This window comes from Myiozetetes cayanensis, unplaced genomic scaffold, assembly GCF_022539395.1.
Source record: "Myiozetetes cayanensis isolate MyiCay16 unplaced genomic scaffold, myiCay2020 scf22, whole genome shotgun sequence".
In the NCBI taxonomy this organism is placed as follows: Eukaryota; Metazoa; Chordata; class Aves; order Passeriformes; family Tyrannidae; genus Myiozetetes; species Myiozetetes cayanensis.
The window spans coordinates 4,476,847-4,598,742 of NW_026087434.1; the positions used below are offsets into that span (position 1 = coordinate 4,476,847).

General features: G+C 45.0%; 3 protein-coding genes across 4 annotated transcripts; 2 read left to right on the forward strand and 1 right to left on the reverse strand.

The window, feature by feature from the left end:
- Nucleotides 1–40,069: 40,069 nt before the first annotated feature.
- Nucleotides 40,070–40,354, forward strand: SMIM36 (small integral membrane protein 36). The gene has a single exon (XM_050319623.1). It carries the CDS (start codon nucleotides 40,070–40,072, stop codon nucleotides 40,352–40,354), a length of 285 nt encoding a protein of 94 aa, XP_050175580.1.
- A 32-nt stretch (nucleotides 40,355–40,386) lies between these two features.
- MMD (monocyte to macrophage differentiation associated) lies at nucleotides 40,387–80,650 on the forward strand. 2 transcript variants are annotated; one of them, XM_050319244.1, is made up of 7 exons: nucleotides 40,387–40,442; nucleotides 69,913–69,994; nucleotides 75,738–75,898; nucleotides 76,711–76,785; nucleotides 77,201–77,302; nucleotides 77,686–77,755; nucleotides 78,465–80,650. In XM_050319244.1, the coding sequence occupies exons 1-7, from the start codon at nucleotides 40,402–40,404 to the stop codon at nucleotides 78,663–78,665; spliced, it is 732 nt and encodes a 243-aa protein (XP_050175201.1). In that variant the 5' UTR covers nucleotides 40,387–40,401; the 3' UTR covers nucleotides 78,666–80,650. The 2 variants fall into 2 exon arrangements, with proteins under 2 accessions (XP_050175201.1, XP_050175202.1); XM_050319245.1 differs by lacking the exon at nucleotides 40,387–40,442 and adding an exon at nucleotides 63,625–63,790.
- A 9,258-nt stretch (nucleotides 80,651–89,908) lies between these two features.
- Nucleotides 89,909–121,530, reverse strand: HLF (HLF transcription factor, PAR bZIP family member). The gene is made up of 4 exons (XM_050319326.1): nucleotides 121,207–121,530; nucleotides 119,745–120,080; nucleotides 93,197–93,417; nucleotides 89,909–90,367 (listed from the first exon to the last, which is right to left on the reverse strand). Exons 1-4 carry the CDS (start codon nucleotides 121,310–121,312, stop codon nucleotides 90,152–90,154), a joined length of 879 nt encoding a protein of 292 aa, XP_050175283.1. The 5' UTR covers nucleotides 121,313–121,530; the 3' UTR covers nucleotides 89,909–90,151.
- Nucleotides 121,531–121,896: the final 366 nt, after the last annotated feature.

The following is a 121,896-nucleotide window of genomic DNA, read 5'->3' on the forward strand; positions in this document are numbered from 1 at the left end:
TGTAACAATTTTATTGCTTATTCATTTTTACAGGAAATCGTAATCATTGGATTGCCACATTTAATTTTCAGCTGCATTGTTTTTAAAAAATCGGAAAGGGAAAGATAGCACGAAAGATATTCATCTTGCTGAAATGAAATATGTGGGAATGAAACATGGGAAAGCTGTGTACCTAAATCCATGCATAGATAAACTCCTGAGGCTGAGATTTTCATCCTTATTTGGGAAGGCAACAAAATGAGAAGAACCCTGGAGTTTTTCATGGAATGAAATTCCAGACTGCGAAGAGCTCCGCTCCCTGAATTTTTTTATTTCTCCATTCTATGTTGTTTTGAGAGAAAATAGCCTGACTTGGGAAATTCTTTCCCTCTGCGTCTGTCCCGCTGCTGATACCTTGCTAAACCCTAATTCTGCCGACGCACTCAGTTCAGCAAGACTGTTGGCAGTTCCAGTTTCCTGTAGCAGAGGCAAACCTTTTGTACTTTCTCCCTTTGGGCAATTTTCTTTTTTCCCAGTAATAGAAGTGTGCGAGGTCTTTCCAGCTGGGAAATGCACGTTGCAGGCGGCGGGGCCAAGTGTACAAAGAGAAAGGAGGCTCGGTACGAGTTACGACACCGACATCTGGCAGATAGATTTGGTGTCTCTGTCACCTCCTTTGCTGGACAATGCTCTTGTCCCCAGAGTGAAGTCTTTGTTAAATGCTGGAACTCTGAAAATGTGACTGGCATCAGCTCTGCAGAGCACTTCGAGAGTTCTCATCTGCACAGATCTGGCTTTGAAAGAAGTAAAATCTCCCCTGGTCTTTCCCCTGCATCATACCCTGAATGGACATCAGGTTTTGGGGAGTCTGTTGCAGAAAGCTGCAGTCTGGACACAGGGCTGAGGAGCAGTTTGGAGAGAAAGAGGCAGAGAAATGTTTGGGACAGAAGCAGCAGTCACAGCTTGCTCTCCAAATTACTGTTGCCATGAACAGCCAGTGTTGACCTGGTGTTAGAGGGCTGCTGTTCAGACTCCAGCACTCTGAGCCCCTGGTGGTAACACTCCATCTGCAGGGGACAACTGCTATTTCCATCTCATTCAGCCACTCTTTATAGCTGCTTTGGGATGGGCAGTGCAGACTGAAAGTTAAAATCCACCTTGAAACAAAGTTTTCCCTTTGGGTTAGTGCAGCAGTTCAACTGAACATAAAAGTTGCTATTGAAGCAATTTTTGTCATGGAAGAGATTAAACACCGTGAAGTCAGAACTAAAAGCCTGCAGTTCAGCATGAAATTCCATTCCTGGACATGTGAGTTATATCATGGTCAGAACTCAGGGCCATCTGACAACTGCCTTGGGAAGTTTTATATTAAAGTCCCGTCAAGCATTACAAGTGTCCTAAAGTGATGATGGAATGACTGATTAGAGAGGGGCAGCTGGTAATGAATGGCCTTGAGCTGCAGAGAGACGCTCCAGGCTCCCGACGGAGGAGGGGTGTGCGCTAAAACATCAGCTCAGTTTAGAGCATTTTGAAGCCTGTTTGTAGATGAACATGGACATCCACAAAGTGGCCTCCTCCTCTGTGAGCAGAGAGCAAACCTAGATGCCAGAAAGGGGGGAAAAATTAAAAGCAGTGTTGTTTTTTTTTAATGGAGACCTTGGTAGTGGGCCCGAGTAGAGAACTGGGTTCCCATCTTTAAGTTTGTGGAGGATGGAAGGAGAAGTCTCCATGTTTTAACATCATCTCTTGAATACTGGCATGTTTCCATCATCTTATTCAATCTATGAAGCATAAATAGGCAACTTTCTCATGCATGGGCTGTGTTTATATGACACAGCCTTATCATATGATGTTGGAACATTTTGACAGTGTTTGCCAAACACAAGCTTGTAGCTCAAATTTCTGGATATATTTAAAATTTTCCAAGATGGGCTCATTAGTTACACTTTCCATTAGACACTTGTTTCTAACTGATGGAAATAACTGCGATCTGGTTTTCTCAAAGGTTTTTTTTTTTTTCAGACATTATTTGTTCAGTTGTTTGTTTGCTTTTAACATCTGCTCAATTAAGCAACGTTTTATCGTTGTGCATATAAACAATCATCCTGTTATAACTCTTTTCACTTAAGTAGATGATCTGTAAATAGTAATTCTGCAAATTTAGAATTGTGCCCTGAGCAATACACCTATAAAAGCTATACAATATAAAGAAACCAGAGCACTTCATTTATTCTGAATCCCCAAAATGTGATGATAACCCAACTTTCAGATTCCTATAAACCCAAGATTGTACCCACAATTGTCTACCTGTTGGCAACAACTCTTTCATTCTAAAAGGAGCTTCATTTTCATGACAATTTTATGGAACTGAGGAAAGGAATTTATACTATCTCTAAATGAAAATAGAAAATCAATTCTCTCAATCAAATTTGAGGAACTTTTTAGTTACAGATGTCACCTGGACTGAGGTCCAGAAACTGTCACTGGATCTTTCCATGCTTTCTGTGGCTTTTATCCAAAGTACATAAGGAGAGAAGGTTCATTTGCCACAAGCATGAAACAGCACTAGAATAATTTAAACCTATTCAGTGTCAGGGAATTCAAGTTTTAGGGGTTTTTCTCATAGTGAAAGTCATTTGGTTTGGGGCCATCAATTAAGCAATCCAAAAACCCAGCAGAGCCACAGTCTGATTACAATCTAATCACATTGCAGTGAAACTGCACAGTAATCACAGTTGTCATTGCCACACAAAAGGTTGCTCTTAGCTGTCAATCTTTCTATCACCAACAGGAAAATCAACTTCCACGCTGTTTACAAGCCTCGCTTGGGGACCCTTGGGCCTAAATCCTAAACAAACTTCCTCTGCAGTAATTGCTAACAGAGTAGCACAGCATGGAGATTTGGTCACTGGAGGTCCATTATTCGTTAAATTGCCATGTCACAGAGCCAGTTCCCTTCTCTTCAACACTCCTTTTGTTTGTTCCCATGCCAGAGGTTCTCGGTAGTCTCACAATGAGCTGTGAAAGCCGCCTTTCCAAAAACTGGTGTTCCAATGCCTCCAAAGAACAGCAGTTCAACTCAGCATCAAATCCCCTTATTCCCTGGCCTACGTATTTTATTTGGAAACCGCTGACTACATTTGTTCAGATGAAAGTCACAGCGAGGGCTGCACTTTGGGACGACTTTCTGCTGTTGTTGTGAACCAAGCAACGAATACAGAGAGGCTTAAGGTTAAACTGGGGTTCCAGTGCTCTGCTGAACCAAGTCTGAGCTAATGCCTGTGACTCCTGAGCCAAAAACCTGGGTGACTTCTTGTACTTCTGCCCTTCAGTGACAGCTGAAAGGTGCAGTGAGGTGTCTGTCAAATCACACACCGTGGTTGGTGCTCTGAAGGTTTCACGCTGACGTATTTTTGCCGTAGGCCAGGGAAGGAATTTGCATACAATGAAAATATTTTTTTTTCTAAGTTAAACTGAAACACAGCCTTATTTCAAGGAAAGTTTGGAGGGTAGCCATATACATTTTGAAATCCCCTGGACCAGGACTGAGCCATTGAAACAGATTTTGCAAGATGTGGGGGCTTTTTACAATAAAGGCACAGAGTGGATCTCTTGTTCGTTTTGGATCCTAAGAGTAATATTTCATTACTCTCTTTCCAAAACAAAAGTAGAACTAATTGATTGCTTTGAGTCCCTTATTCAGGAACATTCCAGTAACATCACACCTTATGCTTTGGCTTCTGTAATGGCTTTTCCCTGAGCTCTTGACAGCAGGGTTCTGACTTCTGCTGAGTTAACAGCGTGTTCTCCAGAGTATTGATCCTGGAGGCAATAAGGAAACTGTAAAACAGAACCTGGATACAAGACACAACATATTTGAGACTGCTGCGTATTTTGCAAGGTCAGTTTTGGATTTCATGTTTAAGAGCACAGAAGCAGCACTCAGAACATGCACTGTGCCCATTGTAAAGATCCTTCCACAATTCTCCATGAAACAAATTCTCTTGGGCTTTAATATACATGTCTGTGAATACATATAGAAACCCCCCAACCTCTAATATTCTTCCTTTGAGAAATTACATAATCTTTAGAAGTAATTTCTAATAAGAAGCATTGCTTTCATTGCATTTTAGAACTAGCAATTGATTAACTAAATTATCTACAGCTGCCACTTTCTTTATTGGTTTTAACGAACCACAATGCATTTTAAATGTAATTCCAAGCTAACCTGAGCTCCCAGCAAGCTGATCTCTTACTGATCTCAGTGGGATATGCAGGTTTGTAAGAATGTGGTATCTTTTATTTCTTGTTGTCTGAAAGAGCTACTTCTATAATTGTTTAGTATCCTGAAAAAAATATGGGTTTCATTACAAAGTAAGAAGGAAAGTCACTAAAACAAAGGTGGGTTCTGTGGGTGGCCTGGTGTCTGTATCAAGTCTGCATGTTAATAGAGCTGGAACAGAGCCACTGAATATCTTGTTGCCTGGCCTAAGCAATTATTGGGTTTGGTGGTATTTATTGAGCCTCTTGCAGCACTTGGAGCTTGATTTCTAGTTCAATTATCTGCTGAAGCACAGAAAAGCTGATCAGAATATGTGCTTTCCCTACAGTGTGGTGTTTTCTTTCTTAAAGACAAGCATACAGGGTAGTTAGCTTTGATGCTAAGTAACTTTTCCTATGGGATCCCTTATTTGAATAATAAGACTTAGTTTTGCTGTTTGAACACCTGAAATCCCAAATTCTTCTGGCTTTCCCAGGGAATTGGTACCTGGAATGCACTGTGTCCTGGGCTGATGAAGCCACAATGTGATCCTTCTAAAATCTCCAAATTATTCTGTATCTTTAAAGTGTTCTGGCAGGATTACATCCTCCACAGCAATACCTATACGTGGGAAAGAGAAATGTAACCAATTCCCCTGCTGACCTTTATCTTATTGTGTCTATTTAAAACAGGAAAAGCATGCCCATTGGCTCAGTTAATACCTTAAATAACTAAAAGACACCCTGCTATTCCCAATTCCTGACTACTTCCTTGTTTGCTTCCCTCCTGGCTAGCAGCAGCTCGCATATATATTTATAAATATATGCAAATTTTCGACTCCAGACAGGTCTTACCCAAGAAAATGAACCATTTTTTGTAGCTCTTTCCAGTCACTGGCTGAGACTCATCACCTGAGCTCTGTTAGATACTTTTATGTGCCTCTGAATTATTATCTTTTAATAAGACACTTACTGTCTTGCTGCCTTTAATTTTAAGCTGAAGAGAAAAAATGGTTTGGGTATGATTTGGTTTTTTTTAATGTATATAGATATAATCATATTTGGATCTTTCCACCATTGTGTATAGAATTTTGAGAACTTGGTTAATAAATCTGAGTTTACATTGATCTCAGTGTAAGGAAACTGGAAAGCAAATGCAGCTAATGGAGATCTTGAGGGAGAATGTTGATGTTTTAGGTCTGCCCAACTCAAAGTTAAGGCCTTAAGTGCTTACACCAACATATCTCCCACTTTCAAAGGTCCCTGAAAATAAAAGACCTTTAAGGATTTAAAAATGCAAAGAAGGATTTGTTTTGTGGGGTTTTTTAAGCCACTTAAGGACCTGGTGCTGTTTTGAGCATCTGGATCCTCAAGCACTTCTGTGAAATCTGCAATTTGCAGATAGTCTAAGGGATCTGGGAGAGGTGGAAAATGAGCTGAGCTTGGAACAGCTGAACATCCTGGTGTAGGTCTGGAGTTTACTCCAAAATTCTGCAATCAACTGTTCTTTTATCAATTCCTGGCACTCCAGGGAGTAAATATGGTCACCTGAACCTACAGGACCTGAACTGGTAAGAGTCAATGGATTTGGGAGTCGCTGTCACAACTTCTCAAACCAAAAAATCTGGGGCAGATCCTGAGTGCAGGTCAGGGAGCAGCATTCCCTGGGCTGCTTTAGCCGTGTTTGGTGCTCATCCATTTGGCGCCTGTGGACATCCAGCTGCTTTCCAGGGGTGAGCAGCTGACTGGTGAGGCAGAATGGCAGATACACTGCAGCAGCGTGTGCAGATGGCTGTTCTTGCAAATGGAAATGTTTGGGTTTTATTTGTCAAGTATGTTCCCAAGCAGACAAAAGGACAGCTCTCCATCGCTGTTTGCAGTGAGGTTTGAGCACTGTTTACTGAAGGGAAGGCTGAGAATGGAATTGGTTATCACGTGGAGCAGGGCAGGAGGAGTGACTGGAGTCTGGGTTTTTGCCTTGACTGGTATTTCTGGATCTGTGCTGTGACTCCACAGGCTGCTGTCCTGCCTGAGCTCATCTGCCTCAATGTGTAGGGAGCAGTGTTGCCTCCTCTGCGTGGACACGTGGGGAGTGACTGGGGAAGGTGAGATGCTGGTCAAAAGTAAAGTTTTTTCCAGCTTTCCCCTGTGAACAAGGTGAACCCCAGCCCTTTGTCTTGCCATGTCACTGCAGCCTGACCTGTCCTCTCTCATTACCCTCTTACAAGACTTGTTGACACCCCTTTAACAGCAGAGGCTGTAGAGGTGTTGGCCACTGCCAACCCCTGAGCCTTCTGAGCTGCTGGTTCCCACGGCCCCAGGGAAGGGCCCAGGGGTGTGTTTTGGCATGTCCCACACAGTTTGGACCTCTCCTGAAGGTGGAAGCCAACAATTCTTGTGGCTCGCCAGACATACATGTGGTACAAATGTCATTATGAAACATGTAATTTTGGGAAAGGAACTCTCTTGCAAGAGTGACTATTTGGGAGTGAGTCAGTATATCCAAGTCAGCCCAGATGTGAGGCAAAAGGGAAGAAGAATCCCTCCAGTCTCGTGTAAAATCTCAGCTCAACTTATGTTAGAAATACTAGAAACGTGAAGATATTCACAGAGAGACAGTCTCTGTGTTTTAAGGAACAGTGGCAGTCATTGTAGAGTTAAAAATCATTTACCACCTTTATTACATGGAGGAAACATGGCACAGGATGAAAGGAAGAGCTTTATTTGCTGTTGAAGATGTTAGATTCCATGTGGTAGACAACATCCAAAGATATGAAGTCACTTCCAAAAAACACAGCTGCTCTGTGAGAGCTATGATTTCCATATGACTGGGCTGTATGAGAACATCTTGGTGGCAGTCTCAGGACAGGAATGTCGTCATGAACACTGCTGAACTTTAGAGACGACTGGATTGTTTTCCTGGTAGTGTTTAGTGACACTATTTTGTAATGCTAGCCTTTAGGAAAAAAGATATTCCCCCGAATTAGCACATTACGAGCTCGTTTCATGAATGCTCTGCCTCTCATGCGTGAGATTAAGCAACTGGCCTATTGCTCTAAACTTCTAGGAGAAATCAAATCTAGAAAAGTTTATATTCTAGCTTAAGCAAGTTAAAGAAATTACTGGAGGAAACCCTGGGAATGGTGTTTTGCACAGGCTCAGCTTAGAGGGGTGTGATACCCTCCCAGGAGACCACTGCTGTATCTGCGTGTACTTCAGCACTGACTGCAAGTCATTAGGGCTTGGCATTGACTTTACCTTCCCCAGCGTGTTTTTGTAGCTGCACGGTGGAATCTGAGGTTAAAAGCAGTGTCCTCTTCCACGCTGAATTCTCTAATCATAACATTTGTGTTTTCTACCATTTGAAACAGGCCTGCTAGTCAGGTTTCATTGTAGGAAAAAAAAAAAAAAAAAGTTTTCTTTTCCCCCTTAACTCTTGCAGTAAAAGAGCAATAGGATTTTTTTTTTTGGTTGTCGTTCAGAAACTTGGGTTAAAACAAATTTGTCAGCTGCTGCTCTGAAAGATTGATCAGTGGCTGAGAGAAGCGAGCCCAGCTGCCTGGGAGGTCTGAGCAAGAACCTAAACACACTGTGCGTGTGGGAGAGGAGCCCCGGCTGCCGTGCAGCCCCTGGTGTCAGCAGACACGGGATATTCCAGCACTGGGCAAATAAATACACCAAAAATGAGTAACCCAGCGAGAGAAGGCGACGGGCAAGGTGGTGAACCTGTTTGAAAGTGATGTACACTGCAGTGGCTGGGGGAGGTGTGGGCTCTCTGGTTTCAGTAACATGTTGAGTTGGGAAGTGTTTGAAGGGTAAAGAATGACCACAGTGTTCTCGTGGGGATGGAGTCAGCCCAATTAAATATGGTTTCTGAAACTGCTGACAGGTCTGGATAAACAAAGCTGGCATGGCCGGGTCTGAAGCTCACGGGAGGTGGTTGGCTTTAAATCATGGGTCAGCAGAAGTAAAATCTGAGCTAGAGGTATTTGAAAGGTGGAAAGCTGGATGTTCCCAGCCTGGATGGGATATTTGGATTCTGCAGCTTTCCCTGCATGCAGTGTCCGTCAGAACACAGCCCACACTGGTGAGTTTGGGCTCTGGGTACCAGGATAACACCTTCTCCTGGAGTTATATAGGTCGGCAGGTAACACAGAAAATAACACTGCCCAGTAAATTTACAGCCACTGCTTGAGTGACTTTGATAATGTCCCTTCAGAGGACAGTGCCTCAGAAGGCATTCTGGAGACAACGTGGGATAGGCTCTTTGATTTACAATTTACATATCAAAAATAAGCAACAGAAGTGTTGCATGGTTAGACCAGAGCCATAGATAGCAGTTGTAAACACTCTTTCAGTGGGCCATGCCAGTTTTCTGGTCATATTTTGTTTCTCTCTGTCCTCCCTTGTCCAGATTCAGTGTTTGTTAGCAAGGCCTCCAAATTGCAGGGCTTGTATCAATATTCAGATTTTTCCCTTCGTGCAAACAATAGAGAACTTGAGCAAAAGCCCATCCAGGACCCTGGGAATTTCCTACAGAGCTCAAAGGACTTTGGAGCTGGCTCATAAGTGATCAAACTGTTTCAATTAGAGAGGTTACGTTATGAATGTAATCTGTGCAGGGCAGGGAACAGCCTGCTGCACACAAATCCCTGAGCTGCTTCCTTCTGTCTTCTTGCCTCTTCTTCGAGCTGCAAGAGAACTTTTCAGCATGGGATTAGTTTCTCAGAGAACAGTTTGTATCTTAATATATTTTTTTTATTAATTTTTGTTTTATTGTGGACCAACACCCTCTGATTTGCCTCATCCAGATCTAAGAATTGCAGTGATTCAGGAAGGTGTGGACACGGACTCCCTGGGCACTGGTGTTCAGCAGCCCCGAGTGCTGCGTGTTCAGTAGCAGGGCTTGGCTCACAAACTTTCCCAGCAGGAAGCTTATAATGAAAGGGTTATTGAGCAAGAAACAGAAAGATTTAAACTAAAGTCACTCCCGACTGAACAGCTGCCTTTGTTTTTAATCTGTGCTATCAAGAAGGGATGGGGGTAGCGGGGAGGAAGTTTTCCCTCCTTCATGTAGAGGCCATCCGTGACCTTCAGGTGCTTAATCACAGCATTTTACTGCTCTCACTTCTAACACTTCCTCATCTGTAACATCTCTGCTCTGAAAAGTAGTGAAGTGCTTTAAAATTGTGATTAATTGTGAGTTTAATTGCCACCCCCTCCCCAAAGGAAGCTACCACAGCCAAAGCAGAGAGAATAAATGACTGGCCCTGGGAATGTTGAATATTGGAGTTCAGTGTTGGAGGCAGAGCCGGAGCCCAGAACACAACACTCCTCCTCACTTTCTTTCCTGATGAGAATATATTTTTTGGAGGCCAAATGTGTGTGTCAGGATGGAGGGGAAGGGTGGAAATCTGGTCCTGGGGTTGTACTTGCCAGCTTTTACCATGAATTAATTGCACTTGGCTTGCCCAGCAAGTATTCATTGCCTTGAGAAAATACAAACAGAATTTTGCAAGACTGAGCTATCCCAGCTCCAGCTGTGATGCTTCCTACCCCAGCACTGCAGCAAAAATCTGTGCTCTACCCTTTTTTTTTTTTTTTTTGAAAGTACATTATGAGAACACTAATGATTTTGCACTTGATAGATGCCTGGTGCCACTGTATCCATCCCTGACTTCTCTCCTCTGTCTGCAGCCTGTCTGGTGCTGGCTGGCTAACTCCTTCCCCTCCAGGTGGGGCTGCATTTCATACCAGGCCTGCAAGTGGTGTGAATTTAAATTAAAGATCCCACCAAAAACCCAGCAGAGGTTCCCGGAGGGCTTTTCATGTTGAAAAAAAAGGGAGAGGAAACTGTTCAGGCTTCAGGCTGGTAGAAATCCTTTGTTTATCAAAAGAATAAGAGAAGCTGTTGCTCCCCTTTGGGAGTCCTGTGTACCTGGGAATTGCTGTAGGCTCAAAGCTTCCCACTTGCATCACTGCCCATAACAGCTCACCTGGGCAGGGGTTTGGTTTTGGCAGCTCTCAGCTGGAAGCAGAATTCCTCAGTCCTCCTTATAGCCATGCTGGAAAACTTTGTTTGAAAGAGCATCTTCTCCCAAGGAGCAAGTACTATCTTGCTTCTCTTGTCCCCTCTTTTTGTAGGAATGGTGTTAAAGATGTGCCTGCTCTGCTCAGAAAGGTTTTTCTGCTTCCCTCCTCTCTCAGCCCCCCATGTGGTGCCCTGAACACAGAACTGGTCTTCGAATTCCTTCAATTCCTGCACAGGGCAGTCCAATTCCTATGGGATGCAGCATTCACACAGAGTTTTACACCTGGAAAATGTGGAATATAATTGTTAAGTCAGACCCAATAAGGGGAAAGCATCTGTGTTCCCTGTTGTGCCACGCATATCTGGTACAGAACTGTTTGTTGGCAGCTCCTCTGTCCCTGAGGATGTCTTCCACAGAGGGCAGACCTGTTTCTGGTTACTGAAAAGCTGAGCCCAGGGATCTCCAGGAGCTCAGAGACTTTGCTGGTGGGCTGGCAGTGCTGTACAAGGGGAAAAGCCAAGGCCATGCTGTGTGTGATTACTAACCCTGGTACCTGCAGGAAAGCTGTGCTGCTCCTGTGATCTGGGTGACTTTTGGGGTTTAGATTGGAGAGTAGGTGCTATACCTTTGTCTCTTGAGGTCTAACAGGCAGCCATGTCCCCTCTTGGTGTCCAAGCTCACATCCAGAGCCTCAAACCCTCTCGCTTGCCTCCCCAACCCCTCCAGAGCCCAGCCTACTCCTATATAATAAATAAATAAATCTGTTTTCTTTTGCCTCGAAAGGAAAAGGGCTGAGGGCTTCCTAAAACCAATTGGGTAAATTGTTTATTGTGCAAATTTCAATAAGGGTTTTAGAAAGGAAGTGGTCTGTAAGCCCTGATAAACACTGTGCAGTAGATAGCGGCAGGGAAGGGTTGCGGTTCCATCTGGATGTATACACAGAGCAGGGTCTCTCATGGGTCCGTGAGAACAATGAATTATATATCATGTGCTGCAGGGCTGGCTCCTGGGCTGCTGATGTCCTCTCCCAAAGCCACTGGTACCACTGGTACTGGGGTGGCAGGACCCGTGTCTGACCTGGGACAGCGAGGACATGAGTGGCTGCTCGTTAGGTGACACAGTGACATTAATTGCTGTGGCCAACTGTCCACCAGAGACTCCTTAACTGTGTGAAAAGAGGCTGAGCTTTGAATGAAGAATAAATACAGGCAAACACAACCCCAGTCCAAGCTGGGTCTTGCTTGTGTGTTTCTTGCCTTGTTGCCTGTGCAGGCTCACAGAACCCTGACAGATTGGGAGCCTTGACTCACAGCTTCCAAATCCTGAAGACAATTTCTCCTGCCTGGCCAAGAACTACTTACATAATTATGCGCTTGAAGATTTGGGTTCTAAATAAAGACATGATTTCAGCTATAAACACACGTTATCTTCAAAGCATTAAAAATTTCCAAAGTAAATTTCTAACTCTAATAGCTTGGGTTACTGTGTGTTTAGGGAACTAAATATCGGTGGAGAAAAGGTGGCTAAAGTGAAATTACAGCAGGAAAAGTTCAATATTAAAGTTAAATATAAAATGGATGTTATCCATGAAAGATTGCCCTTTTTTGTCTTCTTAAGAAGGATCCTGGTACTTAGACTGGTGGTTATATTCTAGGACTTGCAAATGTTTATTTCAGCAATTGGCTTTCTACTACAACTATTTGTTTCTCATTAAAATGTAGGTAATCCCTGGCTGAAACTATTATTTTAAAAAGAAAGAAACTCAAAACTGGAACTGGCGTGGCCAGAGCAGAAGATATTTGAGAACCTCGTAGCATGTTGACTTGTGTTGGCTCTGAAATCCTTTATGTAACAGTTTCACTCTCATATTGAAAATTATACATCATCTCTAGCTCAGGTTTTTTTTCCCCAGTGTTGCTGAGAAATCTCTGGATATTGGTCAAGTTCTCTTGACAGATGTAGAGAAAATATTTGGTGTGCTAAGATCTTGCTGGGGTGGCTTAAACCATTAAGTGCCTGCTTCTGTGAACCCATATTAAAGCACTGCCCTTCACCATGTGCAGCTTCACTAATCCTGGTGAAATAGTGTGAACTTACACTGAGAAATTACTCCTGTGAGTAAAGCTGTGGGAGCTGGGCACAAGTGTGGCTTTTAGACAAGGAGGAAGGTGTGTCTGATGCAGCTGCAGAGGGTCACAGTGCGGATCATAATGAGCTAATAGGAAGCTCTGTAGTTTCTCTTGGTCCACATGAGACGTGTTTGTTTAGGAGTGTCCTCCCCAGAGCTGGGGAGCAGTGGAGCTGTAAAGCTTAGCTTGCAGTTTGGAGGTAGAGCTACAGCTCTCCTGGGGTAAGGGTGGGAGCATTGCAATCAAGGATGATAGGAGAGGTGGAGGGGAAATGGCTTTCCAAATCACTCCTAGGAGCTCTGTATTTCCATGTTGGAAAGGCAGGCTTGGCAGGTCACGCTGGGTTGGGACAGAAACCCCTCCTTAGCCTGTTTTGCAGACAGGAGGTGCTGGGCGGCTGCAGTGGCTGCTTTGAGGTAGGACTTTTTCTGCTTTACAAATCCAGTGTTCTGAGGAGGCATCAGTGGAGCCCCACAGAAGCAGTGACAACCCAGAGACAGGGCAGCACAATTGCCCAGCCACCACAGCGAGCAACACCCTGCTAAACGTGACTGCAAACACCCTCTGGTTCAAGGAGTTTGGAGGTCAGCTGAAAAGGCTGGGGAGGAGGTTTTGCTGTCACAAGTGAAAAACCAGGACCAAGAGACTGAACAGCTTTTTAGGGGGCAAAGGTTATGATGGCCAAGTGGGTGTTTCCATGTCACCTGCACCCCGGTGCAGCAAGGTGGCCATGAGGCAGCAGGAGGAAGGAGCAGCGAAGCGGTGCCATCTCCCTTCCACTCCCTGAGCACGGGCAGGATTACATCCTAAACCCCACAGGGTGACTGCAAGCCCCTGACAATGTTTGTTGTGGGGTTGCTACTGGAGTCTGTGGTATAAGGGAGTTTCTCAGGCATGTTGGTGAGTCATCTGATACAGGAGGAGTCTGAGACAGGAGCTCCACGTTGCCCCCTCGCCCAGCAGCCGATCCTGGCCGGTGGCTGCTATTTTAAATCGACAGCAGAAGTGTCAATGTATCTGTGACATTTTTTTCAAGATGGCTGAGGAGACCAGGAGCTGACAAATGATTCTTCCACTTCTCCTGGCTAATTTTGGATTAGCTGCGTTTACAAACAGGTGTTGACACGTCCACAGGTCCCAAAATTCCTCAGAGTGTCTCTTTAGGGTTTCCAGCACTCAAACCTGTGGAGAGCAGTGGGCTCAGATCTGTTGGTGTTCCACCCTTGCCATGTGTGCAGGTGTGTCACACGTCTTTGGGCTTGGTTTTGAGTGCCACCTAGGCTGGCCCTTTGGAAGGAAGCAAAGCCCAGTGTACCCTGGGGCCTGACCCAGCAGGGAATCGTGCTGGTTGCAGCAGCAGAGCTCCCAGTAGAGCCTGGGGGATGGAGAAATGATGCTGAAATGGTTTTTACCATGAAGAGGCAGGTCCAGGAGCAGGGAATCTTCTAGTCCAGACTCAGAGGAGTCCACTGATCCCCACTGAGATTTTTGGAGTGAGGGAGTCGTCACCCACGGAGGGTTGGGATGCCCTCTTGGATAAAGACTGTTCCAGCTCTGCTCAGGCTGCTGAGGCTTTGCCCAGGCTGGAGCAGGAGCAGGGTGGTGCTTGGGGACATTCAGCTCGCTCAGACCGCCCCTGCTGCCGAGGTGTGCGTGGATGGTGCCGTATCTGCAGACCTTTCTGAGAGTGTGTTTATCTCTGAGGCATTTCCAAAGAAAATACTCGATTTCCCCAGCTTTGAGCTGGCACAACTTCTGTGGAAAGGGAAAATGAAAAACAAACAGAACTCCTTTTCAGAGAGCTTGGTGCAAACCACAGCACTCTCCCATGCTGCTCACACGACTCGGGGCTCACAGGGGCTGTCACTGCTGGTGGGAATCAGGCAGCTTTTACTGAATAGTTGCAATTAAACTTAGTTTCTTTCTTCCCCACTAATTCTGTGACAGTGCTTTCAGTCCCTACCTGCTTGAAGGATTTGAAAAGTGGAGTTATCAGATAGCCCTGAACCTCACCCTTTATCCCTGACTGAGAAGGAGCATCATTGCCTCAGGGGCAAGCAGTCTGATAATTTTTTGTCTTTTACCATGATTCTCATAGACCTTCTTTTTTTGTTATTTTTTTTGATATGTTTTTAAATCCCTGTAGATCCACAGCACTGCAGGTTTGTCAGTCCTTTCTCATCAAGGTAAGAGCCCTGAATGCCATCTCTCCCACAGCATCCTCTCCAGGCTTCCTGGTGCTCCTCTTTCTCTCAGCATGAATTCAGTCTGAGCTCAGCACGGTGATGTAACCAATGCAAATGGCAGGAAAAAAAAATTCCTCAGTGGCTTTTCTGAAGAAATGTAATCTGCAAAATTAGGCACTGTGAGGACACCATTAGAGGGTTTTTACTTGACAGCATGTGGTATTGAAGAGTGGCTATTTGTCAGCCTGACTTCCTGCAGCGTTCACCTCAACTGTACAGAAGTCTTGGTGCAATGCCAAAAGTACAAACTACTTTTTAATCAGCTCTAGCTTCAAGTGCAGATCTAATGTTAAAGGTGAGGATGTCAAAAAGAATTCAGAATTTGGGGGGAGTGCAGTGTCTTTGACTAGCCTGTTTTCCCATTCTCCTTTACTGGATATTGACTGAAGGACTCTGAAGAAAAACAGTGCCTTAAATCAACATGCTGTCAAGTAACAGCACCAGAGAGAACAGAGCTCCTCAGAGCTGCTGCAGGCCTGAGCTGCCCTGAGAACTGTACAAGCCTAAGAAGTCAAAGCTACTAACCTGAATAAGAATGAGACCATTTTGGGCAGCTGAAATTTCATGTAGCCCCTGAATAAAAGACCTTCCAGTTCACTGGGAGTAAATGTGAATAAGTTAGTGTTTCTTGGCTGAAATCGCGGTGTTAAGAGCAGGCAGCAGCATTACACAGCACGCTTTTCATTGCTGATCTCAATTTTGATACAGTCCCAGTGGGACTATAGAAAACTCTGCCCCATTATGTTTCAGAACAATGGGATCACTGCAAAAGAAAGACACCAAGTGTGAACGTGCCAAGCCAATTCCTTTCCAACCTCAGCTTGAGCGAAAACAGTCAGGAGTGAACATCCTCAGATCCTGAGGTGCACAGAACCAATATTCAGATCTGTGTGGTGCCACTTTTTATGGCCTTTCTCTACGTCTGTATCCTAATTTTTGCAAGGATGACCCATCGCTTTCTGCTCCTCTGCAGTGCCATCACGAGTGTGTGTCTGAGCTGAGCACCTGCAGCACCTCAGGAAGGGTGTTGTGGGCTGTGATGCTGATCCATCAGGCCCTGCCTCTGATTGTGGTCACTGACATGAAGGTATAAGATTGATTTTAAGGACGTTTGGATGCAGCTGTGCATTTATCCACACACCTCCAGGGACTGTTTCTAGGATGGCACAGCTGTTAAGGTGTTTGCAGTAGCTTCTCTCAGCATTGTCCAGGATCTCCTTTTCTCCCAGGAACAGGACCGAACTCAGAGGCTCTTGACTGGGTTTCTCTGGTTCCTCTTGAACTTGGCATCCTCCTGTTCAGGCCCAGGGACAGATCCACACCCACCAGTCACCTTCTCTCCTGGTCCTTTGCACCCCACCGTTTGCTCCCAGGATTTCAGCAGACTTGTTGCTGAAGGGGTCCCCCAATGTTCCCTTTGTGCCTCGCCCTGTCAGCCCAGGTAACAGTCCCAACATGTTTTGCACCTGATTTTTCTCCTAAAGATGCCTTTGCACTTAACTTAGTCTCAAACAGACCAGGAATTTGACAAAACTGGCCTTTCATCGGGAGGGCAAAAGTTTTCCACTTGCTGAAGCTGAACTTCTGTGCAGGAAAATGCAGTTTCCAACTAAACTTTCACTGTAGCTCTTTGATCCAGAGTGGAATTTCTGGACAAAATTAAAATTTGCGTGAGGCCAATTCTTTTGTTTGCTTTCCTCAAGATGTTTGGCTCCTTTGGATCCTTTGTTGCATCCTAAAGGCACAACTGTGTGCCTGTGGATCACCCTTTGAACCTGCTCACAGCTGCTTTTTCCCATTTTCTGGATGGCAGTTCTCATTTTTATAATTGAGAGGAGCTTCCCTGAGTCTTAAATTATCACTTCTTCTACTCTCAGTTTTAGGGGATATCTGCTTTAAGACAGGGTGGATAAATGGTGTGGAACAGAGGATGCTGAAACTAAAAGGTCTGCCTGTTAAGGTAAAACCATTGAATTCCACCCCAAAAACCTCTCTGCTCCATCCTAAACAACTGAGGTTTTCTTCTTCCTTCTTATCCTAACAACATATTTGAAATTTCCATTAAAATTCATAGTTTCTCTGAATGTACTGTAGCAGCGTAACTATAATAAGGTTACTCAACTATCTATACTAATAATATCAGAAGTAAACAAGCAATTATAAACAGGCAGGTTTAAATTAATTTAAGCAGGACTGGATGTACAAGCCATTGCAAGCTATTAGGAGAGCTGATACATTAGAAGATATTTTGGTGTACCTTACAATCAGATTTCTTCCCACGATATAACCTGATTTTACTTCAACTCCTGCCTCTTTGTGTAATTTCTTGCATAGATAAATTACCCAGCCCTGGAGATGTTTATAGTTCTCAGTTCACTGAGGGTGGAACAGATGGCAGCACTCACATCTTCCATTTGTGCTCTGAAAATGCTGTTACTGGCCATTGTCAAGAGGTGATCTGTGCTTATAAATATTTGTAGGAGCCCCTGAGATGGATTTTAATGAATTTTTGTGGCCAGGTTTCCTCTCCCTCTCTCCTTTTTTTTTTTTCCCTCTTCTTTCTTTCTTTTTTTTTTTTTCCAAATGTGCTGAAAGAATAAACCAAAAAGCACTGTATAAGCTATAAACCCACAAGGGAATGAGCCAGAAAGCGATAGGGTAAGGCTGAGTTATTAAAATCAGGTCATACCCTGAAGGAGATTACAGCAAGACAAGCCAACATAAATATACACTGTATTTCTGTCATATGTCTTTGTTACCCTGGGTGGCCTGCAGTCAACTAACAGGGCAAGGGAGAGAAGTAGAATACATGAGTGTTACAGGATCCTAATCCAGCTGGTTGGAATCCAGTTCTTATTAACCAACTAATTTATACTTCTTCTCTGAACCAGAATTTGATGTTAGTCTGGTGTAAATCTGGTGAAATTCTGTTTTACTGAATTCAAGTCCCACAGCCCCTTCTCCTCTGTTGTTGAATGTTCCTAATCCCCTGAATAACAAATGGAGGTTTGCAGTGAAACGAGACGGCCTAGTGATAAGAAAAGCCACGTTAAATTAAATCCAAATCTTGCACAGACAGTGTATTTTATGGATTTTCAGATCTTGATCCCTGGAAAACCCATAAAGGAAGGCTTACAAGGGGTTTGGAGGAAGATGCACGATGCTGGAAGTCATTAATAGATTGGCCACGAGTACAGAGAGTGTTATCTCTTAAGATGTAGAGCCAAATTCTGGTTTTCATTAAATTGGTGAAAATCTGGAAAACACTGCTTGCAGTGCCATCACTCAGGGTTTGCTCTTGTAATAAGAAACAGAATTTGGTTCAAACATTACACCATCAGCCCACACAGAGTTAAGCATTGCTGTTAATCTGGGTATATGCAGATGTAAACCTGATTTTTTTGCTTGAGGCAAAAACGAGAGCTGAACTTGAGCACCTCTTTGCCAAAAACCCCAAAGACTTTCCCCCTAATGTGGCACCTTTAAGCATTTTGTGGGAAAACACGGCCCTGGGAAAGATGTTCCAGCACAGGAATTAACCAGGGATGCACCCTCTGCCACAGGGCTTGTGTTCTACCAGCAGCTCGAGGCCAGGCTGTGTGAAATGGCTCCTCTCCCCTGGGGGTGGCTGTCAGACCTTCTCCAGGAGGGCCACTGCTCATCCCAGGGCACGCTGGGGCAGCTCAAATTCAGGAGTGACTTCTCCCTTTGGATGATTTAGGAGTTTCATGCCTGAGAGCAGCTCATGGTGAGCGTGGGCTGAGCTGGAGGTTGGATTTTGACACAAACCAGTGCCAAAAGGGAGCAAAGTCTGGTGTGGGGGGCATTTTAACTCAACATGTAAGTGCTGGAGAGACACATGTGGGACGGGGCTGGGAGCTGCAGCACGTAGGGCACCCCTTGGATGAGCAGGAATTTACACCTGTGATGGGAGGTGAAGGATTCTTTCACCTTCCACTGAAAACTGGTACTACAGCCTCCTGCCTGAATCCTGACAGATCTGGGAAAGGCTGTTTTTAAGAGCTCAGTGAAAGCACTGGATGAGTTTTGGGTCACAACAATCCTCATGCACAAGGTGCAGTGCTGTCCTGCTTCCTCATCCTTCCCTGGGAACTTGCCAGCACTGGTGGCTGGCTCTGGGCAGGAGCAGGACAGGGCAGGGTGGGCAAGAGGAGGCTCCACACTCACCCTGCTCCATCCTGTGGCTGTAAAAATAAACAAGCTCCTGGGATTGAGGTGGGGGGGAACCCTCCAAAACCCTCGCTCCCTTGTTTTGCTTTGCCTATCGCAAATCTAAACACAATATTTTCTCATTCTTGGGCCCGTATGAATTTCTGACAGTACAATTGGAGGCCAGTGCCTGGAGTGTATTGTCTGGAGGAGCTTACCAAGGAAATCGAGAGTTTGGTCAGCAATTGTAAATATCCTCCTGTAATTGAGTTTGTTTGTTCTGCAGGGCCCTCCGGCGTCATGGGCTGTGGGACACCCTGGCACCAGGTTGCTGGTGGGAAAGATCCACTGCTCAGATAAGGATGGGAATAAACTCCACCCACAGAAATGCCACAGAAAAATCCCTGATTTATCCATTAATTGCTTTAAGGGGTGGTGAGTGTGAGTACAACAATGGGGTATTGACAATAATATGCCTCGTTGGCAGGAAAAGGGCTTTCCCCTTGCTCTGAGGCTTTAATGTGCTTGTTCTTGGAATTATGAAATGTTTGCAAATCCTGCACTGGCTCGGGGATGCAGAATGAAAGACAAGAACCCAGCAAAGAAAATGAATGCTGGAATGGCTGTTTCCTGCTTGGGATGAAGCAACATGCTATTTTTGCTGTGAAATGCACCCAGCACCAGAGCCTGTGAGTCTGCTTGTCATGGACATGGTCACAAAAGGTTATTTAGAGGGTTTTAAGGTTTTTTTTGTGACCTGCTCCTTATTTGTGATTCACAGTGTAGGTGGGTGTCCTGGGTCCTCAGCAAGCACAAAGAAATCTGTTTGTAGGAGATGAACCATTTACAAAAAAAAGCCATTTTCTGAAAGGCTGCACATAAAGATTAACAGAAATGGGGTTTCAGACTCAGGGAATGCCTGAGACACAGGAACTCCTGGGGCTCAAATGAGAATGAGTGCTCAGAAAATGCCTCAAGCCTCTGTGAAGTCTTTTGAGAGAGATGGTGCTGCAGGGCAGGGCACACCAGGGGCCACTGTCAGCCAGAAAGGGGCCACCTGGCCCCACACGGGGTAGCACTCTCCTCCATTCAGGGTTTTTCCAGTATAAACAGTCTCCTCTCTGATGAATACATTAATAAATCAAGCCCAGCTTCAGTGCAGTTACGAGGGAAGAACTAGATATGATCCATGCACAAGAAATATCCCTGGGGCTCCCGAGATCCATTGCTGTGTGCATCCAGAGCTGTGCCATCACTTTGCACTCATCTGCTCCCTCAAGGCTGCCCAGGGTCCCTGTGCTCCCAGGGGCAGGATTTCAGGGCTTTGCATTAAGTCTGAAACGGCTTTTAAAGAGACTTTCCCTGTTTCGCTCTGTCAAGCAGAAGAAAATCTTTTCAGTGCTGCTCAAGAGATGTTTATCTACTGGGAGCTTAATTTCAATCTATGTTTCCCTGCTAATGAGTCAGAGTTTCAAGTCTGTTCTCTATTAGACAGCATGAACCTAGAAAGCACACCAGATCCTGCTCTCCAGTAAATCAGGTTATGCCATGAAAGTCAGTGTTGTTGTTCCACATTTGCACTGATGTAATTGAGAGCAGGATAAGCCCTGGCAGCCCAGCTGGCAGCAGTTGAGTCAGTGCAGCTTCACCAAGGAGACTGTGAGCAACTGGCTGGGTGTTTTACAACCAACCTGGGCCACTGTAAATGTTCTCCATCTGGTTCATAAGGTGACTGGAAGACGCTTTAGTCTGGAAGTTTCTGTAAAGCCCTCGTGAAAGGCTTTGGTGTGATGTACATGTGCTTGATCCCAGAGCATGGACGGGTACCTATGGAAGTGGAGTTGCAGCGAGGCCCTGTAGCCACTGCCATGGGTAGGACTAGTCAGGTGGACCAGCCCTGGTGGGCTTGTTGTGCCATCGAGCACTGGGAGCAGAGCCACCTGTCCCAGCTCAGTGCGCAATCAATCGGACACCTGAGCTCTCCAAACCTGCAGCATCTGAAGGAACAGGCAGAGATGCAGGACCCACAGCCTGTTCTGCTCCCTTTGGCAGTGGGGGGACTGGCTGACAAATAGCAGGAAGTAGATGTGGATGTGGATCTGATAGCGCGGTGCTCCCTGCTGTGCTGAGAGCAGATAGCTGAGGCCTGGGGGGAGAAGAGGCTGGGCACGCTGTGTATCCACGGTTCCAAAGGCAGGGCTCTATTGTTCTGTGCTGTGCAGAGGCTGTTCCCTGGAGGATATCCTGTCTGAGACGACCCTGTGCCAGTCTGCTCCGTGGCTGTGGAGGGGCTGGGTGGTCACGGCGACGAGAATTCGGTAATGCCTTGTAAAAGCAGTGATTTATCTGCAGAGGTGAAGCGAGCAAGCAAAGTTTGAGATTTTGCCCCTCTTGCTGAGTTTTTAGCAGCACACCCACGATCCCACTCCTTGGGACATGCCTCCAGGCTGCTGGGCACTCAGGGTGCCCTGTAGATGTGCAAGGATGTTTCTGTGTCAGTGTTTATCCCTGTGGGGAACGTGGCCACAGAGAAAAGCACCCAACTGCAGCAGCACGAGGAACCCCAGCCAGTGGTCTCTGTGCTGTGGTGCTGTTTGGTGAATGCTCTGGGAAAAGCTGTTTATTCCAATCCTTTTGGGATATCCCATCTCTGACTTATTTAGTCTGCCCTGCTGGATACGAAAAAGAAAATAAAATTAATATATAATTTAAGCTAAATAACACACTAAGTATTTTTGGACACGGAATTCACCAAACACAGGATGCTTTTGCTCCTGCTGGCTGCTTCCAGCAGTGGTTTAAGGGATGAGGTGGTGAGGACCCAGCAGGTTTGGACTCCTTGCTGACCCTGTAACTTGTCCCTTCAGTGCTGGTGCTGCCAGTTGCACCACCAGAGCTGTGCATGTGGGGATTTGAGGTTCCCAGTTTGGAGGGGATGACTGGGAGGTTGGGATGGCATGGGAAAGGGCCCTGGTGTGGTATCAACAGCCTGTCTCTTCCCACTGGCTCTCTGTAAACACAGGCAAAAGGTTCCCATGCATCCTTTTCCAGTGAAAAGTACAGATTTGGTGAAATCAGGATGTTTTCTGAGCATGTGTTGTGTTTTCTGAAGCTTTTGTTTAGATTTTTAGGTTTTTCTCTAAAAATTACTTTCAACATCCTCTTCTAACATTCTCGGAACTAAGGTGTGCCTCAACTTGGAACAGAGGTGGAAATAGTTTCAATGTTTCCTCCAACTCAGTAATAAATAAAGAAAAAAAAAAAAAAAAAGGAAAAATTGGAAGCCCCAAAAATTTTAAATAAAAATTTGGGATTTGTTGAGCTATTTTTTTCAGTCAATTCAAATTGAAATTTCAGTCTTGTCACCTGCTCACAAGTGTGGCACTGGCACGGGCCAGGACAGAGCTGCACGTGGTGATTGGTCCCAGTGGTCCCTCCGGAGGTGAGGGCTGAGCCCTTTTCTTTGCAGTTTAAGCCTCATTTTGTGAGTAAGGCCACTAGGACACGCAGTGCCCATCGCTCCATCCTGACCAGCAGCTGTGGAGCTGCATCCCACAGGGATTTAACTTGGACTGAGGGCAGCAATTTGTCTGCCTTTCCTCGCTTCCCCAGTCAAGCCGGTCATCGTTAAACTCGAGTGACCTGAGCTCGCTCTGTGAGCTGGACTCTGGTTCCTGAGCAACGCCAGGGCAGTTGGAGAGGATTTGTTGTATTTACAGTTGTAAATCACAGCCTGGAGCTGAGCTGCCCCACCAGAACTTTCCTTGTGGCTCTTTCCCTCTCCCATCCAGAAAAACAGATGGTCACTGTCCTCCCCTCCCCTGCAGAACCGCATCACAAATTACACGGGTGTGTGTCCGGGTGTGTGTTTGTGAAAGTCAGGCTTGCTCAGCTTTCAGATTTTACAAGAATCATCAAGAATTCAGCTTAGACTTTCTACAGAAAGGGAAAAACCACCAAAAAAAATCCATTATTTGCTGCTGTTTGGCAAGTGTGGGAGGGGAAGTGGCACATGGGCCAATGCTGTGATCCTCCCCTTGGGCCGCACCAGCAAGGATATTGCTCCCGTGGAATTTTTAAAAGAAATGACTTGTTTCAGCACTTCATTTGGCTTCAAGTTCCTTTGGAATTGGCTTGTCTGGCTTTTAATGAGCTGAGAAGACTTGAGGTCTTCTGCAGCCAGGCTTGATATTCACCAGAATTTCAGCCCTTGTTGGCTATAAACTTTAAGGACTTGAACAAGGCAAGATTTGAAGTTCCCCGTTGGGGAGTTCTTTTGATGGTGCAGAGCTGCAGGTCCCACAGGACACTGTCCTGGGGATGGGCCACTGCTGTGTGCTGTAGTCTGGGGTGTGATAGGACATCTGGGGCTCATCTCCTTGCACTTGGCATGGACATGGTACCACAGGTCCTTAAATTTGATGGGTGGACTGTGATGAGGTTGCTGTGAGTGCTGACTCATTTGGCAGCTGGACACAGCCCGTGAGTCACCGTGAATCACATCCGTTGCATCTTGGGGTGCATCACTGCTCTTGAATTCTTTGATCCGAGCTGTATGTATGATTCCTTGGAAACAACTTCCCTTAATTAAATCGAAGGAAAAGCATCACTGGACTTCAGAGCCTCAATTAGCAGGAAAAGCAAACTCCAGTCACAAGAATTTAAACCCCTTTCTGGCAGGACACAGCGAGCTCTGCTTCGTGCAGGAGTTTCCAAATGGCACCGAGTGTTGCAAATGGCATGAGAAAACTGATCCCTAAAATTGCCTCAGAATAGCTTAGAGATGAGCAGGGACGAGCAGCCAAGCTCAGCTTTTCCTCAGGCAGGGCAGGGCTGCCAGAGGCCATGGAGGTGTGATAGGGGAGGGTAACTTGGTACCTGTGGTCTGTCCCAGAGGCCATCCAAGGCATTCATCAAAATCCCAGGGCTTTCAATTGGCTTTTGCAGACACTGCAGGCAAGTAAATATGCTAATTCACTAATTCAGCAGAACACTTAAGCACATACTTGAAGCAGACAGCTTTTTAAGTGCCTTTATGAGTGGGAGCCAAGACAAGGAGGGAACACAGCAAATCATTCTTCCCTGGCCTAAAATCAACGGAGACTTCAGCACATCCAATGCAACAGCCACCTTCAAATCCTGTGTGCTCCTTCCCCTCTCATGTGAGCAGGAGAGCTCAGTTCAGAGCCACCAAACTCGCTGCAGTTGTCACTTCCCTGCTGGAGCTGGTGGCACCCTCCTGCCAACCTGGCCCTGTCACCTGACTTTATTCCATGCTATTGACCCAATCTTTCCTTTTTTTTTCCCCCTTCCCAAGTCTTTCTGATAGTTTGAGGCTGCAGTTTCTGGGCAGGTTTTTTGGATGAGCAGTGCTTGAAATGCCATGGGATCACTGCCTGTTGGGATGGACCAGGGTCTGCACATCCTGTGTGGAGCCACATTAGACCTGGGTACGTCTGAGGCTGCAACCTGGTGAGAAAGGCCAAATTATTCTTTGTGGTTCCCATTCTTTGGTTTTTGGTAAACAACCTCTTCCCATTTTTCATCCATATTTTTCTCAGTTTATTCCTCTGGTTCAGCCCCAGCTGGAGTGTGAGGGCTGGATAAAGCCTTCAGCAAAAGCCCTGGACAAGCATCAGGGTGTTTCTCTGGAGTGTGCATGCACTCATGAATTCAAGAAAGAGGGAGTGACACATCTCAGTGAGATGATGATAAATACATTTTCCTCATGGATATTTTATTATCAGTGACTAGTTTCATTAAGAAGATCCTGCACTTTTCCCTCTCAGGCTCTTGACTCGGTGATTTTTGGTTTGGATGAAGGTCTATTTTGCACAACAGCTGCTGGGAGGCAGCAAAGCTGTAAACTCAGCCATAAATCCAGACTGTCAGTCCACAGTGCCCAGTTAAGAAAACAGAAAAAAAAATTCATATGCTGGCTGCTTTGTTGGCTCCACTTTCCTTCACTTGGGACAATTTCCTTTTGCAGTTGAGTGAACCCATCCAGGGAGATGGCTGCTGCAAAAGGAGCTGGGCATTAGCTGGGATCAGCACTGCTCAGATCTTGACACTTTAAAGGGTATTACAGCTTTTAGTGCTTCTTTAATCAGGGGGGAAAAAAATACATAAACTGGGAAAGGCTAATTGGTCTCCAAACAACACCCATTAGGTGATGTTGAGTTATTTTCTCCAACCCATGTGGCAGACCATGACACAGCTGATGTTGAAAGAGGAGTTTCTCAGGGACAGACAGGGTGGGCTGGAATGGAGAGCTGAAACTGAGGTTTAAGAAGGGTGTCTAAAGAAGCTGCTTGCCTCGTGTCAACTTTGGTGTGTGATCTGCAGAGCCCAGACAGAGTCTTTTACCACTCCTGTCGCAACAAACGAGAAAACAAAAAACCCCCACAGTATAAAGTGTTTGGTAAGCAAGAAAAATGGAACAATTCACTGCCAGTAAGTAAAGGAAAATAAAATCAAAAGGGTTTAAGCAGAAAAACAACCCTCCACATGCTTCTTCCCAGAGGGACAGACACATTGTGGAACACTGTGGCATGTGATTCCTGCCAGAGCTGGTGTGGGTTGTGTGGCTGTCTCCTGGCTGGCTGTAAAAGTCACTTCCAATGTGTCTGTCTGTGGGGATGTGTAAATTATGGCAGAGAACACAGCCTGGGTGCATTCCCAGCCCTGATCCAAATGAAGATGATGTTATTTCCTACTCTGCTTGAATCCCTCTCGTTGCCACTGGTAAAATACTCTTTACTGATGGTGCTCAGGTTGTATTTGCTGTAACTCTGGGAACCCAAAGGAGGTCACTGCTCAGCCTGGGGGTAAGAGGGGCCCTACCTGCTGTTTTTACAGGACTACAATTACATGAACATCTCAATGGTTGGATTTAGGATTTCCTGCTAATAAAAGGGTGGTGGTGCTGATGGGTCTGTGATCAGGAGATGGGATCTGATTTACTGTATAATTCCCGCTTCTTTTTGCAACTTCTGGGAAGACAACCCCAGGCTGGTGGTGCCGTGGGACAGTCACTGACAATGCTGGCAGTGCTGTGGGGGCATCATGTTTTATCCTGTGTCACATGGGTGGGGAAGGGCCCAACCTTCACGAGCATCCCTTCATCCTCTGGCCACACCAGCCAGGAGGGAGATTTCCTTTGCAATGGGATGGGGCTGAGAAGCAGCTGAGACTTTGAAGAACATAGTCAAGACTTCAGATAAACACATGGGTATGGCTTTGGGTTACAGCGAGCTGTGTGCTGGTGGCAGAGCAGCTGGGCTGGGCTGGGCTGGCTCCATACATGGCTGCTTTTATCCTGGGGTCAGGAGAACCTTGGATCCACTTTGATTCAATCCACTGAACCCTGCTGCAGGATCAGTGTCAAAGAGCAGGTCTGAGGCTGCCACGCTGGCAGCCACTGTCACCTGCTCAGGGGCAAATGCTTGGCCACGGAATACACACTTTTTGTACGTGTGCATGGAATTACTGAAAACAAAACCACCAGTTTTTTCTTTTTTAAGTTTTCCAAACATTTGTGCTGTCTGATCTGCTGCAGAGTGCTGGTGCTGCAGGTTTGCTCTCTCCTGGGTTAAAAGGAATGAGTGCCTCGCACAGGCCTTCGGAGGCTCCTTTGCTCAGTTTGTCGTTGTTGAGTTCAGCATTTTTGGTTGTGAGTGTTTTAAGGAGTGATTCACTTATTCTTGCTCAGGGCTAGCTCAGTTCGAGCCAGGGGCAGGCCAAGGAGGATATGGGTTTGGTTTTGCAAAACCTCATCTGTGACTTTCAATTTGCTAATCCAAACCCAGAACTAAAGGGTGGCTGGGGTCCAGCTTCCAATTTATCTAAAATGATTGAAAACCAAAGCTGAGGTTGGGCTTTGTGGATCTCCTTTTAACCCTCTCTTGCTCCATCTTTTTATCTTCTCTTTGAAGAAAGGATGACCAAGAGACTTCTAGATGAGCATCGAATACCTGAAAGCTTTTGATGGCATCTTTTTTGATGACATTCCCTTTTCCTGGTTGTGACTTATTTCCAGCTGGTTTTGCTCTTTGCACATCTCAGGGACACTCTGATCTGGGCATGTAACTGCTGGGGGTCTCTGTGGAGCAGATTTGCATCCAGAGCAACATGGGGGTGGTGGGTCTGTGGAGCTGATACCTGTTTGTTCCTGCCCCTGGAAGAGCCTGGGCTGTCCCAGGGGACAGGAGGGAGCCCTCAAAGGCCCAATCCAGCCCAGCCCTGCCCCTGATAAGCCCAGGATGTAACTGGGCAAAGGGACATTGTCCTGTTTTACGGCTGGGAAACAAGGCTGAGAGGCAGGAACACCATGCCCAAGGGGATGTGGCAGGGCCAAATCCTGAGTTCAGGGTTCCTGGCTCTTTTTCTGGTCTCAGGGTCACATTCTGTGGGAGGGGATGAGAGGTGAGCTGCACTTTCAGCCCTGTTGAGTGGCAGGGGAGCAGCACTCTATCCTTTACACTCCCACACAGGCAGGCAGTGCACAGTATAACCCTTCTGGCCCTCTTTCCCCCTCTCTCCTGGGTACAACCCCACGAAAGCTGAGCAGAGCCCTCCACACAGCCCATCCCCGTGGAGGGGAGCAGCTCAAACAAAAGAGTTCGTGTCAGAGGGTTTTCTTTCCACTTCAGCATTTCAGATTTCCAAAAGAGAGCCTCCAAAACACAGCAGTGCAGTGTCTGCGAGGGAGCATGAATTGAACATCTGGTAAAGGTTAGGGTCAAACGTATAAATGGGGGAAGCAGAGCCCATTTCATTAAAATACCCGATCTGTGACGTCAATTGAACTGATCAAGCCCTTCTGCGTTGCAGTTTGGGGAACCATTAACTTTATCCAGTGGAGAGTGTTTATATGGAAAATATGAGGCCAGGAAGTCTCTCCTGATTGTGATGTCGAGGCTATCAAAGGAGCTCGCTCTCCCTCTCCTTTTTTTTTTTGTCGATCTCTATGTGTTGCTTTTCCACCTTGTTATGGTAACACCTCTTCCCTGACCCCTGTGGGGTGACACTTGCCATCTCCTTGCCAGCCAAGCTGCTGTTCCTGCCTTCTGCTTCTCCACTGCCCCGTCCTGCTCAGAGCTGTGCGAGGCAGCTTCCTACCACACGTGCACAGGTTGGCCACAGTCCAAAGTACACTTGGAAGTATTCAGATGAAGTTTAGGAGTATAATAATAATAAAAAAAAAAATAGCTTCCATGAGAACAAAATTTCTGCTCTTGCAGTTTGTTTAATGTGTAAGACAGCGTGTCTGCACGGACACAAAATATCAGGGATTGGTGGACAATACTCCGGTGTGCTCACAGGGCACTTGGAGTTGTGGGTCTTCTGTATAAAACATTTAAGACTTTACATTTTTCTCCAGAAATTCTGGTTCATTCAAAGCCTGTTCCATTCCTATCAGGCAGGCAGAGGTTTTGATTTCTGTGCTCCAAGGTAAAAAAATTTAAAAAAAAGAAACTGTCACGGAATTACATGATTACAGTGTCTGGTTCTTGGATGTCTGACCAGTGGTAAAAGTGGAATCATTCATTATGTGGCCAGGGAAACTTGTCCCCTCAGCAGCTCCTCCCTGTTGCCCTGCCATGGAATTGGCTGTCCTGCAGCCAGGCTGGGGTTTTATCTTCATCAGAAATAACTGTTCAATCACACGTGAAGGTCATGGCTGTGGTAGGAATTCAGCTTCTATGTTCTGGATCCACCCATTTGAGTTTTGATCTTCTTTTAGCCAGGCCCTTATGTCCTCCTTAGTTTTTTTCATGTCTGTCTATCGAGGGGAGTTTTTATCTCTTGTCTTAAATCCTGAGTATTTATTTCTGTTGCTAAAGTATTTTCCTGAAATTCTCTTACCTTACAGAGATAGTCAAATCTCACCCAACTCACACACCTTGGCAATGTTAGTTGTGGGCCAAGTCAGCCTTGGGTTTCTTGCAGAAAACCCTCCAAATCAAAAATCAAATCAAACTCTTCAAATATTGGAGAAGGGGTCTTCCTGCAAATGCCTTTTTTTTTTTTTTTTTTTTTGTCCTTTTTAAACTTGAAAGAGCTTTTGTTTAACTTCTGAGCAAGCCCTTTGCTTTCTGTGACCTGATCTCAGGCACACAAACCAGCTGGGAAAACAAAGGAGCAGTAAAAGCAGCAGAACAGCGAAGGCACGGACCAAAACCATGAGAAACGTGGGGTTTTTTTGCCATGCAGCTGGGTGGTCCACATGGAGCCTGGGGGTTGTGCTTGTGAAACACAACACACCTCTGAGCACAAAGATCTTCTCTGAAGGATCAGGCACCTCATTTACCTCCTGCTGCATCCCAAGACTGTTCCTAAAGCCACGTGGTGCTTGCTTTAAAACTCTGCCCTGACAACTGAAGGACAAGTACTGACTGGGGGTGGATAGTGATGTCCACCTGAGCTGTGAGGATGGGTGGCTTCTCAGGAGGTTCTCTTAGGATCCCAAAACACACTTTGGTGTGAATCCAGCCCCGGTGGATGGCTTTGTCCTGTCAATTCCTGATGGCAGCCACAGAAGACTCAGGGATGTAACACCCCCAGGGGTCACTGAGCACAAGCTCCTCTGGTGGCCTGAGTTTGCCATGGCCTCAGCACAGCTGATCTGGCTCTCTGCCCTTACAGCCTGGGTCAAGCAACCCAGAGAAACTCTCCACCTGGAGCAGCAAACCCCTCCTTGCTGTCCTGGGGTCTCCTTGTCTCCAAGAGTTCCCACTGCAGACCCACCCCAGCGCTTGGTGGCTCAGCTGTCCTTCCCTGCTTCTCCAACACCAGGGGTGAAGCAGCTCTGTGCCCTTGGAACAACCATCTCAAACATGCACACAACAGAAAGAAAGGAGGATCTCTTGGAAGTGCTGGGATGTATGGAAAGCTCTGAGGTAAAATTGTTGCATCTGGGAAAAAGACAGATCTTCCACAATTTTTCCACATGAGTCTGACCTTTAAATCCTTACACTCACAGACACACACTCATATGAGTGAGCTATTCACTTCCTCACTGAAGAACTCTCTGTGTCTCCCTTGAAACAGCACCAAGGGGCAGATGGGCAGCTCCTCTCCCCTTCCTGCAGCTCTGAAGCTTCAGCATCCATTTGATGAGGCAAGGCACAAGCCTTATTTTCAAAAACATGTATGTGAAGCTCTGGAGGTCGTGACCCAGGACAGGTCAGCCAATGTGCTGTTTAGAAAGCATTACAGTGTTCAGAATGAAATAATTTTTCTCCTTTGAATCACGGCAGTCAACTGAAGTGCTTCCAGACCAGAGCCAACTGTTTGTAATTGGATATTTAATTTGTTTTGTGGGGTTTAGCACCAAGTCTCCATGTTGTCTGAGCAAAAAAAAAAAAAAAAACCCAAATAAATTAAAAAATCTTTCAAAGTCAAAAGAATTTACCAAGCTTGGGGATATTATTTTGTACTCTATTAGCTCATTTGTCAGAATAAGAACGAAAACAACACTTGGCTGCCCTTGTTTTACTGAGGTGCTGCCCAAACCAGGATGATGCTGAGGGTGGGGTTCAGAATTTTTGGTGTCAGGAGGTTCAGCTATCTCTGCCCAGGTGGAGCCCCCATGGCAACTGAAGTGAGACCAGTGAAGGGACACCAGGCAGGAGGTTGGCATGTACCAGTCTCATATGGCCCAAAGTTTTCCTTTACTTTGGTTTTGTCTCTGCTCTGACTGGGTCTGTGTGGGCTGCAGCTGCTGGATGTCATTGACTCACCTGCAGAGGTGGCACATCACTGACAGTTGGACTAGAACACCTCTATCCCCAGGGATTATTGATTGTCTGAGCGTAACTGTGCCCAAAACCTGCTGAACATTAGACAGAAGACAGGTTTGTTTTATTAAACTGAAAATAGATGTCTCTATACAGCATGGCACTCAGCCCAAGAGCACAAATCGTTGTGTCACCCTCCCCTTTCACAGGGTGACCTCCCTCTGACACAAATGGTGGCTTTAATGCCTGGAGGATTTAATGCTCAAGATCTCAAAATTTCTTCTTTGGCCACCTTTGCTGCATGAAAGGCTGTGTGCTGCTAATCAAAAGAAGTTGCTGAGCAACTTCTGAAAGTGTTGGAACCATTCTCAGAATATCATGGATTTGTGTCAATTTTCCTTGTGATTTGCCTCCACTGAATGACCCAAATACAGAGAAGTATTACCAGGTAGTTAATGACTTACCTGAAAGCATTAAGTAATTTTATTCCCATGTACATGGAGTTGGCCACCTGTTTGGAGATCTGGCAAACCAGAACCTCAGCAGCCACTTGGAGACAGAAAACTCATGATTTTTCAACAAATCATGTAGAAGTCTAAGCAGTGCCTGACTTCAGAACAGAACTATATTTTGGCAGGAGTTCACACAGATGGGTCTGTGGAGCATCACAGGGGTTTGAACAACTGGGCTCATTTCATGTTGTACCTGTGAACACTTTCATGGTCACCCTCTCACCACCCTGCATCCCCCCACCCAGCTCAGGGCATTTTTGGTCAGTTGGAGGATACATTTGATTTGAGTTCCACTGAGATTTCACTCAGAGAGGTGGAAATGCAACGAGTGCATTGACAAGAACAGAGAGAAACCAGAATGCTGTGATAAATGGTAATAAGATGTCCAAGGAATGACATCAAAACCTGACAGAAGATAAGCCCACAGTGATACACAGAGAGCCAGAAGACAGATAGGAACTGCAGAGGAAGCCAAGAGGGAACAATGCAGTGATGATAAGACAGCAGCGGGGAGAGAACAATGTAAAAATGATTTGGGCTAAATTTGCAGCAGAAAACCATGTGTGGTGCCAAGAAAGAAACCTGGGGAACGTGGCAGGACTGACTGCAGTACAATTGACGGGGTCAGACAAGAGGGAGAGCCCAGGAGTCAGAAAGAGGAGATCAGAGGCCCAGATCTCCTGACAGCATGGGGACATGGTTCCTTCCTTGTCAGAGAGGAAAAACTCCCAGGAAAAGTCCCTTGCTACAGAGTCCCACCTTTGTCTGAGGGAACATGAAATTCAAAGGTGGGTGTGGAAGAAGCAGAGACAGAACAAAAACTCCTGATGCTAAGCAGGGTGGAAGTGGGTGAGGCAGGGGAACAGCATTCAGCTCCGACTGACGCATCAGCTGTTTATCACTGTTTGTATCCCCATATCTTCTATCTCAAAAGGAAGGCAAAGGCTTTGTCCTCAGGGCTGGTTTATCTGTGCCCGAGGGCAGCTGGCACCAGTGGGGCTCCTGTGACGAGGGACCACATCCCTGTGACGGAGTTGGCTCCAGGCTGACCTTGTGTGAGGTGCAGTGACAGGAATGGGAGCTCTGGGTGCTGGGATGGTGACAGGCTGCTGTCACATTCAACCTTTCCCTGTGGGCACATGAACTAACTCACAGAAACGTGTGTGGCTGTGAAGGAGGGAAAAGAGAGGTGACAGCGTGGATTAGGTTTGAACACAGTGGGGATGGAACAGTTCAAGGAGTCCATCTCAGCAAAGCACTGGGATGTGCCCAGCTGTAAACATCAAACAAGTCCTGCAGCCTTGACTGAGGATTAGGAATGAGCCTTCTCTGTTTTTCTGAATTAAACTAAAGCTTTAGAAACTTTGCAAACTTGAAACCAGGGACAGCAAAGCCAGTCCTGCTCTATTTTTCATATTTGTTCCCAGAGTCTTCTTGGCAAAATTGTACTCTGTGTGCTTTTTCAAAAGAAATCTGGGACAGAATTGCTTGAATAGGGAGTTATAAGTGATAAAAATCTGTTTATACCACAACATCTCCAGCCAAATGATTGACGTATACATTTCTGTCCTTCCATTGATGTAACTTTTCAATTTCCTGTTGATGTCTAAGCTTGATTTATTTTTCCATTTATTTGGGTTTTACAAAGAGCACTACAGAGCTTGGCACTTGGGGTTCCTTTTTTTGTCAGTTCTTAGTCCTCGATCACTTCATTGTTTCTGCAAACAATGAGAAAGAGAGATGGAAACAACAGCTGTGAACAGCTGGTTTGCTCACCAGGTGTCTGACTGGTATTCAAGTATCCTCTTTTGAGGGAGGCCTGTATTCCCTGAAAAAAAACCCCAAAAGATCTAAACTCAGAGTTCTCTTAATTTACTTCCTTCGCACATGTTGTGACACAGATTTGCAGTCTGAAAGAAGCCTGAAAAAGCAAAACAAACAAGAAAAGCTGCTCCAGGAAACCTCAGGGTTTTTCCCCTCAAGTTGCACCCCAGCTGAATCGAGCAGAGAGCTCTGCAGAACCTTCTTAGGCAGATTGTGTCAAGTTATTTTTAGAGACTCCTTTTTCTTCTCATCATACAACTGCCCTTGGCCTCCTTCACCCAACATCATATTCAACAAAGCAGTGGTCAGGAGCCAGACCTGGAGACCTTTGGTTTTGGAGGCGTTTCAGCAGTGGCTGCTCATGACCACGGTGACTCCTGTGATTTACTCTGCCTGCAAACCTGCACACTTGGGCAAAGAATCTCCACCTATTCCCAGCTCACAGAACTCCCCTGGTTCCTTGAGAAGTAGCTGTGTGTGGCCAGTTGTCCCAAGGTAGCAGAGTCTTGAACGCAAATGAAGAAAAAGCAGACTGAATTCAGAAGCAAAACTGATCTGTTGCAGTAACACGATCACATCTGTTCCTGAAAATGCCCCAGAAATAGGGATGTATTCCTTACATCCTGCCCCGTGGAGCTTTATCCAAGGCAAACAGAAAGAGGCAAACCCCCCTGAGGGAGGAGGCACAGATTTAGAGACGAACAGAACCAGGAACTGTTCAGCTGCTCTGTCTGCAGTGGCAAAAATTTGCTCTCTTACCCCTGGGTATGGCAGTCTCCCCTGGATGTCTGTAGCTCCTGACGTTTCTGGGAGCTTACCTGAGTGCATCAGCACCTATTTTCCTCTTCCAGACTACAGTTGTGGTTGTGAGGAGGTCACCAAACCCAACACACCCCCAGATCTGGGCACACCAAGTGCCTCTGGTTAACTTGGTGCAGCTGTGCCAGTCACAGTGAGCCAGACCCACAACATCCTCATTCACTGGGAATGAGGAGAGACAGAATACAGCCCTTAATCTTCATAAGCAATAAAACAAGAAGCTGTAGGTCTCACTTTGTGATTTCTCAGATGAAATGCTTTACTACCTACGATAATAATTTGATTTCTGGCAGCCAAAGTGTAGTTAATAGCCCCTGTTCAGCTAAACACTCACCCCTGAGCAGAACACTGTGTGTGCCTAAACCCATCCCAGTCCATATGAGCATATGCTTCTCAAGCAGCCAAGGACAAGTGGATTGACTAAATATCTCACAGCACGTCAAACTGGATTTGCCACAGTTTGAGGTCATTGAGCTTTCATTGGAAAGTTACTTAGAGATGAAAAATAAGCATGTTCCATTTCTTCAGGTATTAATCCTCTGTTGCTTCTTACCCTACAAAACAGAACTAATGGCACCCATGATCTGTTGATATCAGCCTGGTTATATTGATAAAGTTACAGGGATTTATCTCACATGAAGATTTGGATCACTGTTCCAAAATCAAGCCACAGATTTCACCTTTTGCATCTTCCTGGTTAAAAATAAGTCAATTAAATTTTTTTAACTATTTTTATATGAAAATTCAGTATCATTTCAGTTACATCCTACTGGAGATCATTAAAAGGATTCTGTGTGACTGTCACACCTTCTGATCCCCCTGATGTGGGTCAAGCTCTCTAACCCCTCCTCCCTCTGTCATGCAGCATCCTGGACTTGTACACACTCACTTACAGAAATTGATTTTTTTTTTTTTTTGCCTGCAAAATCCCTATCCAAAGCAAAAATGTCACAGCACAGAGTCAGATCCTTTCGGGTTTTGTTCTTTGCAGCATCAAACAGAGCCAGTTCTGATGCCAGCAGAGCCAGCAGGGAGCTGGGGTAGGAGCAAACACCAGCACCCCATTTCTGCTTGATATACATCTTGGCTGGGCCAGAGGTCTGAGGGACACATCTCACCTGGAGCTTGAGACAAAGGAAAAGCAATCAGGAGAAAAGCTGATCAGCATCTGCCACCTCATGGTAACTGCTTTAATATTCCTGAGGACCAAACCCTCTCTAGCTGAGTCTTTTCTACTAAGTTGATTTGCAGATAAGGGCAATGGATTTAAGTCAGTGTGTTTGCCTGTTTGGTATAAAGAGCTCTAAGTGGAAAGTGTTTTCATAGCTGTGGTAGCAATAGTGCCTGAGCTTTTGGGGAGATTTGCTGAGACATGCAGGCAATGCTCATGAGCTTAATCTGGTAAGGCTTCCGTCTTTGTTTTGAGCTCCTGATTTTTTTTCAGTTCAGGATATGTTTAACCTCAGTTGCCAGCTGTCTCTCTCACCTCTGTAGGACTGTTCATAGTCTCAAAGTCTGTTGTTTCAGTGACTGGTGTGTGTGGGTTTAGGGTCCCAGGAGGGCACTGCAGTACAAAGAACCAAGCAAACCAGTTCTGTATCCTAATGGCAGTTTTCTATTTTACCTTTTCATCTTCCTGCTTGAGTTTCTATTCCTTTCTCAAAAGCAGCATTTTCGCAGCTGTTTTCTGATGCTGTCGAGATGAAGAACAACTGCACCTGTAAAAGTAGGGAAGGGTTTAACCACTGTGCCAATGCCTCCTAAGAGCGAGCATCAGAGCGTGAGCTCCCCCTCCTGAGCGTGAGCCCCGAGCAGCGACAGCGGGAGCTCCTCTCCCCCTTCAGGTGCTGGGGAAGGATTGATGCCATTGACCAGAAGAGCTTTAAAAGTAGAGGTGTCCATCCCGATAAGCGGTGCTGGGTCTCGCAGAGAGGAGTTTGCGGACAGCGGGGCCCGCCCGCCGTTCCCCGGTGCCACCGGGCGGGCCCATACGGAGCATCCCAGCGCGCTCCGGGATGCTCCATACGGAAAGCAACAGCACCTACGTGTGGCCAGCCGGGATCAGGCACGGGGAACGCTGTGCTGATCTTAAAAAAAAAAAACAGAGCTGGAAGAGGCGTGCAGGGGAGGAAAAAATTAAAATAATAATAATAATAAAATTCCAGGCATAAAATCACGCTGTTACCTTGTACAATTTGCTTGGATACTGGGAATTCGGGTCCCCCAGTGCCGCTGGAGATGCCTCAGCTCCCGTTATTTTTAGTGGCACTGGTTTATTCCAGCCCCCCCCCTTCACCAAAATTCTTAAATATATTACATCTAGGGGGATATGTAGGTAATAGGAACCCTGGGTGAGTGTGTGCTTGTAGCGCAGCAGAAATAAGCGAGGGGGTCAGGCCCAGAGTTTGTGCTAGAGGAAAGCCTGACCCCCCAAAACCACATGTGGCCCCTCACAAACACCAGGCACTGTTTAAACAGGCATTTGGGCATCCCAGAGACACCCCCAAGATGCTCAGTGCTTCTGCCACTGGCATTTGCACGTGAGTGTGTAACACATCTGCTGTTGCTGGATTTGCTCAGGGCACTCAAGATTTGGGCTGTGGGTATGGGAGTAACTGTGATTTGGCTCCTGATAACATCGAGTTTCTCTCTGCTGCCCCAAAATCTCTGCAGTTTCTCAGTCTTAAGTTATGACTTGTAGGAGGAAGGGGATGGCCTTGGGTAGCTGCCTCCAGCTGTCCTGAGCTGCAGGCACAAGGCATTACCCAGCAGGTAGGTCTGTCCTTTCTGATTTCCTCTCTCAGTCCAGTTGTTACTCTGCTTGGAATACACTGGTATTCTGTCATCCATATTCCCCTCTTTTCCACTGTCCCAGGATTGAAAAGGTTTATTTCTGAGGGTCTATTTTTAGCAATGACACCATGGCTAAGCCAATCCAGCCTGGCAGGGACGGCTCTCACTGGGTTGTGGCTCCGAGGTGCAGGAGGCTGGAATTGGGTCAGCCCTGCCAGAAAATTCCTGCAGCACACGAGGCTCTGCTGGCTGTTGGGCTCCAGCTGGGAAGCACCAGGACTGGGAACTGCTTTTTGCTTCCTGAGTCCGGCAGAGCCTGGTCTCACTTGGATGTTCTGGTGTGTGCATCCATCTCGATGCCTCGTGTGCTGGGTCACCCTCCTGAGCTGCTGCCTTGGATCCACCAGCCAAAATGCTCCTGTGACCAGTCCTAATCTGCTGTGGTCAAAAAGAGATGGCACAGCAAGGATCTGGTATTGAACTCCTGCACTGGATGAGAAGATGCTATGGTTTCTCACAGACTGATTTATTTTTTTTCTAGCCATTGCCTCCAGCTCCTTTGTAGTTGCTCTCAAAACAGAGCTCTTGTAGCTCTTTTCCACCAGAACCTCTTCCCAAGACTTTCTTTTAAAAATCTCTTTTTTTCTCTGATTGTAGGGTGGTTCTTTGCTGTTTTAGAAATATCTGAACTTCTGTACTCTGAAACTCACTGTGCAATGGCTTCAAGCAAAAATTACAGAAAATACATAGTTCTCCATTAGAGACATCTTTTATCCTCATCTCTCCTCCCAGCTGAGCTGGTGTTTGCAGAAGAAAAGGTGCTTTCTGTCCAGAAGTATCTCTAAATTGAGGTGGACAAAATAAGAGGAAAAAAACTGAGGGAAGGAAGGAAGTTGAATGACTTTTCTATAGAAAGGGGTGCAGGATAAACAGCAGGAGGAGGTTGAGATGCCAAATGCTGGTGAGGGACAGTCAGCTGCAGAGCTCAGGCCACAGGATGGGCAGGAGGGAGCAGTGTTGGGCAGGGGAGCACTCTGGGACGCTGATCCTGGGAGCAGTGCCAGCTTGTTGGAGTGAGGCTCCACTATAAAAAGCCCCAGGGTGTGAGTGCAGATGAGGTTCCCAAGGTGATGTGATGCTCCTTCTCCTGGGACAGGGCTGCTGGTATTAGACAGATGGTATTAGAGCCCGGCAATCCTTGGGCACAGGCATATCAGATGGTGAGCATCTATAGTTTACCCTGGATTTGGGCTGGGATCAGGGAATAACTCCTGGTATTAAAGCCAAATCCCCTCCTAGACTCCAGTTTTCAGCACACTGACTTGGACAAAGGCTGCTGGGAGTAGCTCCAGCTCAGGGACAGAAATCCTGAGAATACAGTAAAGGCATAAATGTGAGATCACCTTGCTGCAAACCAAGCCCTGGGTTCAACCTGCAGGAGGTGTCTTGAAAGTATCATCTATTTTCACTCTAAGAGAACATTTCAAGAATCTGCAGAGATGGAGAAACCAGAAAGCTTTTCTCTCTCCAAGAGATCGTGTCTGCAGTAATGTAGCACCAGATTTTACATTTTGAAAAGTCCCCTGAAAGCTGGCCTGATGCCTATCTAAATCAAACACTTTATGACATGTATCTCCCTGCTGCAGTGTTAGACAGAAATCTGAAACCAAGCTATTAGCGTGGAGGACCTTAGAGGAGACAATTCAGGTTTGGCAAACTTGCTGGTACTGAATACACGCAAGGCAGAAAAGTCCAATAAACTTTGTTTTGTGAGCACAGTGCTGAGTTTCCAGAACCCAGGCTGCCATTTGAGGACCAGTTTAAAAGACTTAATGTAAAATCCCATCTCTCAGCACGTGAACTGTGTAGTTCCTACTCTGGTACTAATCTTTTGTAGCACATGATTGAAATTTAAGATCATAGACCCCTTTGCCCTTCAAAGGCCCGGGTGTTCCTGAACACTTTGGAGGGATTTTCAAATTACTTTGAGTTTCCTAGTGAGCAGTGAAACCAAATCCCAGTTCTGATTGCCATTGCTCTTGAAGGGAAGTGCACAATTAAGAGCCTGTCTTGAAAAAAAATCTCAGCCTCATCTAACCCATGTCTGAGAGCAAAGTGCCCGCCCTCCTCCAGACACAGCACGTGACGTGCGGCAGACACACAACAGCAGGGTCACATGAATGTGCATCCTGGGTGCTGCTGGGTTCCCCCTGCTCACCAAGTGTGCCCTGGCAGTGTCAGCCTTGGGACTACTCCTTGATACCAACTTCTTCCCAGCTAAAGAGCCGTGAGGGCAGATGGTGGGGGACGCAGCTGATGTTGACCTTAAAACGAGCGGCATGTGCTGAGGTCGACGGCAGCAGGGTGGCCCCGTGACATATTTCTTACAGCTTAGACGCACCAGATTGGATTCCCGCTGACACATAAAGCCCTTTTCCACAGCTCTGGCAGTGCTAAGACCTGGGACAGCCTAATCCCTTCCTAAACCCCTGCTGTGCTGTAACCAAAACCTTGGGGTTTCGGGTGGAGCGGCGAGCGTGCTGACATAGGGTCTGTGGTGCTCCTCGACACCCTCTCCAGTCTGCCTTCTTGGTGTCATACACCAGGACATCTCCGTTTTGGAGGAAGAGGGGTGGTCTCTCTAAGCACTCACTGTGTGGGTGATGTGTGGCAGCTGCTGTGTGTCCCTCCTTACTCATCAGCTTCAGGGATGTAAACCTGGAAGGCGCAACAGGTCCTTGGAGGTTTTGTGGTCGGGAGCCTGGCCCTGCTGCCAGGCAAGGAACAGCCATGTTGCAAACTTCACCTCCTTGTCAGGAAGCAGAGGGTCTTTGTAGGAATAACAAATGAGCAGTGCTCAGGCTGCAGAAACTCTGCAATTGTGTTGTACCTTCTCATACCTGGGAGACTCCAAGGGGATGGAGCAGCCTGTGGGAAGCAGGATCCTCCAGTGGAGTTTGTGCAAGGACTGGCTGGGCAGTGTGTGACACAGCAGTGGGATGTGTCCCTGTAATCCTGATAGGGACTTGAGTAATAAACATCTTTAGTTCACTTTAAAACCCTTCTGTAGCAGTAGCCCTGAAAGGTCTTAGTCGAGAGCGGAATCAGGCTCATGGGGTTTTGAGAAAAGTTACTTTGCAATGACTTTCTAATTATTTCTGAATTCATTTACTAATTGCACAGGTCAGTTTTCTACACCCCAAAAGCCCAAGCCCACCCGAAGAAGGGAGGCTCTGCAAAATACCTGTAGAAGAAACCCATTTTGGTACCTGCCTGTCAAGGAAAGAGATGGTCCCTGGGCAAGGGGGCTGTTTTCCTGTCAATATAGCAATCAAATTTAGCTTCTGCCACTGTAGGCAACGTGGCATTAAAAGAAGGAGCTTAGGTTATTAAACTGAGCTGCTTTAATCGTCCGGTTCAGGGGAAATCCATTGCTACAGGAGACCTGGGGATTAGTGTATTTTTACCACAAAGCCAATACATCTATTCTGATCGGTCACTGGCCGCTCCCTCGTGCATATGAAACTTCATTCTCCGGGTTTGCACTCGAGAGTATGGGACCAAATGGAGTTTTATCTGGAGATTGACCCCGTTACCTTGAATCTCATCATTCTGGTGTCTAGTTATGTTATTTTGCTCCTGGTTTTCCTGATCTCCTGCGTGCTCTACGACTGCAGGGGGAAGGATCCCAGCAAGGAATATGCTCCTGAGGTCCCTGCGGACACCCAGCCCCCGATCCGGCTGGTGGTGATGCAGCAGGGCTCCCCCGGCACCCGCTGGGCGAAGGGGCTCGTCTCTGCCTACGAAAACCCTGCCGACCTGCAGGGGAAAAGGACTACTGCTGTGTAAGGGGACCTGCCCCGCGGCGCCGGTCCCGCCGCTCCGCCCGCCTCGCTATGTTTACTCCCCGTTTGCAAAAGGATAACGCGCTCGCAAGGTAAGTTGAGACGCCGCTTTATTTGGTACGGTGCCATTGCCAAGGGGTCATTTTATGTCGGGCTGTGCTCTGCATCGATATGAGCTTGCAGTTCTCCCCGCCAGCCATAAAGAGACTAATTTCCATCAGCTGCTGCTGCTGTGCCTCGCAGCCCACTGGCAGTCGGAAGCAGTGACGCTGCTCATCCACCCAGGCACTGATGAGGGGCCTTGGTTCAATCTCGAGCTGTGCCTGGCACAGTTATTTTTGCAGGAACACAGTGCTGTTCAAGGCATCCCACCCGGACGGTGGGCTGAGCTGTGCTGCAGCCTCGGCACATCTTCCTCGGCCAGCAGAGTGCAGATGACCTTGGTAGGCTGTTCCCATCTTCCCAGGGGAAAAAGAAAACTAAGGATTTTAAAAGGATAGAGATAGTGCCTTTCTGATGGGAGCCAGCTGCTGCTCCCATCAGAATTCATTACTTTCCATGTTGTCTGTGAGCTTCTCTGAGAGCAGTGCCAAGCCTGTCTTGGCACTTATTTTCCGTAGGTAGAACGTGAGCTCTGCTCTTACAGGGTACTCTTCCCCTTTGCCTCACACAAATCCCCTGACAGGACAAAATATGCTTCCTGGAAAAGCTGGGTATGAAGCCTCCTGCCCAAGAGAAAGTGTGAAATGGGGTAAATTTACCAGCAATGTGAAATATGTGAGTCACTGCTGCCATCTGTCCCACTGGAATAGGAATTTCTGACCCTCCATCCTGGCTTTCAGTGAGCACCTCCATGTGCCTGACCCTGTCTCTCCCCCTGAACCTTCCTTCAGCTGTATCACGTTCCATCTGAGCCACATGAAGGCTGTTACTGCATCTCCAGTAAGTCTAATGCTATCTGCATCAGCTCCTGTTTATTCTTCCCACAATTTGGGAGCTATAAGCTCGAAGTCTTTTTGGTTAACAAGGTTCTTCATCTTGCTGGGTTTCTCCCTCTCAGTGCTTAATGGGATGTTTAAAAGCAGGCTACTGTGTCCCTCTAGACAGTGAGTGCTAAAAGTTCCTGTGTGTGGTGCTCTTTAACTGGTGGATTTTAACTGGTTACTGAGGGAAAATTAACACTGGACCCCAGACTGTTGCAGGTGTCTGTCCCTTGGGCTGTTTTATGTCATCTTAATGTGAAGCACCCACGGAGTCCTACAGAAAGCTTTAGTAAACACAGTGAGATTTACTACCTGTCTGTGTCAGGTGGATGACTCACTGGATTGCAGTGGTCCTAATGCCTTCGGGACAGGCATTTTAAATACTTCCAGAAATAAACTGCAGTGAATTTGAACCACAATTGAACAAAGCTGTTGGCTGGATTGCATGCTTTGTGCTCCAGCTGGGTAGGATCTGTCAGCCTGTGCTGCATCCCAAGAAGTGCTGGTTTATGAATCAGCCTCAGAACATCCTGGCAGTGGCAAAGAAATCTAGAGAGTATCTTTTTATTTAACTGTACTGTAAGAAAAGGAGGTTTTTCTTTTGGTTTCTTAATTCTTGTGAGTGAACCCAGGTTTTGTTTTCAAGCTGTCCTTTGCACCCCTGTGAGTTATGGATATGCCTGGTTTTGGAAGGAAGGGTCCTGAGAGCTGGCTGCTGGAGTTAAACCCTTGATGTGATGAAACTGGTAATAAATCTGAAGTTGGTGGCATGGTCCTCTTCCACGTATCACACTGAAATAATTATGTTGAGTGTTGTTTTGGTTATTTAGCAATGAAAAAGCGCAATTAGTCAACTGCAAGTTGTCGCTGCTTTGGCAAAACTTGGCAGTGACTAAGCTGCTCGTATGTCATGGCCACTGTCACCCATGCAGGCCAATGTTGTCTTTCCTTGGGCTCTCCCATCTGCCTTCTATTCAGCCTGTGAGCTCTTTAAAGCTTTTTGTGTGTTCATTTACCATCTCACATGCTGTGAGCCTCCTCTGTGATAAGGGATCCCTGGCATTAGGGAACAGCAATAATAACCTTTTCTTAGAAGACCTTGTGGGGTGGGGGGTGGACTAAAAAGAGCTCAGAAATACCCCAGAGAGCTGTTTTCTTTGATGATGAGGTATCATAATGCCAGCAGAAAAGCTCTGTGGTTCTTTGATGGAGGTCATGCAAATAACGTAATGATTCCAAGACACGTGTGCCGTATCATTGCCACGTGTTTGGCTCTGTAATACATGCAGAGACAGACTTGCAAGGCTGGGTTAATAAACACTTTTAGATAGCTGAAATCCTCCTGCTAGTTTTCTCTAATGGCAAACCTTTTGTGCACACCCACCACAGACCCCTGGCTCCTTGAAACTCGGTGGGAAGTTCCTGATTTTGGAAGCCGGGTTGTGGAGCTGCCAGCGGTGCTCCCTGGGAGCAGGGAAGCAGTTTCCTGGAGCACAGTGTTCACTCATAAGGAAATCTATCAGTTGAGATAGAGTTGGTGGACTCTGCTCTGAAATGTGGAGGCAAAAGCAGCAAATGACACTTTCCTCCTGGTAGCAGGAGGGTAAGCAGAGGGTAAATCCCCTTCTGGAAAATGAGAAACTAAAGTGCATCAGGACCTTGCCTTCCCAATGCGGACAAAATGGCTTTCTTAGTTTTCTCTGTACTAGAACACTATTGGAGTATTAAAGCAGTGAGAGAGCCCTGGAGTATGCACCAAGAATTCCGAGTAATCAAGTCACTGCCAGTGAAATTACTGCTTTGGGGAGGTCTCTGCTACCACGCTTTTTTAATGACTGTGGCAGGATTAATGCATGCAAATGGGCTTTTATCAGGCCAAGCTTGCCAGCAATCACCCTTGAAGCTGCATTCCCTCGAGTGCTTTCAGTCCTCTGCCACGTCCTTTGCACCATTGTGAGAAAATGGGGGTAAATATTCTCAGAGCAGTTTTGCTATTTTCCCTAAACTGTGTTGTGTAAAATGTGTGTTCCTTGCCGGAATTCACATGTTTTAAAAAGCATCCTGTGCATCTCTTTGCACATACTCTGTGCTTGGCTCTTCCAGCACTGTTCAGTCAGTCCTGGGTTTGGGCCTTGCTTAATCCTCCCTGTGCCTATCTGTGTGTGCTCTGCCCAGAGGATTAGGCAGCACTTAGGGCCAGGATATCCAGCACAGAAACACTGCTCTGGAGCAGGTGCTCTTTGCAAAGGAGCAAGACGTTGGTAAAATTCTGTTAGCATTTATTCATATGAGTTGGAGAGTTGGATGGACAGGCAAGGATTTAGAAAATATGCTCTATTTCCAGTTCTGCCCCTGGCTTATGGGGCTTCTGTTCCCGTTGCTCTTTGCTCCACGTGTCTGCTCTGCATTTATTTCCTCTTGCTCTTCTGCCCCCTGCTCTGAGATATCTCTCTTCTTAGTCATTTATACAGTTCATAAGGGGGTTACTATAAAGCTTGACATGCAGGGGATGCACCTGAATTCCACTCTATGAACTAACCCTGGTAGGTTCAAAGGGAACGAAATAAAATACACTCCCACAAAAAACGCCCGGAGCAGGTGGAACAGAGGAGTTGATGAACAAGCCACATTAAATGTGGGCAAACCCTGGACACAGAGCTTTACAACACCTGCTTTGAGTGACCTGGGGACACCATGGCACTGATCTGTAGCTCTGTGATATGAGGGGAACTGAGGGGTGCTGGGAGGATTTATTGCTGTTCTGCAGGAAGCAGGAATTCGGTCTGCACTGGCTCGCTTTCAGTTGGCTTTAGTGCCCTTCTGAAGTCATACATTACTGCTTCTGTAAAGCCTTCATTAAAGGGTTTCACAGAAACAACAGGGAGAGTAAAAAAAGGATTTCTAGATTTCCCCAACATTAATTCAAGCCAAACATGTCACTAAATTCCCTGAAAATACATCTTTCATGTGAGCCTGTTCCGCTGTAAACATACTGTCTGAGCCTTCAGATTTCTTTTTAATATCCTTAATATGCCACTACATATGAGTAGAGGATTAGTCCAGACAGACTAACCCACATTCACAAGGGAGAATTCCTTCTCATGCTGTGATTGTCTTGATTTTGAAAAGGGATAAATTTTGTCTCACTTTGTACATTGTTTCATGGTGCAAATGCTCATCCTCTGACAGTGCTGAGTTCAGAAGCACAGTAACATGCCCAAGTCAAACTCCTTGGCTGTAGGAAGAACTTCAGAGTACTTTTTACTGCCTAGAACAGCATCACCTTTTGTTATCAGTGATTCAGCTTGTGTGATGTTGGTGCTCTGGCAGGGATGCCAAGAGGCAGGAATTGATGTTGGGAGTTTAATTGGAAATACTGCTCCATGCTTAGGGGAGCCCTACAGCCCACTTGCCATCTTTCAGATGAATTCAAACCCAAGTCTCCTGAGCTACCTGTGTCCTTTTTACAAGGCAAAGCATCAGCCTGGGTCTCCTGGTCCTGCTCCAGCCCAAATGACTCTGTGACTCTCCCGAACACTCGATTCCCTGTGTGGAATCTGTCCCATCAGGTGGGGTCTGGGGCTTGAAAGCAAATCCACGTGTCCTGCTGGTGTCCCTGAGGGGCTCCTGCAGCCTGACCTGGAATAGCTGCTGTCAGTGGTGGATGGAAAGGCAGCTGGAGGGTGTGCACGTGGGGGGATTGTGTGCTGGAGCCTGCTGGTGGCTGCTGCTGCCCAGGAGGGAAGCAGGAGGGCTCCTGGGGCAGCTCTCAGGGCTCTGAGGTAGAGCTCTGGTTCTTCACGCTTGGGTGATGGAAAACTAAATTAATTGTTTATAAATAAACTGCCCTGACATTCACAGCAGAAAGGTGTCTGACTTACCAAGAGAAAATCATAGCAGAAATATAAAAAATGGGAAAAGCAGAACGGCTGCCAGCTCTGGCTCCTGTTCTGCTCCTGGTTTAGTCTCCTCACTCCCTCCTCCTCACGTGTGCTGGTTTCCTTGGAGACGCTGCTCCTTAGTTTCCCTCTCTATTACTGACGCTGTTTGACATTAACATTTCAAAAAGGCATTTCCACCCTAACGTGACAAACTGGGAGCAGCTTTGGGAGGCAGATCCTTGTCACAAGGCATCCCAATCTAGCATCTGATGGTTCAGCCCAGGCTGTGGATGGGTCAGTCTCGTCCCAGATCTGCAGCAGATGCTCTGTGTGGGCAATGAAGCTGTGCCCTAGTTTCTCCATCTGTTAATGGCAGCAATAATTGTTACACAAGTGGAGTGTTGGGTTGATTTAATTAATATTTATGAAGGAACATGAGATCCTTTCATGGGTGGTGCTATAGAGAAATTGTTAATTATGAATGATTATATATTTGTGTCTCTTCCTGAATGCATAGAAGACCTGGACATATTGTTTAAGCACCCACATTTCACACTCCTTCAGTACTGAAGCTGATTGGGTGCATGGTATAGCTCTTCATTATCTAAAAATACACTGAATTTAATTGCTATTGACTTCAGATGAGCGAAGAATATAGGCTTAGCATCCAGCTCTATTTTTAGTAATTGTATCTCCTAAATCATCAATATTTTTTGGTAACTTCATTAGGCAATATTTTTCACGTTCTATTTTTAGCTCGGCCTCTTCTTTTACATAAAATAAATGTGCCAGTTCTAGGGCTAAACCTTTCAAGAAAGGGGAGAGAAGGCAAGGATTGGGCACATCCACCTTTGCCTTCTTCAAATGACAAAACCAGAGCCCCAGAGTACCGAGGGATTAATGGGAGTTGCCTCAAGTTTACTGCTGGAAACTGGGCATGCACCAAACCAATGTAATAAGCATAAAAGGTGTATTGAAAAAATTCGTGAGTAGCAGCAGTTGATTTAATGTCTGCACATGCCCTGTGTGTTGGGTACGACTACTGTGCCTCTTCCCCTCCCCAATAACCAAAAATGGACTGAACAGTGCCTATAACAGGTGATTTCTTTCCCATTCTCTGCACGTCCTTCCTCTCTCAGGAGCGTATTAAGCATAGACTTGGCATAAATCACACACACTTGTTTTCTCAAAAAGAAAAAACCCTCTTGTTTTCCTTCCAAAGAAGAGCAGAGGGCAGCAGGTTTGGCTTGCTCGAGGGCACACTTTTCACCTGTCCTGAGCCTGAAGGACACGTCCCTGAGCAGGGAGAAAGGTTCTGTCCAAATTTCAGCTGTACCCCACAGGGAGCAGTGCAGGGCTGTGCTTTGCTCTCTGCAGGGGTCAGGGCGACACCTCCTTGGAATCATTTCTCATCAGCCACCAGCAGCTCTGCAATTTCCAGCCCTCCAGGCAAAGCACACAGGTCACCACGGCAGAGAAGGTGTGAACTCAGAGACACTGGAGGGGAAGAAAAGCATTTTGCTGAGATGGGAATAGTATTTATCACTTTTCAGACATTAGTTTTATACCAGGTTTGCACTGGAACCAGGGTGGTTTGATGATGGGTGGGTGGTTTTATTACTAGCAAAACCTCTGCTTCTGACGTGATTGCACCAGCAAAAAGTAATTCGACAATAAGCCTTATTTTCCTTGCTGAAACAATGTGTACTAACTTGGCAGATAATCTCATTAATTAATTGAAGCTCTATTTACAGCTGATGGAGAGAGACAGCTTGTAGGGACACGCCATCAAGTCTTTTCTAGCGCAGACAAGGCTCTGTAAAGCTGCATTTTTATTTATATACATATGCTGAAATGAGAATCGGGGCATCGCTCGTAAAGCCAAGAGTTCTGTCCCTGGGGAACTGAATAGAAGGCAAATCTTTGGCATCAGGAGGCTCCGTGTTTGTTTTGGGAAGGAGAGCTGGCAGAGATCCCAACGCTAACTCTGAACATCTGAGGAAAAGGCTGGCTGGAAAGAATTATGTCGTGACGCAGACAGGGGAAAGCCAGGAAATTCGAAGCCAGGACAGAGACTCCGACGTTAACTCATTCTGGAAGGGAAAAAAATAATTGTGAAGTATTAACACCACATCCTTGGGACATGCATTTACAAATCCTGGTGGCAGAGGATGGAGAACTGCTCGGTCACATGGGACTGTTAAGCCATGACTGGAGGAGAAGATATGGCTCATCACTGTCAAATCTGTGTGCTTTTGCAACTGTGTTGGCAGGGTTATTTGGCTTGGGAGGGGAAATGCTGCTCCCCTGTTATTGCCTCAAGACATCTGAAGGCACAAAGGACCCTTTTTTTTCCCTCCAACCAATTCTGTCCTGCCAGCAGACCCCAGGGCTTCCCTCCTCTTGTGATTTTGTGTTCTCAGTGTTGCAAAAGTCCATTTGCTTCTTGGGGTGACAGCTAAACTGCCATTAGGGTCATGTAAGTTATTATCATGGGCTGGTTAATGGGAAACTGTTTTGCAGAAGGAATGGCCTCTCTTCCCCTTTTGCAGACAGAAAATGCTTTGCCCATTTCAGCTGCTGAGGGTGATTGTGTGGGTTTATTTCTTTGCCTGTTTTCTCCTGGTGTGCAGTGAAAGACAGGATGCCCCAGCCTGGGGGAGAGCTCCCCAGAGGAGAAGACAGTTGTGTTTGAGGCAAGAAGGAAAAGCAAGGTTGCAGCTCTGGCAGGGGGAGGTGGGTGAATGGTGCCTGTTAAAGCTTCCCCACAGGTGACCCAAGCCTGGCCCGTCGGGCAGAGCTTCAAAAGCACGGTCACGCTGTAGGGCTGCCTTTTCCTGTTTTGTTTAACAGGTGCTTGGGAGGACATGGGTTGTGGCCATGGTTTTTCTGTGCCCTGTCTGCTGGGAAGTGCTCAGGGTAACCTGGAGTCACAGATGTTGCAGAAGCCAGATCATTTCCATTTTTTTTTAGGGCAGAAATCAAGGCATACTTAGATGAAAAGGATGAAGGCAAATGGCTTAAGCCCAGGCTGTGCTCTCATCACACAAGAGTGAGCACCTCTCTTTGTTTCTACTTGTAGCAAAGGCTTACCTGGGCTGGAGCAGGGCCAGCCTTTTTCTATTCCTTGTTCCCAGGCAGGTGTACAGCAGCACTCTCACCTGTCTTTAGCCTTGGATCTCCAGGTATTTCCCAACCTGTGCAGACAGAGGGAGTGAAAGCTGGATCTTAGCAGCCCCCTGCCCATCTTCAGAAGCCAGTTGCCACAGGATGAGCACCAGGACCTTGTGAATGGCACCACGGCCTGTCCTGAGCAGGGCCAGGCGAGACACGTGCTCCGAGCTGGAGCAGTGTGCACAGTGCTGGGAGCGTGGGCAGCTTCCTCTCACTGCACCCTGTTAGCGCTAGGCTCGAGAGCGTCCTCCTGGGCCAGCAGCATATTGCCACTCTCATTTGATTTAAGTGCTACCCCAGATTAGCTCTGCTCCTACGGGCATCTGTCTTAAAAGATAAATCTCTGTCGGGCAGATCTGTCGCCTCAAACTCGCAGAATAACCCGCCAGAAGGCAGCAAGGGCTCAGATAAGCTCTGAGTTCAAAGGGGCACTTTGGGCTTAGAACTTGCAGTGTGTCTGATCATGACTTTAACCTGGGGTGGGGACAGCAAGTGCCTGAGATGACCGGAGCAGGACAAGGCTTCAGAGAGAGAACTGGGTTTGTAGGTACAGCCCTGGCACGGCACAGGCTTCTACATGAGGTGAAGGCAGAAAGTGCTCTCATGTTTTGCCATGGATTTAAAAAATTGAAACCATCAGAGTGCATAACTCCTAATAAAAAGATAACATGGAATAAGAAGCAACTGTATCAGCTTCCTTGGTTGTTATACCCATATTAATGTATAATGCATACACCTACACAGGCAGAGACATGTCTTTGTGCACATAATTACAGGCTGTTGCATAAAAATTGCAAATGCTTCCATTTTAACCCTGTATTACAGTATCTTAAATTCACAGAAGTCACCCCAGCTTGATTCTCATTCTTCACCTCACCTTGGATCACCCTGTCCTCTTCTCCAGAAGCTCAAGGGACAAGGCAGATGATTTGACAGTCAACTGCATAAAGCAACTACTGGCCCAAGCATCAGCATTCTGTGTTCTGGGATACAGGTACAGCACACCATGTGCACTTGGTGTCTCCCCACAAATCACTGGCCTTTCCATGCTGCACTTTTGGGATTTCCAGGGGCCAGATTCTGTTGCTCGGGACTCAGGCGTGACCCTGGCCCAGGTCTGTGCTCTGCTCTCCCTTTCCCTGCTGCAGGCAGGAGTTTACTCGAGGTAATTCAACAGGATTTCAGTGGAAATACCCAGGGGTGACGTAAGTGCAAGTGCACTGCAGGAGAGGGGCCCAAATTTGCATGGATACAACCACGATTACCATTTGGCTGACACACTTCAGAGCCCTGGATGTGCTGCACGAGTTTTCTGCCATCCCTCTCTGCTCTCAGGTCCAGCCACTCTCTGACTGTTGGTTTTCACACTCTCTTTGTTGCTCTTCCTACAGTAAGACGACCACTAATTGCCCTAGCTAATTAACGGTTAAAAGACAGTGGCTTGGTCCTCAGGTCCAACCCATGGATTTGAGGAAAGCTTTCCTGGGAGACAAAGGCAGTTACAGCTGTGAACACCCTGAACCCACGGCATCAGAGCTGCACCCGGGACAGGCAGTGCCTCACTTTCTTTCCCCTTTGAGGCCCTCTGAGCAGTGTTTTTTCTTAGTTGAAAATCAGGATGGCTGGTAGTGGACAGATGGTGTTTTTCAAGTGGAGATGGGATGAATGAAGTCAAAGAGCTGTTTCAATCTGAACTGAAATAATGTGTCTAATCAGACTGTCTTCCCCTGGCATCTGTCCATGGAAATACAAACCACAAAGTGGCAAGCAAGAGCTCTGGATTTAACACTCGAGTCCCTCCCTAGAGACTGAGTGTCCTGTCCAGCACAGATCTCACTGCGTTCCCAGGGCTGTCTTGCTTTGTTTGATGTTTGCTGCAATAGCAAAAATTGCTTCTTTGTTTCTTTTTCCTTTTAGTATCTGCCTAAAGCATCTCATTCTCTGAGTAAGTTTGCACCTTCAGAACTGGAGTCCTGATGTACCCCCACAGAACCTCCCATCCAGAGGGGATCTGTAATGCTGCTGATGCAGCAGCTCTGGCTGCTCCCTACCCAGCCAGGAGCAGCTGCTGGTAACCAGACCCTTGTTTTTGTCAGCCCAAGATCCCATTCCAGGTAGACCTGTACACAAGCTATAAATCATCAAGTCTTTTCTTTCGCTACCTTTTGCATATAAGGTAATAGCAGTCCTACTTTCCTTTGACAGCGCAGTAATTTATCATTTGACAGCGTTTTAATGAAAACCCTGCCGTTCTCCCTGGAATTCGAGAATCAACATTGCAAAGAAGTCCTTCCTTGACCTTTCCCTGTTGGCCACTCCTGAAAATTAGAGTGTCTTCATTTTAATGAGCTCAGAGGATTGGGGAGTTGCAAGAAAAGGAAAATCGACTTCAAAAATACCTAACCTTCTCCTGCGAGTGTGTCAGGACATGTTTTTAGATACAGAGCTCTGAACCTGAACAGGCTTGTTCTCTCCTCATTTTGTGGCTTCAGGAGCTCAGCTGTTTCTTGGCTCCAGCCTGTGGTTTATGATGCAAGGCCGTGTTTACTTTGCATGAGCTTTGTTGCAAAATATAGCCCAGATCTTCAGCTGGTGTAAATCGTGTAAATCACCCCTTTGCTCCCCTGTCCATCGCTCTGTCCACAGAGATGTCTGAGATATGTGAACACCTTTGCAAGGCTCCCAGGAGCTGTGGCTAACCCTAACCCTAACCATAACCATAACACTAACCCTAACCACAACCCTAACCCTAAACCTAGCCCTAACCTTAAACTCTAACCCCTACCCCTAACCCTGGCTGTGGAAACACTCCCTTCTCTGTTTTACCAACCTGAGTGCCCGATTAGAAATCCAGTCTGCTCTCACAGCCCAGGGAGAGGGATGGGTACCTCCAGAGGGAATTCAGATCTGAGGTGGATTTAGTTTCTTCTGAGGTGACCAGGCACCTCATTTGGGTTCAGTTGAGGATAACACAGGTTTGGTCTCTATTGTACATTTGGGGTTTCTGGTCCTTGATGTGGTGTGAGCACAGGTGTGTGGAAAATCCACTGCAGCTCCGTGTTTTAGAACATGTTTTGTGTGTGAACTATACATTAGAATCTGTGTAGGTTTGGAAGTTGTGTAAATAATAGTCTTCTGTAGTACTACACACGTGCTATCTTGCACACATATTTATTTAGTAGTAAGAGGCAAAGCTTGGAAGAGAACCATGTTTGCACAGGGCTGGAATGGCAGAGGTTTCCTTTTCATGCCAGTGTTCAGCACATAATGGAAGTTGATATATAATAGAAAATCTGTAGGAAAGGTAATTTTTTTCTATCAATGTCAAATGCCCATACAAACCAGTGTGGCTCTATATTTATATTTGCAGAGTTTATTTGCACAAATAGTGGTGAAGTGAAAAAAAAAATAAACCATGGTAAACATAAAATGAACCAGACTGGAATATGGGAGGAGTGTCGGCAAAGCTGCCCTTGCTGCTGTTTCAGTGAATTTATCCAACGTTAGTGATGACTATTCTCAAACTGGGGGTGAATAGTTTGGCCGAAAGGAGAGCCAAGGAGGAAAAGACAGTGATTATTGGTTGTGAAACCAGTGCAAAATCTGGAGCAGACATATGTGAATGTGGACATTGCCATATGAAGGGATGAATGTGCATATACAAAACTCCCTCAGGCCTTAAATCACAAAAATCCTGGCTGCACCAGGCAGGGATTGCTCTGCAGAGCAGAACCTGCCATCAGCCAAGGGCTTCTTTGATTAAGGATGGCTTTAGTTTTGCTTCTTGTAGCCCATTTTTAATGACTTCTTCTGCAGGGCAGCAAAGACAGGGCTCGCTCCTCCATTGCTGCCTCAAGTCCCATCATTTATTGCAAGTGTTTGCAATTTCCTCGATCACATCCAAAAACCTTTGCCATAGCTGACGATTTCTCACTGTGTCCTGTCCAGGGAGCTGGGTGGTATTTTTCCAAGTGGAATGGTCAGTGGAGACCAGCTTTGCCGTTATAAAATGAGAAAAGCAGCTGTAGTTTTTACAGTCAGGTGGCTGAGCGTGGCCACCCCTGAGCAGGGAGATGGTGTCACGCTCACCTGGCTGTGGCACGGTACCAATCAGACATGCCTGGTCTCCCCAGGGATTTTACAGCCATGGAGCTGAGGCACATTAATTATCCTGCAGTCAAAACAAACCCTTCTCCTGCGCTGAGGACAAAGCTGCTGCTCGGAGCTGGACTCGGGAGCTGGAATGACAGGGCTGTGTGAGGTCAGGGCTGAGGTGAGCTGGCAGAGCTCCCGGGGCAGGCACGGAGTGGCTGCTGCATTCCCATGTGCTTACCTCAGGCTGCATCCCCTGCTGTCATGTCCATTTTTGACAACAAAAGAAGAGCAGCTTTGCCACCTCCTGTGTGTGAATGTTGACGGAAGGATGGGCACCATCCCAGTCACCTCTGAGCTGGGAACTCTTAAAAATCTCCAGCCCATGCTGTGACCAGCCCTTTCTCAGCAGCATGGTATGGGGGGGTCAGGGTGGGAACTCCTGCAGGGGCCCATCCTCACGGAGCTCCAAACCCAGTGCAAGATGACTGGGATGCAATCCCTCATCCCTCAGGGGCTGATCCATCCTTCACGGGTGCTGGGACTGAAATGGGGATAAGCAGAACTCATGTCTTCATAATGTTCTTCTCCATCCTTTCCTCCATCAAACCCTCTTTGCAGAGAGTCAATTGTGACCAAAACAGCTACTCTGAATTGCTTGAGTTGTGTTTTTACATTTCAGTATTAAAAACAGGACTTGGGACGTAAAGCTGTGCAGCCAAACAGCTGGAATAGAGGTCCAGAGAGCAGACCTGGGTGCCACCATCTGCACTGGAGTCACAGCTCCCAAAACAGGCTGAGGATGTGCCCTCCAAGCTGAGCAGAATGGCTGGTTCATTCCTGCCAGGCCATGTTTAGTGTAGGACTGCAAAGTTTAATGGAAAGCCAACCTTTTTGGCAGCTTTTTATTGCAGGGACAGGAGAGGGTTCATGTGAACTGGATTTGTGAAGGCAGTTGTGCAAATATTTGTTCTCTGCTCCTTAGCAGCAAAGGGATGAGTACAAACAACATCTCCATTTAAGGTCCCACTCACTTGTTACAAAAGATTTGCTCCAGTTTTGGTCTTGTTCTGGACCTCCAGCTCGGTTTGCAGGTTGTGTAATGTGCAGCTCAGCCCCCACTCTGCAGCCCTGAACAGAGGCAGGAGTTGTGACAGAGTGATGCAGCCAGGATGGAAATCCTCCTGCACAGGGAGGTTTGATCTGGGCAGTGGCTGTGAAAAGGGCATGTTTAGGATCGCCAGTCACCAGTACAGTTCCATCTACACCTCGAGTTATCACAAGCACCCACCTGCTCCCCACGGACACGGGATCTAGCCAGGAACACCTGAGCAGGTGGTTCTTCACTCAGTGAGGCCTGGCTGCTCCAGGCAGTTCTCTCCTGTGGGCACTGTATCAGGAGATACTCTTCTTACTGTAGGGGGAAAAAAATTCTAAAGGCAAAAAAATTCACAGCAGAACTTCAGGAAGTGGATTCGGAGCACAGGTTAGATTAGGGCTGCTCTGTAAACGACCCAGGATCAGATCAGATTATGGAGACTGCAGTTTATAAGACCTCTCCCTCCCAGCTGGAATTAAGCCCTAGGCCACACATTGAAAAATGAAATATTGAATAGCTGCTCCCAAAGTGGATGTAGACTACCTAGTATATGATTTTTCCCGCAGGAAAAATGCTGTTTGATTATGGCATTAAATACTGTCCAATATTAGACATATACAGAAAGGTTCCCTAATGTTAAGGCCTTTGATTTTGCAACTTCAGTACTAGTCTTTTATGCTGGAAGTAGAGAGATTTTGTGCTTAAAGGTGTTTATTTTTAAACCACCCCTGGTGAAGGGGAGAACAGGTCTCTGCTGTGCCCATAGGGAAACTGTAAGAAAAATATCAGTTTGAACAAACTATCTTGGATGATTCCAAAACTAAAATGATGTAGCCTTAAATTTCCTTTAGTGATTTCATATTGGACTTTTATCATCACTGTAATTCAATATCAGTATTTTTAAATTGAAGTGCAGGGAAATTTCTGGCAGTTGTTTTTGGTAGGTTCCCTATTAATGTCTACTTAACTGAAAACAGAAAGAGCCAAGCACACATTTAATTATGGAGATGTCTGCATGACAGCATAAAATCTCAAATGAAAAAGAAACACTCTTTTAATATGAATAATCAGGAGACTTAAAAGTACCAGTCTTCTTTAAATAGCAATATATTGATGACTAAAAGCAGCACTTATGTCTAGTGCACTAGACAGCCAGGAGTTTAACAAGCATTTATTTTAACCTTCTATGCTGCAGGAATGCAAGGGGAGCATCCCTCAGTTTGTGTGGGATTAATGTCACCATCCAAAGGTTGGGCCCCTGCACTCCAAAACTCCAGAACAAAAGGAGAGAAGAGCTGCTCCAGAGTATCACCTCTCCTCTGCTGAGGGACATCTTTCCTCAAAGGAGATGCCCTCCTTTTTGTCTTGAAGGGTGGGCACTAAAGAACTTTTAAATGGTTAATGCTAGTGAAAATTTACCCAATATAGCCCTGCTGCCAAAACATGGGAATTTGGATTTCCACTTGCCTTTTATAAATTTCTGATCAAAAGTTTGTGATTTTTGACTGAAGCCTCCACAGAGGTTTCCCCAGTGCCAGGCTGTGGATAGCTTTAGGCTTCTTTTCTTCAATTTAAGCAGACTGCTATTACAATCCTCCAGCGAAGCTCTGGGGAGTTGGAAGCGGCTCAGAAACCACCGTTCCTATTTACATCAGACGCGAGGCTGCCTGAAATGAGCCGTGGGCAGTCGATAAGAGCAGCGCAGGGCACAGCTGCCAGCGGGGTCAGCCGAGGGCAGGGCAGATGCCACCGCGATGTTCTGTGACACACGCGGGGTGAGCATCCCTGCGCCTCCCTCACACCGGGGCTGCCCCTCGCCCTGCGATTTGTAACACTGATCCTGCTAAAAAATCGAGCAGAAAGGGGCAGAGCGGCGTGACCTCAGCCGGGAGGAATGGTCGGGAGAGCAGCGCAGGAATTCCTGGGCTTTGATCCGCTGCCAGCGCCGCGTCCCCGCCACAGGGGGAGGCTACTGAGGAAACAGAGTTTTGAAAGCGTGGCCCCTCTCCAAGGCTCTGGGTTCCGTTCCCAAAAATGTGGCCTTGCAATTTTTGCACCCGAGCTACAGATAAGAGGGCTGTAACGCCCAGTGCTGCAGGACAAGGTTAAGTCCCTGTGAGGGTTCCTGCTCCCCTCTGGATAACCAGAAGCAGCTCAGAAGTGACGGAGAAGGAGCAGTTTCTGGAAAGCCACACACAAACATCTCCATTTCAGCTTTCTCAGGGGCATTGCCTGTTTATTTATTGATTTTGTTCCGCCTACTTCTCCCTGCAAATATTGCTAGTGAGACTCAAAACCCAGGAATCTAGAGGATGGGAATTTGCTGCCTGAGGTTTCAGTCTTGAGAAACAGGTTGAGGGACTCATGTGCCCTTCTGGATTGTTGTTTGTCCACTCAGTGTGCAACTGGCTCCCAAAAACCTATTAGGGGCTTTTTTTTTCCCTTCAGGGCTTCCATCAATCATGTGGCAGGTCAGAGTCTCATTTGTGTGAGCCCAATCACACAGTTATATCATTGGAATTCTGTAGACTTTTATCTACCACAGCAGAAAGAGAAGCCAGGTCAGAGTTCTGTCTGAAAACTTATCCCTTCCATCAAAGATAACACAATTTATTACTCTAACTCAAGGACAGACTGAGAATTCAGTGGATGGTGGACGCAAGGCCTCACAAAGGTTGCCAATAGCAGTAACATTGGTTTTGCAATCACTCTGTTTAGAGCAGAGTAGGCAAATTTGCACTGGAATCAAACCTCTTGATGCCCCTGTCTCTCTTGCAAGTCCTCTGACCTCTCAACAACTTGGCCTGGCCACCAGTGATTAAATGTTACATCCCAAGAATTTCCTGTCAGCCAGAAGGGATGTGGTGAAACAGAACTCCCTTTACTCTTTGTAACATACCCCAACCAAGAGAAAGAACATTTGAAGTTTTGTCCTTGAATACCAGAAGTTATTTCTGCAGAAACAGTGAAGAAAACCCAGTTTCTAAACATATCAGGGGAATTGCAAGTTAGATGATCACTTGGATCTTCCTATCCCTGACAGTCCCTCCACTCCCTCTTCTCAAGGCTAACAAGCATTATTCAGATTGGGAAACATGGTAGGGACAGTGTGCCTGATGTTTGTTGGGCTTAAAGAACATGTTTATTTTGCTTCTGAATTATATTTGTAAATATTTATGAGCCAGAGGAAAAACAATGGATTCATATTTTATTAAGTCCGTTTACAAAACCTAGAAGAGCTGAGACAATGCTGTGCATCACAGATGCTTTCTCCCTTTCCAAATGTATTTAAGGAACCTCTAAAAAATAAAACTAGCAGGCTGTCAGCAGGCTGCTTTGGGAGGAGGCTGGCAGGAAGGGCAAAGGGAGTTCACAGGCTGCTGGGCTCCTCACAGCCCCTGCCAGCCAGGCTGAGCTCCCACGCAGCCGGTGCTTCGTGACCCTCACAGGGCACTCAGGCCCCTCTTCAGTGTTGCTGCCTTACATTCATCTTGATATTCATCACCTATATTTGGGGTTTTTTCCAAACTATTGAGAAAACTACCATTTTAACCTATGACACAGTCATAAAAAGTAACACAATTCAAGCAAACTTACCTTCAAAACCTCAAAATGAGACACTGTCCCATCAGGGTAAAATTTCAACTATTTAAGCCCTGACAAGAAACCCATTTGTTTTCTTTTGCTAAATATGTTTAAAATCTCTAAGCAGTTCCAAATGGGAATGTAGAAATCATTTCCTCTCAGATGACAAATGACAGGCTAAATTCCACCCACTCTGTTCACTTTGGCCTGACCTGGAGCTGATAGGAAACAATGAGCGTCTTTCCGTTAACTTAAATGGATTTTGTGTCAGCCCCATTAAGTAACAGCTTATTTCCCTTCATTGATTGTGATGTCAAAGATGAGGTATTAAGAGTGATTATGGATGGCAGACACGTTCACAGAGAAAAAAAACCCAATGGTGGGAAGAAGAAAGGAAGGTAAAGGTTTGTGCATGTCAATGTTATAAACATTGATTAAAGGTGGTCCACTGTGGAAAGGGATTTAAACATGGAACTGCTTCATTCTGGCTTTAGTATAAGTGTGAACATTTTTCATTTACCTTTGAGAAGGCAAAAATTTGAGGGTATGTGAAATATTGGGGCCAAGGTGAAATAATTCAGTTCTGCATGGGTAACAGGTTGCTAAAAAGATCTTCAAAAGCCTCCGCTTCTGGATGCCAAAATCCAGCATCTGTGAGAGGGCAATAATGGTCTTTTTTTTCCCCAAGAGTGGGGTGCAGCTGGTAGTGGTTTTCTTTGCAGGTCACAGTGATGAGACCCCATCAGTGCAACTGGAGGATGGGGTGGAAGACCTGGTCCCTTAGGATCTACTCACACTGAGAGTATCTACTGTTATAGTACAATCAGAGTAATTCTTTATTCTCTGTTGTAGACTTCCTAAAGGCATCTACAACACAGAGTCTCATGACTCTTATCCTTTGGGTTTAAGAGTCTAAACTGTGATTTTTTTTAAGGTGCTCTTCACGGTACGGTCCAAACTGAACCTGAAGGCAATGACAGCTGCTTAGTTCCTGAGTCAGGTTGTCCTGATTTGGCCTTTTGTATAAAATTCTCTTTATGAGTGAATTTTACCTTTGCATTGCCCTTTAATAACCCCCTCCTTGCCTGTTAGCCAAAATTACATACTGATTCCTGCTGGAGGAACTGATTCATGTTCCAAGGGCTACGGGCCACCATCTTTTTATGGTGCAATTACTAAAAGCCAAACTTCCCTGGCACTTTTTATTTCTAAAGAAGCCTTGAAATCTGGCACCTTTATGACTAAAGCTTCCCAAAGGAAAAGCTACATAATCAATATCTGAAAGCAAGATACTTCTGTATTTTTTGAAGTAAAAGTTCTCTTCAGTCATCAACAGACTTGATTCATCTGATGACTCAGAGTTTGTGCAGCTGGTCCAAGGCCATTTCAGAGACTGAAAAGTGCTGCTTTTCTCTCCCTCTCCAAAGACACGATCTTTTCTCAGTTACATGAAGCACCTCCTGCCCTTGGGTCAGCTTCTTCATCTGAGGAGAAGGTTATACTCAGAACATGCAACCAGGAGGAATTTGAAAAGATGGATTAATATCAAATGTGATCTTCTTTGGGTTTCCTGATATGCATTTTGAGATCTATATCCTTTTGTTTACTACTGGAAATGCAATACATGGAAGAACTACTGTTTGATTCAGAGACCAAATGACTACAAAATAATGTTTCTCCATTATTTTCCTGCAATTAAACTTCATTAGTCACATAAATAGTCATAATATAATTTCCTGTCTGTCTCTTGTTTAGGAGCTTAAAGTTCATTGATTTGAAGTCCCTAAATCAGATACATTCTCTCTACATTTTGCTTTAAGTTTTCTAAAAAATCAGAGCTTACATTTTCTGCACACATTTAGATTTTATTTTATTATGAAATTCCAGCCTCACACCAAATTTTAAAATTCAGCCATTGCTCTCAAAGCTGTTCAATGGCTCGGTTCACAAGTAATTCAAATAGTCAATTTTAAAACATATAGTTTTCCCATTAATTACTGTCATACTAACAATTCCTTGACTTGAAGTACTTTGGTGTTATTCCCCAAGGTAAGTGTTTATTATCCCCACAAAATCTTGTGGCTTTGTGGCCATGAAAAATACACTTTCCTCAGAAATACTGACAAAAGAGAAACCTTCAGCAGAATCTGACATTTCATTATCTAGCCTAATGTAATCTAAGACAAGGCCCGTTCCTCTCAACCTCCTTGTTTTACTTGCAGGAAGTCTTTCTATTATATCAGTAGCAATGCTATAATCCCATTTCAGGTTTAATGTTGGCACAAGAGCTGGGACAGCAGGTAAATATTTATGTCTCAATATTTCAACTGCAAGTGGCTGTCTATGCCAAGGAGCCAGCCCTTCTTAGATACCTGTGTCACCCTGGAAAAGTTGTCCAGGCCAGAACTAATTCCATTAGTGTTTGGAAAGCTATTTATAAGCCTGCCTTCAGTGGGATGACCTTATTAATTATACTGGGAGAAGGCTGAGGGAGGGAGAGGCACTCGTTTCACAAGACCATTGACATGCATTTCAGTAAGTGATGCTTTTCCTTCACACTCTGCTCAAAATGACTGTCAAATAAAGCAGAAATCTGGGTCAGTCTGCAGCAAGAAAAAAGCCAACAGGTTCTTCATCCTGCTTCAGACTCAGAGGGTAACTTTTCACAGGGTACCTCTGCTGCCACATGTCCTCAGATGTGCTAAGGAAGTCCAAACCCTTTGTTCTCTAATTCCAAGGAAGGGAAAGAGCTTTACCACTAAAGCTTCTAAACCAAACCTTAACAGACCCATCACCTTCCTCCTTTATCATGCAAACCCCTAAGACAGGAAGGCTGGATCCTCTTTGTTTGTTATGGAGTCAAAAGCAAGCAGAAGGGTATTTCTCTCCACCCTCATTTACCAGAAATGCTTGATTTACTCCCCGGTGTAGAGTGGGGGTGGAGAGGAGTTTCACCTGTCAGACTTGTTTCCTTTGCCTCATTAAGGCTCTGTGCTGCTCAGTCCCTGCATTAAATTGGCCAAGAGCTCCCTGTGTGCTGTCCTGCTGCCTCCAGAGCCAGCCTGTCACCACTGGCAACTCCAAAAAGTAAGTACCTGGGAATGTTAGCGATGTCTTGTCACTAACACATCCGTTTTGGCAGCTGGGGAGCTGCTTCTCTGTTATCTGTTTAACAAATCAGAAGACTTGTTATTGTGCAGGCTTGTAATAAGAACTCGTCTGTGCCAAAGGGCCAGAAGAAACTCAGCTTTTGTGTGAGATGTTTACTTTTATTAAGATAACCTCCTGAGAGGATTTCATTCACCACTTGACATCTCATGGAGCAATTAAATTTCATCTTGGGTGGGGAAGAGGAAGCTTTTGGCAAGTCCTTGATATTCATTTGATGGATTTCTGCAACCCACGACAATTTTGCAATGCAGTGAAAACTCCAGACCCCACTTCTGTGTCTCTCTTTGCATAACCCTCTAAAGGCATTTGATGTCTGACTCAGAAATTATGTCTATGTGTGAGAATATAATGCTCATAAATAGTCCAGGAATACAAATTTCTCCCTCCCTAGGCAAGCAGAAGTGCTTGTGAAGGGCCAGCAGGAGATTCCACACGGGTAAAATTTGACCTAGAAATAATAAGGGCAAACCACACAGCTCATGTGCTCCTGACTGTCAAGAATTGCAATTAGTAATAGATTTGCTATGTGAACACCTCTTATTAGGTGCCAAATGGGAGTTGGTTGGGTATCAAACTGAGATTGCCTGGTTCATTCTGGGCAACCCATTTTACAAATACCTCACAACCCTGATCAGAACTAAATTCTCTTTCCCAGTGAAAAAATAATAGGTTAAATGTCTTATTAACAAGCCCTTGGCTGTTCATTTTCAATACATTGCTCCTTCCAAGCACACTACCTGATTGTGCCCCACAGCAGGGATAGACTCGAGTAAGAAAAGTTCTTCCATCTTCTTGTAACTGACTCATCTATTAAAATTCTAGCTGAGTGCACCAGGACATATTTCTAGTCTTATAAACATTTTTAATCAAATGGACTTTGGGTATTCAAAGGCTCTTTTATACTTTGTGAGTAATCAAACTAATAAGGTTCTTGCTTCCTTAATTTTGTATGCCTGATGCCAATTTTTAGGATTTAGATTTAATGGTTCCATCGTCCATAATAAGGGGTTTCTTTTGTTGGGATTTTTTTTTTTTAAGGCATTCTGATTCAATAGATCATTAAAAGCAATTACAGAGATGAGTTCAACAAGAGTCACAGGTACTAAAAATATTTTTTTGGTCAGGACTGCTCTAACAATATGTGTGCTGAGTAATTCAGTGCTCTCCTTAAGAGACACAGAAATCCACTTCAAAATCTTCCAGTTTCATCACCACTGTCAAGATGGTTGGGAGTCTTCTTAACCTGGTTCCACTCAGTCAGATTTCATGATAAGAGTGTTCTTATTTTCATTCAAAGTAAAAAAAGTTTGAAACAGTGATTTTTTTAAATTTTTATTAACTTGCATAGTATCTTGAATCTGTACATCTTTGATGGAACAGGAAGTTACACCAGTTTGAGATCTGTGATCACAGAACAAAGGTGGAAAAACAGGCTTTGAAAACTGTGAGGAGAAAAGCTCTGAGATGTGTTTGCTGGTAGAGTCTAGATCAAATGTCCAAGGCAGCATGGAAGGAAATGAAAATGGGAACAGCTTGGGGAGAGACAGAAGAAAGAGTCAAAGAGGAACAGGGGGAATGAGAGAAGATGGAGAAAAGATCCAACGTCTCCGTGTGCCCCTTTGAAGGTGTCGGCACATTCATTTTACAGGAGTCGGTCCAGGTTTTTATCAGAACCTCAAAGCAGCAGCTTTCCAGTCATGATGTCCACAATGTTGCATGCTCCTGAATGTTTTTACAGCCTGAAAGTTCTGCCTCAAAATAAAGCCAGGATATTGGGATACTGCTGACACTTCAGCTGTGCAGATGTAGCTGCGTGTGCAGGTCTGGGCTTTTCAGTGGTGTCCTCAAACTTGGCTCCTTTTGGATTTACAGATAACATAAGCAATATGAAACCTTATTACCTGTGACACTGTTAAATCAGATGACAGATTGTACCAACTTATTAACAGTGATACCTCAGAGATTAATAGATGTATTTCTCAGGGAACCAGCTCAGTTCTGCATTTCAAGAGCTCTCCTTTTCAGCAACAAGCTCTACCTTCCCCCTTGAGCAAAGCTGAGCAAGTGCCTGCCTTCTGGCCCAGCCCCAGCTGTCCTTGCAGCAAGCCTCTGTTGGAGACAACCAAAATCTTCAATTTGTACCAGAAGAGCTTATTCCATCCTAGAACTACAGAAACTGAGGGGCAATTCTTGCCATGGCAGTTTACAAAACTGTTACCACCGAATCCTTTGCTCACTTCTGGCACAGAGGAAGAGTTGGTAAATGGGACTGAGGGCCATGAAGGCCATGAAAAGTCAGATTTAGCCTGACGTCCAGCCAAGTCATGTTGCTCACTCTTCCCTCTGCTGCCTGTGGTGGAGGTGGTTACCTGGCAGAGGTGACATGCTTGGCTGGGGAGATGACTTAAAACTATGGCAGCAACTGCCAGCAGATCCCATCTGTCTCAGTCCTGCCATAAAAGATGTTGACGCTGGATATGGTTTATTTGTCTAAACTACAGAACGGTTTGCTTCGGTGTTCCTCTACTAATTGCTTTCGTTGAGGACTGAAATCATTCCAAATCCCACTGTAAAAAAGATCTTAGGTTCGACAACAGGAGCATGAATACATCATAATATTCTCCTAATTCATGCCCTGATTTGTACTGTACGAGGCAACACCACATTCATCTTATGGAATCACGCTTGACATGGACCCTTCACTCAGTGGAATAACCCTTGCTTGGAAGTTTGGTTGGAGTAGATAAGATTACAGCGTAGAGGCAGGGTAAGACAGCTAGTCAGGTTAGCACAGGAAGCCTCAACACTGTAACCTCCACTCGGTTGATGTGACAGCAAAGCAAGGGGTGTTTTGCTGGGCATCTCCACACCGGGACGGACCCCACGGGCCAGGGGGTGAGGACACCCTTGTGGAAGGGCTCCTTCAGCTTCCAGGCTTTGAGGAAGAGCCGCATTGCCACCGCTCGTGTCGGCTGAACGAGCCAAGACAATGCAATTCCGCCGCCATCCCCCGGCGCCGTTCCATCCCCCCTGGGGATGCGGGGACGAGCTGAACCGGGCGCCCTCAGCGCCCACACGGCGGCCGTGGCTGCCCGGCACCCTCAGCCAGGCCGCGGCTCCCGGCGCTCCCCCCGGCCCCATCCCCGCGCCGGCGGTGCCGGGGGGCGGTCCCGCCCGCCATGGCCGGGGCGGGCCGTGGCGCGGTGGGCGGGCCGGGACCGGGGCCGGGGCGGGGGCGGCGCGGGCTGAGGGAGCCCTGGGGCCGGTTAAAGCGGCCGCCGCCCGCCCGGCTCCACGCTCAGCCCGCCCGGCGCCCGCCGTCCTGCGCGCCGCGGCCGCTCGCTCGCCAATGCGGGCCCGGAGCCCGGCCCGAGCCGCCCCCGGAGCCGCCCGCAGCCCCCCGGCCCGACCCCCCGACCCGGACCCATGCGGCGGCTCCGGGAGCGGTTCCGGAGGTGAGCTCGCCCCGCTCGTCCCCCGGCGGGGATCCCACCCTTCCTCGCCGTGCCCTCCGCGAGGGATGGGTGGGGGAGCCGAGATTGCCGCGGCATCGCTGGTGCCGGGCGGGAAGGGCAGGGCAGGGCAGGGCCGTCCCGTCCCGAGCGGTGCGGGGAGATGAGTGGGTGTGTGTGGGGAAGGTCTGCGTGGGGTTTGTTTCTTTCTTTGTTTGTTTGCTGCCCCCGTTTAGCGGGCGGAGGGTCGCGCATCCGGCCGTGGGGCGGATCGCGCGGGGCCCGACCTGTGGCTCCCGGGCCGGGCTGGGTCCGGCACCCGCAGAGCGCTGGAGATCCTCGTCCAGCCGCCTCTCAGGGCAGGCTGGCTATGGAATCACAGAATCCGGCATGGTTTGGATAGGAAAGACCTTAAAGCTCATCCCGTTCCGCCTTCCATCCCCCTGCCATGGGCAGGGACACCTTCCACTAGCCCAGGTTTCTCCAAGCCCTGTCCAACCTTGGACGCTTCCAGGGATGGGGCATCCACAGCTGCTATGGGCAGCCTGTGCCAGGGCCTCCCCGCCCTCACAGGGAAGAATTTCTTCCTGATGCCCAATCTAAATCTACGCTCTTTTCAGCTTAAAAATCAACCCTTCTTCAGCTCAAAAAGATGCTGCTCGTGTTCGGGTGGCGGGAAGGGGGGGTGGGTTGTTGGTTGGGTAACTGCGGTCACGGTTTCTAGATAAAGATGTACGTCCGTGGGCTTTAGGTTCCTCCTTGCCCGAAGCTGGGATGCAAGGCTGGTAACTATTGACGGACAGTCCATCTCTGGGGCAAGGGCAGTTTCTATGGTGCTTTTCCTCAGCAGGTACCCACCACAGGGCTGCCCTGCTCTCCTTTCACCAACTTGCTCAAGAAACTAAGTACTGAAAGGGAAATAAAATTGAAAGAGAACGGAGAGAGAAAAATGCAAATGCAGTGGTTTTTCTGAGCAAGCCCACACCTCGGCTGTTAGGCTGGCTGGTGCCTTGCCCCTGAGCTCAGATGTGCTGCAGCACCCGGGGGTGACTTTTTGCTGCCCACTCTTCACTTGAAACGTTGCCTTTCGAACTTGCCGGAAGGTTGAGGACCTTTGGAGAGGTCAGTGGGATGCACGGGCACTTTTTTCCGTGACCTAATCTATGCATGGTACCAGAGTTGTTTATGGATTCTCTGAGTATTGCAGATTTCCTTTCATCTTTAGTATCGTGCTGTAAGTACATGAACCTTTACACAGCGTGTGATTTCACTGATATTTCCAAATAAGGGAACTGCTTCTGTACTGATCTGAATTATTTCTGTGCCTCAGATGTTCAGTGATAGTAAAGATTATGTGAACAGTTACAAACCACAACTAGATACTGTCAAATCCAGGAAGGAAGGCGCCTAGTGAAGAGGAATATGGCTCTACTTTTAACTGAATGAATTTGTGAAGAGGAAATATGGGCCAATTTGGCAAGCTTTTTATGAACCTTTTAGATTTGCTTCAAAATCTTACCTAAATGTTCATCATGAAAATGTAGTGCCGATCTGTTTTGACCTGCTGGTGATTTTTTTTTTTTTTTTGTCTTTCCTCTTGAAGACAAAGAGCCTAGATAACATACTAGATACTGAAGCATATATTTAGATACTGAAGCAATTTTGAACCCCGTTTAATGTGTGCTAATGGTGGTGTTGTGGAGTTACGCCCACCTTGTTGCAGTTTCTCATATGCTGTTATTTGTGGTTTATTGGGTCTAAATGGCTTCTGCTGCTGGAAAGCACAAGGAAGACAGACACAGAAAGGGATAATGTGCTTTTATGTTGGTAAAAGGAAGTATGAGGTCTTTTGAGCTGAATAAAGGAAATATACTTCCTGAAAAGACTATAAAAAAAATTCCAGATCTTCAAGGCCATTATCAGTGCTTGCTGTTTTTACTGACATTTTGCTTCATGCTTAAAAGAATAATTCATTCAGCAGATGGGAATCATGAATAAGGCGAGATTTGATGTCCCTTCTGCAGTCTGGGGTCTAAGCTTGCTGTGCTGCCAGACAAATGCCTTACAGAGACGTGCAGTAGATTTGGGATTTTGTAATTTATTTTTCTAAGCTGGATTTGCATGCGAAGACAAAGCATTAAGAACCCTCAGATTTTCCTCCTGCTTTGTCTCCCAAATACTATCCTCCCTTAATTCTGGAATCGCTGTGAAACAGGCAGCATCTGCTCCTTGGCAATGAATAGGAGCTGGAGATAGGGGTCTCTCACAAAGGATCGATCAGTCCCTGTGTTTGACATTTAAAATATTCCAAGTATTTCAAGATCAGAGCTCAAGTAGTGTAAAGGGAGGGGGGTATGGGTTTCTTCCCTCCTGTTTTAAATTGTCTTATGTCTTTCTCAATACCCCTTTTCCTCTTCTATTGGGAGTGTGCTCATCAAAGAAGGTTGTTTTCGTGCTGTGGAATTCTGGAGCTTGGACTTCCTTGGCCTCGAGCAGATGTTGAGCATTGAGAATGCATTTAAATTGTGAAAAGGAACTCACAGCTCAGCTCAGTGTGAAAGCATCCTGCTCTCCTGTCTGGCTGCAAGCAGTTCTTAATCTATTAATTTCAGTAATTTCATATTCTGGTACTGAAGGCATTAATATTTTATCGTGGAGGTTCTTGGGTTGTCAGTATGTGAAATGGAGACGTATTTGTGTTTTCTTGTGAGATGTGCTGCATATCCCCTGATTAAATGAGTCCAGTTCCACTGGAGTCCTGCAATTAAAGAATGCATCAGAGATTTGCTAGAGAATCAAAAGGCTTCACTTAGAAACATTTCCTGTAAATTGTAATCCAGTTCCGTGGGACTTTATCAGACTGTCCTGAATTTGATAATAACCTTAATGGTTGTGTTGTAGAGAGCCTTTGTTTGGGAGTAAACAGCATCTGAATGCTGTAAATTGAGCTTCCACTTTTAGGAAGGTGAGATTGTAATTCCCACCATTATCTTTTCTAGAGGAGGCAAACGTGACCTGTAGACAGGAGGAAGAACATTGTCCCTGTGTTTCAGTGTTCATGTGGCAGAAAACAAGAAGCATCTGTTGGTGGTGGAGTGGGATTTATTTATTTATTTATCTCTGAGAAAGGATAGAACCACTTCTGCCTCTAGAATGTGAATAAGTCTGTAACCACATTGTTCTGCCTTCATGTTGCAGTGTCACACTTGCCTGTAACTACAGGAGTACATGAGTGACTTCAGCAGTATGTGTCAGAATAATTTCTTCTGGTTTTGATGTGTACTTCAGTCATATCGCAGAGCAGCTATTTTCAAACCTCAGGTCTGTTTCTTAAGACATTAAACCTGATCTGTCAAACTGAAAATGAGAGAAACACAAGAGGAGCTGGAATTAGTACCCTGTGCAACCACCTCTGTAGTGATCCTCCCTCTGAAGTTGTTCCTGATAACGTTTATAAATAATTAATCATCAAAAGGCAGGGGGAAAGAACTGAAACTTTGCTCTACTAAGAGCACTGCCTGTGAGGAGTGACCTGAGCAAATGTGCCGGTGTTTGATGTCTGGGTCTCACAGCCTGTTGCAGTCGCTGCCTTTCCAAAGGGAGAGGTGCAGGAACCTCACATGTACAGCAAAGGTGCTACTGGGGTGTTGTGAGACCCGTTTTTTAAGGCAGAGGTAAAGCTGAACTCTGCCCCTCCTGCCAAAACACACCCGTGGTGGTGTGTTACTGCTGTAAACCTGTGGGTGAAGTGTTGCTGGTGTTGGGTTCTGCTGGAACCCTCTCTGGTGGAGAAACAGCAAGTTTCGGATGTTGAGGATGTCCAGTAAAGCTTTCGACAGCCGTGTTCCTGACCATTGTTGTTGTTACTGTATGTAAAATAAGGAATGTTTGAAATGTTTTGTAAGTGTGAAGTTCTCTGAAATCTGGTGCTTGTCTGTTTTACCAGCCTGGAGTTACCACATGTGAATGAATATTTGCATCGTTCCTGTGCTGCCACAGAAGGGAAAAAACCCCAACCCTTCGTGTAGATAACAGAGCAAGGATAGCTTTGTTACTGTCTTTGTGTTCTGCTCTACTGCTAATAGTTGTCTTCAAATTACTGAGAGTAAAAGGTTCTGATTTCTGAAGTGTTCATTCATAATTCTGTTTAAAATCTAACATTATCCCGAGCTCTGTTGTGGCTGCTTTAGGAAGATGCAGTACATTTTCTACTAAATGAAAGGAAAAACAATTAAAAGTAGTCCTCTACTGGATAATAGAACACCCCATTAGCAGGCTATCTTCAATTATTTATAGATTTTTATATGATAATAATACCTCACATAGAAATTTGGAACAGTGGGAGTTATAAAGCTACTACCGAGTATAAGCTTATTCCTTTTGGTTCTTCAGCTTTGGGTTCTTTTTTTTTATTATTATTTTATTTTATTTTTATTTTTTACTTCTTGTGGAACTTCTAAATACCATCACAGAGAAATGCAATAATATTCTGATGTCATCAGTGAAAAGTTTCCCATGACTTTGAATTTATGGAGTTAGGCAAGGGCAGTCTGAGCCCGGTCACTCGCTGAGCCAACAGATGCTTTTATTTTTAAATGTTTTCCTAACTTGGAAGCAGAACTGGGTAAACTGAATGTTCCAACTGTAGAGGGTGCAGAGATGGTCTTCAGCAGCTGTTGAAGACCTGTAAGCACTGGACAACAAATGTTCTGTGAGCCTGTGTTTATGATGATGGTGTCATTGTCCTCTTGGAGAGGAGAGCAAGGTGCCACTTGTCACTGACAAAGGAATTACCATTTTCTAACCGTATATTAACTCCTGCGGAGTTATTAATTTGCTAAAAACAATTTATACTCAGTATCTGTGAATTAAATTCACATTTAGCTTATCCTTCACATTAGTAACAATTGAAACTGTTTCTTGAAGTTGCCACAATTTGGGGAGGGATCACGACACTTTTATTTTATCGTTGCTGCTACATTTTCATATATGAGCTTAGAAAAAAATGGTTTACAAATCACTTAATAAATCAACCAAGAAAACCAAATGAAATATCCCTCGAATTTGGAACTGCTTACTCAAGCTGTAAGATGTGGGTTGGATGTTTTTGGTTGGTTGTTTGTTTTTCCCTGCGTTGAGGTCAGCCAATATTTTATGGATGTCATAAGAATAGGACTCATTTTGACTTAAACCAGGAGGGACATGGGGAAGGACCAACATTTGCCTAACAAGCTTTTTCTATAAATCTTGCTAAAAAAGCCTCCTCTCAGCTGTGAACATACAGACACATACTGTATTTGTTGTGAAGTTGTTCCTGGTTAGTTGGATACTTGACTAGTTGTCAGTGCGTGGTTTTATAATAGTTTCACAGAAACGACTCAAGTGTTTGGGTATTTTACTACAGTGAAACAAAACGTTTACGTTGGCAAGTTCTTCCAAAGCTTTCTCAAGTTCCATCATATTCTGTATGGCTTGCACAGACTGTGTTTGGTGTGATTGTTTGTTTGTTAGGTAATGTTTGAAAATTTTTAGAGAAAAAGGTGGAATGTCTGTGGTAAACCTCTTGACATTTTTCTTCTTCAGAGTTGACCATTAGAGTCTGCTTTCATCCCTGTGTGTCTTGAATCTTAGTTACAGACACATGATAGGATTGACCTTTAAGAAAACAAGAGCCTTTTAATACTCCAAACACAAATATTGCTTGGTATAGGAATCAAAAAGTCAGTATTCAGGCTGATTTATTCCAAGGTGTTGTAGAACTGGAATATTGCTGTAGTTTCAGGAACTTCTTAAAAGAAGAGTAACCCTTGGCAGCTAGGATGAAGTCCAGATTTCAAGAGTAATTCAAGTCCATATTAGCTAATTTACATAGGAAATAGCTCATTCTTCAGTTGACCAAGCTGTCAGAAAAGAGAGAGTCTTGATTAAAGATAACCAAGCACTGTGACAGCAGTCACAGAAATTGCTGTAACCTGCTTCTGGTAGGGAGGACCTGGGAGAACTGAGCTTAAATAACATGTCTGTACTTACAATTCTCAACGCTGCTGGGTTGGAGATATTCCTTCATGACACTCCAAGTGATGGTTTATTAACTTGCCTAAAAGTGCCTCTTAATTATTCAACAGGTTCATGAACCACCCAGCTCCAGCCAACAGCCGCTACAAACCCACTTGCTATGAGCACGCTGCTAACTGTTACACACATGCAGTAAGTACAGTTCTTTTTTATTCTCCTTTTTTTTTTTTTTAATATTCTTTTAAACCAGATGTTTCAGTGAATTTCTGTGGGTTTGGAATGCTAAATGCTCACCTTTGCCTGAGCGTATTCATATTTGTGACCTCACTGGTTGTGTGTGTGCATAAGCTTTAGCTCTGGCATTCCAGAAAATTAGATGTTTAGTGATGACTGGCCCCTGTTCTGAATCTTTGTGAGCTCCAGATGCTTCATGAGGTTCCTTTTTAGCAAAGTTATATGTCTTGAACTAGACATTTTTCCTCTGTCCCAGTCAAAGGATGCCTACGATAAAGGGAATATAGGCCAACAAGAGTTAACCTTGCAAGGTGGATTTCCCAGTTCTGTGCTGACATAATATTGTGTAATTGTGTACTGCAAGTATCAGAAAGCTTTATCCATGTTAAAGTAAAGGCTTCATCAGACTCCTGTGGGTATGAGCTAGAAGAGCTGGACTGGCTCAGTTCTGATACTTGATATCCGTGAATTGATTCTTCAGGAAATCTGCTGTTTTGCGAAGAGGCACCAGCAGTGCTGACAGCGTTGTGAAAACTCCCACTCTGTCCTTATTTTCATAATGTAAACGCTTATTCTAGGTGTGAATATATAATATAGACATACAGAATACGGAAAGCAATCCCCTTTGGTGTTTTGTTTTGGTTTTTTTTTTCCCTTTAGTAATTAGGAAGTTTAATTTGCTGTCTGGCACTTTGAAAAGGACTTAAAAATGTGTTTGTTTGTTTTTTGAGATAGCATTTGCCCTTTTATGAAAGCAGCTTGTGCTTCTCCTCAATCCCTTGTTTAACTCCAAACATCTGAAGTATGTTTGACTTTGTCCTCAGTCCCTTATCTCCAGAGTGTCTGAGTGAGCTGCAGATATGAAAGCTCAAGGCAGTGCCCAGGACTCTTCAGCTCTAGAAAGAGCTCTGTTCCTAAGAATCCTTTGTGAATATTTTATAAATAACCAACATACAGCTCCATGGTGCTGGTGAAAACAGAAATCACTTGGTTTTTACACATAGGAAAGTTAACTTAAGCTTCTGTGTTCCTAAGCCAAGGGTCTCATGTACAGCATTATGTAAATATATGCTTATTTGCCTAGGGAATGAAGCAACATTCTGTTAGTTAGCACAAATATGTAGTTTATCTCATAATCCTTGTGCAAATCTTGTTTGCTCTGGCCAAAAAGTTAGATTTCAAAATATCTGGCAGAGGTTGCTGTGCTCCTTAGCAATTTTAGCTTTCACCTAGTTGAAAAACAGGCATGTCTTATTCCTGCCTGTTAGCAGGAGGTTACAGCCAAGATGTATCAGTATTTTTTGGAATGCTGCAGTCTGTGCTGTCTAATTACCTCCTGAACATAGTCAAACTATGTGCTAAAACCTACCATGAACTGTTAAAATAAAGATGGATGCAATAACTAACTTTTGATCAATAATTAGAGGCTTGAAATGGAATCTAAGCTGGGAACACGGCGGATTATACAGAAAAAGCTTCTCTGTGTCACAGATTGTTACTGACTGTTAGATGGTCAAATGGCTGAGTCTTTGCCACTGGGTTTTAGGGTGAGTTTTCAATTAGACATTGCTGACTCTAAACAGAATTTAGCAATGTCTCTCCATGAAGTTTTGGAATAAAGAGGTGTATTCACAAGCAGTCAACTTGTAATTTATGAGTGGGGCTGTACTCCTCAGCAGGTATCCCATCTGGTTTTTGACTTAAAAATACACAGGAGTCAGTTTAGGCAGCTGCTTAATAAAAAATCCCCACTGATAAATGAGGGTGCAGGATCCCAGGCATCGCTTTTTGCTACAATACTTAAAAGGTAACTTTGTGTGGCAGAGTAAGGCATCTTCAAATTTCCAGCTAGTAAGGCTATTTAAAATGCCTTGATCTTTTTTTTTTTTTTTTTTTTAGCTTTAAATGAAACACTGACTTGCCTTCAGACAGTAGGAGACAGGAAGGGCAGCTCAGTAGTTGAAAACAGAGACAGAAAAAGACTGTTCTCTGTGTTTAGAAGAACAGGAAGGAAGCAGAGCATGAGAGAAGCAGGGGTTGTAAGAATTGGAGTTGTAAGGTAAGCTAAGTCTGAGGGGAGGGGTGGCTCTTTCATCATGAAACTTCCTACTGTACATAAGGTTTATCAGACAAAAGATGTGCCCTGTTGTGTTAAAACCTCAGAATTTAGGCATGGCTTGCTTTAATACTGCTGGAGCAGACAGCTGGAGATGGACACAGCCCTTGTGGCTCCCTCCCTGTCACACATGATTTTTGGCAGCTTTGTGGATCTTTCTGTTGTCTTCCTTTCCCGAGAGGAAGAGCATGGACCATCTTTATGCCCTCAGTGCACAGAAAATGACTTCATTTGCCATGAATGTTACGTGCAAAAGGAGAATTTCCAACAGATTTTTAAACCTCTCTGTGGGAGAAACAAAGAACACAGATAAAACACTGGCCAATGTAGCAGAATCCTGAGCAACCCCAGACAGTGGGAGGATACTTTTGTAAGTTGGTAGCCAGGGAGAGTAATTTCCCTGCTCAGGTTCACAGATTACTCTTTTCTTTGCCTATAGCTGTAAATAAAAGTATATCAATCCTTTGTCTTCCTCCTTATTGCAAAGGGGTTTTTACTTTCATGCTCTCATTTTGTTTCTCTAGAAAACTTAGGAAAATGTTGCCTTCTTTCTTGTTCTGCCCCACTTGTGACGTAGCCAGGATTAATCAAGGTGCTAAAATTAGTAAATTGGAGTATCACAGTTCTGGGTTTGTTCTCAGTACATTAAGTTACTGGGTTTGATGATAATCATTTGGAAGAGTTGCACTCCTTGATGAAATAAGCCAAGGTTTTGTGACTTGTAGCTGTTTTTTCTCCTGGGAATGTTGGCAACTTAGAAATGCTGTGTCATCACTCTAAAATGACACGGCACAATCACACTCGTTCTCTTAGATCTGATTCTTTGGCTACTTTTTTTGGTAAATATCCCTCCTTTTAAAGGACTGAGAATTGCTACTCTCTTCTGAAGACTGGAGATTAAAAATGTAGTTCTTGTGCTGGAGACTTTTCAAAGGAACATGGGAAAATCTGCCTTGTTTTGTCAATTGAAGTTTTGTGTTTCTTTGGGAAGATGGATGAAGCCCTTTGTACCAAATGTTATCTGTCATGGCTCTGGGTTCTAAAGAACTTGTATCCAGTTGGCTGGAACAGCAGGGTATCATTTCTGGATTTTGCATTTAATCTAGCTATTTTTGGTCCAAAAAAAAAAAAAAGAAAGAGTAATAAAACATCTCTTGTTTAGTCTGACTGTTCCCATGGTGCCTATCAGGCACAGAGGGGAAAGTGTTTCCAAATAGAATACTTAAAATAAAGCAGTCAGTCCTTCTCCTGGGGTATAGAGCTGTTCCCTGGGAGAAGGAGAATTGTTCTGCAGAGCCAGGACAAGGCAGAAAAGGGACTAAGTCAGGTCTTCATTCATGTGCTCATTTGTACTCTTCATTCTGAAGGTGCAGAGAAGGAGGTGATAAGAAAATTGCTTATTTGTTTTAACCCTATCACTTTAGATGCAATAGTTACTGGGAGAAGCTGATTGACACTGAACTTTGTTATGGCCTATTTGAGCATCAGACATCAAAGCTTAACTTGTGAAATATTTATCTGAGCATATCAGTAAAAAGCTGGGGTGTCTGTGTAAGAAAAGCAAGTTAATCCGTGTAGTATCTAAATCTTGTTTCCAAAGAGGGCTTCCCTCCTCTGAAATGATCTCTAGCAGAGTCTGAGCAGCTCATGCCTCGGCTGTTAGTAGGGAATTAGTAGGGATTTGCTATTTTGCCTTGTATTTGTGGGTACATAATCTCCCTGGAACCTTTTAGTTCTCTCTCAAGTTTAGTCAAAACTGAAATTTGCACCAGAAATTGGGAAGGAAACAAATGTGGATACAGTGGGACTGCACAGCTTAAAGAAACACGGCTACAACGCTGTTTCTGGGGCCCAGTATCCTCCTGTCTCCTGCAAAAACCGAACTGAAACAAGTGTCACATCTCATCAGCTCCTGGCTGCCTCAAGGGCTTCAGCCACACTTTAACCTGTGTGTCACATGTGGAAAACAGGAGTGACTGATCTCCTGAGCTGTGACACCTTCAACCTTCCCTGAATTTGGGGGCTGGGTGGGGTATGTGCATGGAAACCTACGGTTTGTGATAAATGAGAAGCCAGACTGGCAGACTGTGCTTGGCGTGGAAGTGCACAAAGTCAGCTTCCAGAGTCTCATTCCAAAGCTCAGGAAGTGTTTTCACCTCTGGTCCCAACGCTGTGGATAAAGCAGTGCCATGCTTTTCATTTCCACGGCTTTGCAGCTTTGGTGTAAATGTACAAAATCTTGCAAAACATAGGAAAACACAATAGTAATGAACCTGCAGCTGATGTACCTCAAAGCCAGAAGCAAAAGCCACTTCTTTTGTGTTGTTAACTCTCTGGATCAACCAGTTACTCCTCAGATCCCTTTGCTTTGCTCTGCATCCTCTGCACTGATCAGAGCCTCGATTTCTTCTGGTCTGTCAGTAGATAAAGGACAGACAGTGCAGGCCAGACCAGAACTTTGCTCTCTGAGCTATCAAACCTGTAATGCAAAGTGGCCAGATTTGTTTAAACATTGCTTGTTCCTGGCTTTATTGTTTAGCATATGAGACTTGGGCTAAATTATGAAGACTTTAACCTAAGAAGCTTATTTGCAATTCAAGGGAACCAATTAGCATCTTAAGACACACTGTAGGGCCTGGAAGGGAACTTGTGCAGCATTTTTAACTGGAAGGCTGACAAAGATGTGCCTTGATAGTGGAATCAGAGGGGTAGAAGTGTCTGAGCCAGTTGCTTCTCTTTTTTAAATACTTGTTGGACATGGCGGGGGGGGGATTTTGTTTGGGTTATTTTCTCCTTACCCCCCATTTTTTTTCCTTTTTTCCTGAAGGATACAAATGTGCATCATGTATTTTCTTCTGGAAAGGAGGGTAGTTTTAAATGTATATGAAGCCTGCAGTCCATTTCTTGGGTGCTTCATGCAAATATGCTAATTCTAATTCCATCATGATGTTCAAACAGTGCTTGTTTGGGAAGCTGTGAATTCCAAATGCTTGAGAGGGAGGTGGGAAGGAAAACAGACGTGGATACACTGCATTAAAAGAACATCTCTGTGCATTAAGAATCTGCTCATGAGAGAATTTTGCAGCTTATTTATTTATGATATCTAAGCCCCAAGTTCTGCAAAGCTATTGCTGAATTCTCTCAGCTGCACACTGCTAAATGCTTTGTTCTTTTCATTTGGGATTCCAGTTTATTTTGGTTTGTCCTGTGCTCTACCTCTATGCACTAGAGGTGGCTCGAATCCAGTCTGGAGTAATATCAACATGGTTTTAAAGAAACAAAACAGAATGTGAAAATAAAACCACTGCTAAGACTTGGCATTTTTTTTTTTTGGTCTAATTTTGTGTCGTGGCTAGAGGAGCTGGTAACCTTCCCTGGTACCACGGGAGGAGAGACTGAGCACAGACAGGTATAACTGTTGCCTGAGCCATCCTCCAAGATGCTGGTGTGTCTTAAAACTCAAGGACAAACTTTCTCTGGGTGGGGACAAGCCATATGGCCTCACTGCAGCTCTCCCTGCCTGCTGGTGCTGCTCTGTGGGTGGTACTGCGGGCGAGGCTTAACAGCGTCCTTTTGTTTTCCCAGTTCCTCATTGTCCCCGCGATCGTGGGCAGTGCCCTCCTGCACCGGCTGTCTGACGATCGCTGGGAGAAGATCACGGCGTGGATGTACGGGGTGGGGCTCTGCGCCCTCTTCATCGTCTCCACCGTGTTTCACATCGTGTCTTGGAAAAAGAGTCACCTAAGGTACCGGGAAAAGACGTTTCGCTTAGTTCTGTGATGCTTTCCCATCGTGTTTCTCAGTCAAAGCCGATTTTTCTCAAGGCTGGAGTGGTGCTTTTTACTGAATCACGAAAAAAACCCACCCTCCATTCTGTCGGAAGAAATAGCGAGCCAAGCTCGTGTACAAATGAACTTCAGTGTCTGCTGCTTTTTCACAAAGAAAACATGTGTTTTTGTAGGCCTTAATGGCTCTTAATCCAGAAGCAGAATGGGAAAAACATAATCCAAGTGGATGATGGATAATACCCCACTGCAGAAATGAGAACACTGTCTGGGACTATGGCATGCTCAAATGCTTTGAGGAACACAGAGTTTGCCAAGAGAATTATAACACAATAGCCAGCAAACCAGCAGAAAGCCTCCCTGGGAGCAAGGCAGCAAAAGCAAAACTGACATAGGCTTTATTATTTATTTTTTATTTTTTTTGGGTTTTTTTTTTTTGGTGCCGTTATGACTCCTGTGGACTTCTGGGCTGTAAATTGGATCTAGCCCGTAGTCACTGAAAAGTTTCTGGGTTAGGCAGAGTTGATGTGACAGCTCTGCCTCCCTGCCAGGGAGCAGGATGCACTTTGGGGTGGAGAAGGGAAGGGGAATGGAGGAGTGCTCAGCTCTTACATGGCTCGCTCCTTCCACTTCAAGGGGAAGGAACTGATGGGATTTTACGGGGTCCTGGAGTTGATGGGATTTTCCCCAAAGTACATCAGGAGAGTGAGAGATAATACAAAAGTCTTTGCAAAATCTGCCCTGGTGACTTGCTCTGTCTCTCTCTCTCCCAGGACAATGGAGCATTGCTTTCACATGTGTGACAGGATGATGATCTACGTCTTCATTGCAGCCTCGTACGCACCATGGTAAGGAACTGCAGGCACAGCTTCACAGCCAAAGCCTTCCCAGTGGGACCAGCTTGTCCCTGCAGCCTTCCAAAATCTCTAGGGGCCTTCTTAGGTGCCCACATTCTGTGCTGTGACAGGCAAGTCACAGCAAGTACATTACAATGTAACCTTCTGGGACTTGCTGAACAGAAAGTAATGTTAGAATACATCAGAAAGTAGTTTATTTATATCCACATACCCCAGTTCATGCCTCCCTCCCATCAATGCAAACACCCTCTGCCTCTCTGTGGGTGGAATGTCCCCGTGCCTGCTCCCCCACCATGCTGAAGTCAAAGCCCTGACTATTTATTTACTTTATCAAACCCCAGTGCCAGTGTGTCAGTGTGGTCTGTTCATTCATCACTTCTGTCTCTTGAAACCTTTGTGTCTCCAGGTTAAACCTCCGTGAGCTGGGACCTCTGGCATCTCACATGAGATGGTTTATCTGGCTGATGGCTGCGGGGGGAACCCTTTATGTATTTCTCTACCATGAAAAGTAAGAATTATTCTTTGCATTTAACTTTAAACTGAAAGAGAACAAGACCAAAATTTTCTTTTTTTTTTTTTTGGTTTAGGAGATGAGCTGCTGAGGTTCTCATCCAGTAAGAAAATTTAAGTTGTCTCAATGTTTTATTCTCACTAGTACCTGATGCAAGTGAAGGCATCCAGTCAGTATTTAGAGGAGGTATTGCCTGCAGCTGTCCAATGCAGATAAATACTAGTTTTAATTTTGTCATAAAACATTGGTATTGTTTCTGCATGGAAAGCTTTTTGAATAATTTAATGGACCCATGCTAACATAAAACTGCTTTCTTTACTGTTGAAAGAAACGTTCATCCTCTTGTACCTCCTTAAATGACTCAAATCCTTCCTTTTTAGGTATAAGATCGTTGAACTCTTTTTCTATTTAGCGATGGGATTTTCTCCTGCTCTGGTAGTGACATCCATGGTAAGGAATGTGACATTACAAACAAACAAACTTACCTTTTATAACTAGATTAAGTTCAGTGCAGCTCTATTTTTTATGAAAAAGCATTCATTTTAGTCCACCATAATTGCAAATATTCTCTGCAGAAGAACCAAATACAGTTGATTATATTTTGGATCTACATTTCAGTGAAATGCTGCCTTGTTTTGTTGAATCTGGGCTGCACTGGGCAGATAAACAGAGCTTGGGTTTCTTGATGCATCTGAAAAGTATCCTACTGGGTCTTGTCCACTTCAAAACTTTCGACTGTCATTTATTTGTAGTTACACACTTTATAAATAATGTTGATTAACCCTCCCTGCTGCTGAATACAAAATAAATATAAATAATATAAATCTGACATCTTCTCAAGCTAATGCCTTAACTGCTCCACTGAATGCTGTACCAAAACCCTGTCGAAATGTGTCACCCAACCAGTAGGAGTTGCTTTAAACCCAAATTTGCACAGAGTAACGTGGTTTTCTTTGTCTCCTTGTTTGTCTCTGCTGATGAGCACGAAGCCAACCATCAGACTTGTGTTGGTTCTTGAGTTATGCTGTTATAACTTCCACAGTGCTGTTGGCACATGGTATATAAATATATTAGTGTGCATTTCACAAATATATACGTGATATAAATACACTGCATTCCTCACTTGTCCAAGCCCTGACCTGTCCCTGTCTGTTGACAGACCAACACGGAGGGGCTGCAGGAGGTTGCCTGGGGAGGTTTGATCTACTGCCTGGGCGTGGTGTTCTTCAAGAGTGATGGAGTGATCCCCTTTGCCCACGCCATCTGGCACGTCTTCGTGGCCACAGCAGCTGCTGTCCATTACTACGCCATCTGGAAGTACCTTTACAGAAGTCCTGCAGACAAAATTCGTCACTTGTGAGAGATAGATGTCTATAGGTATAAAAGTAATCTGCACTTGGCCTCTGTTAACAGTATTATTTGACTTAAAGGAATTCGGGGAAAATTGGAAAATTGCACAGCAAAACTGCACTGACTTTGGTAGTTCTGTGAACACGATTACTGTGAACTGATGTTTGTGTCCTGCCATCGCCCATCACATGGCAAGTGCTGTAAATAACCAGGGTACTGTACTGCAGTACCAAGAGTCCATTCCACGTTAGCAGAACTGGCTACCTGATGTTTACAAACAAATTTTGTATCCTAGTTTAATTTTACAATTTTTAACTACGTGAATTTTTCTAAATTAGTGATTGAAATGGTGAAGTCAGTGCAATAGTGCAAACGTTAACGCTCTGGATTTGAAATTTGGGTTCTATCACCTTTCCACTAGTCATTTCTTAAACATGAATCACAGACAACTAATCTACTTTTACCACTCATTATCTTGGTATAATGTGACTTTTATATAAACTTTTTTGTGTTTTTTGTAAACTTTAAAAGTACATTTATTGAACTGAAGACACACGACTGTCATCTATGCAGCTACTCATGTTGCAAACTCTTGCAGGAAATGGTTACATTCCACACCCTGTCCTGACAAGCAAACCTTGTACCTCTTCCTAAGGTTGTGTTAAAGGTGTAATTGTAATAACCACTTTTACAAACTAAAATCTAAATGTGATTCTGCTGAGTTCTAACATGACAGCATTCTGCTGGTCTGTAGTACCACTGAAACAGACCTTAAACTTGGTTTTATGTGTGATGAAGTGCTTTAAAGGGAATAGTTGAGGTGATTGTCTCCTCAAGGTTCCCAGTCCTGCCCAACCTGGCAGTGAAGGGAGGTGGGCAGCTGATGCTCCCTGTCCAAACCAGGGTGAGTAATTTCTCCAGGGCTGTAGCATTAAGGCTTGGATTTGCAGGGGGATTTAAACCCATCAACAGAACCTGATCCCACTAGCTTTTGTTGGGGTGGTTCTGCTGGGAAATCCTGGTCAGAGCAGGTTCAGAGCATCGCTGACCACCCTTGAGCTAGTGGCTCTTCACAAGTACAGCCTTTCAGGGAGCAGAGCTTGAGGAACTTGATCTGGTGTCATTCTGGGGCTTCACACATTAAAACTGGTCTTTGTTGCTGTCTGTCTGTACAGGAAATCCAGCTGTGGTAGCGAGTCATGACTGTAGAACATGTGCTGTAATGACCAGTGTAGAAGAGTCATTGTAATACTGTTTGCCCAATAATTGTATCCTGTCCCACTATCTAATGAATGTCTTATATTAAGATTGACTTTATCCTTTTTCTAATTTACTCAGTTTTTCATGTCAGTATTTAAAAACAAACCCAAAATGTGTTGCCTTTCTCAGATTTTGTTCTGGATATTGCCTGTCTGCAAACAATAAATAGCAAGATAGGGATATTTTAAAGGTCCCGTTCCACTTAGATTTGCCAGAGGGCAGCAGATTTTAGAATATTTGCATTTGTATAGGGAATTTACCAGAGGGACAAACTTTAAATTCAAGGTATTGAAGAATCGCTGTGTGGTGTTTAGCAGGTGATCAGAGAAGTGGCACCACCACAGCAGAATAATGAACTGCCCCAAAGAGAGCAAAGAGAAGAGCTGGGCAGGTAATTCCTGCTGCAACAGCCTCGCACATCTGGATGCCTCAGTTTTTTAACATTGTGTCTGTTTTAATATTTTCCACTTTTTGTGAGTTCATCTATTTTGTTGACATGCAGTACTGTTAAAAACCACTAAAATACATGTAAAGGTTTTCTGTAGTCAACAGTGAAACTATTGCTTGAATATGTTTTAATTTTAAGTTAATTTTTTCATGGCATTGCTTTTTGGAGTGTTTGAAATGGTTTTTAAAAAATTTCAATTCGCCAAAAATATTTTGAATTACTGTATTCTAGTCAATATGATATTGAATGTACTAGACTAACAATAAACATTTGGTGCAATTTGGAAACTCTTGTATTCTTGGTGGTTATTCTTTTCCCCCTCCAGCACTTACACAGGGATTGACACTGTTGCCACTCCTGGCACAAGGGATCCCAGGCTGAAGCTGATGACCCTCAGTCAGTGCTTTAAAGGTAGTAGGAAAGACTGCAATCCAAATTATTTAATTTGTGGTATGGAAAAAAGTATATTTCTGCCTACATTTGGTCAATATTTGAAACTTGCTGCTTTCCCTTTTGCTCTTCTGGATCAATGTTCTTATCCCATTATATATTGGGATTCTTTTTTTTATCAACTTAGAACACTGAAATACATGATTTTGCTTCCATCCCTAGAGGAGTATCATTGCATAAAATACAGACAAGCTGAACTAAAAAATGTGTTTCTTTCTGGAAAACAAGCATATCAATTAGTCTTTTCTCTTTTTTTCCCCTCCATCTAACTACAGCTCTCCAGGCTCTTTCCTCCCAGGAGTAAAGACAGTGCTTTTCCCAGTAATGTTTGCTGCTGTACAGAGATGTGATTTCTTTGTCTTCCTCAGGCAAACGTTTTTAAAAGCACTTGCTTCTGTATTTTCTGTGCCTTTAGGTTTCAGAAGTGCAACAAGTAGGCCGAGTCTTAAACGAGGCAGTGATAACACACATTCCAGCTTTGCAGATGGACCTTTCCAGAAGATGTCTGGGATGCAGCAGGTACCTGGAATACTGGATACTCTTAGGTCGTGCTTTTATAACACAGTATCTTGTGCACAGACAAATAATTCTATGAAGTGAAGGATTTATTTTTGGATTGTACTGAGATTTTTAAGTGTGTTGCAGGGGCCAGAATGAGCAAGTTAAAGGCAAGATGCTGAAGTTTTTCATAGAGTTTTGATTTTTTTTTTAGCTTAAATGCCCCTCCTGGTCAGGACCTTTGCACAATTCTTTACTTGGGTCTGGTGTGTGTGCAGCCACGAGATGTCCCTGGAGGCCAAGGCTGTCATGTTCACATCATGTGCTTGACTAAATCTTTTCTCCATGCTTTGCTATTTTTAAAAGAGCGCAGGATGTCGGGCTCTGCTGCTGATTGCTTCCACCATCAGGAGAGGTGTCATGAGGTTAAAGCCAAAAATAGGCAACAAAAGAGTGGCCAGGATGGCACGGCAGAGCTGCCTCCAGGGTGTGGGTGCTCTCTGCCTTCCCTGGATTTCACACCTTGTGCCAGGGATGGTTGTGCTCAGACAGACAGAGGCTGCTCGTGGCCATTCTAATGCTTGGAAGTGTTTCACTCATCATTTTTTGGAGTGGGATGTTCTCTAGTGGCTATTTGGAAGCGTCGGGATGCTCTTAATTTGATGTTCCAGCAGTGCTGGGAGGGGACCAGCACTGCCCAAGTGGCACAAGCAGCAGAGTTTGGATGAGCTTTGCAGCCTGTCTGGAGAATCCAGCACAGCGAGGCCTGAGGTGCAGCACCCTCAGAGCACCTGTGCCATGTGTGGACAGGTCACTTCAGGCTCACAGGTCCAGCCCCCAGGGAAAGCACTGTTCTCTTGGAAAAAGGGTTCTTAAATTCCTGTCTGAGTAGCATTTTGTGGGTGGTGTTTTGTTACAGAGCTGGGGGTCTGTCTGCTGGATTGTTTCCACCCCAGGCATTCTCCTCCTGTCCGTGGTGAGCAGAGAGGGCTGCAAGACTTGTTCCCTTGGCAGAACCAGGGGCTGGGTCTTAAGGATAAGCTGGGGAACCAAAATCCTCTTGCAAAAGGCTGGCAGAGAGGCCAGCATGGGTTTTGTAACAGAAGTGACATCACTGACTAATGAGGATCCTGTGCTCTCACAGGGACCTTCTCAGATGTCTCTGTTGCTTAGCAGCACGAGCCCTGCTGGCGTGGATTTGGGTGCCCAAATCCTTTGGGTGCCTTTGCAAATCTCCCTTACATTTTCTCACAGGTGAAAAGCTGTTGGTAGAGAGACCGAGTGAGTGAGTGGGTGTAGCTCCAGCAGACACCTCCTGGCTGTATGGTGGGTGGGATTGGCTTCCAGGGGTGACACAGAGGTGTGACCAGGGGTGCCTTCTGTGACACAGGGTCAGCCTTGTCCCTGACAGGACATCCAGAGCAAACCACAGGACGTTTGGATGGAGAGCTCAAGTTAACTTGGATGTTGAAACTCTGAAACCCAACCCACAACACCTCCTGAACTTGGGGAACCTGGGGAACCTTTGGCTTCAAACAGCAGTGGTTTAGGAGCATCATAAATGCTCCTCAACTGATTGAACATTGTTGCTGTGGGAGCTCAACTGGCTTCCCAAATCAAAACCCATGCACTTGGGAAGCTGAGGGTTTACTTAGGAGGGGAACATGGTCTGATTTATTTTCTTTTTAATATGTGTCTTCATATGTGTCCATGTCTGAATGGGAATGGCCTTTGTCTTGAAGCTGATGGTGGTGCTGAGCACGTTAATCAGCCTTCTGCTAAATGACTGAAAATAAAGCTTGGAGGGACTCAGATATTTTTAGCCCCTCCTGTGCCTGCAGGGAAGAGGGACTCTGCCTGTCATTCCTAATGAGCTCCTTCTGAAAAGCCTCTAACAATGGGATTTCACAATCCTCCCAGGCAGTTTATTTCAATGTTTCACCCTCTGCCCTACTGATTTTTCTGCTGCCCAAGCAGTATTTTCTTTGCTGTACTTGAAGCCTGTTACTCCTTGTCCTGTCTGCAGCTGCTCAGAGAGGAGCCCTTACAGGCAGCTTTTCTGTAGCTGGAGGCTCTCACCTCTTTCTCTTGCTTTTTTCTCCCCTAGATTTAAACAAACTCAAACCCTTCAGTGTTGCTTCATGGCCACCTCTGTCTGACAGAGCCAGCAGGGTGTTCCAGAGCGATTTCAGACACTTTCCCCCGGGTCTACTATTATGCAAAACGATTGAACATCATCCTTTCAAGCCGAGGTGTGTTTGACGCTCCCAGAAGCGGCTGAAGCATCTCGGGCACCCTCAGATGCCTCACTCTTGGGGGGCTCCGGCAGAGCTTTGCTGCTCTCGGGGTCAGCACGAGGCAAAGCCGTGGTGCTGCTGGGGTGACACGGTGTTTGTCCCCCTCCCACGGCGGGAGGACACACCGGCTATTCAGCAGGAAAAGCCGATGGTTTGGAGCAGGTCCCAGCGCGGGAGCCGCTCGCGGCTCTTGTGTGACCCCTTGTGTCGGCACCGCCTGAGGCTGGTCCTGGCTCCCAGCATTCCCACCCATGGATGTCTCCCACTTGCCCTCGCATTTAAGGGGTGATTACATGGAAAAATGAAACGCTAATATGAGGTGGGAAAGCACCGGTCATAGGCACAGTGACAAATCCTATTTATGACTCCTAAGTACAACGTTAAGGATTCTTTTCCTCCCAGCCAGACTTGCTGGGGGTGCGGCTGCCTCTTTATTTTGCCCCTCAATTATCTTTTTGAGCAGCTGGGCAAGCTGAATAGGGGGTTAAAGTATCTCACAGATTCCTAAATTCTCCCAGGTTTCATGAAAATTTGGGCTCGAGAAAAAGAAACTAAAAAGAGAAACACCAAAAGGGACCATAAGGCGACCTCGGATGCCCCAGAGCTGCCGGAGCCTGGGCTGTGCCTGGTGAAGGGAATGCCTCGGGATGGGACTTTTCCTGTCTTTTTATTATTATTATTATTTTTATCGGGGATTTCCTGGGGCCATTTCATCCATGAATGACCCTAGATATGTTAAATCCCCTAAATTTACCCCAAAATCAAACCAGGTGGGTTATTAGGGGAGCGCCAGGACTCCAGAGCTGCAAAAGCTCCAGAAAACTAATCCTAAATGTGCTCTTGGCACCTCGTAAAGGTGAGTTTGGGGGGTGTCTCCTGGGCTTGGGGAGGGGCTGGTTTATTTTATTTACTTACATATTAAAGTGTATTTATGCTACTATGTTATATTAATATTTCTTGGATTTTCTGTGTACGCTGATGATCTCATGTAAAAATCTTTGTATTAGTTTAATTATTACTATATATGTGTATATATACACACATAATACAGTAATATTATAAAGTAATATAGTATACATATATAATACATATTATAGTGTATATTAAATATATAATTTATGCATGTATATCTGTATATATATTACTTTATAATATTATTATTTGAATATATTGTTTATATATATACATATATATATGTATACATACATATATATGTGTGTGTGTGTGTAACAATACATAAACACCCAGATCTGTAGCTATTTAGGTACAGGGATGAGTGTGGAAATGTTGATTTAAATGGGTGTATTAAGACAACTCCTGTGCATAATACAGAACATTAAATCTTATCATAAAAAGACCCTGATAACGATATTTTTCATATGTATTATAAGGCTGTATCCAAGTAGTAAATCCCGAGAGAATTTAATAATTAAATTCTGAGAGAATTTAATACATTCTGAATTCATTCTATATGAAATACGATCATTAAACTTGTAACTATATAAGCCATATACACATGGAGAGAGAGCTCCAAGGACGTGTGTGCCCACACTGACATCTGTGTTCATGTATTACAGAAATTATATTCTGTGCACAGCATAAATAGCAAACCCAGACCTTTATAGCGATAAAATGTATTTAAAAATGTTAATATGCAGTATGAAAGTCTAAATAGCCATATGGATGTACAGATATATGTGCTTGTGCAGATGCACAGTGTGTGTGAATCAAACACACTGCCTCACTAAAACCTTTGTATTAACAAAGTCTAGTTTATGTATTTATAAATACCTATAAAAATATAAAGCTAAAAGCTATGATAAATATAATATATATTAAAACCAGACCTTTCTATCAATGATCTCTATATCTACCTATGCATACAGATAAATACACACACATATATGCATACACATATTTTAATAACTTGTATGAAGTGTTAGTGGTGAGTTACATTTTTCTCTCATAGGTTGTACCTATTTTATATAAACTAGCTATCTAAAAACCTGCAGTATGTGTTATCTGCCATGTGGTATATACAAAATAGACACAAAGGAGAGTAAAATTAATGAGTTGTTCTATACTATAATAAAAACTCCTTAATGTGCAGCATTTTTGTGACTTTATTACAAATGAACGATCACATTCATGATATATAAAGTGTATATAGTGTATATATATACCTATAAATGATGAATACAGCATGCATTGTATTACTTTATTACTTATTAAGCTAAATATTTTATTAAAATAGTAAGTAGCACTAACTAAACTACAATTAGGAATATTTTATCTCATGTAAATACCTGTTTGCTTGGGTTATACCCAACCCTGGTGGCAGCTGGGCAGGTCTGGGGACATTTACACCCACCTGGGGTCCATCCCCTGATGTGACACAACCCCAGGCTGGAGGCTCTGGGCACTCACAAGCCAGAGGATGGGGGAGAAAAATTCCAATACTCCCCTCCCAAAAGCCCCGTGCCCTGATACACCAAAACAAGCACACAGGTGAGAGAAGAAAAATTTAAAAGTTTATTAAACATTAAGAATAACAGACAAAAAAAAAAAAAAAGATTTGGGCTGAACAGCATACAGGATGCAATCCATTTCTTGTCATACAGGTAATTTGATCTATTTGTTAAACTTGTATTTAATGCTGTCTTGTGGTGTTGCCAGAAATACGATGGTTGATCACTTGTAAGTTTTAATATATATACTTTTTAATCTCTTCACATAAAAAAAAAAAGAAGTCGACAAAATAAAAATAAACTGCACATCTCTATCGTAAATTACATGCAAAAATAGTTTTAAAGCAATAACTGGGGGTATTACAAACCCACAGAGGCAAGAGATTCAAGTGTGAGGGGTGAGAGCTGATCCCCCATGTGGGCACGGAGCGAGTCCAGCTGGAGCCTCACTGGGGCTCCTGCCCTGCATTTTGAATTTCTTGCTTTTGTGGATTCAAGTCAGAACTTTATTTCCATGGTGCTGGCATTTAGTGACTTCAGCACCATTCAAAATAGACAAAGAAATACCCCCCCTCTGCCATGGGCTTTCCCACGGAGAGCCCCAAGGTGCTCGGATCACAAATCCATCTCCAGTCCTGCTGATTTCTAGAGGGCATTCTTTTTTAAAAAGATAAAAATTCACTTCTAAGTTCAGCAAAAAAACAAAAGAGAAGACAAGCATTTTACCAATGCTTATAAGTTTAACAGAGGTCAGTGAATTATTTAGATAAGCTATTAATTATTCTGCAAATATATATATTTCTATTTTTATAAAATTACAATCTCTTATACCTACAATCTCCTTCATGAGCAACAAAGCCATCAGAGGTGTGATGAGCCCAGCTGACCTGTCCTTGGGAACTGAAAATGAGCTGAACTTCCACTTATTTATTATTTTGGGGAGACAACCTGGCTAGAGAACCTGTTTTTTTCCAGATTTTAGCCCACTTTTTTTTTTTTTTTTTTAAATGGTTAATTTTTTACTAATAAGCTTTTCAGAGCATCCAAGGTACCTCACTCCCATAGCCAAGTGGGGAGCGCCTAAATCCCTCAGGCTCCTTGGCAAGTCCTCACCCCAAAGGAGAAGCTGCAGCCTGTGCACATTCCCAGTCCCTCCTGTCCTCTCAGCAGTGAGGAGGCACCGGAGCAGCTCTGGGACTGCTGGACCAGGCAGCTGCTGGAAACCTCTGTGCCCCTCTGTGGCCATAACAATAAATCTGTGACATCCAGCCTAGAAAAACCATCTCCCAACCCCTTCCCTGCCCAAAGAAACAAAAGAATTCTCTGTCTTTTTTTTTTTTTTTTCCCCAAGCTGCCTTTTTTACGTGTTACAGAAAGTTTTGTGGTCACAACCCACCCAGCCCCCTACACTGATGGCACCACTGACCTCGCTCCTGCTCCTGGGTCACCCCAAAAACACCCCTGGTGGGGGGGATTGGAGGCTGCTGCAGTTTGCTGTGCTGCTGCCCGGTGTGTGTGTCCACAGCAGCTCTGAGCCCTGTGCCACACACTCTCGTGTCTCCCCAGCACCTTTAGGGAATAACTCACTGCAGCACGTGGAAATTCAGCTCACCAAATAAATGTTCCACAGGCAAGCACTGCATGTCAAGGGACACTGACAAGCCAGGTGTGTCTGTGGAAAAATACTGGAAAAGTGCCATTCATGCGAGGGGATTTTTAGTGCTGACCAAAATGCTGAGTTCTTTTGTCGCCGCCTCCTGAAGCGTGAAAAATGATTTAATGGAATGAACAACCCTCTTATTGGAGAGTAATGTCAGAACACTTCGAAAACTGTGAGCAAGACATGTAGCACCGTGTTCTCCTCACGTGTTACTAACTGTATACGCAGTACACAAAATGTGTACGGGATCTGAGCTATTTATAAAAGAAAAAGTATTCAGCTGGAAACAGATTGTAGCAGCAGCAGCAGCAGATCAGAAGTGCCTACGAGTGGTTTTGTGTTATGTGTTATTTTCCTGCCATTACAAAATATTGTATTGTCCAATCAATAGCTGACTAAAATCCATGTTGTGCTTTGTCCCTGTTAAACAGTTTCTTTATGTCTTTCTAATGGAAAATACTAAAGTCTCTCCTTTTCAGTAATATGGAACATCCTGGAAATCCATATCACTTCCATAAAAATTTAATTTAAAGCACAGAATATGCCGCTGTGCCAGTGGTAGGCTTAAAATATTAAAAGATTTAAAAAAAAAGAAAAAAAAAAGAAAAAAACAACAACCAACAAACCCCTAAGCATTTCCTTTCTGTACAATAATGGAGAATATATATCTTTGCTATATATTTTAAACATGGAATAGCTTTTTCTTTTTGCTATATATATGTCTTTCAAAATACATTGTCAGTATTTGTACTTGAAAAATACTGTACAAAACGAACATACTATAATTATTCTGTATAAACTTTATACATTTTATAATATCTATCCTTTTGGTCTAGAGTAAACACTTAGATTGATTGGATTAACCACAGTATATGACAACACCATCCCCTTCTGAAATACACCAGTGTCTCTTACATTCATTTTTCAGAAGTCCACTTTATATTAGAACATACATGTTCAAAAGCAGAGAGTTTAAAACAATAAAGTTCAGAACCATCAGTTCATGTCACACTCAAAACAACAATCACTAGGAAAAAAATGGGCTTTGCAAACCAGTGACTTCTTCTAACCGAATAAAAGTGATTTTTAAAACAGCAAGATATAATCCACAGAAAATATATTACAAAACATGGCGGGAGGGGGTAGAAAACCAACTGAATTTAGGTATTCATCGAACTTTTAATCACAAAATGGAATAACTAACTGAAAACAGAAAAGCCCCTCTGATTCCGACATCGGATCTGCTTTGACGCTGCGAGTTCTGTTCTCGTTTCAACTCATTACCCTGCTCCTCACACATGCGCTCCCCCACGGCAGGGGCACGGCCAGCACGCTCATGGGAACGTGCCCCTGACTCTTGGAAACTCGTTGGTAAGGACATGAGAACTCCTGCTCGGGGAGGGAACCATCCTATGTCCAGCGGGAACATCCGGGCAGCATGCACGCGAGCGCACGACGGGATTATTGCTTCAGGTACGGGCAGTGCGAGGTACACACTGTGCTCTATCACACACTCCTACCTACCTACCTGGGGTCCGTGGAGAGAAAAGGAACCTTAAGTAGCTACAGAGAAGCCATCGTGGGATCTATAGTGAGTACAGCTAACTCAGTCTAACAGCACTTTAAAAATCTGAAGACAATTTTATCACCAAAGAACTTAAAATACAACGAAAGCGATCTATAAATTAATAGCTCTGCAGTGTAGTACTAAATTATTGTTTGTGCACTTTATTAGCGTGTTAACTCTTCTGATTAGACAGACTTAAAACGATAGCTTGTTACTCTCAAAAAAAGAAACTGAGATCTACTTTTTTTTTTTTTTTTCTTCTTTTTTTTTCCTTTTTTTTTTTTTTTTTTTTTAGTAATTTATACTGGGATCTTTCCAAGTAAAATCAGGAGGATGGAACTGATTACAAGAACGTAAAAACCCTACTCTGAAGCAGCACTGAAAAAAAAAAAAAAGAAAAAAAAAAAGATAATAAAAAGCTTACTATGGTGGTTTCTCAACAGTCCAGGTAAAAATGTGGCACCCTTTGAAGAGGGTTCATAAAAATGGGAAGTTCTGAGATGCGTGCACACCCACACACAGGCACACCCACGGACACAGAGCTGGGAACATGCAACACACACGCGACACACACTACGACACGGGACACGCGTCATAGCAACGAACAAAACGAAAAAACCCAAAACAAAACGATAAACCAACGTTAAGTCAGTTTTGTTTCTGCTTCTGGTAAAGTGCTGAAGACAGAAAGGTTGGTTTGGGTGTGGTGCTATCAAACAGGAAACACATTGTCCATCTAGTCAAAAGCCAACCCGCGACAAAGAGAAAAAAAAAAAAAAGGAAAAAGAAAAAGAAAAAAAAAAACCAAACCAAACAACCAAACCCCACTTCCCCCCACCATCTCGGATTTACAGGGGGCCGTGTCGAGCTTCGTACTTGGCCAGGACGTTCTTGCACTTGCCCAGCTCTTTCCGCAGGTCGGCCACCTCCTGGCGCAGCGCCGAGTTCTCCTTCTCCAGGAAGGAGGCGCGGATGGCGATCTGGTTCTCCTTCAGCCGCCGCGCGTCCCGCGAGCGCTTCGCTGCCATGTTGTTCTTTCTGCGCCTGGCCCAGTATTTGTCATCCTGCTCATTAAACACAGGGAGAGACAAACGAGGGATTAGATTTCGGTAAGATGAGCTGCCAGCCCGAGGCTCTCCCAAGGCACCGCCTCCGGGGCTTCAGTGCCACCCCATCCCGGCAGCGCCGGGCACGGCGGGACAGGAGCCGCAGCTCTACGCGGCACAACCCACCCAGGGAGCGCAGATGCCCTCGTATGTTTCTGTCAAAATGTTTACACTAACCCCCTCATCCTCTTGACAGTGAATTCCTCCAAGGAAAAACGAAGGAATATTCCAGTGGTACAACCCCTCTCGCATCCCTGCTGCCCTAGTTAGCGCATCCACCTTCGCATGCCGTGACTCACCCTCTGCAGTGGCTGGAGCAGCACTAATTACCTCTGGCCCTGCTCAGCTCTGCCAGCCAACACCTGCTTCACTCTGTCTGTTGGTATCACCCATTTCATCTACTGCTCAGCTCTCTTTTTCCCGTTCAAAGCTCTCTACAGAGCCCCAAAGTGTTCCTGTGTGCACCACCAAGTCACTGGAAGAGGATTCCCTGGCACAACAGCGATGGCTGCTCTGGTACCAACCACAGAGATTAGTACAATAAGCTTCTACTGTGGGAAAAAAAAGAAAGCACTGGCCAGAAATACTTCCACTTCCCCCTGAAGTTTCATAAGCTAACACATTCCCAAAGTGTTACCCCTGAAGGATTGCCTCTAGGAGATGACCTTACTGCCCCAGTGCACCAACAGCTTGAAGTAACTACTGAATTTCACCTGACTTTTCCACTCTTCCAGTGAAGTGGAAATGCAGCACAGCACCATGCCCAGCACAAGGCACAGGACCCAGCTGCTCCTATGCTGCACTGAGCACACAAACACCCACTGCTCCCGGATCCTTCAGCCTGGAGCATTCCCAGCCTAATCCTGCTGCTCTGCACCTTCTGCTGCTGCTTCCTTAAGGCAAGGCAGGAGCAAAACAACTGCTGGCAGGAGGACTCTTGAACTGCTTTCTATTAGTCTGGCTCAACAAGGTGTGCAGCAATGCTGATTTGGAGCCAGTGCTATCTCTGAATTGCTCTTCACCTGTACTTAGATGGGACCCCCAAAAATCCTCTTAAAAACAAGCATGCAGCAAAAAGCTATGACCCAAATCTTGTTTATAATTTCCCATCTCATTCCACTCCATAAAAATCAGCTTTAAGCAATTTATTAGTGTGCCACCTAGGCTTCATCCCTCTTTATTTTAACAAATTGCTATGGCAAATCCCTTAATCCAGGCCTGAAAGAGGTAAGGCTGGCATTTCCAAATCACATGCAGCCCAGAGACGATTGACTGGTCTAATCTGCTTACCCTCCCCCAGGACCCAGCGCCGCTCCACATGCCAGGGCAGAGGCAGCGCGTGGGTCAAGCGCCCTGAAACGAGTCAAGGGCAACCCAGGGGATTATCCCCAGGGAATGAGAGACCCTGAACTTCTAGTTCATTCTCAGGTGGAAACTAAGTGCCCCACTGCTGCACCCTGGGCGCTGCTGGGTGCCACCTCTGGAGCCGACAGCACCTTTGCCAGGAGTTTGCTGCGATGAACAAGGATACCTGGGAGATATCACAGAGTGAGGAATGGCACTAAGGAGCAAGCTCCTGCCATTCCTGTGGCAAACACCTCTCCCTAAGCAGAACCCCAAACACTGCAACCCAACAGGGAATCACAGGTAGCAGAACTCACCCAGGTAAGCAATAAAGTGCAGATAAACCTCTGTAAAGTGAAGGTGAGGATACTACAGACAAAGTGACAGTAACACACCACCTGAACACTCCAGGAGTTGTGATTTCTGTGCTCTCAACTTGCACCACAGTATCCTTAGGGATAAAAATAGCTTCTTTCCCTAATGCTATCAACCTGGTGCAAACACATGGCATCCCAGTCTCTGTGCACGTGCAGCCAGGGATTCCCACACTCCAGCAGGCTCTCAGTCTGTGTCTTGGGGGCAGCAGCAACAGCAGAATGAAATTCTGCACTGACTGCCTCTGATAAAAAAGATCTTCTGGGAAAGTACATACTGGGAAAACAATCCTGCAAATAATAATTTTCAGAGTGTTTGATAACCTGGATCAGTTGATCGACTTTCCTGCTATCTTCATCTTCTTTGCTCCTCACATCTCAGAGGCAGTGAGTGAGTGGCAGAGACAGGGTGCTCATTCTTTTTAAATATTGTGGTAGTAGTATATTTGAACTATTGTATTAAAACACACCTCTCATCTGAATAAGTCTGTTCTGTTTTCCTACAACTTGTCTATGATTCTTTCACCTGGATTAGTGAATATATATTAGTGAAATACAGTGTTTACTGTAGTGTTCCCATTCATTGTTAAACACAGAGCTGAGGCACCATCCAAAGAATACAGAATATACTTCATTCTGTTATCATAAGGGTGCTCCACAGACCCTGTAGGAGATGGATTCTGCCTTGAAGAATTCACAATCTACACTGAATAGACAGAGGATGAAGAAAAAGGAAACATGATCAGGCTGTTTCATAAGTGGGAAATATGGGACAAAGCAAGCTCATCCAAGGTCACACAGGAAGTTTCTGGCATACAAAGGAAATGAATATTGAGCTCATGAATTTCAACTGTTGCATAACTAATAAGGGACATCCTCCTGCCAGTCTCATTCAGAACCCTTAATAGTTTCATCCTACAGCAGAGTTGTATTTAGGTTGGAAGATTTACCTCAGAAGAGAAAACTGATTTACCCCAGAAGAGAAAACAGATTCATGCTCAAACCTGTACCTCAGACAGTGACTGTGAGAGGCCCTGCAGGAACAGCCTCGTCACCAGTTCCAATTTACCTTCAGGTCATCTGGGATGAAGACTTTGCGAGCTTTCTTAATCATGGGCTGGGGCTTCAGCTCTTCTTCAGAGAACTTGCGCTTACGAGGATCAAACATCTCCTGGCCAGGAATACTGGAAAGAGCAAGGTCTGCAGGGTCAGGTTCGTAGCCGACGGGGACCTGGATAGTCTCAGGATCGATGGGACTCGGTGTGTTTCGGTTTGCTGGCAAGATCTGACCTGCAGAAACACAGATAAATACAGCCATGTTAGAGAGGTATGTAAATACTGTCACTGAACAGGGATTTTAGAAGATCTCCACATAGTTCAAAAGCAAGGATTCTTTAAGCTTTCCCTGCGAATTTGGTATCTGCTCTTGATAAATATTAGATTGTCCGTTCTGCAGGGTGCATGTTCAGATCCTGACATGCTCATGCCTTTATATTCCTAATTCCAGCTGTTAATCTTGGATGCCCACATAAGCTCACTGCATCCAACACTGGGCTGCACTGGACTGCAGGTTGAAGATACCAACCTGTGCTACTTCAGGAGGATCCCATCCTCAGGAACAAGTCATAAGTACTGTTCCTTAGTTCAGATTTACCCACAACATTGCAACCCTTCCTGGTTATCTCCTGCACAGATTTCCTCACATACACCTTTGGGGCTATGTTTAGTTCACAATCAATCAATGTACAGGATTTGCCATGGACAGCATCTCACGAGAGTGTACTTTCAGCTGTGCTGAAGCACTCCAAGGAGACCTCTATCAATTCTCTGTGAAATCCTACCAGTGATATTCTAAAAGTCAGTGCAACATGAAAGGCTACAACTCCTTAAAAACGCTCTGCAAGAATGAAAGAACACTTACTGATGCTGCATTTCTCTTTTACGATATATAAAATCTAATAAAAAGGAACCTAGCCCCAGAAAATGAATGCTAGCTCTTCCTTTTCTTTTCTTTTCTTTTTTTTTGATCTTAGATACAGCCTTCAAGATCCCACAGCACCAATTCAGGCACCATTCCCACTAAAAATCCAATTTAAAATCTCAAGCAAAGGTTCCAAAAATAGGATCCTGAAGTCAGCTGCCTAAAAACATGGACTTCCCTCGGGGGCAGAATTTTCAGAAGTTTTCACATGCCTCAGAAGTAGAAGCCTCACAGACTTCAGAGGGAGGACTTCTGATTGAAGCAGATATTCTTTTATAATTTTGGCTATTTGCTAATTCACTTTGACTTCAGCCATCTGACGGCTTTTATAACTACAAAAACATCCTGTGACTGTGTAATATTTCCTTTTTTGTGCCCACATCTGCAATATTTAGGGTGTAAAATGGTAAACATTAAATGTCATTTCTAATTCCAAACCAAGGCCAGCGTTAACAATGTAAGTTTTATTTTAATCTAGGAGATCGTGGCAACAATATTGGTATCACATGGAAAAGGCACCAGGGAATTGTGTTGTGCAAACCAGGGCTTGCTAAGGGAGAGCTTTGTCTTTTGTAACTCCTATTTAAAGCTGATAAAATCAGCTTTCAGGAAAGGCTGGTGAGGGCTGGGGAGAAGAGAAAAGGAGGATCAAAGTTATTAAAATATGTATCTATGGCTATGGGAGAGGGAGGGAGAGGAAAGGATGCTGCTGCATCCTATTTAAAGGATGAAACACAGGAAAGGCTCCTTTAAATGCCTGTACCAGAGCAGCCAGGTATTCTTTACTACACAGACACATGCACACACAAATCAGGCAAATTCTGTAATACAGATAAAAATGAAGTAAGATGTGAGTTCTGAATACTTTTATATTTCTAGTGAGCAAGCAGGGTGTTTCTAAAAGTCAAGTGGATTGTGAAATCTACCCCAGCTTTCCAATTGCCCCACACAAAAGAGTCTGTATTTAAATGTTGCTGAAGTTCTTGACACACAGTATCAGTTTGCATATTATCATTTATCCGTAACCTGCCAGATTACACAATTACATGAGCTCTGTAATAATTGCCCTCAAGAAATTTTACAATATCACTCAGAGAAAGGGCAAAAATACTCCTTTTAAACATGGCAAATCGAGGCATTGCATCTTAGCAATGCAACAGCAAAATAAAGAGTGATGCATCTCCACGGTGACCTGAGAGAAGAACCTTTGGCAAACAAGATCTTGCCTTGCTCCCTACATGAACACATTTCATTCATCGAGCTCTCACAACCAGAGGGCCAACACAGCCCTTCAGCAAACACAAGATGTCCCAGTGCCAGCGTGAAGCTCATTCAAGGTGAACGCTGTTCTAAAGCAAACCACGCACGCCCCTGAACGCCATCACTGGGGAGCCCAGAGAGCACTGCCCTGTAAGATACCCCTACACCCACAGGGCACACACCCCTCAGCCTGTGTGGGCCCACTCTGTTCTGCCGTGCTCCTGCCAATGAGCAGGAGCTCCCCCGAAGGACAGAGTTAACGAGCCCCGAGCAGAAAAACCAGCACTGCCCCGCGCGGCGTTTTACGTGAGGCAACTCCTGGCACTCGGCACCTCTTTATTTATTCAATCAAGTTTTTGCCAATAATGCAAGCCAGGAACCTGTCTTCATCAGTTTACTGGCCAATGGCCACGACATCTCCGTGGTGCTGGAACTCGCCGTAACCCAAGAGGGCGGCGTGGGCAGCGCTGGCACTGCCGGAGAGCAGCGGCCTCGCCTTGCATCGCTCCCCAAGCTCCTCTCCCTGCGTGTGTGCGGCACTTCTCGCCGTGCATCCTTCTGCCAAATTTGTTCTGGGTGTTATTTTTATGCACTCAAATTCCTCGCAATCAGAGGCAGGTCAAATAAGCACAGCAATCTGAGCGTCATGTGCCCAGCAGCCGACTAATCCTCGCATCAGCAAACTTCCCAGCTGTCACAACATCCAGAGGAAAGGGCTGGTAAGAGGCTGTGATGCACAAGGAATCAGCCAAGGAGGAAGCCCACTCTGCCAGCTGCCAGGGCCAGGCAAGGTGAGGCACCTTGCTGCCCAGCACTGGGAGCCAGATGCCTTTGCCAGGCTCTGTATTATTTAAACACTCCGTGCTCACAACGGCGGCCAAATTTTCACAACAGTGAAGTGGCTGGACTGTTTAATGTGCTTAAGCTTTGTTCTCAATGGGGGCTGATGACTGCCAAGTGTTTTGGAAAGAACTTAGCCCCTCTGTTTAAGTTGCTGAAATGAGAGCTCTTGAGTATTGAGCTCTTTTGGAAATCCAGCTGCAGAACTCCACGGTGGTGGTGGTGGATGCAAGCCGGGAACAATTGTTAATGGAAACTTCCCCTCATACCACCCTAGTGATGTGTCTCAACCGTGCCCTGGAGAGACCACAACTATGTCAACACTGGCCTTTTGTCTGGAGCCTTTCCCACTTGTAGAAGAGTTCCACTCAAGCAACACAGAGTATGCCAGGACAGACACAGCTCCAGGTGTCTACTGGCAGAGGGATCAGTAGGTTTTGACATCCCTAGCAGTTACAGCTGCCCCAACATCTTGCCTTTGCTGATGCTCTTGGTGTTGCTCTGGCAGATATGAGCAATAGCAGAAAATTTTCCAGAAATAAGGACTTGAAAGAAAGTTGGCTGTTCTAACCCTTTCAGTCCTCCTCCTCCTCCCCTGGGTAGACACTGCCAGCGAGAAAGTTCAGTGTAATGGCAATATTTTCAAAGTGGCTCCTTGTTCAAAGAGAAATGGACTGAGGCCACTCACTCGTGTCATCTAGGTCACCAAATGGCTGGTTTATAAAAAAAAAAAAAAAAAAGAAAGGTAGTTTTTAATTGCCTGCAATAATTAAAATTCACAATTCAAAAGCACAGTAGCATTTTTATACACCCAGAAAAACCCAAATGCTGATCTGGTATCATGGGGAGCTCAATCACCATATCCTGACTCTTAATTTCCCCTTTTTGAAACATCCCACCTACCAGCTGCGCCCAGGAGAGTTAAGACGGAAATAACCTCTTCAGCTGCACCACTGCTTGACAGGCTTCTCATGTGTATTGCAAGAGATCCCTGGTAAATTATGTGGAACTCAGTTCTGAATCATTCAACTCCCATAGAAATTTGTCTGATGCTCAGAAAATCTCCCTTCTCACAGCCCTTCCACTCTCCTCATCAGCTCAACAGCTGGCTGGAGAACAGCGCCGAGAGAAAGAAAAGAAAAGGGAGTGAAAATGTTCTAATCAAAATATTTTTCCCTATTTTTTTACACACACTGGAGGGAAATAAAAGAGGAGTTTCTTATTCAATTTATTAGCAGCCCAGAGATAAAACATGTGTTTGCTAATCGTTTTCTTTATATAAACGGAAGGCACTTTGTGTGTGTCAGTCAGACTGTGCAGCCCAGCAGTTAAACTGACAGATAATCCTCACCCAGAGCTGCTCCAGAGGACGCCGCTGCTCTGTGTTTTCCAAACCAGTCTATCCCCTTGGCAGCTGGCCAGCTATTTGGGATAGTTCTCTCACTCCAAATCACAGCCTGTCCCAGACTAATCTGTCATCCAGTTCTGCATTAACTCCTTCTGCTTCCAGGAAAAGCTCTCTCACTGTGGAACACACGGCAATGAGAAGGAATTGAGATGGGCAAAAATCCCCACGGGCAGCAAAGTAACAGGAGGATTCCGGAGGTCAAGGCTTATCTAAGGACAGCATCTTGTCAGGTTATCATTCCTCATTTACAATATTAAAACCAATCTTTTATCTTCCTATCTAATTTCCCTGCTATCAGGATTTCCGTGTCTTCCAGAAACCAACCCCTTTTTGGGTGGATAAGCCACACGTTATGACCCTCCAAGCCCTCACCTGGAAGGACAAACCCAACCACCCTCTGCCTGGGGGTGAAGAAGACACTTCACCTCTGGGTGTGTTTATGGAAGCACTTATTAGAGGAGCTTTATTTTCTTCTCAAGCAACAGGAGATCACTGTATTTTGACCAAGGCTCCAACCCAGCACAGACATTCCTCTATTTCTTATCTTAAACAAACTCAATTCTGCCGAACATGGGGTGACTGCAAACACTTCCTGAGGAAAGAAGGATCTTAATCCAACGAAACCACAACATAATTTGCTGCTTTTAACACACACTCAAAGACTGGCACATGAAAGTGTTTTTAAAATGTGTACTTTTTAAAGATATCAGCATTGTTTACAAACCTCGTGCATTTAATTACGAAAGAATTGTCATTTCCCCTCTCAGCATTGTGTGCCTCCCGCTCCGGGCCTCTACAGTATTATTCCAGGCAGGACTGGTAGTCTTATTAAGATTGTCTGACACTTCCCATTAGAGGATGCTGCCTTCAGTTCCTTCGGCCTCTGCCAGATTTCAACCATTCTGCTTGGATTTCTTGTGTGCCACTTACGTTCCTGCCAAAATGGTTCTACAGTTTCCCGAGAAAGGTTCCGCAAAAATACTTTGTTTTGAACCTGTTAAAAGTTTCTGGCAAACTTTTCCCCGAGCTGTGCTAAGTGGCCTTTGCACTGGAAGAGAGGGCAGCTCGTGGATCAGTGTTATTTCATGGAATCACAGAATCATTTAGACTGGAAAAGACCTCTGAGAGTCCAACTATTACCCCAGCACTGCCAACTCCGCCACCAAACCATGTCTTAAGTGCCACATCTACACATTTTTTCAATATCCCCCAGAGCTGGTGGCACAACCACTTCCCTGGGCTTCCCTATGTCCATGCTCAGGCTGGGGGAGAAGGGGGTAATTTCAGTAAGTGATTAGGACTCAAAGCTGAGAACGGAGCAAGGAGGTGAGGAAGGCAAAGATGAGGGAGCCTGGTAGTCACAGAGGAGAGGCAGAGCCTGGGAGAGGAAGGCTGTTCCAGCAAAGGTTGGGATGAACAAGTTCAGCACCAGAGCATCATTGCAGGGAACAGGGAAGCAGAGTGACTGCTGATGGTACAAACACAGCTCCACATTCCCCAGTCCCACAGATCCTGTTCAACAGACACTGAAGTGCACTGGCAAAGCTCCCTGTCCTCCTTCAGCTCCTTACAGTGAGGGTAAGTTGTCATCCTCTACTCAGTCCAAGCAGCAGGACACTGTGGGATGGCTGCCAGGTCCCTTCCTACACAATTCCAATATGCCTGTTGTAAGAGAGGCACATGAGAAAGTCTAGGATGTCTTTTCATTTTGTTTGTAAAATTAAATGCAAAAGTTGTTTAAGATGCACAGTCATGGTTGCAACAATCTTTAAAGTTTCAGTCAAGTATTGTCTTTTCCAGATTCTTTCCTCCTTAAGCAGACACTTGTTTCACCCATTTTGATTTATCCAAATGAACCCTTACATTATCTGCCACAAATTATTCCTAACTCCTGCAGAGACACAATCAGCAACTTTTTAGGGGTTTTCTCCAGCGCTGACAACTATTGCACCTGTATGCTTCACAGAAACTATTTCTTTCCCCACAAGACTCCCATGAAAGAAGGGGCAGCGCTTCTCTTTGCAGGTGAAGGACAGAAGTAGAGACACTTCAGACCAAAGATCCAGCCTCTCAGGTTAGCAGATGTTACAGGCACTGCCTGAATTTCAAATCAACCCTCACTGACTTCTGCTGCAGGTGAGGGCCACCCAAGGTGTCACACTGGGCTCCTCACAGCAAGGGATGCACACACACACTGTGACACCCTCACATAATCAAATGACTTGTTCAGAACCCTGCTGAAACTTTATGCAAAATTCAGTCTCTCCAGACAAAAATCCTTCTGTCCTTCCTGCCAGATTTTTCCTTCTGCCCCTGCCATTCCCTGCATCCTCTCACATCTGCTGTAAATGAGGTCAAGATCCAAGATCCTACAGACACCCACATCCTTCCTGATACGGCCCTGACTCAACCCAGAGCTGGTCTGACCTCCACATGCAGACCAGGAAAAGGGAGAAGAGAGGATAAAATGGAATTAAAGCTGCATCTCCAAGCAGACAAGGGAGGGGTTTGCTGTCTGAAGCTGCACACGTGGCTTTCAGCTGAGTGCAGACCGTGGAGGGCTTGACTTGCAGCTCCTGCATGTGTTTAACGTGGTGTGCATGTAACGTGCTCTGCCTGCTGGGCCAGTAACGTTCTGCCCTTCAAAAGCAATAAACAAATAAATATAAGGGACCAGCAGGTAAAATTTTCCACTATGTCTCCCAGACTCTACTCTTCTGTAAGATCCACATTCTGAAAGCCCTACCTCGACCTACAGAAGGCTGCACTTAGCTCAGTGAGACTCCATTTCTAAAAACAACCAGGAAATTAAACTTTTACTCCCTCCCAAACTACCCCTGCAAGACACCTGACAGTAGTGGTTCCTGTTCTGAACATTTCCCTCACAGAAGTGCTTACACAGAGAGACAGAGGGTTTGACTACACAGGCATTTTAAAATTCTTGAAAAGCATGCAATCTAGAGCATTCCTAAATGCCTTTCTGATTTTCTTGGAGGATGCTGCTTTCCTTACAAAGATCAGCCAAGATGGTACTCAGTGGGGACAGGGCCTGAAGAGACGCTGCAGGGCAGAGCATTCACACCGTGTTTAATTTTGATTTACACTTGGCTTAGAAGCATGTCTCACTTCAAGATGCTGATATTCTCTGGTGCACTGGAGCTTCATGACATCCTCTGGCATGTTTTCATTAACTGGCAATTCACATATAGTAAGGTTCCTCAAAAGTGCAGTAATTCTTTCTCTTCTTAAAGGGAAGGTTCCAGAAGAGCATCAGAATTGTCAACCTGCTCTGAAGGAGGCGAAAAGATCCATTTTCCTTTCCTTGGACAATTAAATACCCGGCTTTAATAAACCAGTCACCAGTAGATTTTAGATAGGGCAAAATCATAAAAGCCTGATATGGGACAGAATCAAAGAATAATTTAGGTTGGAGAAGCTGTCCGAGACCATCAAGTTCAACCTGTGACCAATCCCCACCTTTGTCACCCAGCCCAGAGCACTGAGTGCCACGTCCTGTCATTCCTTAGACACCTCCAGGGGTGGGGACTCCACCACCTCCCTGAGCAGCCTGTTCCAATGCTTAACCACCCAGGAGTGAAGAAATTCTTGCTGATGTCCAACCTGAACCTCCCCTGGCACAGCTTGAGGCCGTTTCCTCTTGTCCTACCACCAGTTGCCTGGAGACCCTCGCCTTGTTCCAACCTCAAATATGCCCTCACGTGGAACAGTGCTCCAAACAAAGACGGCACTTCTCCTCAAGATGGAGTTCATGGCACTGCCAACGTGCTCTCCAGGTGAGCTCCTCTCACATTGTTCTCTTTATTTGTCTATCCAGGACAGCACGCTCTCAGCCAGTAAACAGGTCTTGCAAAAAGCCATCCTGTTAATCCTGACAGCATATGCCACCCGTGACTCACGGATCTATTACCCAGTTCTGGTACCCAAGCCCTTCTTGCTTTGGGTGTGTTATCAAAACACAGCCAAGTGAGATTTCCACTGGCATGGAAAGGCCACGTGCAAGAGGTACATTTCCTCTGCCTCCCAATCAGTAGCTCATGGCAAGCCCGAGAGACAGACAACAGATGCTATCAGCGGCACTCGGAATATATCCCTCCAGAAAAAGAGGTCACTGGGCAGAGTTACAGCAACTTGAAAATCTCAGCTTCTCTCTTGAGCTGCTCCGCGCACACAAATCGGAATTATCTCTCGCAGCCGCTTTGTATTTTTAATTTTTTACTTTTTTATCACTTTACGTTTCACTAAAAGGAAGTTCACTCTTTATGGGACAATTCATAGAGGGGGATTTGTATAAAATAATCACATTTTAAGAATTAGGGATGCCAGAATAGGAACACGCTGTTCCCATAACCTTTTAAGTAAGACTTGAGTACATTTTATTTTCTCTCTGCCTTAAATTAGGATCCTCTAACATGTTTTGGAAAATAAATCCCAAACAAACAGCAAAACCCGAAAAACTGCATTTGGTTTGTTACAGCCTAATAGCTGCAGAGGTCTCATTTGCCTTTATATACTGGTTTTATTCCCCAGGTGCACACAGAAAGAAAGCACAAGGGTGTGTGGTTGTAGCTTTTTCTCTTTTGATATGTTTATCTAATTTATAAACTACACAGATGCACCAGGCCTGGGTAGTCTGAAAAAGGGGTCAGAGGAGGAGCGGAACACGTCACTAAGACTTAGGGAAAATTCCAGGAGAACAGGCTGTGGAATATGGATTTTACCTGTCTGTCTGTAACCACTTTACAGCTGCTGCAAGATACAGGTTTCAGTGGCACATCAGAGAAAAACTGGGAACTTCAAAAAGCAAGTCTAATTAAAAGAAATTAAAACACTGGGCAAGACATTGTCTGATAAATTCACTTCTAAACGTGAGTCACCGAGCACCTGAAAATGGCAAGAAGATGCTGAGGAGCCTCAAAACCCAAACTAATGCCTGCAGAGATTTCTGCACCTCACTTTGACCAGAAAAACCAACACATACCAAAATCTTCGGGTTTATCTTTTAAAAATAGAGGCAGTGATAAAGGTTGGTGATGGGATATACTTCTTGGAAGAAATCCTGGAATCCTAATGCTTATTTTCCTTCTTGTGACCTGCTCTGCAAACTGCCCACAGCCCTGGACTGAGCCTCTGAACACTCCAACTGTGCATGTTCTGAATGCAACAGGCATGCTGAACCTGTGGAGATTGTCAACTATGTCAAAAATGAAATTAAAATGCCCCAAGACACAAAAGTCGAGGTTCCCTCCATTCACTGAGCAGAGCATTTATTGTGAAGCCTCCAGGAGGCATCTCAGCAAAAGGGATCAGGGAAACTCGACTGCCATTTGAGAACTTCCATTTCTTCTGAACTCTTTGCCCTCAATTCACAAGTAACAAAGATTTTAGTTTTGATGTCACACACAGCGTGGCTCTCCACTGCCAATTAATGATAAAAACCATTAATATATTAAGGCAATATATTTTAAAAATACCAATCTTTTCAAAATAAAAATGTATTTCAGTGTAAGCTTGAGGCCAACATGCACTGGCAAATCACTGAGCAGTTCACTGCTTATGGGAGCTTTTAAACATGGGTGTCTGCATTTTAGAAAGAGACAGAAACACAGAGGACCCTGTCCATTGAAAATCATCATAAAGAGAAATGTGAGCCAACAGCAGCCTTATTTACAGTAACCATACCTTTCATTCAGTATTTTTCTTCCACCATCCATAGCTGCAAATTTCAAATACTGGCTGCCAAGGCAGGCATACCCCATGACTTTCAAATGATATCTCAGCTCTGAAACATTTCTTTACTGGAGACCCTTTGGATAAATTAAATTTCATGGGAATAAAGTTCCCTGCATGCTGTGCTGCACTTCGTGCTTCCCAGCACCCAGACCAGCAGCTCAGCACCATTCTGACTGAAAACAATGTGCTTTCCTACTTTCATAGGCAACACATCACTGGTATGGACCACCACTATTTCGGGGTTATTTGGGAGAGGGGAACGTGCCAATGTACTTATTTCTGAGACCTTCAGTCTCTACAACACTTGATAATTCATATTAAACATACCATGGGGCCTTATTTCAAGCTGATTCCCACACAAGTAAATTGACTGCCTGGCTTCCTTTTCACACTGGTGGCCATCCCATTCTCTGGGCAGGACACCCGTGAGACAGCACAGGCCTCACAGGGTTTTGTCTGTCCAGGGGTTTTGGGAGGGTTTGTGGTGAGGACAACACAGGACACAACCCCCTCATGTTCTTTCCCTCTTATTCACAGGTCAGCTGCAGGCACAGGCACTGCAGAGCTCCCACTGCGTGTCCCTGCTCAACACAGGACGGGGTCTGCAGCAGTCGGACATGCGGAAAAAGGTGTGCCTGTGCCCAAATGGACGGAGAAACCCTGGAGAGCTGGAAAGCACTGCAGGCTGAGGGCAGCAACAATTCACAGGCTTGGAAAATTATGTGGGCTTTACCTTTTACACTCCTGTTAACTCTGATTTTCATGAAGTAGGTGGTGTTGCTACAGCAACTGTCGTATCACATCATTTCTGCTGTCTCTGTCACAGGGATCATCTTATTTTATCTTAAACTGAGATATGCAGCTTTTCTTCATCTATTCTAAAGCCCTCTGCATTCTGGATATAAAAAATTATACAAAATAGAGCTGTGTCATATAAATGATTTTTTTTTTTCCCAAATGTTGCAGAAGGAATAAAGAAAATGGCACTGACAGATTTATGGTGCTCCAGATTTTCAGAAATAAATTAAGGGCTGGTCTCACAATAAAGATGTTTCATGCCACCTTTAACGTGTTCTTCCTGCAGAAGCTAACCCTGTGTTCCTGTGCACTTCAGCAGAAGTAACTCATCTATTCACAGGTGAAAACATCTTGCTTCCTCATGCCCTGGCTATTTATGTGCCTGCATTCCACACAACTCACACCCAGCTTAGACGCTGCTGCCCACCCACCACACACAACCTCACCTGCTGCACCTGCAGCCTGGAAGAAGGACCTACTGAAGCAGAAGTCTCAGCCCATCCTTACCTGTTTCAGAGGGTTTGGTCCAAGCTGCCTAGGGATGAGGCAGTCACTCAGCTTTACCCTTGCTCAGTAACCCAAGAATTTGGCTCTGCCTCTTTCGCCTCCACTCTGCTGCCTGGATAAGGTCTTTTGAGGATTCAGTGCACCAGCAAAACTCAATAAAACCCTGATGATGGAAAAGCCCTATTCAATTTTTGTTATTAACATGCATTCCAACTCGTGCACTCAGGGGTCTTCCTTTAAAAAATATAAAAAGCAATGTAGAACAGTAGTAAATATTCATTTACACCCTCAGGCTACTCAGGAAACCAAAGAAAAGCCCTACCTCTAGTCAAAGGTTATTGCCCAGACCACTCATCTGCCAGCACAGCTCAGACCACCAGATCAAGCTCTGCCACAGCCTGAGCTGGTGAGTATTTATACCTGCTTCTTCCTAAGTATTTCCAGTCACTTCCAAAACAATCAGTGCAGTCACCAAACTGCACTTCACTTCTACAAACAGGTCCTGGGCAGATGGAAATTTGCCAGCATGGATCCAACCAGTGGGCAAGAACTGTATCCTGTGCACCTGGTTAACTGCCACGTGTGAAATTAAGTTATCAAATGGCCTTTCAGTTCCTTCCATCACTTTGCAAACTTCCTTTCAGTGCTCCAGTAGCTGACAGTTATCCCTAGGCTCAGTTTCTTAGGGAAATGAGTTTTGTGATATCGTGCTGTTCACGTGTCTGTCCAGCACCCTCCCAACAGCTCTGGAAATCGCTGGCCAATTTCAAACAAATTTGGCAGAGAGGTATCCACACATGCTTTGTGAAAACCATACAAATGAAGGAAGCTCATTACACATCAGAGAACCCACAGAGATTGTGCTGCTCATGGAACTGATTCCTTGGGCAGGCAGTAAGAAGGAAAAAAGAAAAGCATTACCATTTGTTAATGGCACTCAGAAAAGTCATTTAATCCTCTTGTTCTCTACTGGAATTGAGAGTATCTTCTCACTTTATCCTACCCACTCATTTACTATTTCCAGTAATCATGAGCAAAATTATTTGTTTCACAACTGCACTGTCACTTGACAATCCCTCTGAATTCCATGCAGACACATCTGGGATTGATAGCCATTAAACAGTTAGGCACATGTCCTGTCTTAAAAATCAATGTAGAAGACAGTCAGATGTGGACAATCCAGCTGTCTGGTATCGCCCCAGCATTTATTTATTCTTATACTATGTCCTGGAAACCAGAACTCTACTAGAAAGAGCTTTTTTTATATTATCCGCAGCACTTATTATGCAAGCAATTTAAGTCCTCACAGTAGGAGTGTTTGGGAATCAACAAATTTGCTCTGGCAGCAAAGAAACATTCATTATTGGGTTTGCAGTGGGGAGGGGTTTGGTTGAAGGGGGGAATTTTTTTAATGATTTTTTAAAGATTTTGTTAAAACACGAGACAAAAAGCTGCTTGAGGGACGTTGGGCAGGACTCAGCTGAGAATCAGAATGCTCTGGGTTTATGCTGGAAACTGCATGTCCCTACCCACCTGGGGGATGTGAATCCTGATGTGTGGGTTTCCTGGGCAAGACCAGAGGTCCCCTCTGACCCTTTTCCTTCTCACTCTCACTGCTGCTCTGCCCATGTCACGCACACCCACAATTACTCCAGCTTGGGGAAGAACAGGTTAAACTCAGCCAAGAAGAAAACAAGCAAGAGAAACACCTTTCCTCTTTCTGCTTAACTGGATAATTGGAGAGCAGGAACCTGCTTGATGAGTTTCAGCAGCTCCCAGAGATCAGGCAGGGCTGTTTCTGAGAGCTGTCGATGGATAAACACCTTTAAGCTGATCAACAGGGTACCCCTTGCTAAGTCTGTTTGGTTTTTTTTTTTTGACAAGTAAAATTTCCAGAAGGCAATGAAGCAGTTTGTATTCCAAAGATCCATCCCCCAACACAGTAAGAACAGGGAACTGAAAAGGCAGAGTATTTTATAGATGTTATAAACATAAGGTTTACAGTCAGAATAAACAGATTGTTAAAAAAAATGGAGTTAAGTGAATGGAGAAAAATGAAATTATTATTAACTGCAATGGGGAGAGTGCAACAGTAAAACTCAAATGAATAAATTAACAGGTTCTGTCCTAATAGTATAAGGGGCCAAGAATATTCTAGTCCTGCTCTGTACAATCCCCTGGGCTTACTACTTGATACCATTTACCTATTAACATAAAGGTTTTACTCTGTGCACTTGGTGATTTTGAGTCCAGTTGGCTAAAAAAATGTACACAAGGGTTGCTTTTCACAGAAGGATTATCTTGTCCTACCTATATCAGATGTGTGTGCCAGCATGTGAGCTAAACAAACAAACAAACAAAACCAAACCCTGGTCAAGTCTGGCTGTAAGGTAAGTCTCACCACCAGACTTTCTCCCAGGTCAGTCCTTTTCTCTCTGAGGATGCAGGAGAGAGTAAAAGAAAGCAAACATTTATTTATATTCCAAACAACAACATACAGATTTGGGGAAAAGTATTTCAGCTTTGCCAGTACTGATCTGCTCAGAGACAGCTCTGATGAAGTTACCCTACAAACAGGTTTCTTCGGTTCAACAAACCAACCAACCCCCCTCACTATATTTCAAGAGAGATGTCCCTTCATAAAGCAACAGGAACTGCTCCTCAAACATTCCTGCTTGCCATCATATTTTGTACCCCCACCCCAAGCATTATGTCTTTTTGAACTACTTTTTCATACACGGGTGCCCTCGGAGTTTCAAACCCAGAGCCAATTTTCCACAACACACTGCATTTTGAAAAGCCCATTTTTTGTTTCACAGAGAAATAAATGAGTTTGCATCATAAAGGCTTTATACCCCCCCAAACCCAAAGCCTCCCATACAGCTAAAAATCAAATCCAGCTTTATTTTCCTGCATGAGTCAGGCTGCATGCAAACAGCTTCTGAGGAAGGCAACTTGGGGTGGAGAACAGAACTGAAGTAAGAAATCCAGAGAGGGATACTTGTTCTTCTAACAGCACACTCCTATTTTCCCAAGACATTTGCTAATATTTTCATTTTAAAACCAGAGGAAAGCCACCCCCTTCCCCCCAAAAGAAGTTTATAATATTTAAAAGACACACAAGGACACACTTTATTATTTTAACAATTATTGCTATTTTCAGAGCTCCAGCACAGCTACTTCCTTCCATAATTGGACTTCAATCAAACCCTAGTGAAGCTTTTGATCTTGGAAAGAGTAACAACACAGCTCTGTTATCGGCACAGAGGGGGCAAAGAGTAGGACATCCAGCATTTTTCAATAAAAGAAAGTTAATTGCTTTGACTTATATTTATCAAAGGTCACGGCTACAAGTTCTGAGTGCACACACGTAACGGTGCACACCGAGAAACCTTGTGTGGACTGGCTGAAGTAAGTGTTGGGATTATATTCTCTGTGTGCATTAAAACAAAAAAAACACACGCACAAAAAGGAGAAGAAAAAAGCAGCAAAACAATGCTAGATTACTATCCAAATATACCCCAGTGGATGTCCTGCCAAATAGCAAATATGTGGCTGTAAGCTCCAAACTGAAATAAAAGCTTGGCCAGCAGCCCAGAGCTCCACTGTATTTTGCTCAGCCAGCCATAATCTGGCAGAACAGAGTGAACACATTTGCAGCCACGTGATGGAGAAGCCCGTCGGGCCAAGCTGATTTCCTTGTGTTGGTTAAATGTGATCTTCAGACTGTACACATCAGGGAAAACGTGAGAAAGTGGGAAACAACCAGCCACGGGCTACGAACTGAAGGGCAGCAAAAAAACTCCTGAAGGAGTTTGCCTGAAGGTTCGGGTTTGCAGTGCTGTGTTTTAATGAGGTGGTAACTGGGCTGTTTCCACCGGGGTGCCCGGCATTCACCTGATCTCCTCGGGAGTTACCATCAGCTCCTTCAGGATGCAGATCCTGAGAGAACCTGATTCCCAAAGGCACTGTAAATTCTCCACTGCGTAGGACTGAGAGCTACCCATCAGTGGTTCAAAAATGCAAAATGCTGAGTGACTTTGAATTCCATACTGAGGAGAATTCCATACTCAGAGGTGCTCAGGACTCCCAGGATGTGGCCCAGAGTGGTCCAGGACATCCCCCAGGGTTCAGACTGTGGAGCCACCCAGTAGCACCACTGAACGCAGAGGAACACTCATGAAGTTCGACAGAATTTGGCCAACGAATTCAATTAGAAAAACATGCAGAGTCTAAAGGGCTAAAAGCTGCTCCCATGATCAGGTATTAATTTTGATAATAGTGATAATAATACTCTTAAATAACTTACTTAAGGATGGACAACCAACACCCCTGGCCAGAGTCAGAGCTGCACATGACCCGTGAGAGCATGTTAGGTGTGGGAGCAGAAAGAAAAGCCTCCGAACACAAGATCTCAGAAGAACATCCCTGCTACAGATAAGAGCAACTCAGCTAAAACAGTCACCACAGTACCTAAGAAAAGTGAGATTTGTTTACTCTCTAAGAGAAATAAATTGATAAACTAGACACGTGCAGCACCTGGTGAAATCGGAGACGCACACGAGTTGACAACTACACCTCCAGTTCTCTCCTGTCTGGCTGATGAGTCCTTTTCACGTGTTCAGAACAGCTTCCAGACTGAGACTACCACGACTTGCAACAATGACATCAACCATGTCGCGCTGAGAAAATTGAGCAGATAAGAGACTTCAGAAAAGCGTTTCTTAAACCTGGTGGTGAGCCCGGTCCAGCTGAAAGATCAGCCTTTCTGAGAGCAGCCACGTGATTATGGATGCAAGAACACCAGGCCTTGGAGTCTGGACAATCCATGCCCTGATTTTTTAAGTGCCAAGGCACCAATAGCTCAGGTGTTTCTAGCAGACACCCAAACCACAGCTGCCCAACATCTGTAATAGAAGGCTTGTGGTTTAACCTGTCAGAAGGCAGATATGCAGGTTAACTTTGAATACACTGCACTCTTTCCTAGTTTTCTCACGTAAGCACAGAGCTGAGTGATGCCCCTGTTCACAAGGTCAACCTCCTGCTCCATTTTACTCAACTGGTGTTGCTCTCAAAAAAATGATTCAATCACCATTCTACTCCACTTCAGAAAAACCTTCAGCTGGTGAGCCCTGTTGCCTTTGGCACTCAGTGAATTAGTGGACTAAGGCACTGTACCAGCACATGGCCGAGGAGCATGACACAATCTAGATATGTGACTTATTAACCTGATCTCTTATTTATGCTCTTCTCCTCCAAGAGAAACAATCTTCACTACGGGCAGGGGAATTAACTCCTCATTTTTCAACGCACATCTGTCACTCCCTCGTGACTAACCTGCCTGGGTAGCTGAGGTCTCTGGAAAAGTCTGGAAATCGAGAGTGGGAATTAAACAAAGGTGCCATAAGGTATTTGTAGTTTAACTCCCCAAAGTCTGCACATTCTTTACTCATCAGAGGATCACCCAGCTCGACAGGGCTGTGATTCTGGCCACCCTCCTTCAGCTCTTAGTTGCATTACTCCACCCTCACTCTGCTATTAGCAAAGAGAATTGGTTTATTCCACGTGGCCAGCCCAGCGTATAAAAAGGATACACCAAACCAAATTATCTCAGGATGAATGCAGCACCAAAAAAATGGAAAAAAAAAAAAAACAACAACAAACCACTGAGCAAACATATACTGCTGTGAAAATTTGACTTTGACATCGATATGCCGCTGTGGTGTACTTCAAATAACAGTGAGCTCACCACTTGCAGTTATTTCAGATGTGTATCTGATTTTTCACTCTTCCAAAGTTAAGCTCAAGGCAATATTTCAGTCACATTAACGCCCCCTCTCCCCCCCCAAAAAAAGGCAGAGAAAATAAAATTGCAACATTTCCCAATAAACTTTCTCCAACTTAATCCTGAGTGAGGAAGCAGGGAGAAACCCTTGAGTGTCTTTTCACACAGCTTTTTCTTTTAAAGACACTTCATACCAAATATGCCACTGCCAGACCAAAGGGGCTTTTGGACCTCAGGTAAGTGTTACCTTACCACAAAGGGTATCTGGAAACAGAGTGTAGGGACACAGAAAGGTTCTATCTGATTTGTAAATGCCCTGCCAAGTGTGTGTTTGGGGGAGAGGGAATGGGACTCAGGGGGAGCAGGGGGGTCCACCCAGCAGTGCTGCATTACACCGAGAGCGGGCTGTGTCACTACAGCTTTAGCCCGACACACCCATATTTTACAGCACACAATGTACTGTACAATTCACAAAGCCAAGAAACTCAACATATCTAATCTGGCAGAAAAACAAAGTCATATCAGGTTAATCCAATTCTTAAATTGCACAACTTTAAAAAGACCAATGGGAAAACAAATCTTCCCCTCAGTTGTGTTCCCCTATCCCCCCGTCCCAGAGCACATACCCTGCACGACCTACTTTTCCTCTTTGATCCCTCATCATTTTTAGCCCACCCTCACTCTCCCTTGTTCCTCACTCCCTCCTAACCTGCCTCCAGCCCCAAGCCCCTGTGGCAGAGTGGAAAGTTTCCCAGATTAGAGCCAGTGCTGTGCGGGATGAATGGGGAGATGGGCACGCAAGGTCACTTGGACACCCGCCCGCCTGTGATACCGCAATAATTGCGATAAGAGCCCTCAAATCTGAAGTTATCTCACCACAAGGTAGTTTCAAACAAGGCAGCAGAGCTGGGGCCACTCTGCTGCACAAGAGGAATGGGATATTGCAAGGTCATGGCAAAGTTCAGAAAGTTTTTAGGTAAAACAACTGTGCTCAATTTTGGAGAGGACCAAGCCCTTTCCACTGCTCAGGATCAGAACCCTTCAAGATCATGTTTACAAACCTTAGAGCTGGTTTTCTAACTTCTCTTTTCAAATAAAAACCCCAGAGTCTCATAAAATCACAAAACTCAAGAAGCTGAGGATTTCCAAGGAAGAATAATGGTGGGAAAAAGTTTGTGACACCCCCCACACCGTCCCTCCAACACACACTAAACCAATTAAATTTGGTTTCTTGCAGATTCTTTTCTCAAAGTGAATTAGCATCTCATGGTGTCTAAAAGGGTGTCAGCTTTTCTAGAAGCATTTCACACGGATCAGGCATTTTAAAGGTCTTCTGTGAATTTTCTGATGTGAAAAATGCACATTTACATTAGTCTTCCTGCTCAGCAACATATTCCCACCCTACATCCACTCCTCTATCCCTTCCTCTGTTTTCATGACATTTTAGGACTGTAATTATTCTTTCGGAATCGCAACTCCTGTGCCACAATGTGGTTAAAAGAGCCAATATACTCAAAAAAAAAAGTAAAAATCAGCAAGCAGGAACAGGTAGGAGACCACACATACCTAGGATGACTGGATTTGGTTTGTTTTCACAGAAAACCCCCCAGTGCTCTTCTCTCCCAGCAAGCAGGAGCTGCAAGAGTTACATCCCCAGGAGGGCCGATGCCCCCACCGAGGGGCCGCAGCTGCAGGGATTACAGACGTCACCAACATCTATATTTCCACTATGCAGCACAAAGAGGGAACAGTGCTATGGCTGATTGCTGCAGGGTCCTTCAAATTAAGTCAGTTTAACCCCCTCTCTTTTGATGAGGAACAGGATTTGGGTTGGAGCGCTTAGTTCCTACTTACTAAGCATTAAGCTAAAGCATACAGCTGTTTTTTTTAAGCAGACTTCTTGCTGGAATAAGACTCATTTCCAAATGTTGCAGTGGTGAGTTTGTAAAAATGACTGAATAGTTTTAAGTCATCTGCTCTGCTTCAGTGCAGCCCTCTTGCCTTAAGCCTGTGCTTTATGTTCTGCAGCCTCTCCTACGAGGTTTAGTGCTATTATTTCGGTAATCTCGCTGCCCTAAAAATATTGATTGCTCCAATAAACACACTTCTGCAGTATTTTGCGCTTTGAAGTCTCACATTATTGTTCCTTCATTTCTTTCAAAATGCAATTTACAGTTTCCTTCCTCTCCACACTTAATTTGTGTTTGAGTGCTTTCAGCTGTACCACGATTGCTGTTACCAGGTCACCTCAAATACACCGATGTCCACATACACATTAAGTAAGTGGGGAGGCCTTGCAGGTGTCTTATTTAAAACCTAAAATCTGATCATTGCCACACAAAGTCATGGATCTTGCTATGGCAGAGAACCCTGTTCATTCAATTGTTTATTAAATTCAGGAGAACCAACCCGTTCTGTAATGAATTACTTAATCTTTGACCTATTGTCCACAGCCATGTTCCAGAACAAAGAATTTACAGCAAGCTGAGCTCCCTAAGGCTAATTGGAAAATAAATCCTTTTTTTTTTTTTTAAACAAACATTCTCCATCCTCAACAAATCTTTGCCAAACTTTATATTTTTGCCTCTCTGTTTATACACCTACATATCTAAGGATGGCATTTTGCTAGAGGTGAGTTATTGCCCTGGTTGACTCTGCTTCTGCTTGTAGTAAGTGCATGTTAATGCATCCATCTGTGGGTTCCTGTCAAATTTTGTTTCAGTAATAATCTAGATTTGTGTTCCAGTTAAAAAGGAGCCTCTGTTTTCTAGAATGAAATTTGGATTTTTTTTTTATTTCCTCCTACCAACAGCCACACACCAAAGCACAAGCCAAGAGCTTCAAGATGCTCAATGCCTGTTTTCATTAAATGCCAAATAATATGAACAAGAGAATAATACCAGCAAGATGAAGAGCTAAAGCTGCTTCTCTCAAACTTGAGTAGAGGACCCTGAAGCAAGATCCTGCCACATCAGAGGAGCTAAGCCATGGTGTTGGATGGCACTCAGTGAAAATCTGGGCCAAATTTAACCCTGGCAAAATTTAATTGAGAGAATGGGCAGGGAAGCAGAACTGTGCAACAGCTCCAAGAGTGTCAGAAATATGAGAGATTGAACAATAACTGGTATTTGTTTAAAACTTGATGGGTAACACCTCAGTTATGCAGAGCTGAAGTGCTTGAAGAGCCCCAGCAGAAAAGAAAAAAAAATAAATGTTGCAACACATGCTGCTTTACCTACCTCTGTGTTAGCTCTCCCTTCAGCAGCTCTGAAGCTCTCAGGGCCAAATTCAGCTTTTTGATAAACAGAAAGCTTCTTTAACACCATTTGTTCATTAAAAAAAAAAATATGATACAAGCTACAAAAATCTGTTTGCCATGCATTCATTTTGACACAGTTGTGCATTTTAAACTCATTTCCTATATATAACTTAGTCCATTAAATGGAACAGATCTGAGGTTTAAGCAAATGGTTTCTCAGAGCTTTCATTACCTACTTAATGAAGAAGAGACCAACCCACAGTTTTTCTTGAATATAACTTAGTTGAAATATTTTTTCTGATCACCAGTCTTTTGTGAAATTCAAAATATTGAAGATCTATTTTATTTGTTATGAAAGGAAAACTTAAAAAAAAAAGGGAAGCTTATGATCTTGTTTGTGTGATATAAATACTGAATAATAGTACTGCCAGGCAACCAAGCTTCTGATTTCATAATGCTCAGAAGTCCTCTTTACTGATGGTGACTATGTCCTTTCACCCCGTGAAAACTCCACTGCTGCACTGAGAGCTGTTACCCCCATTAAAAAAAAAAAGTAATTCCAGAAAGATGAATGACAAGTGAGTGAATGGTGACATTTTGCTGCTCCACCTGGGAGCTGACGGAGAGCAGTCAACAAGCTGCCTGCCTGCTGAGCCACACAGAAATCAGTGAGACCACATGAGGAGTAAAGTACTTACTGCTCAGATTAATTGGCAGAATCTGGCCTCTGCAGCTCCCACAACTGCCAATTTGCTGTCATATAAATATGTGGAGATTGAACAATTTAATGTGTTTCCAAGTAGCTTCATCTAATCAGATAATATCGAAGTCTTTGTATACATCTCCTGATGAGGTCTCCTCTCTTCACTATAATGTATTGTTTTAGGAAAGACTTCAGGGTGTACTTGCTTCTTAAATAAAATCAAATCACTGCACTGAGAATCCTGCAGTTGCTCTCCAATGCACTTCGAGATGGGAAACAAAGATCTGAGAAAGTCACTGTGCTTGTTCTAGGTAACTGCAACAAGTTTGACACTCAGACACCCTTAAGGGGACAAAAACAACAAAACAACAAACCAACAACCCTAGGTGTTCCCTGTGTGTATCCTCTTCCTATCTGTGGATAGCCCTTACTTGCCTAAGGAGCTCTACCTGTGTAGAATTCACCATTCCCAGTGAGACCTGGAGAGTCAGGCCGTAGATATTTGAAAGTACAGCATAACGCCCAAGATTGTTTCACACTGTTTACTGTTTGAACTCTGAATTAACTTCAAGTCTTTTCACGCAGTCGAGCAACTATTTAACCGATAATCAACATTTAACAGTGAATATTAAAATTAGCTCCCTTGAAGGAGACACAGTGTTCTTGCTTCCAGCACTAACAAGCCTTGTGCGTTCAGCACTTTTTCCCCCCCCCGTTATCATGTGACAGGCTATTTTTAATATTTGCCTGAATATATTTTGCATCTCCCTTTGATCCAGAGAGCGTGTGAGGCTCGTCTGCGGGTTGAGCCTCCTTCGCTGTGGCAGCGCAGGGCGAAGCTCTTCCATCTCGGCGGGCATGGGCTGGTGGGGATGGCAGGGGCAGCTGAGCCGGCTGGCACAGGGCAGGGATGCGTGCCTGGAGCACATGGTCCCACAGGCACCGGGAGCCTCACGTGAGGCTCAATGTGCGGAGCAGCTGCTGGTACCAACCCCACGCCGGTCACTCCCACGGGCACGTGGGAGACCAAAGGTCGGGAAATTCCCAGCTCCTCTGGGTGCTGCAGGTAGAAGAGCCCTTCGCCTCTCAGAGAGGGGGGCTCCTGCGACACCTTCCTGCTTGTAAACAGTGATTAAGGCTTAGGGGAGGATTCCGCACGCAAGCCGGGAATGGTGCCCTTCGCACTGCGAGGCTGTGCTGGAGGAGGAGGTCACGTTAAGAAACACAGGGGAAGGGAGGCTGCAATACAGGGAGTGTTGCACACACACCCTTTTTTTGGGCTGCCCCTGCACCAAGTCATCCCCAGCATCCAGCCAGGAGGTTGGATGGAGCAAGAGCAAACCTCTCCCAGTTGGCTGCTGTGCCTGTCACAAACACGAGCTCCAAGAAAACGCCAAAAAACCCACCCAGCCTCGCCTGGTGTCAGTCACTGCAGCTCAGTGTCTGTGCAAGAAGCGAGAGGTAATGGATACTCACACTCTATAGGAATAAATAAACCACGACATTTAATAAAAATCTTTGTGTTCTTAGAGGGGGGTGGGAGGTGTAAGTGCACCTCACATGCAAACAATTCTCGGCGTTTCGATTAACATGCCCCAAAAATACTTTTTCTTTTTTTTCTTTTTTTTTTTTTAACTGAAAGTGAAGACTCACAGATACTGCACACAGTTATATTTCTGCAGCGGATTACAAAGCTTGTTTTTCCTTTTTTTCTTTCCTTAAATAATCCTTGGCAAGTAGTCGAAGACACCCAGCCATCCAGGGAACACAGACTGAAAACCACCATCACAGAACACAAGGCAGGAGGGAGCTCTCTCAGAACCTCTGAGAGCCCCGTCCCTCCTCAGGGAGTGGGGCAGAAACAACCCCTGGTTATCCCCGAGACACAACCCCACATCCAAGGCTTTGGTGGCAAACCCAAAACTCAGCTCTGTACCACAAAATCCCAAAAAGCTAATTAGGGTCCTTCACCAGACTTAGCCTGATGCTTCTGAACTCTAAATCACACCATTCAAACCCCTTACAGTACCTGCCCCAATCACCCCCACCAGGGAAAAGAGCTAGAAGAAAAAACAACCCATGTAGTTACCTGCAAAAATGAACTTCCCTTTACACACAAACAGCTAAAAATGACTCCAAATTTCCTCAAGGACTCTGCAGTTAAACAGAAATTTACGTTCCACCACAAAACACAGCAAAAGACAACACAAGGTGTGCAACAGATAAAGAACCACAAAAATGTGTTTGCAGTAATGGGTTACTTTAAAAGCTTCATAAAATCTGAAAACCAACCTACCAGCATCCAACATCACGACAAAAAAGAAGTTTTAAATGCGTCTACACATGACAACGACTGTTGGTCTGGAATGTTAAAATAAATCAAAATACTATTTTTCATTAATAAAATCAGTACTGTGAAAAATAAGTGGTTCCAATCTTGCAACAGTCACTGCTCTGTGTCCCTCCTCGTCAAAAAATCCCAGCATTTGCTATATGTGCATTCCCTGAACAGCAATGTATGGGAAGTAGGTGCTTCCTTTATTCTTTGCAGATGATAAACTGGAGAGCCTAAACATTTTTCCAGTGACCAGACAATGTGAGCTGGAAATATAGAATTAAGTTAAATTTATACAAACCCATTTTGTTGTTAGGGTTTTTTTAGGAGGAGAAAGGGGCAAAATCAGTGAAGATTTTGGTAATGTCACACCTACAGCCAGGTCAGCACCGCTCTGCTGAGCCTGGTGACATTCCTCGCTCTACACCAGCGCAGATTTCCTGGTTTCCAGAGATGGTATAAAACAAGTTGGGGCAATGCCACTCACTTCTACAGACAGATAAGGCTTGTGTTTCAACGCATGCACAAAATCCGATCTCCTTATGCTGCTCTTCCGCAGCCCATCCGTGTCCCAGACACCCCAGGCACGTCCCTGAGTCACACCTGGAGTTCCACGTGCAGGTGAATTCCCACCCCCGGACACGGCACAGCCGGGCTGGGAATTCTGACCACCTGCACGTGATGCCCTGATGCCCAAAACCACAGAGCCATTTAAAGTAGGGACATGAGCACCACAGGGTTTGACCCTTCCTCCAGCTCCACACCCTCTAAAAGGCTGCCATTGCCAGGCAAAAGTCAGAAGACACAGCAGGAAAATATTTTTAGAATTACTATCACCTAAAAAATCCATTTTTCCTAAAAGTAGTAAGATCACATGAAATGAATTTTTACTGAAATTGTATACTCTATACTATTTTTGCCTGGGTTTATTACAACAATACAAATCACAACAGCCATGCATACTGGGATGATAGCTGACAGCAATTAAAAATTCTTTCTTCATGTGGTAGTTCAAAAAAAAATCTGCTTTAAAAGTCTTAAGACCTATTAACCAACAGGCTCCATTGTAATGATTTTAACATTCACCTCCCTATTTCAAAACAGCACATTTGCCTTGGCACTTTTATGAAAATCCTAAATGCTCACTTTCACTCAATTTTTTTTAAAATATATGTTATATTCTCAAACTTGCTCAAATGCTAAACTGTAAGATCTTCTCGTCAAAGTAATATTTTCCCATGACAGCACATAAAAATTTCAATGACCTGATGATAAACCAGACTACTGTTAATTAAGTCACAGTTGCTATCTGTAATGGGGGGCAAGAAAATGTTATTTAAGAAGTGAAATGAGCTCCCTCTTAGAAAAACCAGATTCAACAAAACATTCTATTCTTGTAAAGGAAAAATGGTGTGGGGAAAAATATCTGCATATTGAGATGTTTTATGCTACCCCAAGAGACATGACGTCCTTCACAACAGTAAAAAAAAAAAGTGCACAGTGAGGCAAGTTCGTAACCCTGAGCTGCAAATGGCTCAGGAAAAAACGCCAAAAAAAATCAATGAGTTGAAAAGTCACACAGACAGCTGATTACAAATAAATTCTGACAGGTGATCGTTAACAGCCTGGCTCTTAATCAGGCTCCTCTGAAAAAAAAAGAGAATGAGGACAGATTATCTGCTTTTAATTTTGTGTGTGTGTATGCGACAGAAAACGGTGGGGCATATAGGCACTATTTTTAAAGCTGGTTCAGAAAAAGCAAAGAGTTTCATATCCTGCTCTTGCCAACCTCAAATATATTTTAACTTTGGAAGCTCTTATAAGTTATTAGTTAACTATGAAAAACCTTGAAACTGAAATGCAAAGCAAAGTCAAATTCACATAAAGTAAAAGTAAATGAAATCCATGACCAAACACACACTTCTGACGGAGGGGGCCAAGGAGTCTACTGACAGCTTTGAGAGGTTTTGGAGGGGGTTTTATTTCTTTTTAACAGGACAGGAACGCTGCAGCCTTGCAACAGACTTTTCTATTTCATCCAGCTCCACAACTTTTGTCCTTCTATTTATTTATTTTGCCTCCTTATCAGATGATTCTGACAATGACTTCACACGCTGAGCATGGCAAACGATCAAGCAGAAGTAGAGGAGTGGTTTCCTGCTGCCAAGAGCACACTTTGCTCTAGCACACCTTGTGTGAGCAGAAGAGCACAATAAATAAGTCACTCTCGGCGGTGTTTTTTTATTATTATTTTTCTTTAAGGAAAAAAGGCAAAGCTTCATGTTTTCCAAACTTCAATGTTGACACTATTCCACTGGCCATGATCTCAGCCCTGCTGGTGTCAAGCCAGAGCAGTTATTCTGGATTCATACTTGTGTCTCTAAAGGGATGATCTCAAGTGCTAATAAACTAATAGAAAACTTCCACTGACATCAAATGGGTTGGAACTGCACATTACAACCAGACCTTGGACTCCATGATGTTTTCTTAAGCTTGAGGTGACTACAGATGCAAGTTATGAACTCAGGTCAGAGTTGCACTCAGTTTATGCCAATTTAAGCAAGATTATAATGTAGTTCCAAAATTCAGTTCCTGTGGCAAATTTTACTTTGCTCAATAGCGAGTAAGATTATGGCCAAAATTTCAAATAGGAAGCATGGAGCTTTAACTCCAAAATCGCTGCCCTGCTCTTTTAACACTATGGCATCTACACCATTCTCTGGTCTTTTTACATGCTAACAGCAAGGCTCCCAACAAATAAAGAAGTTTCCTTGGAATTCCCACAGCTTCCTTATATAATTTAAACAAAAATCCTGGTGGAGCAAGTTAGCGATAACTGAGCTATTATTTTTATTTTCTGGAGTGTGAGTGACTCGAATCCTACGGGCTCTGAGCTGCCTGCCAAGTGCACAGGGAGAGGCATTGATTTACAGCGGGGGGAAAGAGGGCTCCTGCCAAATTCCAGAGGGGAGTTCTTAGGGCTGATTTACCTGGTCTGACCGGGCTCTGCATGCAGTTCTGCGACACCATGCCTGGATGGACTGAAGTAGAAGCCCTGCTGCTGAGGTCCATGACAGAAGGTGATGCTGAGGTAGCTTGCTGCAGACCTGACTGGTGTGGGCTAGGCTCGTGCTGGTTTGGGCTGGGTGGAATGCCATTTTCTGAGAGGAATTCTTCCAGGTCCATGTATTCCAACTGGAAAGTGTCTCCATCGTATGGCAGTGTCTTGTCCCATAATGTTGGACCCAAGAAAGCTGACTGAGGGACTGTGGTACCGCTGCTGTCATCATCTAACTTCTTCTCTTTGTCTTTTTCTTTACCGAATGCTTCAACAAAAAAAAAAACATAATAAAAACGTAAGAACTCAGTAATTAAAATATTAGCTACCACATTTCCATTATTTCTGCTGCACTCACAGGTGGTAAGAAAGGAATACTCCCTTCAGAAAAACTGATTCACTCTACCTGATAAGAGAATTGAGCCAACTGAGCACCTTTGCTGGATCCAACCTCTATTTTTAGTTAACAATTCCACTACATGTATGGCTTTGAATGTCAGCTTCAGTAAGTTCTCAACAGACTTAAAAGTGAGTATAAATACTCCAGCAAGCTGGAAGCTGTTGGTGTATTCCACTGAAATGGAACAATCTTAAACTAAAATACCCAGAATTTGTTATCCTGGCATATTTCTAAATTAAGGTCCCAATCTTGCTGGTCCTTTCACAAGGAAAGTAGCCCTGAAATTCAGCATTTCCTAACGTTACCAACATACAGTGGCTTGGCAGAACACGATTTTGATGTGCACAAGAGACAAGGAGAAACCCAAAGGTAGAAGCAAAGAAAAAGTTAAACCAAGGCTTCCCCATTTTTGAAACACCAGTGATTCCTACACACATTTTTGGAAGCGAATCGCCTGATTTCTCTACGAGATTTGCAAGAAATCCCAACTGATAAAAGCTTCCTGTCAAAACCACCGAGCCCTCGCGGCGTTTTATTTTTAACCTCACGCCAACAAGCCCCGGTGAAACCCTGGGAATGGGACTCGGGAAGCCGAGGACACAGGAAGAAGCTCTTGCGGCTCTGCAAGACCTTCCCCGGGGTTCCTGGTTTGGATCCATCGCAATGTGCGATTGCGGCTCCGCTCCCCGCAACTTTCTCCCGTTAACCCCGGGGGGAAGCGGGGCCGGCGGGGGCTTGTCGGGGGGTCCGAGATGGAGGGAGGGGGGTCCCAACATCCAACACCGCCCGAGGAGGCACCGAGCGCCCTCCGCGCTCATCCCGTTAGGTCGGGTCCCGCAGAGCGAACCGTCCCGGGGCTTAATCCCAGAGGGTGGGGGCTGGGAAAAGAGGGAAAGGAAGGGAAAGCGGCGCCGCGGCCGCCGAGGGGGTCGCAAGAAGGGAGGGGGAGCCCGAGGGAGCGATCGCTGCCCCCCCCCCGGGGGAGAAGCCTCACCGTCTTCGTGAGCGAGCGGCAGCTTGAGCGGGTTTTCCAGCAGCGACTTCAGCACGCCGTAGGTGGGCGGCAGGAACGGGGGGTTCAGCGGGAGCGGCCGCGACATGGTCGGTGCGAGGCGGGAGGAGGAGGGGGTGTGTGTAGGAGGGGGGGCGCGCAGCTGCGCGGCGAGCGGTTCCTTCCCTTCCTTCCCCCTCTTCCTGCGCCGCGGAGAGCCGGGCGCGGGGCCGGTGGCGATGGGGGCCGGCGAGGGGCCGCGGGACAGGGCTGCGGGGACCGGGCTGCGGGTCGGGCCCCTCCGTCGCGCAGCAGCAGCAGCAGCAGCAGCAGCAGCAGCAGCAGCAGCAGCAGCAGCAGCAGCTCCGCCGCCGCCGCTCCCGCCGCCCGCTCTGCGCCCGCCCGCCCCGCGCGCACGTGCAGCCGCCGCCGCCGCCGCTGACGTCACGCCCGGTAACGGCCCCGCCATTGGCGGGCCGGGCGCACCCCGCCCACACCGGGGGCGGCCACGCCCCCTCCCCACCCCGCGAGGCCACGCCCCGGCACGCGCGGGGCCGGCTCCGTGAGGGACATGAAGGGAGGGGGACACCCAAACCCCGGGCTGACCCCCCTTCAGCCGCTCCCCCCGCCCCCGTGTCTACCCGGTAACCGGGAGGAATGCGTTAATGAGATGTTAATGAGATGCTAATGAGA

What these genes read in the sequence shown, in the direction of transcription:
- MMD (XM_050319244.1), top strand. Translation starts at nt 40,402, where the DNA reads ATGTTTACTCCCCGTTTGCAAAAGGATAACGCGCTCGCAAG. An exon ending in GCAGCCTCGTACGCACCATG is followed by an intron (nt 76,786 to 77,200) that starts GTAAGGAACTGC and finishes TTGTGTCTCCAG; the next exon opens with GTTAAACCTCCGTGAGCTGG. An exon ending in CTCTGGTAGTGACATCCATG is followed by an intron (nt 77,756 to 78,464) that starts GTAAGGAATGTG and finishes GTCTGTTGACAG; the next exon opens with ACCAACACGGAGGGGCTGCA.
- HLF (XM_050319326.1), bottom strand. Translation starts at nt 121,312, where the DNA reads ATGTCGCGGCCGCTCCCGCTGAACCCCCCGTTCCTGCCGCCCACCTAC. An exon ending in GCCGCTCGCTCACGAAGACG is followed by an intron (nt 120,081 to 121,206) that starts GTGAGGCTTCTC and finishes TTTTTGTTGAAG; the next exon opens with CATTCGGTAAAGAAAAAGAC. An exon ending in GCAGAGCCCGGTCAGACCAG is followed by an intron (nt 93,418 to 119,744) that starts GTAAATCAGCCC and finishes GTGTTTCTGCAG; the next exon opens with GTCAGATCTTGCCAGCAAAC.
- SMIM36 (XM_050319623.1), top strand. Translation starts at nt 40,070, where the DNA reads ATGGAGTTTTATCTGGAGATTGACCCCGTTACCTTGAATCTCATCATT.